Genomic DNA, 144,179 nt, shown 5'->3' with positions numbered 1-144,179 from the left:
GAAGTGGGGATGTTTGCTGATTGCACAATGTTCAACACCATTCGCGACTCCTCAGATACTGAAGCAGTCCACGCAGAAATGCAGCAAGACCTGGACAATATCCAGGCTTGGGCTGGTAAGTGGCAAGTAACATTCGTGCCACACAAGTGCCAGGCAATAACCATCTCCAACAAGAGAATCTAAACATCTCCCCTTGACATTCAATGGCATTACCATTTCTGAATCCTCCAGTATCAACATCCTAAGAGTTACCATTGACCAGAATCTGAACTGGAGTAGCCATATAAATACTATGGCTACAAGAGTAGGTCAGAGGCTAGGAATCCTGCGGCAATTAACTCACCTCCTGACTCCCCAAAGCCTGTCCACCATCTACAAGGCACAAGTCAGGAGTGTGATGGGATACTCTCCACTTGCCTGGATGGGTACAGCTCCAATAACACTCAAGAAGCTCGACACCATCCAGGACAAAGCAGCCGCTTGATTGGCACCCCATCAACTAACATTCACTCCTTCCACCACTGACGCACAGTGGCAGTTTGTGTACCATCTACAAGATGCACTGCAGCAATGCACCAAGGCTCCTTAGACAGTACCTTCCAAACCCACAACATCTACCAACTAGAAGGACAAGGGCAGCAAATGCATGGGAACACCACCACCCGCAAGTTCACCTCCAAGTCACACACCATCCTGACTTGGAACGATGTCGCCGTTCGTTCACTGTCGCTGGGTCAAAATCCTGGAACTCCCTTCCTAACAGCACTGTGGGTGTACCTACCTCACATGGACTGCAGAGGTTCAAGAAGGCAGCTCACCACTACTTTCTCAAGAGCAATTAGGGTTGGGCAATAAATGCTGGCCTGGCCGGTGACGCTCACATCCCATGAATGAATGAAAAAAAAACACTTTTTTGGTGTATTTGTGCTCAGATATAGTATAGTTAGATGCAATACTCTATTGTGCCCCAGTAACGTGCCTCAGCCACAAACTCATTTCTAACACCAGCCAGTCATGTCCTTTATGAAGTATGTATTATTACTCCGTTAGGGACAGTTTTATTCTATGGCTCCTTGTCTCTTGGGACCTGACTGAGACTGAAAAATGCATTTCATGTGGGACCTTCACAGCCAAGCAGCGGAGTGCTTACAACCAAGCAGTCTCGATCGCATTTAAAGCCAAACGTGAAAGGTCACCATTCAGCTCACTGGACCACCCAGCCCCTCAACAGTATTTTTTTTGAAATGCCACAATGTATGTGTTCCTTTCCTCTGCAGATCTGAAACTTCACAGATTTAGGCATGAAAAATTAAAATTTTTAACAACTGTGCAAAAACACAAAACATCTTAAAGAGAAATTTATGAGTTTAATCAAATGTTAATGATCACCACAGCAGAACAGTTAACTCATCCCCAGACAAAGATGTCAAAAAGCACAGCATTCATCATTTTTCATCCACAATCACAACCTCCAGACAGCTCTTCAGGGAGGTGGGGGAGGAGGGTTAGAAGTAAAGACACACCATCTGAGCCAGTTCAAATTACCCAACACTAGTTTTTCAATTTAATGCTCTTCATTGCACAGATCAATAACTCTGGGCCCATTCAGCCTCCCATATCCAATTTACAGGAGTCTATCACTGAGTACAAGGAGTCAGAGTGAAGACTAAGTCAGCACAGTAATGATGTGCTCACCCTCCTATTTTTAACACACACTGGTGACATCTAATGGCAGATAATCAATGCTGCATCAACCTCCATTTTTTTCTTTTATTGACAGGCTGTCCAATTTGGATACCTTAGGTGTGTAATTGGAAAGTCAACCATCTATGGTGTGCTTAGACCCATATCTAAGTCTTCTTCAAAGCTACTGCACAATGACCCTCTTCTCAATCAACCTTCAACAGAAACCACGTGAATGAAATCAATGCAGCAAGTGCAAAAGTAGACAAAGAATCTCGCATTTATGTATAAATAGCATCTAAGTTCTACACGGGCATCCCAACATCCTGAAGTGCTCATCACACCCTTCTGTACTTCTGTACTCCTTTTCCCTTTCCCCTATCTCTCCAGTCCCTAACACAATGATGCCCAAACTCTGCCCAATGGGCCATAAGCAGCCTGAAAACACCAATAATCTATCCCACAAAAAACAAATGGCATAGAATCATAGAGCACAGAAGGAGGCCATTCAGCCCATTGTGTCTGTGCTGACTCTTTGAAAGAGTTATCCAATTAGTCCCATTCTCCTGCTCTTTCCCTATAGCTCTGCCAAATTTATCCAGGTGCCTTTTCAAACCCACCTTTGAATGTGCTTTCAACACTCTTTCAGGCACTGCATTCCCAATCATCATAACTCACTGCATAAAAATGTCTTCTCATTTCCCCTCTGGTTCTTCTGCAAATTACCAGAAATCTGGGTGCTCTTTATTTATTGTATAAATTAAGTATTGGGAAAACTGAAGCCATTGTTTTTGGTCCCTGCTCCAAACTCCATTCCCTAGCTGCTGACTCCATCCCTCTCCCTGGCAACAGTCTGAGATTAAGCCAGTCTGTTCCTAACCTCGGTGTCACTTTTGACCCTGAAATGAGTTTCCAACCTTATATTCTCACCATCATTAAGACTGCCTATTTCCGCCTTCATAACATCGGCCAACTTTGCCGTGCCTCAGCTCATCTGTTGCTGAAACCCTCATTCATCCCTTTGTTACCTCTAAACTTGACTATTCCAATGCACTCCTGGCTGGTCTGCTACATTCTACTCTCTGCAAACTTGAAGTTATCCAAATTTCTGCTGCCCATCTCTTAAGACGCACGAAGTCCCAATCCCCTATCACCCCTGTGTCACTGACTTACATTGGTTCCTTGTCAAGCAATGTCATGTTTTAAAATTCTCAACCTTGTTTTCAAATTCTTTCATCTCCCTATCTCTGTAATCTCCTCCAGCCCCATGACCCTCCAAGATATCTGCACTCCTCTAATTCTGGCTCTTGAGCATCCCTGATTGTAATCATTCCACTATTGGTGGTCGCACTTTCAGTTGCCTAGGCACCAAGCTCTAGAATTCCCTCCCTATACATCTCTGCCTCTCCACCTCACTTACCTCCTTAAAACCTACCTCTTTGACCAGCTTTTGCTCATCTGCCCTATCTCCTTATGTGGTTTGGTATCATATTTTGTTTTCGAATTCTACTGTGAATCATCTTGGGTCATTTCACTATGATAAAGGTGTGATATAAATATAAGTTGTTGTGTGAAAAAAGTCTTCAGAATTTTGAACACTTTTATTAAACCTTCTTTGCTCTATAGAAAACAATCCAAGCTGCTGTGGTCTCTTCACGTAACTGAAGTCTCTTATTCCTGGTACCATCCTAGTAAATCTCCCTTACACCATCTTCCAGGCCTTCACATTCTTCCTAAAGTGTAATGTCCTGAATTGGATGCAATATTCCAGCTGGATTAGTTCAATTCAATTTGTGCTTATTCTTTCTTATTTGTTGGTTTGTCCCGTTTGACATGGACTTTGGAAGAGAGGAGCCCTTAGCTCTATTAGCCCAGTAGTGGCTAAATCCTAAATGAGAAGATCTTTTTGCTTTAGTTGTGGGAAAATTAGCAGAAACTGTTGAAAAATGCTTCTGGAAGGTGTCATGACCAAGGTTGGATGAATGCAATGTCTTTCTCTAGTTCTACTACTCCACTGATCGCAACGTATGTTTAAATGTTTTACCCAGTTACTGATACGGCCAATTATATTCTTTATCTATATTAGTTTCAAAATAACAAAGCCAACAACCAAGTTTCTTTAATGAACAACAAAATTATTGATTTATTACAAAACAAGCCTTATTCAATAAAGATACAAAGCTTATTAACACAGTTTGAAATATGAAAGTATAAATATATACCCTTCTAAAATAACTAACACACACACACACACACACCAGTTAAAGAATAAAAATAAAGAAAAGTGAAAAAACTGGCTCTGCAGATCACATCTAGAAAAATACTTTGGCCATGTTATTGTAAATTCTTGAAGAAAATGCATAAGATATGGAATGTTCCAAATGGCCATTGGTCTGGTGTCTGGGTACACCTAGATGGCTGTCACTGGGATCTTTCTGGAGCAGTTCTGTTCATGAGACATCGAGGAGTTGTCTTGCAGGCTTTTTGGGAGAATTACCGTTGCTCTCACATGCGTTCAAGACTTCAGAAGAAGGAATTTTCTTCCACACAAGATCAGATGGCAGGTTGTTCAACCTTGCCCGTCTTAGAACGCAGACCAAAGTACAGACAGTCCTCATCAGGGAACTCCTCTTTGCTGACGATGCTGCATTAACATCCCACACTGAAGAGTGTCTGCAGAGTCTCATTGACAGGTTTGCGGCTGCCTGCAACGAATTTGGCCCAACCATCAGTCTCAAGAAAACGAACATCATGGGACAGGACGTCAGAAATGCTCCATCCATCAATACCAGCAACCATGCTCTGGAAGTGGTTCAAGAATTCACCTACCTAGGCTCAACTATCACCAGTAACCTGTCTCTCGATGCAGAAATCAACAAGCGCATGGGAAAGATGTCCGCTGCCATGTCCAGACTGGCCAAGAGAGTGTGGCAAAATGGCGCACTGACACAGAACACAAAAGGCTGAGTGTATCAAGCCTGTGACCTCAGTACCTTGCTCTATGGCAGTGAGGCCTGGACAACGTATGTCAGCCAAAAGCGACATTTCAACTCATTCCATCTTCGCTGCCTCCGAAAAATCCTTGGCATCAGGTGGCAGGACTGTATCTCCAACGCAGAAGTCCTCGAGGCGGCCAACATCCCCAGCATATACACCCTACTGAGCCAGCGGCGCTTGAGATGGCTTGGCCATGTGAGCCGCATGGAAGATGGCAGGATCCCCAAAGACACATTGTACAGCGAGCTCGTCACTGGTATCAGACCCACTGGCCATCCATGTCTCCGCTTTAAAGACATCTGCAAATGCGACATGAAGTCCTGTGGCATTGATCACAAGTCGTGGGAGTCAGTTGCCAGTGATCGCCAGAGCTGGCGGGCGGCCATAAAGGCGGGGCTGAAGAGTGGCGAGTCAAAGAGACTTAGCAGTTAGCAGGCAAAAAGACAGAAGTGCAAGGAGAGAGCCAACTGTGTAACAGCCCCGACAACTAATTTTATCTGCAGTGCCTGTGGAAGAGTCTGTCACTCTAGAACTGGCCTTTATAGCCACTCCAGGCGCTGATCCACAAACCACTGACCACCTCTAGGTGCTAACCCATTGTCTCTCAAGACAAGGAGGCTAAAGAAAGACTACATCAGTGGTCTCAGCTATCACACTGGGTTCTCAGAAGATTTTCCAAAACGGATGGAAAAGGATGAGTTGGGTGGCTTTTCTCTTAGCAGGCTACTGAACATTCAAACAGTCCAAGCCAAATCAAAAAGCCAAAACTCCTGACCACCATAAACCTAGACATGTGACTTTTCTGTAAACAACTCCAATAGCCAGTGAGGCTCCTCACGTTTATTTTAGTACTTCATTGTCTCTTGCACTGTTCTTTTTTAAATCCAAAAAGCGTCCTTCCAGTAACCCTTTAAAAAATACAAGTCCAGGCATCTCCTTGGCCTTTCAAATGAACCAATTTCCACAATCCTTTAAACACAAGTCAGCAAAAAAAATATTAATAATGGCAGCACCTTCATGACGTCATTATGAGGGGCCTAGATAGAGTAGGCAGGAGAGACCTGTTTCACCTCCTGGCAGAGAGATCAATTAACAGGGGGCATAGATTTAAGGTGATTGGTAGAAGGATTAGAGGGGACATGAGGAAAGGTTTTTCACCCAGAGAGAGGTGGGTGTCTGGAATTCACTGCCAGGAACAGTGGTGGGGGCAGGAACCCTCAATTCTTTTAAAAGGTACCTGGACATGCACCTGAAGTGCTGCAAGCTGCAAAGCTATGGACCAGGTGCTGGAAGGTGGGCTTAGATTGGGTGGCTCGTTTCTATTTTTTTCTATCTTTTTGGCCAGCACAGACACGAAGAGCTGAATGGCCTCCTTCTGTGTCGTAATTTTTCTATGGTTCTTTTATGGTTCATCACAAAGGACAAGCTTAGAACCATTAACTCGGTTGCAGGAATGACTATTCTCGATGCAGAGTCTTCACTTAGAGATTTTATTCAAGGGAATCATACTCACAGCCAACACGTATGATGTTGCAAAGACTGAGGGAGACTTCACGTTATAGTTTCTTAGCTCAGTCACAGGGGAAGCCCATCCATGGCCTTCACTCTTGTTTTCCATTAACTTACATCAGCTCAGTATTCCAGAGAGTGGGTCTCATAACAGAAGCTTTCCTTACATGTAGGGAAAGGTAAACATACAGTCCTCAAACAGATAGGTGTATCCATTAGAATGTCGGAACAACACAGGCTATCATATATCATGATATATAATCGGTACAACCTTGCAAAGAGGTCTTTTGATCTTGAGTGCTTTGTGACAGTCTCCAAATATTGCCTGTTCTGACAGAGTCTACAAAAATTGTCTTTTAACCATAAAATAGCGTCCTGAACATAAAATGGATTATTTAATAAAACCCTCTCTGGCAGTGTTCCTGTGAAGAACATTGACTAAAACTTCACTTGTGGCTCACAAGGCTCCACAGTATAGCAGAGGGAAGAATTATGCTTGTACCAAATTCAAGTGATTGTACAGTAATATCACTGACAGTGACTCCTTCCTTTTTGTCTCTTACATTTAAGCAAGCTACAAAGACAACTATCATTTCTGGCCAAATTGCTACTGCTTGATTTACCTCAGCTTTTCTCCTATCTTATTTAAACCTTGTTACTAAGAGGTCTGGGAGGAAAGGAACAGAAGAAAGAAAGATCTTGCATTGATGTAGTACCTTTCATGATGTCTCAAAGCACTTTACAGATAATGAAGCACTTTTGAAGTGTAATTGCTCATTGTAATGTAGGAACAGGACAGGTAACATAAACATCCTGGGGCCCTAGAGTCCAGGGCTGGTGAGGGGATTGGGGGGTGTATAAAAATTCAGCCTGGGCAGCAATGTAAGACAGACACTTGTGAATCAGTTGTGTCTTTTACATTCAGCCAGTTGGCGTTGTGAGTAAGAATAAGAATGAATAAGAGATGGAAGGAGGCAATAAAAAGAGACAGACCATGAAAGGAAGCGTTAGATTGAGAACTGAGGTGGACAGAAAAAGATAAATACGAGCCAAAACGGATGAAGTTACTTCAGTGATGTTACTGTACTAACCCAACACCCTTGTATCAAATTCTCCACTCTGCTATTTTAATATTGCTGTTTTGATGCCTCTGTTACAATTGCAGAGAGAAAAATGTGGCATAAATGTGCTGATCATTCGTACAATCGTCTCTGTAACCAAAAATTCCCCAGTCCTGCTCCCCGGCAAAAATGCAGTGGAACAGGCAGCACTGACCTTTAGCACTGACCCCGATGAAGTATCCAGATTCAAGGGCACATCACACAATTTGGAAGAATTTTGAACATCTGACCCATCAACCCCTGTTTATAAAGAGGCCGAAAAGAATACATTTTTAGTGGGAACAGTCCAGAACCTCGGCCTGTACCACGCCAACCACCCCCACCCAGGTAGGCCCTATTGGTGGCACTGAGCAGATTTGTATGCCAGGTTTCTCCCAGAGTCCAGCTCAATCAACATTAGGAACAGTGTTGCCAACTCTGATTTGACAAATTCCTGGAGGTTTCATCACATGACCTTCTGCCTCCAGCTGCCCAGTTCCCACACTCCTGCCACTGTTCGCCCGACATGTCCATCCTCAAAGAGCCCTGCCTTCCTGCGCCAATCAGAAAGTGAGTAAACTCTTCAGTACCCAATTGGATTCTTCATTGTCAGTTAGACAGCCTTTATTCCCCATGTCTGATATTTTTCTAACTGATCAACAAAGGAACTGTGAAAACAAACACAATCTTTCTAATACCCCTATGATTTTTCTGCAGGGTGGCTCGCTGTCGATTGTCCTGTATTTAATTCCTGGCGACTCCAGGGCAATTCTGGATTGTTGGAAACACTATCAGGGAGGTTGTGGCTGTGAAAATCTCTGATGTGGGAACTTTCACCCCTCAGCCCCATCTCAGGCATCTGGTGCTCCATATTTAGGAAGAATGGACTTTTAGCCCAACCCCGGTCCTGTCGTGAACTATCAGGAACTGGAGCTGGAGCCTAAGACTCTCACCAGATATCTCCCCTACAACAGGCCTCCTTTTCCCAAACATCCACAGCAACAGCAGCATTGAGGTTAAGAAGTTTCAGGCCCTGTACCATTTACTCTACAAGAGGCCAAGAAAAGGGAAAGGAAGGAAGGAAAGAAGGAAGGGAGGGAGGGAGTAAGGAAGGGAGGGCGGGAGGAAGGAAGGAAAAGAGAGATCAGAGCGAATTACCTGGACTCCAACTGTAAAGAAACAGTTGCATCACCCTACAAGTGAAGTCATGGAGGCATCTATGCATTAAGAACTAAACTGCTGACAAGCATATACATGATGACAGCTGTCAGTGTACATTTGTCACGAGTTAGTCATCTAGTCACGTCATGTAAGAAACGCAATGATCATTTCATTTTTCATGGAACATGCATATTTATGGGGCAGAGGTACCAACACACATTAATTCATCTGATTTCTCTTGCCCCTCCCCCACCCCACCAACCTGCATTTCAATTCATAACTATCACTGAAAGACAGACACAAAACAAATGCCAAAAAAGATTGAAAGCCACAGGTTTGCATTCTGTGGATGTATTAAACATTCACAATTCTATTAATATCATTTATTTGTAACTTTAACATGATCCAGTTTGATTGGCTGCACTGAATTGTAACACTGTTGGTGAATTCACCTTTGGTATCTTTCTTGACTTTTTTCTTATTAGTTTTCATCCTTCGTTTCCACTACACTCCTAAAGATGCTAACTGAGCAACAAGTTACTTCTCCAATATCAAACAATGCTTATATTATGGTCACATTTACTGATATCAGGTTTGTATGTTTCCAGATTCTTTTAAAACTTATTTATAATTCTTAAACTGCTATGATGGGCATTTGAACTCACTTTCCCTGATATTACAAGCCCAGTAACACATCCAGTACACTACTATACCCATGATAAAGGTCATTTAGTACATCAAGTCTTCTTTCCAAGACCATCTACAATTTACCATATCTTGGACTCTACCCTGAACCATTTGATTAACATAAGCACTGTACACTTGTGACTCCTGCATACATGTGAAAGCTGGCCACATGCTTTTGTGGATAATATCACTGATGGTCAACAGGGAGATGAGGGGGCCTAGGATGCAACACTGGAACACACTGGAAGTGTCTGTGGCGAGATGGGGAAAAAAGCCATTGCAGGAGGGGTGTCAGCAATGTTGGAACAGATAAGAATGGTCCCATGTGAAGGCAATGCCTCAGAAATGGACCATAGAGAAAAGACTATGAAAGAGAATGATCTGCTTGACCATGAAGAGGAAATTTGAAGGAGGTGGTTAGTAATGGAGAAGAGAAGGTTTCGATTGCCCTTGCCTGCATGACTGATCCTGGAGTACTGAGGATTTGGCTAACGAGGGCGGGTGGGGGTGGGGGGGGGGAGGGTGCGGTGGGGGTGGTGAGGCAATAGCGACAAGGCAGATGAAGTTAAGATACAGATCAGCCAGAGTATAATTGAATAGTGCAGCAGGCTGGAGGGGCTGAATAGCCTACTGCCATCTTACGTTCCTCTATTTCTAGATGGTCAATGAAGGCCTGGGAATGGCAGTGAGTGTGGTTGAAGAATTGATATGCAGGTGAAGTTGAGTGAACAAAGGAGTTGAAGAGCAGCGGGGTCTTCATGTGACTGAATTAATAATCTTTAGGTCTAGATTAGTAATCCAGAGAATGGTAGTTCAAGTTCAACTATTAAAAAAGAAATCTGGAAATAAAATTTGGTATCAGTAAAAATTACCATGAAGCTGTTATGTTGTCATCAAAACACCATCCAGTTCACTAATGTCCTTTAAGGAAAGAAATCTGCCGTTCTTACCCAGTCTGGCCTGTATGTAACTCCAGGCCCTTAACTACTCTCTGGAACCACTACCAGCTTCAAGAAGTAGTCACACCACCACCTTTTCAGTTGTAGATCAGTGGGTAATACTCATGCCTCTGAGTTAGCAGGTTCTGGCTTTAAGTCCCTCTCCTGAGTGTTGAGCACAAAAATCAAGGCTGATAATGCAGTACTCCACTGGCTTCATTGACTGCAAAGTGCTTTGAGACATCTGGTGGCTGTAAAAGGCACTACATAAATGCAAGTCTTCTTTTTAACAAGGGAAGGGCAATAAATGACAGTCTTGTCAGTGATGACCACATCCCCAGAATGAACAATAAAGAAGTTTTAAGCATTACCGTACCTTTTCCAAATGGGCATTGGAGCTCGCAAGATGGTAATAAAAAGAAGAAACTTATTTATCTGCTGATGATGTGCTTTCTCTTCTCTGTACTGATAAACATGCAAAGCAGATCATACATTTGGGGAAGGTCTATTTTCCAATTAACTTAATTAGTAAATGTAAATTGGCAAAAATTAGCATGACACATTAGTATGTTATCACAAAGAGCAGGGAGAAAATTGTCAGCCTATGTCTGGTAAAAATAGAATTTATCCAAAAAGAATTGAAGGCTGGGAGGGGAACATTTTTGTCCAAGTATTCTCCGAATTTAATGGCATTATTATCATATCAGTAGTGTGATTTTCCAGAGAAATTCGAATTCCCAGCCCCCTAACCTTTACTCTGAATGATATGGCTCTGGGATACAAGGGCTTGCTCCTATTAACAATAATAACAACAACTTCCATTTATATAGCAGCTTTAACATAATTAATTGTCCCAAGGTACTTCACAGGAGCATATCAGTGGAAATCTGACACCAAACCAAACAGAGAGATATTAGAACAGGTGACTAAAGGCTTGGTCAAAAAGGTATGTTTTAAGGAGAGTGTTAAAGAAGCTAAGAGAGGTAGTGAGTCAAAGAGGTATAAGGGTGAACTTAGGGTCAAGACAGCTAAGGCTTGGCTGCCAATGGTGAATTCACAAGAGGCCAGAGCATGAAGAGTGCAGAGGTCTAGGAGGGTTGTAGAGCTGGAGGAGGTTACAGAGATAGGGAGGAGTGAGGCCAAGGAGGGATTTGAATATGAGGATGATAATTTTAAAATTGAGCCTTTGCTGGACCAGGGATTGATGTAAGTTATCAAGCACAAGGGTGAAGGGTCAATTGGATTTTTAGGATATGGACAGTTGAGTTTTGGATAAGCTTAAGTTCATGGACAGTGGAAAAGGACAGGCCAGCCAGGTCAGTGTTGCAAAAGTCAAACCTGCAGGGAATAAAGTTCATGCCACTTCTGGAGAAGCCTTTCAGCAAAAAGACCCAACGTGACCAGTCTCCATTCAAATAAAAAATATAGCGCCTCTACTGGCACTTTCTCATGTAGTGGTTCAGCTCTTTCACTGCAGCTCTGGTTCCAGAAGTTGACACAGAACCAAGATAATGCCACAGTGAGGAGTATCATCTACATCCACTATTCATCATTGGGACCAAGATAGGTCATACTTCATGTTGTTCTTGTGTTGCTTGTGCTTAAGATCTGTCGCTAGTCCCTTTCTGCTTCCTGTCACTCCTCCTTCTCTCCTACTTGTCTAGAAAAGAAAGACTTGATGCTTCACCCATGATGCAGAGTTCAGAATTAACCCATGATCTGCTTGTCACTCAAAGTCTGTCAACTTCTTGCACTGCCTTAGCCTCAACTTTAAATGCCATATAGAATTGAAATAAAAACCAGCAATCTTAAATGAGGTGCAGGATCAGAGAGACCTGGGGGTTCATGCAGACAAATCATCGAAAGTGGCAAGACGAGTTAAAATGTATCAGTTTGAGGGAGAGAAGAGTGGGTCCAAGATTAGTATTTTAAACTTAAATAAGGGCAATTATGAGGGCATGAAAACAAAGCTAGCTAAACTGAACTGGCAAATCAGATTAAGGGGTAGGTCAATAGAGATGCAGTGGCAGACATTTCAGGGGATATTTCAGAATACACAGAATAGATACATTTCAACGAGAATGAAAAATTCCAAAGGTGGGACCCACCATCCGTGGTTAACTAAAACCATTAAAGATAGTATCAAACTTAAAGAAAAAGCTTATAATTGCACAAAGATGGGTGGCAGGTCAGAAGATTGGACAGAATATAAAAACAGCAAATAATAACTAAAAGACTGATAAGGAAGGTAAAAATAGAGTACGAGAGAAAGCTAGTTAGAAATATAAAGACAGATAATAAGAGTTACTATAGATATTTTAAAAAGAAAAGTTAACAAAGTGAATGTTGGTCCTACAGCAAGTGAGTCTGGGGAATTAATAATGGATAATAACGAGACGGCAGATGAATTGAACAGATATTTTGCATTGGTCTTCACTATTGAGGATACAAGTAACATCCCAGTATTAGCTATAAGTCAGGAAATGGAAGGGAGGGAGGAACTCAAGCAAATTACAATCACCAGGGAAGTGGTACTGAACAAATTGTAGGAGCTGTGGGCTTACAAGTCCCCAGATCCTGATGGACTTCATCCTAGGGTGTTTAAAGAAGTGGCTAGTGAGATAGTTGATGCATTAGTTTTTATTTTCCAAAATTCCCTAGATTCGAGGAAGGTTCCATTAGATTGGAAAATAACGAATGTAACTCCTTTATTCAAAAAGGCAGGGAGACAGAAAGCAGGAAACTACAGGCCAGTTAGCTTAATGTCTGTCTTAGGTAAAATGTTAGAAGCTATTATTATTAGAATGCACTACCTGAGAGGTTTGGTGGAAACGGATTCAATAGTAACGTTCAAAAGGAATTGGATAAATACTTGAAAAGGAAAAATGTACAGGCTATGTGGAAAGAGCAGGGGAGTAGGACTAATTGGATAGCTCTTTCAAAGAGCTGGCACAAGCATGATGGGCTGAATGGCCTTCTTCTGCACTGCTTAATTCTAAGTTTCTAAGCAATTAACAAACAAAACAGTATTTGCATTGTGTCTGTACCTTCAACGTATACTGAGAAAACTTAGAGGAAAAAATTCCCTACATTTTATTGCTGTTTTATTCGCACTAATCCACAAATTTACCACGCCTTAACACACAGGTATCTGCACACCAGCTCCTACACACAGAGGAAATTAATCTTCCCGAACCCCACCCCAAGAGTCAGCATGTGGATCATACCCCAAGAGTCAAACTCTTAAAAGGAGTAAGGGAGAGAGGAGGAAATTTATTAAGTCTAAGTTATTGGCAGGAACATTCGGGAAACATTCAGGATTCTGCGAAAGGCACCACCCAAAACCAGACGAGAAAATTAGGAGGAAGAAGTCGAGTAAAGAAAATTAGCACAAAAAAATTGAAGGACAAAATGAAAAGGTAAGCATTAGAATCTTTTATTCAATAAAAATTGACTGAATATCAATCACGTTCACTTCACTGCTCCAAGCATTTCTTTTGATATTAAATTTTATTTTAACCTCAAAAAATTCAGAGAGTGAAAAAAAATGGAAACAGAGGCCAGGAGAAGCAGATTTTAGTTCCCAAATGGTTTTTGGTGTTTAGTTATTTTAATGCACTCTAAATGTCATTCAACTGGCCGCAGGAAAAATAAAATATATGTGTGTGTATTTAGTGCAACTAAAAAAATGCCTCTTGTGCATATTGCAATGTTCTTTCAAATCTGGTTTGCAGAATTACCTGTGACCTAATTCAGTCTGAAACCAATTAGATGGGGTGGAACCGTCCCAACCACTCAGCATCAGTGGTAAGGTTTCTTATTGAAGTATCTTTGACAAATAAGACAATCAATTTCAAAGCAGGTAATACTGGAAATGCACAGCAGGTCTATCAGTATCTCAAGGAGAATGATGGACGGCTCCTTCAGGTGGGGCCTTTCAGCAGCAATTCAGTCCATCATTTGTTCTTCGTTCTTTCCCTCTTTCCCCAATCCCCCCATCAACCCCTCCCCCACTCCACCCTCACCACTTCCCAATGGCGAGGCTCCTTGTTGGGAGTATGTCATCAGATGATGTTGTCCACCAGCAAATCCATCTACTGGTCGTGCTTCGTTATTTGACTGGAATCCGATGGGTTTTGGTACAAGAACCATCAGCAGCTGTCATTGGATAACTTTCAGGATAAGGTAGCATAGTAATCCAGAGGCCTGGACTAATGATCCAGAAACAGGAGTTCAAATCCCACCACAGCAGCTGTGGAATTTAAATTCAACTAATTAAATAAATCCGGAATAAACTATCGGATTGTTGTAAAAGCCCATCTGGTTCACTAATGTCCTTTTAGGGAAGGAAATCTGCTGTCCTTACCTGCTCTGGCCCAAATGTGACCCCAGATATGAATGTGGTTGACTCTTAACTGCCCTCTGAAATGGCTTGAAAGCTACTTAGTTGGCTCACCACCAGCTTCTCAAGGGCAATAAATCTGGCTTTGCCAGTGACGCTCATGAATTAATTAGAAAAAGAGCAAGATAAAGCTGATCTTCCCTTTATAGCTAAGCAGTGCTGAGTTTGACTGTAACACCCCTAACATCCTAGTTGAGGTCAGCTGACTTGGCATAGTCCCACTATCAAAACCGTTGCCTTCTTGGTCTGTATGGCCTTCACCAACAGCAATAGCAGGGGAGGGGTACCGCCCTCTCCACCCCCACCAACGCAGCAGCACTTCTGAAACATTTCCAGCACTTTTATTTCAGCTGGAATTTCCTCCTCTGCTCTGCCCCCAAATTGGGCAGGAAAAGTAGCAGAAAAATGGCATGTTGAGGCCTACCTCTGCTTCCCTGCCCCAACCTGGATTCCACTCCCTCCACTCCATGGCTCATCCCTTCCCTGCTCACCGCATGTAAATGCCAGTGGGGTGAGTGGGGGGTGATCCACAGGGGACGGTTTCCTGGCCGATTTCCCTCCTAGTAATTCCTTCTCCCGCTGATCTCCTGGATTGCCTGGTGGAAGGTGGCTATAGGCCCGGAATAGCGGCGGTAATGTCCCGATGTCCACAACTGGACAGTGAGGGCCAAGTACTGGCCTCTTCTTCTTTTAGTTTGGCCCCCAGCACTTTGCTTTGTAGACCTCAGATTAGCTTAAGGCCTGCAAAACAGTGCATCCTTTGAGGTCCTTCTGCTCCTTTAAGGGCCTCGCCACCTCTTCTGATGCTACTGCATCACTGGATTTCCCTCTTCTGCCCTGACAGGCTTGTGCTTGGTATCAGGAATGCTGCTGGAAGGCCATTCTGCATGGGAAAAGAGTCCAACCCAAACTAAATTGATTTAAGGTCCTCCTATTACTATTCTATTCCATTGAGGGAAATCTATTCTTTATCCCTTCAGTATTCATTTTCCAATTTAAAAAATTATAGTCACCTGACAATTCTGATTACATTTTTGTTTCCAATACCCTCTCTTCCTTTTCTGAAAATGCGGTCTCTCTGTGGGACAGTTTCAAAGCTTCCAACAATCCTCCAGGACCTCACACAAGAGGTCATTCTCCGAGTTTGGACAATGAAAGCCAGCAGACTGTGTAACCATCAAGGACACCGCAGAAGAACCTGGGTTTACTCTCACCTGATGCCCAGCCTACTCATTTTTGGACAAGCATGACTCTCGAGCTGACTTTCTCCCCAGAGAAAAGGTGCAAATCTGGAACTCACTCCTCCAAAAGACTGTGAGTGCTTGAAATTTTCAAGGCTGAAATGACTAGATTGTTGCCAGGTAAGGAATTCAGGGTGCATGGAGTTGAGATCAGCTATGATCCAACTGAGTGGTTAGAATGTGGACCTTGTTACCACAGTGGGTAGTTGGGGTGAATAGCATAGATGTATTTAAAGGAAAGCTAGATAAACACATGAGGGAGAAAGGAATAGAAGTATATGTTGATGGGGTTAGATGAAGGAGGGTGGGAGGAGGCCCATGTGGAGCATGGACATATTGGGCCAAATGACCTGTTTTTGTGCTGTAAATACTTGTCCAATATCCATTTGTGGATGAGCAGAAATTTCCTCCAACTAAATATTGGGTAGGTCGAAGCATTATCTTAAGACCTATCACAAACTCCATTCCCTAGCTATCGAGTCCATCCCTCACCCTGGCAACTGTCTGAAGCTAAACCAGACTGATCACAACCTTGGTGTCATATTTGACCCCAAGATGAGCTTCCAACCATATACCTGCTTCATCACTAATACCACTTATTTCCACCTCCGTAACATCGCCCGACCACCCTTGCCTCAGCATATCTGCTGCTGAAACCCTCATCCATTCCTTTGTTACCTCTAGGCTTGACTATTCTGGTTGGCCTCCAATCTTCTACCTTCTGTAAGCTTCAGGTCATCCAAAACAAAACTGCTGGCCGTGTCCTTGCTCACATTAAGTCCCCTTCACCCATCACCCCTGCACTCGCTGACCTTCATTGATTCCCAGTTAAGCAACACTTCAATTTTAAAATTCTCATCCTTTTTTTCAAATCCCTCTATGGTCTCGCCCCTCCCTATCTCTGTTATCTCCTCCAGCCCACAACCGTCCCAGATATCTGCGCTCCTCCAATTCTGGCCATTTGAGCATCCCCGATTTTAATCATTCCACCATTGGTGACCGTGCCTTCAGCTACCAAGGTCCTAAGGTCTGGAATTCCCTCCCTAAACCTCTCCATCTCGTTATCTCGCTTTCCTCCTTTAAGACACTCCTTAAAACCTTTTTGATCATTTGCCTTAATATCCCCTTAAAGTGGCTCATTGTCAAATTTTGTTTGATAATGCTCCTAAGAATTTGCTTTGGATGTTTTACTGCGTTAAAGGTGCTATATAAATAAATAATATGTTGTAGTTATATGTACTATGTAATAGCAGAACAGAATTGAGGGGCTGAATGGCCCACTCCCATCCCTATGGTGGAGATGGATACTGTTGTGTATTGTTGTAGTGTAGATTGAGTGTTGTCTAAAGAAGTCTCGGATTCTTTGTAGAATAAGTAATTTATTATGTACAGATATAACTATTTACACTCTCCACAAGCCTGTCTAGCCAGCACACCTCGTGCTGCTTCTAGCTTCTTCTCACTCGTGCAACTATTACATCATCACTACAGTGGGAGGGGTTTACCATCACTGTCTCAAACATTAATCCTTTGAGGTCCTTATATTACATCTCCCCCCAAGTCTTTGTCCCTATCGATTTTTAATATATATACATTCATTCATTTTGACTTTACATACTACCCCAACTCCTCCCAAGTCTCTGACATCACAACTTCGGCCTTCAGGAAGCTTCACAACTCTTCCTGAGTGTGTTTTTATCGGGTTCGGAAGATCGGTAGTCTTGCTTGAAAGTCTTTTTGGACGACTTGGATGGCCTTGACCAATGTTTGTAGTATCCTGTAGAACCTGGGTTTTTTGATGATCATCTTGCTCATCCAGATAAATTGATTGTTGCTTCTGTGGAATAGGGATAATGTTTCTATATTTCAGCGTATAGTACTCTCTGCCGTGTGTACTAGATACAATGTCTGATAACTTTCATCTTTTTGGATGACAGCACCTTCCTGTTCTCGTATCCTTACCTTCTTGCCTTCCTTTAGCTGAGGTAAGTCTTTTGTTGTGATTGTGAGCTTGTTAGTTCCTGTAGTACTTCTTTCTATCTTGGACTTTTCGGTAGTCTTTGACGTCTAGCCGCGGAAGTAGCTTTCTAGGCAAAATGGGAAGTTGAGATTTTATCTTCCTTCCAATCAACAGCTCAGAAAGTGATAGTCCACACAACAACGGAGTAGATCGATGGTTAATCAATGTGGTTGGAGGATCTTTGTTCTTCTTCAACAACGCCTTTATGGTTCTTACTCCTCTTTCGGTCTCGCTGTTCGACTTAGGATATCGTGGTGAGCTCGTGAGATTTTCAAATCCCCATTTTCTTGCAAATTGTGTGAAGTATTCATATGCGAACTGTGGTCCATTGTCTGACACGACTTCGTCAGGGATACCATGCATCACAAAGGTCTTCTGTAAATCTTGGATAACAGGTTCTGTTATTGTTGAGTACAACCTTTTCACTTCAATCCAACGTGAGAAATAATCAATCATGATTATATAGGATGTTCCGTTGTGCATAAATGAATCCATTCCTAGTCGTTCCCAGGGTCCAGTTGGAAATTTTGTCGTAATCAGAGGTTCTCTCTGTTTCGGTCTGTGTATTGCACATACTTGGCAGTTCAGGACCATATTTTCTATGCGTTTGGATTTCCTGGCCATCACACTGATGACTGAGCCTGTGCTCTACGTTTCATTATACCCATGTGACCCTGATGTAGACATTCCAAGATATCCAATCGAAGTGAATTCAGAATGATTGGTCTTTCATTATATAGCAGCAAATCATCGATGATTGTGAAATGTTTTCTGAATTCATAGAAAGTTTTCATGATCTTACCACGAGGAGAGTCTGGAGGCCAATCCTATGTGCAGTATTGACAGATATAGGTAAGTCTTTATCCTGCTTTTGAGCTTGCCGAATTTCCTGCATAAACCTGCAGGCCACTGTTGTGCAGTATATTGTGAATATGGCTCTATCTTATCCACAAAGTCCATGTCCTGTTACTGTTGCTCTTGATAGCTCATCAACAGAAGTTTGCATCTTTCTCTGAACATATACGGTCTCGTACATATATCGCATCAATCATAACCGGAACCTCTGAATTCCTGGCATTTTTGCACTCTCCTTCCCATGCAATAAGGAAATTAACGGTTTATGGTCTGTCTCAATGACGACTTTCAATCCCATAATGTAATCAGAGAACTTCTTGCAAGCCCACATGACTGCGAGTGCTTCTTTTTCAATTGCCACATACCTAGTCTGTCTCGGACAAAGCTCTTGATGCATAGTAGATTGGTCTTCGACAACCATCAGACTACTCTTGGAAATGGACTGCCCCTAACCCTGTAGATGAGACATCTGCAGTGATCGTTGTTGGCCGTGTAGGGTTAGCGTGTGCTAAGATGTCAGACAAAATGAGCACTTCTTGAATCTTTCGGAATGCCTGCTGTTGATGTGAACTCCAACACCACGCTTGATCTTTTCTCAAGAGTTGGTTTAATGGCTCAGTTACCCGCACTAGATGAGGTAAAAATTTGGCCAATTGATTCACCATTCCAAGAAATCTCTGGAGCTGTTGGACAGACTTTTGAGTTGGAAACTCATTAATGGCTCTCATCATCTGCAGGTCTGCCATTATGCCGTTATTACTCACTATATGTCCCAAGAAACGAATTGACGTCCTGGAGAATTTACACTTGTCATTAAGTATGAGCCCTTCTTCCTGAAGATGACTAACGACCACTTTTACTCCCTGGTCATGTTCTTCGATGGAACTCCATGCACCAGAATGTCCTTCACGTGACCTATCACTCCTTTAAGGCCTTTCAGAATGTTGGTCATGGTCCTTTGGAAGATTTCAGTTGCGGAAGTTATCACAAATTGAAGGCAATTGAAGCAAAATCTTCCAAATGGTATGATAAAATGTTGAGTAATCTTGACTTGTCATCCAAAGGAACCAGCTAAATGTCACTCTTCACGTCGCGTTTAGTGAACGTTCTGCTTTTGGAGAGTTTTGCTAGGCTTTCATCTACCGATGATTTAGGATGAATTTCCCTTTTCACTGCTTTGTTAAGCTGTGTTAAATCCACACAGATACAAAGAGTGCTCTTTGGTTTCACAACCAGAACCATAGACGAACACCACTCTGTTGGTTTCATGACAGGAGAAATGACTCCCATTCTGTTCATCTCTTCCAGATGATTTTGTACTTGGTTCATCAATGAGTGTGGTATCTTTCTGGGTGTAAAGGTATATACTGGTGTGGCACCTTTTAATATAATTCTATACTCTGTCTTCAACCTTCCTAGACCCGATAACAGTTTGAGATAGTCGACTTGAAAGCGTCTGTTTGTCTTTGTCAATTTGACTTCATCCACCTTTTTGAGTCGATTTAGGTCTAAGCACACCTTTCTGCTTAACAGGGAGATTTCTTGTTTTTTCAAAACACATAGGGTTTCCATAATCTGTCTTCTTTTCATATTTGAGAGTTGTTTGAAGCTTACCCTTCACCTTCAGTTGGATCACTCCTGGACCATACAACTGTGTGCCCACTGATGGAGTTACATCTTGTCAACCATGGCTCTTGGCATGAAAGAACTGTGACACTTGCACTTGTGTCCAATTTGAAATTAATAATATGTCTATTGACATTGATGCCTGCCATCCAAAATCCTTGATTGAAATCATTAAATTCCCCTAGGAAGTCTCCTGGTCTATCTTCCACTAGAAGTTGTTCCACTTCATTTACCGCTCTATATATGAAGGCTTTTTGTTTAGTAAATTTGAGAGAAGAGGTCTTGCTCTACCATACCTTTCCGAAGTGGTCTGTCTTTTTGCAATTAAAGCATTCTGCTTTATTAGCAGGACACTGATCAAGTCTGTGGGTCTCTCTGGCTCCTCAGTGCTGGTACGGTTTCATGGTGTCTTGCACACTGTCACCTGTGTGCACCTTCTTATCCAGAGATAGCTTTTCCATCCTATGCTTCAGGAACTGAACCATCATCGGATTTTTTCTGACCCAAAATCTCTCTTCAGGCGTCAGAGTAGCTCTGTTTTATTTTTGAACTATTGCCTGTCGCACCATCCGAATCGCTTTCTCGAATGCGAGGTCATCTTTGGACTGCAGGAGGCTGACAAGGACTTGTCATCTATTCCCACTGAGCTCTGGTCCCTGACAAACTCAGACATCAGTTCTCTTCCAATCTGTACAAATCATTGATGAAAGCATCTACGAATTTGCCTATCTTCTGGACTCACATTAAATTTTGCTCTTTCCAGGATCTTATTACTTCTCGAATTAAAATATTTGTTGAATGCTTGTAATATGTCTTCAAATTTGTCAGAAGCTTCATTTATGCCTTGCCTTATGATCACGTCATCAGCAATGGCACCAACGGAGTAGAAAAGAGTATTAACTTGCTTAGCCTCTGATTTAGTGTGTAGCCGAAGAGCTATTCTAAATCTTAGAAATGTTTTTCACCACGTTGACCAATTCTGTATCTGATTGGGTCCTTCCTAATTCTGGAAGCTTTTAGCCATCATTTGTTTCAAATCCATTATTTGCATATTTGTAAGACTTTTTTTGTTCTTTCTTTTATTTAGGGTATTGACCTTTCTTTAAGAATTTTTTTTTCTTTTTGGGCTTGCCTGTTATAATGGAGGTGTCCCCGCCCTGTTTAGAAGTTTCTGCACTTTTTCGGGGGTTTCCCGCTCTTCCGAAGTCCCGGTGCTTTTTTGGGGGTTCCCGTTCTTCTGCAGTTCCTGTGCTTTATCGGGGTTTTCATGCTGTTCACCCTCCCATTCAGCCCAAGTTCAGAATTTGTTTTTATTTCCTTTCTGTGCACAATGCCATTAGAAAATTACTTCAACCTTTTCAAAAGGCTTCTTACGCGATCCCCGCCCGTGACTTGCCCGAGCGCTGGATTGGTCTTGCAGACCACACTTCTGTGGTGCAGCCTGTATGTCTGTGCACTGACACCCCCACTGTCCATGTCAGAGCAGCTCCAAAGCACTTCATAGCCTCTTCTACAGGTAAGCAGTTTTCATTAGCCTTCAGTCTCTACTGTACCAGCAAGTATATTTCTTTAAATTCTTTGGTTGTTTACCAATGCCACCACTGCCACTATATTGTGCATTGTTGTAGCATAGATCTAGTGTTGAAGCCTTGGGTTCTTTGTAGGGCTAAAGAATAAATAATTTATTATATACAGATATAACTAGTTGCACTCTCCACAAGCCTGTTCAGCCAGCACACCTCGTGCTGCTTCTAGCTTCTTCTCAGCCTAATACCCATGTGACTATTACATCATCACTACAGTGCGAGGGGTTTACTCTCACTGTCTCAAAAATTAACCCTTTGAGGCCCTTATACTACAGATATTGAAGCAAAATTGAAGTGGCACAATTGTTGCCCCAGCTGGATGAACTGTTTCAGCACATGGAGCTCAAGATAGAATGAGGTTAGATCTGGGTTTATGTCAAATCTGCAACGGTCTTGCCACAATGTCCTTTTTTATCATCAATCTGATAAACAGCTGAGAAGGTGGAGGATCACTACAGGTGCATTCTAGATAGATTAGCTGGAATGGACCAAATATCCTCTCATTCCTACCTGTCTTGTAATTGTCCCATGGCAGAGATTGAAGCTCTGGAAATTGAGCTGCTTCCATTTTTGGGTGCCTCTCCTGCAGTACTAACAGCCTGCGCTCAAATGAGGTCCGAGGAGCATGGGATTTTGGGCCTCGGACCTCATTATTGCATGTTCATGCACCAATCTCTAGTAGAATTGTAGGTGTCTGGTGTAATGTTAGCTGGGCCTCGGAATGAAATTGGCAGGGGATGGGGACTTGAACGTCAGGGCAGAAGATCATGGGGGTCAGCAGTATTGTTGGTGGGGGGGGGGGGTCAGGTTACTATCAGTAGAAGGGCTGGGAGGTCAGGGAGGAAGATCGCGGGGGTCTGTAGTACTGTTGGAGTGCATTGGGTGGGTTTAGATTTTTTTAGATTTAGATTTAGAGATACAGCACTGAAACAGGCCCTTCGGCCCACCGAGTTTGTGCCGACCATCAACCACCCATTTATATTAATCCTACACTAATTCCCTATTCCTAACACATCCCCACCTGTCCCTATATTTCCCTACCACCTACCTATACTAGGGGCAATTTATAATGGCCAATTTACCTATCAACCTGCAAGTCCGGTTGTTAGGGTCGGGGCCGGGGTGTGGTGGATGGGTAGGGTAGATAAAGTGGGGCATGGAGGTCGTAGTCAGGAATGAGGTTGGAGATCTCTGGAGTGGGACCGGTGATGATTAAAGTGAGTAATAACCTTTTTTCCCTCCCATGCTGCTTAGCGCTGGTTTTCCCAGAGGCATTCAGCACTGCTGCTGGCTGCCTCAAGTGCAAACCAAAGCTCATGAGAGAAAAAAAGCAGGCGGTATGCCCTTATTTTCATATGTAATGGCCTTATGCCTGCTTGCTTCTAATGGGGTGAGAACACATCTTGTTTGGCCCTAAAAAGATGGTGTTCAGTATGGCCTGCACCAGAATTGTGCGTGTGCGGCTTGGACGCCATTTTGGACAGACGATGGCACCTGTAGCGCCGAAAACACAGACAATACGGAGCTGAATTTCTAGCCTGAAATGTTAGAGGAGAAATTTTATAATTTTATGAGTTGTTGCAAAATGAACAACCATTATTGCCCCTCAACACATCCATGTTTTTAGGGCTAGTGCTTGATTAAAATTCAGTAACGGCAGCCGCAGATGATTAAAACTTTAAAGTGAATTCTTAAACAAAATTCTCTTGATTATGCAATAACTTCCTCTTTTATGAAACTTCAATTGAACAGAATGCAAAGAAAATAATCCAAACTCCCAATTAATTCAGTCAAGATATTCTGAGAGGGCAAAATTCTCCTGTTCAAATCAATTAAAAAGCAGGTTTCACCAAACTGGATTTTAGGAGGATACATCTGAATAGAATAGGTGTACAATCGCCCAGATTTTATGTTAAGAATAACAGACAGCCATCACCCCTCACCATTATTAAAGATTAACTTGGACAGCATCTTTCAGCATTTGCATGTGCACAGTTAAATGCAGAGATCAGGAAGTTGCTGTCAGAGATACACTGTTTGTCCACCTCACTGAGAGACTCAGCATTAAAGCACATGAAGAGCATGAAGTTGCTGTATCTATACCACTGGATACCCACTAAACATGCCAGAAAAAATTTAGGGTCTGTATTCCCTGGACTATAGAAGGTTAAGGGATGATTTGATTGCGTTTTTTAGAATTTTGAAAGAAACTGAGAGGATAGATAGAGGGAAACATTTTCTGCTGGTGGGGGAGTCTAGGATAAGGGGACATAAACTTAAAATCAAAGCCAGGCCATTCAGGAGAGAAGGATGGAACTCTCTCCTGCAAAAAGCACTAAATGCTAGCAATGAATAATTTCAAATCTGAGATCAATAGATTTTTACTAGTAAGGGGTAGTAAGGGGTACGGAGGAAAGGCAGGTGAATGGAGTTAAGATACAGATAAGCTTTGATCTCATTGAATGGCAGAATAGGCTCAAAGGGCTGAATGGCCTTCTCCTGTTCCTATGTTATGCACAGCAACTAATTAACCCACAGAAAACTACCATCTTGACAGCTAATCACTATTTTTAACATCAAAGAATTTTGCAATCTGGGAGCAAACAGGAAATTATCCCTTTGTATTCATGGAGCAGGAACAGATTGGGAGATAAATTGTGAAAGTCTCCTCTGTTCCAAAGAAAACAAGTATAATTTCCTTAACTCTTTCTCCACAAGTGTCAAGTTTCCTCAGTTGGTATTACTTTTACCTCAAAAGTTTGTGGTTTGATGCCACCCCCCACTCTGGGATTTGAGCACAAAGCTGTGGCTGACACTTCAGATCAGTATCGAAGGAGGGCTGTGCTGCTGGAGATCTCATCCACCCAATTATACAAAACCTCTCTGCCTGTTCTGTGGGTGTTAAATAACCTATGGAATTGTTTCAAGATCTGCAGAGTTTTACCGGTGTCTCAGTAACCAATATTAGTCCCCCAACCATTGCCACTAAATGTCGCATAATTCTAGTTATTCACCTTATTACTGTTTGTGGGACCTTACCATGTATAAGTTGATATACGGGAATATAAGTTGATATGCAACTTTCATGAAAGCTTGTCATAAACTTCTTTATCAATGCAAACCATTCTGTTTTTCTTAACTAAAATTCCGATTACCCGGAATCCTCTTCATTGCTTACCTCAGAATCCTGACAAGGGTAAGAATGAGAAGAAATGAGGAAAAGGGATATGGGGTGAGGAGATGTGAATAGAGGGATATGGGGTCGGGGAGATATGAATAGGGGGATATGGGGTCAGGGAGATGTGAATAGAGGGAAATGGAGTCGGGAAGATGTGAATAGGGGGATATGGAGTCGGGGAGATGTGAATAGAGGGAAATGGGGTCGGGGAGATGTGAATAGGGGGATATGGGGCCGGGGAGATATGAATAGGGGGAAATGGGGTTGGGGAGATGCGAATAGGGGGATATGTGGCCAGGGAGATGTGAATAGAGGGAAATGGGGTCAGGGAGATGTGAATAGAGGGATATGAGATCGGAGAGATATGAATAGGGGGATGTGGGGTCGGAGAGAAGTGAATAGATGGATATGGGGCAGGCCAGGCATAAATAGAGTAATATGGGGTAGATGGAAAGATGTAATTTGACTGGGAGGAGGCTTATCAGGGTTATAACGAACAGCATAGGCCAATTGAGCCGAATGGCCTATCGCTGTGCTATAGATTTGATGTAATTCTGTGTGGGATCCTTCCTTTGGTTAGGCGACCAGAACAACACTAGTTACTCCAGGCTTCCCCGTCCACAACAACGCTGAGGGCGGCTCTCTTAGCACATAGAGAACATAGAACATAGAACAGTACAGCACAGTACAGGCCCTTCGGCCCATGATGTTGTGCCGACCCTTTAAACTAATCTAAGATCAAACTACCTACATACCCTTCATTCTACTATCATCCATGTACCTATCCAAGAGTCGCTTAAATGTATCTAATGTATCTGCTTCTACTACCACCGCTGGCAGTGCATTCCACGCACCCACCACTTTCTGTGTAAAGAACCTACCTCTGACATCTCCCCTAAACCTTCCTCCAATCACCTTAAAATTATGCCCCCTGGTGATAACCCTTTCCGCCCTGGGAAAAAGTCTCTGGCTATCCACTCTATCTATGCCTCTCATCATCTTGTACCCCTCTATCAAGTCACCTCTCATCCTTCTTCGCTCCAATGAGAAAAGCCCTAGCTTCCTCAACCTTTCTTCATAAGACATGCCCTCCAGTCCAGGCAGCATCCTGGTAAATCTCCTCTGCACCCTCTCTAAAGCTTCCACATCCTTCCTATAATGAGGTGACCAGAACTGAACACAATATTCAAAGTGTGGTCTAACCAGGGCTTTATAGAGCTGCAGCATAACCTCGCGGCTCTTAAACTCAATCCCCCTGTTCATGAAAGCCAACACCCCATACACCTTCTTAACAACCCTATCAACTTGGGTGGCAAATTTGAGGGATTTATGGACATGGACCCCAAGTTCCTCCACACTGCCAAGAATCCTGTCTTTAAGCCTGTATTCTGCATTCAAATTCGACCTTCCAAAATGAATCACTTCACACTTTTCCAGGTTGAACTCCATCTGCCACTTCTCAGCCCAGCTCTGCATCCTGTCAATGTCCCATTGCAACCTACAACAGCCTTCCACACTATCCACAACTCCAGCAACCTTTGTGTCATCGGCAAACTTACTAACCCAGCCTTCCACTTCCTCATCCAAGTCATTTATAAAAATCACAAAGAGCAGAGGTCCCAGAACAGATCCCTGCGGAACACCGCTGGTCACTGAACTCCAGGCTGAATACTTTCCATCTACTACCACCCTCTGTCTTCTATGGGCCAGCCAATTTTGTATCCAGACAGCCAAATTTCCCTGTATCCCATGCCTCCTTACTTTCTGAATGAGCCTACCATGGGGAAACTTATCAAACGCCTTGCTAAAATCCATATGCACCACATCCACTGCTCTTCCTTCATCAATGTGTTTTGTCACATCTTCAAAGAATTCAATAAGGCTTGTGAGGCATGGCCTGCCCCTCACAATGCCATGTTGACTGTCTCTAATCAAACTATGTTTTCCAAATAATCATAAATCCTGTCTCTCAGAATCCTCTCCAATAATTTGCCCACCACTGACGTAAGACTGACTGGTCTGTAATTCCCAGGTTTATCCCTATTCCCTTTCTTGAACAAGGGAATAACATTTGCCACCCTCCAATCATCTGGTACTACTCCAGTGGACAGTGAGGACGCAAAGATCATCGCCAAAGGCGCGGCAATCTCTTCCCTCGCTTCCCGTAATATCCTTGGGTATATCCCGTCTGGCCCCGAGGACTTATCTATCCTCATATCTTTCAAAATTTCCAGCACATCCTCCTTCTTAACATCAACCTGTTCGAGCATATCAGCCTGTTTCACGCTGTCCTCACAAACAACAAGGTCCCTCTCACTAGTGAATACTGAAGCAAAGTATTCATTAAGGACCCCCCCTACCACCTCCGACTCCAGGCACAAGTTCCCTCCACTATCCCTGATCGGCCCTACCCTCACTCTGGCCATCCTCTTGTTCCTCACATAAGTGTAGAATGCCTTGGGATTTTCCTTAATCCTACCCGCCAAGACTTTTTCATGTCCCCTTCTAGCTCTCCTAAGTCCATTCTTCAGTTCCTTCCTGGCTACCTTGTAACCCTCTAGAGCCCTGTCTGATCCTTGCTTCCTCAACCTTAAGTAAGCTTCCTTCTTCCTCTTGACTAGCTGTTCCACATCTCTTGTCATCCAAGGTTCCTTCACCCTACCATCCCTTCCTTGCCTCATCGGGACAAACCTATCTCTTGTTTCTCCTACTCTGCTTATTTTATCTGTGTCCATGCCTGGCGTTTAGTACAAGGCAATCATAATTACTTTGGCACACTACATCCACTTATCTTAGCCTCAAAGCACACTGACGGATACAGAAGGGGAAACATCAAAGCCATTTTGCTCCATCATTTTTGATTACTTAATTTTTCAACTTGTTTCAATGGCTGATGGGCCTCCAGAATGTGGAATGAGGGAATGCCATTCAGCCCATCAAGATCTGTCTTTCCATAAAGCAAGTAAAACCTGCTCTATCAGTGCCGTAATTTTGATTTTGGATCTTAGAATAAAGCAGGCTATTAGATAAGCTGCTAGTTAATTACTGAAATCAACAGGAATGGAAATCAGGAGAAACGTATAATGGGCAGATGATCCGATATCATTCATTTTACATTGTATCCCAAAGGCAAAATTAAAGAGAAAAAAAGAAAGGCTTGCTTTTAAATAGCCCTTTTCACAGCCCCTGGACCTCTTAAAGCACTTTACAGCCAATTAAGTGTTTTTATAGGAAAGTCACTGTTGTAATGTAGGAAACGTGTCCCCATAGTCTCTATCCTGCTTGATTCATCTGGTAAAAGAAAAGTCGACATCAACATTTGATTCCCTCCAAAAGCACTCAAGCTAATTTCCAGATTGACTATATGTCAATCCATCACGACAACTCTACATATGACCGTTGCTTTCTATAAATAACATTCCCTAAGTGAGCTTTTGGGCCAACCATCAAGAAGATCGCCCCGCTCAAGTCTAACTCAGAGGATACGATCAATGACCAACGCAAGCAAATGGACCGCTGGGTGGAGAATTACCTAGAACTGTACTCCAGGGAAAATGTTGTCACTGATACCACCCTCAATGCAGCCCAGTCTCTGCCAGTCATGGATGAGCTGGACGAACAGCGAACAAAATCGGAACTCAGTGAAGCCATTGATTCTCTAGCCAGTGGAAAAGCCCCTGGAAAGGACGGCATTACCCCTGAAATAATCAAGAGTGCCAAGCCTGCTATACTTTCAGCATTCCATGAACTGCTTTGCCTGTGCCGGGATGAGGGAGCAGTACCACAGGACATGCGCTATGCCAATATCATCACCCTCTATAAGAACAAGGGTGACCGCGGTGACTGCAACAACTACTGTGGAATCTCCCTGCTCAGCACAGTGGGGAAAGTCTTCGCTCGAGTCATTTTAAATACACTCTAGAAACTGGCTGAGCGTGTCTACCCTGAGGCACAGTGCGGCTTTCGAGCAGAGAGATCCACCGTTGACATGTTGTTCTCCCTTCGCCAGCTACAGGAGAAATGCCGCAAACAACAGATGCCCCTCATCGTTGGTTTCATAGATCTCACCAAAGCCTTTGACCTCGTCAGCAGACGTGGTCTCTTCAGACTACTAGCAAAGATCGGAAGTCCACCAAAGCTACTAAGTATCATCACCTCATTCCATCACAATATGGAAGGCACAATTCAACATGGCAGTACCTCATCAGACCCCTTTCCTATCCTGAGTGGTGTGAAACAGGGCTGTGTTCCCGCACCTACACTGTTTGGGATCTTCTTCTCCCTGCTGCTCTCACATGCGTTCAAGTCTTCAGAGGAAGAAATTTTCCTCCACACAAGGTCAGATGGCAGGTTGTTCAACCTTGCCCGTCTTAGAGAGAAGACCAAAGTACAGAAAGTCCTCATCAGGGAACTCCTCTTTGCTGACGATGCTGCATTAACATCCTACACAGAAGAGTGTCTGCAGAGACTCATCGACAGGATTGCGGCTGCCTGCAACGAATTTGGCCGAACCATCAGCCTCAAGAAAATGAACATCATGGGATAGGGCATCAAAAATGCTCCATTCATCAATATCGGTGACCATGCTCTGGAAGTGGTTCAAGAGTTCACCGACCTAGGATCAACTATCACCAGTAAACTGTTTCTCGATGTAGAAATCAACAAGCGCATGGGAAAGGCGTCTGCTGCTATGTCCAGACTGGCCAAGAGGGTGTGGGAAACTGGCGCACTGACACGAAACACAAAAATCCGAGTGTTTCAAGCCTGCGTCCTCAGTACCTTGCTCTACGGCAGCGAGGCCTGGACAACGTATGTCAGCCAAAAGCGACTTCTCAACTCATTCCATCTTCACTGCCTCCAGAGAATCCTTGGCATCAGGTGGCAGGACCGTATCTCCAATGCAGAAGTCCTCGAGGCAGCCAACATCCCCAGCATATACACCCTACTGAGCCAGCGACGCTTGAGATGGCTTGGCCATGTGAGCCGTATGGAAGATGGCAGGATCACCGAGGACGCATTCTACAGCGAGCTCGTCACTGGTATCAGACCCACTGGCCGTCCAAGTCTCCGCTTTAAAGACGTCTGCAAATGCGACATGAAGTCCTGTGACGTTGACCACAAGTCGTGGGAGTCAGTTGCCAGTGATCACCAGAGCTGGAGGACAGCCATAAAGGCGAGGCTTAAGAGTGGTGAGTCAAAGAGACTTAACAGTCGGCAGGTAAAAAGACAGAAGTGCAAGGATGAGAGCCAACTGTGTAACAGTCCCGACACCCAATTTTATCTGCAGCGCCTGTGGAACAGTCTGTCACTCTAGAATTGGCCTTTATAGCCACTCCAGGCGCTGCTCCACAAACCACTGACCACCTCTAAGCGCTTACCTATTGTCTCTCGAGACAAGAAGGCCAAAGAAAAGAAGGTCCCAGCAATATAGAGACCATAGAATCATCCAAAACATCGAATGGTTGCAGCACAGAAGGAGGTTATTCGGCCCGTCATGTCCATACCTGCTCTTTGCAAGAGCGACTCACTTAGTTCCACTCCCCTGCTTTTACCCCGTAGCCCTGCAAATATTTTCTCTTCATATAATTATCTAATTCTCTTTTCAAGGCCATTATTTAATCAGGTTCCACCACACTGTCCGGTAGTACATTTGGGATTCTAACCACTGACTGCGTTAAAAAGTTTTTCTTCATGTTGATGTTGCTTTTTTTTTAATCACCTTCAATCGGTGTCCTCTGGTTCTTGAACCTTCTGCCAATGGGAGCAGTTTCTCTCGATCTACTCTGTCCAGACCCCTCTTGACTTTGAACACCTCTATCAAATCTCCTCTTAATCTCTTTTCCAAGGAGAACAACCCCAGCTTCTCCAATCTAGCCATGCAATTGAAGGTACTTAACCCTGGAACCACTCTCATTAATCTTTTCTGCACGTTCTAATGCCTTCATATCCTTCCTAAAGTGCAGTGCTCAGAAATGGACATAATATTCCAGTTGAGGCCAAACCAATGTTCTATGCAGGTTTATCACAACTTCCTTCCTTTGGTACTCTGTGCCCCTATTTATAAAGCCCAGGATCCTGTCTGTTTTATTAACCGCTTTCTCAACCTGCCCTGCCACCTTCAATGATTTGTGCACATATACCCTTCTGCTCCTGCAACTCCTTTAGAGTTATTTTATGTTGTCTCTCCTCATTCATCCTAACTCATGCTTTTCTGCATTAAATTTCATCTGCCACTTATTCGCCCTTTCCACCAGCCTGTCTATGTCCTCTTGAAGTTTTTCACTAACCTCCTCACAGTTCACAATACTTCCAAGTTTTGTGTCATTTGCAAATTTTGAAATTGTGCTCTGTGCACCCAAGTCCAGGTTATTAATATTGATCAAGAAAAGCAGGGGTCCTAACACCGACTCCTGGGGAACCCCACTCTACACCTTCCTCCAGTGCGAAAAAAAACTGTTCACAACTGCTCTCTGTTTCCTATCACTCAGCCAATCTCGTATCCATGCAGCTATGAGAAACCAGGAGAATCTCCCACGGAATTTCATGGTCATTGACTTCCATGATTTGACCAACTCCATCTATAAAGATTGAAATGAAAAGTTAAATGATTATAGCAATCCTCACTTACACTTGGAAATGTTTCTCTGTGTCAAAGGCTGGTGGAGAACATTTGACACTGAGCAACAGAAAAAGTTAAGATCCAAAGTTTGGTCAAAAGGAAAGATCTGGAGGAAAGTTTAGAAAGAAGGAAGGGGGAAATGTGACTCCAGATCCACAGCAATGTGGTTGACTCTTAAATGCCCTCTGAAATAGCTGAGCAAGTGACTCAGTTCAAGGGCAATTGGATATGGGCAATAAACGCTGGCCTAGCCAGTGCCACCCACATCCCAGCAACGAATAAAAAAAAAGCACCTCAGGACATTTCTGAGGGATGTCATTAGTTGCTATATAAGCACCAGTCATTTTCTTTTATAGTGATCCTTACTTTTATTGATACTGTGCCTGCAAAATTTGTGTCCATAGGGCCACTGATGCCGGCACTGTAGAAGCCTCAATCTCTAAAAATGTCGGCCAGAACACTTCCAGCTACTTCCAGCGAGGCCCACATGGCCTGTCTTCTGGGTGCCTTTGCCTGTCCTCATGCTCCTATGCAGTGCTACTACCCCACTGGCTGCAGCATAGCTGGTGGAAGGTGGTTTGTGTGTGTGTTATATACACCTTTAAGAGCTGTGGCTACAAGATCATGTTAGTCATGAAAGAGCTATGATGTAACACACCATGTGATTCTGAGTGTGTAGCAGTCTTGATGAAACACTTGTACAGTGAGCATCTGAGTCCAATAGCTGCTTTCTCAGTACTCGATAAAGAACCCACAATATTGCGTTACTGATCCCATCTGGAGTGGTCAGTCTTTGTGTTTGCGTAGACTATACACAGATGTTCAAGGAACACCCAACAGACGGCTGCTGAATTTCACTGGGGGAGACTGCAAATGCAAATGCCCTTTCAGGGCCCGACTTCAGACTGTACCGCCTCAGCATGGACGGCAAAAGTCTGGGCTGGCTGGCTGACAGGTAACAGCAGGGGCACAGGCAGAGTAGCAGTGGCGGCAGCACGAATGCTGACATCCTGAGAGAGGACAGCAATTTTGTGCTCCACAAGAGCCACTGCCACTCCTCAGCAATTCTCAGCTCAGCTGCTGTGAGCACAGGGCCCTTTTGAGACTGGTATCTGCAGCCATGATGGCAGCAGTGTGAGCCTGAATGGCACCAAGCTGGGCTTTCACAGCAACATGCATGGATCTCAGGGCTTCGCTCCGAGCTTCCACTGCAGCACTCAGACATTGGGTGACTTCTACCTGTGTTACAATGAAAGCAGACACTTCTGCCAACAGGGGCTGAATCACGATTAGGTCCGCTGGTCCTCGCACACTGGAAATATGGACTCGAAGCTCCGCGCAAAGATTTGTGCCAAATTGGAGCCGGACAGTCAGAGTAGGGTCTGTGGTAGGCCTGTCAATGCACAAACCATATACTGTGAATGGCAGAGCCCTGGGGAGTGTTGTTGAGCAGAGAGACCTTGGGGTGCAAGTACATAGTTCCCTGAAAGTAGCAACACAGGTAGACAGGGTGAAGAAGGCGTATGATGCTTGCCTTCATCGGCCGAGGCATTGAGTACAACAGTTGGGACGTCATGTTACAGTTGTACATAACGTTGGTTAGGCCACATTTGGAGTACTATGTGCAGTTCTGGTCGCCGCACTACAGGAAAGATGTGATTAAGCTAGAGAGGGTGCAGTAAAGATTCACAAGGATGTTGCCTGGTTTGGAGGGCTTGAGTTATAAAGAGAGATTGGATAGGCTGAGTCTGTTTTCCCTGGAGCGAAGGAGGCTGAGAAGGGACATGATAGAGGTATATAAAATTATGAGAGGCATAGATAGGGTAGATAGCCAGAGTCTGTTTCCCATGGTAGGGGTGACTAAAACTAGAGGGCATAGATTTAAGGTGAGAGGGAGGAGGTTTAAAGGGGATCAAAGGGGTAAATTTTTCACACAAAGAATAGTGGGTATCTGGAATGAGCTGCCTGAGGAGGTGGTGGAGGCAGGAACAGTAGTGACATTTAAGAGGCATCTGGACAGGTACTTGAATGGGCAAGGTATAGAGGGATATGGAATTAATACAGGCAGGTGGCATAAGTACAGATAGGCATTATGGTCGGCATGGACGTGGTGGGCCGAAGGGCCTGTTTCTATGCTGTACAACTCTATGACTCTATAAACCATTTCATTGTGCATGTCCATCAGTGTTCTCCTGAACACCACCCCATCGACGTCTTCATCTGAACCTCCTGCAGTGGAACTCGTGAATGACCTCACCCTCCTGGGATCTGACGTACTCAGTATCCTTTCCCCCTGGTTTGGCTGCTGCTCGCTTATGCCTGGTGACTCACCATGTGCTGATCCCAACCCTCTAAGGTACTCACAGTGCCACTATCTGAGTTGGTGGTTGCGAGTGTCAGATCAAGTGATGGTGCTTCTTCATCAGAGATCCTGTGCTGCTCTTGCCCTGCCTCATGAGGCTGCAGTAGCTGACCAGGTAGAAACCTTGGGGATCTGAAAGCATAACTGCTGAAGGGGAGGATTGGGTTGAGAGAAGGGGGGAGGGGTTGAAAGCACAAGATCCATGGTCACAGCAGCTGTAGCTTGCACTTCACCCCAGATAGCAGGACAAGGGTGAAGTGGGGTTTGAGAAGAGGTTTAAAGCAAAAAGCATTAATATTCTCAGCACTGCCAGATGTAACAGGCTCAATCACAGAGGCCCCACGATGAGTAGTACTGTCTCCTCCAAAATACTCAGGAGTCACAGGCTTGACTTTCCCCTGCCAGTTCTCTGTTCTTCCCTATGGTTGTGTGGGACATTGTCCTGCAAGAGAGAGGGAAAAATGTCTATGAGTGTGTATCACTATGGTTGGGTGATGCACCTGCCATAGCTGAATAGCTAGAGGCATCTGGAAGGTACAAGAGGTGATGGTGAGATTGGGGGAGATGGTAGCATAGTAGTAATGTCACTGGGCTAGTAATCCACAGGCTCAGGCTAACACCCTGGGTTCATTGGTTCAAATCCCACAATGGCACAATTTAAATTCAATTAATTGATAAATGCAATTAGTTATTAAAATTTGGATGAAAACTAGAATCAGTAATGGCGCCATGAAACTATCGTCATAAAAATTCATCTAGTTCACTAATGTCCTTCAGAGAAGAAAATCTGCTGTCCTTACCTGGTCTGGCCTACACGTGACACCAGACCCACAGCAATGTGATTGGCTTTTAATTGCCCTCTGAAATGGCCTCGCAAACCATTCAATTGTCTAGGGCAATTAGGGATGGGCAATAAATGTTGGCCTTGCCAGTGATGCTCACCTTCCATGAAAGAATTTAAAAAATGGCAGCCTTGGTAAGTGTGTGAGGGTGAGGTGGAACATCTGAACATTAGGCATGAGTCTTGATTTCTGCAGGCTGAGTGATGGGTGTGTGGTGCATTGAACAGTGTGAGAGGATGATGCTGTGATGGGTAAGAGATGTCATTAGAAGATGCATTCACTGGCCTTGGCCGCCTATGTGAGGTCAGTGAACTCTTGCTGCACTGCTGCAGGTCCTCAGGGCCAGACTCTGGCAATTGACCTTCTTGGCCACTTGCTTCCTTTCCATTCTCAGGATGTGCCTTGAGGGCCTCCTGGCCCCCTATGAAAACATCCATCAGTAATGCCTCCAGCATCGCATCCAAAACCCGAGGAGCACTCTGTCCTACCTATTGCTCCATTTGCTGTGCTTTTCCTTCAGGTCAATCCTTCCAGAGACAGTTACAGCAGCACCTATTACATGAGTTGAGCTGCCCTTTAAGAGGGGAACGCTGCCTTTAACTGCTTGAGGCTATCTGGAACACATGCAAGTAATGCATGCTGCAGGCCTCCCCTGTTGAGCGTGCAGCCAGCCAGCAGGGCAGGTCACACTTGGCTGCAGGCCGAAATCATTTGGATGAGGCGGAAGTGCGGAGTTTGGGTGCTGCATGCCTCCATGGGACGGGACGTGGGGTGGTCGCTCCTCGCAATCCCCACGCCCAAAAACGGGCCTTGTGGAATTTTTCCCCTTGTGTGTTTCTCGGTACATGTGATTTACTGCATAGAAAGAGGCCATTAAGCCCAATAGGTCATTGCCAGTGTTTATGCTCCACAGGAGCCTCCTCCCACCCCTTTTCATCGCACCCTATCAGTTTAACCTCTTATTCCTTTCTCCTTCATGTGCATATCTAACTTCCTCTTAATGCATCCCTGCTTTTTGCCTCAACCACTCCATGTTGTAGCGAGTTTTACATTCTAACCACTCTCTCGGAGTAAAGAAGTTTCTCCTGACTTGTAATTAATAGGACTTTTTTTTTGGTGGGATGTAATTTATCTACACGATTTGAGCAGTAAGTCAAATCCTCAATGTAATTGACCTGCCTGTCAATGAGTGCTTCTTGTTGGTGATGCGTGCTTGTAGCTGACAAGGCCTTGCTGCTCGCTCCATCTTTGTATTTGATGAGACTCGGAATATTACTATTACAAAGCTCCCTTCTTAATGTGTGTAACTAGAATTGATAAGGCATGTTAGTCACTGTCTGCTTCTAAGTGACAGGACTTGTTACTGTGTACATTTTAAATTGACAGGGCCTATTACTTTGTACATGTAACCGACAATGGCTTGTTACTCCCCATACTGCAGTGAAACAGCTTATAACGAACATTGGTTAAGCAAACTCCACTTTGTAGCGCAGTGACTCTCATGGCATTCCTCTTATAATGAAATGACTACCCATTTACAGTGAATACCTGTGCACTGATCCAGTGTTGCACAGCCCAGAGGAAGCCATGGCTCAGTCCTCCCAGACTGACAGAAACTAGTTTTCGGAAGCATGACACCTCTAGGACTGTGCCAATATTTTCAGGATGGTCACCAAGAATCTGATGATACTTGCAGGAGATTCCTGGGACTGTGCCAATATTTTCAGGAGGGGCGTTTCACCAAGTATGTGCCAATATTTACTGCACGTGCCTGAGAGTTTGCCAATGTTTTCCGGGGTTTCCCTGTGAGCGTGCAAATCTATGAAGCCAATTGGAACAGTAAAAGCTTCGAAGCTGCAATGCCAACCTTTGGGTCCCCTGGAGGAAAAGATGGAAGATGATGAGCAGAGACTAGGGAGAGTTAGGCATAGAACAGAAACAGAGTTAGAAAGTGTCCTGATTCCAGTGCTGACATTCCTCATTTGATGTGTCAGCCACAGCTCAGTGGGTAGTATTCTCAATGCTGCTTCAGCAGTTCTGGGTTCAAGTCCCACTCCAGAGACTTAAGCACATAACCCAGGCTGGTACTCCAGTGTGGTACTGAGTGTCTACTTTACCACCAGAGGTGCTGCCTTTTGGATGAGATGATAAACTAAGGCCTCACGTGCCCTCTCGGGTGGACATTAAAGATCCCACGGCACTATTTTGAGAAGAGTGGGGGCGTTCTCCCGGGTGTCTTGGCCAGTATCAATCCCTCAATCAGCTTCACTAAAACAATTTATCTGGTCATTATCACATTTGTGAAAGCTTGCTGTGTGCAAATTGGCTGCTACGCTTGCTATATTACAACAGTGACTACACTGCAAACGTACTTCAGCTGTAAAGCACTTTAGGACATCCTGAGGTTGTGAAAGGTGCTATATAAATGCAAGTTCTTTCTTTCATAGCTTTTCTAATTGAGGCCTCCAGATAGGGCCCATCCTTATCTTTTACATTTTGTGCTTACGAGGCTGGAGTGGGAGCTAAACCCACAACCTTCTGACTCAGAGGTGATAATGCTGCTGCCTGAGCAACAGCTGGGAGTCGAATGGATGCGACTGTGAATGGGCTCTGCTACGAGTCTCCCCACAGTCGTACAGCCTGTCAGTAATCAGTGTCTGGGCTCACAAGAGTAGATACTTGGATGAGGCACTGGGGAGAGTTGTCAGCAGCTGTAGGTCCTATTATGTTCCTATGTTCTTATTTATGGAGATAGTGTGGGAAAAAGGCATTGAAGTGGATGATCAGCCACAATTGTATTGAATGGTAGAGCAGGCTCGATGGGCTGAATGGCCTACTCCTGCTCCTACATTCCTATCCAGGACTTCCATCAAAAAATAGGTGCCTTCAGAAGAGGAAAGAAACAAAAATGAAGCAGCATTAAGGAGAACATTTAGATTAAATCAGACTATTAATAATACGTAATCATGTGTTGTTTACTAGTCTCCTAATTACGGAACATCATTTTTTATTAAATGTTTCCTCAAGTTCTAAGATTCGATGTACAAGTTCCACACAGGCCCATTCCGCTTGCTGCAATTGTCTTCTGTGATTAGTGATTGGAATTATTGATTTGGTCTGGATAATCTGCGAACTGGGAGTACACATTGAAATACATCTAGTGTTTCTGGAGTAGGATTGAGGTTGTAACTAATGCATTGAGGAGCTAGCTGAATCACCGTGAAAACAGGGATTCAGGAAATTAATCCATTTAAAAAAACATACAGCAACAACGTGCATTTATAGAGCACCATTAGAACAAAGAACAAAGAACAGTACAGCACAGGAACAGGCCATTCGGCCCTCCAAGCCTGCGCCGATCTTGATGCCTGTCTAAACTAAAACCTTCTGCACTTCTGGGGACCGTATCCCTCTATTCCCATCCTATTCATGTATTTGTCAAGATGCCTCTTAAATGTCGTTATCGTACCTGCTTCCACCATCTCCCCCAGCAGCAAGTTCCAGGCACTCACCACCCTCTGTGTAAAGAACTTGCCTCGCACATCCCCTCTAAACTTTGCCTCTCGCACCTTAAACCTATGTCGCCTACTAACTGACTCTTCCACCCTGGGTAAAAGCTTCTGACTATCCACTCTGTCCATGCCACTCATAACTTTGTAAACCTCTATCATGTCGCCCCTCCACCTCCGTCGTTACAGTGAAAACAATCCTAGTTTATCCAACCTCTCCTCATAGCTAATGCCCTCCAGACCAGGCAACATCCTGGTAAACCTCTTCTGTAACCTCTCCAGACCAAGCAACATCCTGGTAAACCTCTTCTGTACCCTCTCCAAAGCCTCCACGTCCTTCTGGTAGTGTGACGACCAGAATTGCACACAATATTCTAAGTGTGGCCTGACTAAAGTTCTGTACAGCTGCAACATGACTTGCCAATTTTTATACTCTATGTTCCGAAGAAGGGTCACTGACCCGAAACGTTAACTCTGCTTCTCTTTCCACAGATGCTGCTAGACCTGCTGAGTGATTCCAGCATTTCTTGCTTTTGTTTTATACTCTATGCCCTGACCGATGAAGGCAAGCATGCCGTATGCCTTCTTGACTACCTTATCCACCTGCGTTGCCACTTTCAGTGACCTGTGGACCTGTACGCCCAGATCTCTCTGCCTGTCAATACTCCTAAGGGTTCTGCCATTTACTGTATACTTCCCACCTGTATTAGATCTTCCAAAATGCATTACCTCACATTTGTCTGGATTAAACTCCATCTGCCATTTCTCCGCCCAAGTTTCCAACCGATCTATATCCTGCTGTATCCTCTGACAATCCTCATCACTATCCACAACGCCACCAACCTTTGTGTCATCCGCAAACTTACTAATCAGACCAGCTACATTTTCCTCCAAATCATTTATATATAATAAAAACAGCAAAGGTCCCAGCACTGATCCCTGCGGAACACCACTAGTGTAAAACATCCCAAAGCACTTCTCGGGCACATTAACAAACAAAATTTGACACCAAGCCGCAAAAGGGAAATATTGGGACAGGTGACCAAACTCTTGGTCAACAAAGTAGATTTTAAGGAGTGGCTTAAAGAAGGAAAATGTAGAAGAAAAGTTTAGGGAGGGAATTCCAGAGTTTAGATCCTAGGCAGTTGAAGGCACGGGCGTCAAGCAAGGAGCGATGGAAATCAGGAATGTGCAAGAGGCCAGAACTGGAGAACCACACAGATCACGGAGGGTTAACGGGCTGAAATGGGTTACAGATATAAGCAGGGGTGAAGCCTGGAGGAATTTTAAAACAATGATGATGTGCTGGATAATTTACTTGTGTTTTTTCTCTCTCTCTCTCTTTCTCTGTGTCTGTCTCTCTTCCATTTTGAACTATTGTCCTTGACAGTCACTCACTCTCCCTTTTCCCTTCTAAATCCTCCTGTGAGAGTCCCAGTTTTTAGAGAGGGGAAACCAAGCTGCATGCAATGACTTTAGCCAGCACTGTTTATCTGATGCCAGCGAAACACATAGTCTGTGGTGATTCGCATATCAATCTTTCTTCGCTCCTTGTGAGGCAATCTGCTCCAGTTAGTGTTCCCAGTCAATCAGTCATCATAACCAGGCCCAATAGTTTGTCATAACCTGCCATTTGCTCCTCAGGTATCACAAAAAAAATGTCCCAGGGCTGTGAGAAAATGCCAGTGTTTACATCGATCGGATTGGTAGCAAATGTCAAGATAATAAATTACTTGCACTGAGCATATCCAGTCTGGTTGCTGATGCCACAACGCCTCGCTATCTCATTCCCACCACCTCACTCTGCTTCAGCTAGTTCCCTGTTGTCACTCTTCCTTTCTGGTCTTCCTGTATTTTAGACATTTGTCTCCAGTCATCATGGTCTCTCCAAACTTTTTGAAATGCTTTTGGGGGAGGTGTGAAAGGAATTTTCCTTCTTTTTCCTCAACTGGCCAAAGGCTTTTTTGTCCCTTCCAGGGCATTGCAGGGTTGGTGAGGTGGTGGTGGAGGTTAAGGAGCAGGTTAAGGCTCAGTGGTAGCACTCTCACCTCTATATTTGAAGATCATGTGTTCAAATCCCATCCCAAAGACTGCAGTGCAAAATGTAGGCTGACAATCTGAATGCAGTACCGAGGGATCACTGCACTGTCAGAGGTGCCCTCCATTGGATAAAGATTTTAAACAGAGGACCCGTCTGCAATTGCAGGTGGATGTAAAAGATCTCATGGTACTATTTTGAAGAACATGACTAAGCAGATAATCAGGTCATTATCACTCTGCAGTTTGTGGGAGCTTGCTGTGTGCAAATTGGCTGCCGCGTTTCCTACATTGCCACGGTGACTACACTTCAAAAGTACTTTGGGACGTCCTGAGGTTGTGAAAGGCACAATATAAATGCAAGTATTTCTTTTCCCTATGACAATGGAGGAGTGGTTGTTAAGGGTATATTTGAAATTCATGTGTGATATTTTTAATTTGGGTTTTGCTGGGCCGGAGACCACAGAACAAAACAGTCCATAATTCAGGACGAATTATCAATTTCACTCAGACACAGCACAATGGCTGCAGGAATTTTATATTCCAAATCAGCCAAGGGAGAATATTTCCTCAGAAGATGAATTGGACTGCGTCGAGTCCATGAGAGGGCAGATTATACACAGTAACTAGGAGCAATGGGCTTTGATGCTCTAACAGTATTCTTCTAACCCTCCACTTCCAGCAAGTTTTTATGGTACAGCCATGGGGAACCATGTTTGACTGAGCTACAGTAACCTGCGTCACCCATCATGGAATCGGGCTTCTTGCGATATCAGCAGGAATCACTTGCTTTTTTGCCTTTATACCTTTACAAACCTGAATGGACTCAAAGGACATAGTATTGGTGTTCATAAGGATGAGCACAGAAAAAGAAAGATTTGCACAGAGAGAGATGTTTGAATATTATGTGAGGCATGGGGCCTGATTTTTAAAGTGGAGGTGGGAAACAGGAACCAGGCCTGGTTTTGGGTCAGAAACCTGCCACCTCTGAGAAGCTGATTCAGATTGTAATTTTCAATGGGAAAATTTTAATTGGTATGGAAATGGGTTTTCTGTCCTCTTAGAGCCTGTGGGATTGTAAATGGCAGTGGGTCAGAAAATGGGAGTTGGTCAAATCAGGTCTGGGGCTCATGTAGACTCACCAGGCAGCCACACCGAGACTGCTGGTTGTCCTGAGGGAGAGATTTGCCTTCCACAGCACCAGAGGGGAGCAAGATGTGACAGGGTAGCTGGTAGCCTAGCTCTAGGGATAGGGCAGACCCTCGCTTCATCGATGCCCATCTGGATCAAATGCTGCAGGCTATGAGGGACAGGAAAGAGGTCCTCTTCCTGGAGGGTGGCAGGAGGTGGCCACCTCATCGTGCAGCAGGGGCACCTCTCCGTTCAGTGTTATCCCCCTCTGCCTACTCTTCCTCACCCTCTCTTACTCCTGCTCCTCCCCCAATAAGCTGCCTCCTTCCAGAGACTCACTGCCCTCAAGGTCCACACCTGTCTGGAGGGCTATGTTATGAAGAGCACAGCAGACCACCACAATGAGAGAACCTTACAGGAGGGTATTGCAGGGAATCACTTGAACAGTCTAGCACTGAAATTGCATCTTCAGAAGCCCAATGGCCTGCTCAATGGTCGGTCTATTGAGTAGGTGGTATTGGTTTATCACCTATGTGCCTCTGTCTGGGATTCCCATAGAGGGGTGAGTAGCCATCTATTCAAGGGATTTTCCTTGGAGCCAGCCATGCACTTTGGGGTTGGAGTGATGATCTGAGGCAGCCTGGAGCGGCAGAGGATGAAGGAATCACAGCAGCTGCTAGGAAAGTGAGTACAAACATGGAGGAAGCTCCTGTTGTAGTCGCAGACCACTAGGATGTTGAGGGAGTGGAAGCCCTTCCTGTTGATAGATCTCATTGGCCAGTCACTGGGTGCCTTGATGGCCGGATCGGTATATTTATTTTATTTAGAGATACAGCACTGAAACAGGCCCTTCGGCCCACCGAGTCTGTGCCGACCATCAACCACCCATTTATACTAATCCTACACTAATCCCATATCCCTACCACATCCCCACCTGTCCCTATATTCCCCTACCACCTACCTATACTAGGGGCAATTTATAATGGCGAATTTACCTACCAACCTGCAAGTCTTTGGCTGTGGGAGGAAACCGGAGCACCCGGCGAAAACACACGCAGACACTGGGAGAACTTGCAAACTCCGCACAGGCAGTACCCAGAATTGAACCCAGGTCGCTGAAGCTGTGAGGCTGCGGTGCGGTATAATCGATGGTGCCCTGCACCTGAAGGAATCCGTCGGTGGCATCAAACCCCAATGCCCTCTGTGCCAGCACAGGCCCATCTGTGTCAAAGTGGGTGCAGTCCTTGCCCTCCTGGAAAGGGCATCTGTGGCCTGCCTGATGGTCTAATGAGATGCCAACTGCAAGATGCCACCTAAGTCCACAGCTAACCCTTGGAACAACACAGTTGCACAGACATTTAGGGTGGCAGACACCTTGATGGCTGCAGGTAGGGCCTGCCACGGGGGCCGCGAGGGCTCAGGTCATTGGATAGGTTCAGTGCCCTACAGCACTGGCGCTCTGTCATTTGCTGACTCTAGGGCTATGCACCCAATAAGGAAGTGGCCCTAGAAATAGTTTTTTTTATTCATTCATGGGATGTGGGCATCGCTGGCCAGGCCAGCATTTATTGCCCATCCCTAATTGCCCTTGAGAAGGAGGTGGTGAGCTGCCTTCTTGAACCGCTGCACTCCATTTGGGGTAGGTACACCCACAGTGCTGTTAGGAAGGGAGTTCCAGGATTTTGACCCAGCGACAGTGAAGGAACGGCGATATAGTTCCAAGTCAGGATGGTGTGTGACTTGGAATGGAACTTGCAGGTGTTGGTGTTCCCATGCATTTGCTGCCCTTGCCCTTCTAGGTGGTAGAGGTCACGGGTTTGGAAGGTGCTGTCTAAGGAGCCTTGGTGCATTGCTGCAGTTGTATATTTGTGGTGCCACTGTACGTCAATGGTGGAGGGAGTGAATATTTGGATGGGGTGCCAATCAAGCGGGCTGCTTTGTCCTGGGTGGTGTCGAGCTTCTTGAGTGTTGTTCGAGCTGCACTCATCCAGGCAGTGGAGAGTATTCCATCACACTCCTGACTTGTGCCTTGTAGATGGTGGACAGGCATTGGGGAGTCAGGAGGTGAATTACTCACCGCAGGATTCCTAGCCTCTGACCTGCTCTTGTAGCCATGGTATTTATATGGCTACTCAAGTTCAGTTTCTGGTCAATGGTAGCCCCCAGAATGTTGACAGTGGGGGATTCAGCGATGGTAATGTCATTGAATGTCAAGGGGAGATGGGAAGATTCTCTCTTTTTGGAGATGGCACTTGTGTGGCGTGAATGTTATTTGCCACTTATCGGCCCAAACCTGGATATTGTCCAAGTCTTATTGCATTTCTACACGGACTGCTTCAGTATCTGAGGAGTCGCGAATGGTGCTGAACATTGTGCAATCATCAGCAAACATCCCCACTTCTGACTTTATGGTTGAAAGAAGGTCATTGATGAAGCAGCCGAAGATGGAAGATGAAGTGGATGCATTGACGATCATCTGCCAAGATTCTCCAGACTCTGGAACAGTTCCTATAGATTGGAGGGTAGCTAATGTAACCCCCACAATTTAAAAAGGTAGTTCGCGAGAAAACGGGGAATTATAGACCAGTCAGCCTGACGTTGGTAGTGGGAAAAGTTCCAGAGTCCGTTCTTAAAGATTTTATAGCAGAGCATTTGGAGAACAGTGGTAGAATTGGATTGAGTCAGCATGGATTTACGAAAATTGACAAATCGACTAGAATTCTTCGAGGATGTAACTAGTAGAGTTGATGAGGTGGAGCCAGTGGATGTGGTTCATTTGCACTTTCAGAAGGCTTTCGACAAAGTCCCACATAAGAGATTAGCGTGTAAAATTAAAGTGCATAGGACTGGGGGTAGCGTATTGCGAGGGATAGAAAATTGGTTGGCAGACAGGAAACAAAGAGTAGGAATAAAAGGGTCTTTTTTCGAATGGCAGGCAGTGACTAGTGGGGTACCACAGGGATCGGTGCTAGGACCCCAGCTATTCATAATATATATCAATAGTTTAGATGAGGGAACTAAATGTAATATCTCCAAATTTTCAGATGGCACAAAACTGGGTGGGAGGGTGAGTTGTGAGGAGGATGCAGAGAGGCTTCAGGATTATTTGGACAAGTTGAGTGAGTGGGCAAATGCAAGGCAGATGCAGTATAATGTGGATAAATGTGAGGTTATCCACTTTGGTAGCAAAAACAGGAAGGCAGATTATTATCTGAATGGCTATAAACTGAGGGAGGGGAATATGCAAAGAGACCTGGGTGTTCTCGTACACCAGTTGCTGAAGGTAAGCATGCAGGTCCAACAGACAGTAAAAAAGGCAAATGGTATGTTGGCCTTCATAGTGAGAGGATTCGAGTACAGAAGCAGGGATGTCTTGCTGCAATTATACAGGGCCTTGGTGATGCCACACCTGGAATATTGTGTGCAGTTTTTGTCTCCTTATCTGAGGAAGGATGTTCTTGCTATAGAGAGAGTGCAGCGAAGGTTTACCAGACTGATTCCTGGGATGGCGGGACTGACATACGAGAAGAGATTGAGTCGGTTCGGATTATATTTGCTGGAGTTCAGAAGAGTGAGGGGGGATCTCATAGAAACCTATAAAATTCTAACAGGACTTGACAGGGTAGATGCAGGAAGGATGTTCCCCATGGTGGGGGAGTCCAGAACCAGGGGTCATAGTCTAAGTATACGGGGTAAACCTTTCAGGACTGAGATGAGGAGAAATGTCTTCACCCGGAGAGTGGTGAGCCTGTGGAATTCATTACCACAGAAAGCAGTTGAGGCCAAAACATTGTACGTTTTCAAGAAGGAGTTAGATATAGCTCTTGGGGCAAAAGGGATCAAAGGATATGGAGGGAAAGCGGGAACAGGTTACTGAGTTGGATGATCAGCCATGATCATAATGAATGGCAGAGCAGGCTTGAAGGGCCAAATGGCCTACTCCTGCTCCTATTTTCTATGTTTCTATGTCTTGGGTCGCGCCTTCCTCCCTAAGCAGCCCACCACTGTGGTCCTCAGGCCTCCTGCTGTCCAGGACTTTGCATCTGCCACAGCTCATCCCGGCTACTCTGTCCAATTTCAGAGTAGACTGTCCACATCTGACCACCTTCAGCTGGGCCTTGAATTATTACCAGGTCTTCCCATGCCACAGTGTGCCAGCGGGCTCACTTCCTGTTTGAAGGCACTCTTCAATGTAACATTTAGCTCTTCCAACTTCAACAATATCCACACGGAGACACATCTGAGGCAGCTAAGCTTTATTTGCTGTCTCTGCTTTAAATTAAACAGCCATTTCCATTGCTTTATCTCCCTCCACAATACTCATGTCCTCACAACCCTGACCTGTTCCCCACATGGCATTTGCCCCGTCCCTAGTCTTTAAAAAATTGTTTCTTGCTCCTGACAAGCCTGTTAATGAGCTCTTAATGAGCTCAACTTGCAATTAGTTGGACATGAGTGCCCGAGCCATTCCCTCCCTGCGGCTGAAGTTTAAAAATAGCATTGCATTCTGGAAGCAGCGGGACCCATAGAACATAGAACATAGAACATACAGCACAGAACAGGCCCTTCGGCCCACAATGTTGTGCCGATCCTTTGTCCTCTGTCAAGGACAATTTAATCTATACCCCATCATTCTCCTTTATCCATATACCTATCCAAAAGCCTTTTGAAAGTCCCTAAAGTTTCTGACTCAACAACTTCCCCGGGCAAGGCATTCCATGCCTCGACCACTCTCTGGGTAAAGAACCTTCCCCTGACATCCCCCTTATATCTCCCACCCTTCACCTTAAATTTATGACCCCTTGTAACGCTTTGCTCCACCCGGGGAAAAAGTTTCTGACTGTCTACCCTATCTATTCCCCTGATCATCTTATAAACCTCTATCATGTCACCCCTCATCCTTCTCCTTTCTAATGAGAAGAGGCCTAGAATGTTCAGCCTTTCCTCGTAAGACTTATTCTCCATTCCAGGCAACATCCTGGTAAATCTCCTCTGCACCCTCTCCAAGGCTTCCACATCCTTCCTAAAATGAGGCGACCAGAACTGCACACAGTACTCCAAATGAGGCCTTACCAAGGTCCTGTACAGCTGCATCATCACCTCACGGCTCTTAAATTCAATCCCTCTGCTAATGAACGCTAACACCCCATATGCCTTCTTCACAGCCCTATCCACTTGAGTTGCAACTTTCAATGATCTATGCACATAGACCCCAAGGTCTCTCTGCTCCTCCACATGCCCAAGAACCCTACCGTTAACCCAGTATTTTGCATTCATGTTTGTCCTTCCAAAATGGACGACCTCACACTTTTCAGGGTTAAACTCCATCTGCCACTTTTCAGCCCAGCACTGCAACCTATCCAAGTCCCTTTGCAGACGACAATAGCCCTCCTCGGTATCCACAACTCCACCAACCTTTGTATCATCTGCAAATTTACTGACCCACCCTTCGACTTCCTCATCCAAGTCGTTAATAAAAATCACAAACAGGAGAGGACCCAGAACTGATCCCTGCGGCACGCCACTGGTAACTGGGCTCCAGGCTGAGTATTTACCATCTAAGACCACTCTCTGCCTTCTATCAGTTAGCCAATTCTTAATCCAACTGGCCACATTCCCCACTATCCCATGCCTCCTGACTTTCTCCATAAGTCTACCATGGGGGACCTTATCAAATGCCTTACTAAAATCCATGTACACCACATCCACTGGTTTACCCTCATCCACTTGCTTGGTCACCTGCTCAAAGAATTCAATCAGGCTTGTGAGGCAAGACCTACCCCTCACAAAACCGTGCTGACTGTCCCGAATCAAGCAGTGTCTTTCCAGATGCTCAGAAATCCTATCCCTCAGCACCTTTTCCATCAACTTGCCTACCACCGAAGTAAGACTAACTGGCCTGTAATTCCCAGGGTTGTTCCTATTCCCTTTCTTGAACAGGGGCACAACATTTGCCACCCTCCAATCACCTGGTACCACCCCCGTCAGCAGAGAAGATGAAAAGATCATTGCCAGCGGCTCTGCAATTTCATCCCTTGCTTCCCATAACATCCTTGGATATACCCCGTCAGGCCCGGGAGACTTGTCTATCTTCAAGTTATTCAAAAGCCCCAACACATCTTCCCTCCTAACGAGCACTTCCTCGAGCTTACCAGTCTGCTTCCCACCGTCCTCTTCAGTAATACACCCCTTCTCATTCGTAAATACCGAAGAGAAGTACTCATTCAAAACCTCACTTATCTCTTCCGGCTCAACACACAGTCTCCCGCTATTGTCCTTGACCGGACCTATGGTCCCCCTAGTCATCCTCATATTTCTGACATACGCGTAAAAGGCCTTGGGGTTTTCTTTTATCCTACCCGCCAAGCATTTTTCATGCCCTCTCTTAGCTCTCCTAATCCCTTTCTTCAGATCCTTCCTGGCCATCTTGTATCCCTCCAGAGCTATGCCTGTGCCCTTTTTCCTCAACTTTATATACGCATCCTTCTTCTTCCTAACAAGACTCTCAACCTCTCTTGTCAACCACGGTTCCCTCACATGACCATCCCTTCCCTGTCTGACAGGGACATGCTTATCAATGGCCCCTACTATCTGCTCCTTGAAAAAGTTCCACATTTCGACCGTGCCCTTCCCTGCCAGCATATGCTCCCAACTTATGCTCCTCAGTTCCTGCCTGACAGCATCATATCTACCCTTCCCCCAATTGTAAACCTTGCCCTGTTGCACATACCTATCCCTCTCCATTACCACAGTGAATGCTACAGAATTGTGATCACTATCTCCAAAGTGCTCGCCCACCAACAGCTCTATCACTTGCCCTGGTTCATTACCTAGTACCAAATCCAATATTGCCTCCCCTCTGGTCGGGCAGTCTACCCAGTGCCAACCTCCAAGAACGCGACCTTCAAACCGTGCTCGCTGCTGTCCCCACTCTCAGTGGGGATTGAAAATCTGACTCATGATGTTTTCGAAGTTGCTGGGACCATGGATATTGTTACAACCAGGTGAGAAAGGGGTCTAGGGTTCCCTCTCAGCCTTCACCTTTACTGTAACAGAGTTTAATTTTTAAACACACTGTTTTTTTAGCTCCCCCTTAATGAATCCTTGTTCAGTAACTTCCAATTATAAGGCAAAGAAACTAGCCAAACACGTTTTCTTAGATTTAACGAAAAAAGGTTGAACTTTCTTAAACTTAAACTCTAATTCAGTTAACGCCTATGGATACGCGACACGCCCACTCTAGCATGCATCCACGATACACACATGCAGATAGAGACAAAAAAGAGCAGAAGAAATAAAGTGGAAAAGTTTGAGGCAATATCTGAAGATGGTTTTGGCCACTGTTCTTCGAGCTCGCTGTAAGGTCCTTGATTGTAGGTAAGTTTTGCTTTTCATTGGGGCCCAGTATTCTTCTTAAACCGGTTCAATATCAGAGACTTTTCTCTCTTGAAGTTCATGTGTCCTCAGTGGGTCCAGAGGCTTGTGAGAAAGAGATGGGAGCAGACAGGAGAGGGGTCTTCTCACTCCAGGAGCAAACAGTCTTTTCTGAGTTCAAAACCTCTGTGGCTAGTTCAAAAAACCCTGGACCAGCCAGTTAGTCATGGGGCCAGCTGGTTTAAACAGTCCTGGCTTTTGTGGATTGTATCACCGTCAATGTCTGGTGATGAAAATTCATTGTGGGTTGAATTTGTCTCCACAAGCACTGTCTGTTAGTATGCAAATGTTTTTCAGCTAAGTGTCTGGCAGCCCTTGTAACAGGCCTTCTCTTCTTCCCAGCAAGTTTAAAATCAAAGTTCATATTCTTGGCAGCTGGGGGCCTCCATGGCAATATGCTGTGCCAAGGAAAACAGCAGTCAAGGATGAATAATGCAAGAAGTACTGGGCATCCCATAGCTGCTTTAGGCCTCCAGAAGCTTTGGGTCATCACATACCCTCTGTTTATTCTGTTTTACATACAAAGATCTGGTTAGACCCCTTTTAGAGTACTTTGTTCAGTTTAGGGCACACATTGGGAACAAAATATTGGCCTTAGGAGAGGTGTAGTGCAGATTCACCAGAATGATGCAGCGGCGAGAAGGGTTAAATTATGAGGACAAGTAGCCTAGACTAGGCATGTATTCTCCTGAATCTAGAAGATTAAGGTGTGATCCAATTGAGGTGTTTAGGGTGGTTACAGTAGTTTATAGAGAGATAGATAGAAACTATTTCCACGGGTGAGGGAGTCCAGAACAAGGGGGCATAACCTTAAATGTAGAGCTAGGCCATTCAGCGGTGATGTCAGGAAGCACTTCTTCACACAAAGGGTATTGGAAATCTGGAACTCTCTCCCCAAAAAGCTGTTGAGATTGATAGATTTTTGTTAGGCAATGTTGTTAAAGGTTACAGAACCAAGGCAGGTGAATGGAGTTAAGATACAGATCAGCCATGAGTCTAAGTGAATGGCAGAACAGGCTCGAGGGGCTGAATGGTCTCTTCCTGTTCCAATGTAATTGCATGCCTCTGGTCTATATGACTGAGTATCAAGCTGGGAAGCACTTCATAATAAAATAAGCATATCTGTAAACATAGAACACAGGCAATTGTTCAAAAATAAGGCAATCTTCCTCAAAAGGATGGCAAAGTCTTCCCTCTAGTGGTATGTCGCAGAGTAACATCAGCAACAGTGAAGGGTAGGACTTGATCAGCAAGGTTTAAATGCCTAATGCACACGTACAACATTTCTAAATCTATTGTTTTTAATTGGAGCAGGTTTATGCTGTGTAGCGACTGGGTACACAGGAAAATTGTACCTCTGAACTCAGCATTTGTACATGAACTTTGGAGGTTCTATCCTTGAGTGTCAAGCATCACTATTTCCAGTTTAGCAAGCCCTAGTGTGGCCATCAGTGTGTACTTGAATTGCCAGATAACTTTCCCTCATTACATGGTGACCGCAAGCAATTGATAGGCCGGAACTTTACGGTGGATGGATGGCAGCCGGACTCCAACGTGAAGGTCAGTGGTGAACCCGCTTCCGCCTAGCCCGGAGATCCGTCCCGCATTTTACAGGTCCCCAGGCTTTAATTGTCCCGAGGCGGGGCTTCCACCTGAGGGAGGAGGTTCTGTCTCAGTGAGCTGCTGGCCAATCAGCGGGCCGGCAGCTGTTAGTGCCAGCAGCGCCACTGGGAGCGGTGGCCACTGCTGGAACTGCAGCCCAGCCGACGCCATGGATCGCAGAGGGAAGGTAAGAAGGGGCTTCCCTCACCAAGGGGATCGGTCCTTCCCTGATGAGGCTGGAGTGGTCGTTTGGGGGGGAGGGGGATGTCTTGGGTCCTGGGGGGAGTTGGGAGGATGGGTTGGCCCTCAATCAGGTCCCCTGTGCCCAACTGCCATGCCCCCCCCCGGGGCGCAGAAAGGCTGGCAGCCATCACTGGGCAGCCTTTCACGTCCCCAGCACACCCACTTGCCACAGGTAAAATACCCATGGAGGCGGGCGAGGGCTCTTAAGTGGCCGTTAAGTGGCCACTTAAGGGTCTTGATAGGCCTCGGGCAGGCGGGCCGTTTTCCACCCCCTGCCCGACACCGTAAACTGGGCCGGAGGCAGAAGCAAGGTGGGTATGCTTCCCGGAGCCTGCTGCTCAATTTTACATTGCTCCCCCCACAAACACCGTGCTGGGGTGGCATAAAATTCCGGCCATAATTATTCCATCCACAGTCAAAAGCCTGCTCCCTCCAGCAAGGAATGTAAATTTTAAGAATGAAATGCATTTTGCAAAAAAGAGCTACTGGTAAAATATCTATCAGTCTTCTGCATGAAAGCAATAAATCTCAGGTTTTGGGGTGGGTGTTTCACAGGCCTGGTTTGTAGTCTGGCCCCTGTTTATTGTCTAAAAGCCTCCTGTCTCTGCAGGCCGTAAGAGTCATCTATGAAATGGGTTTGCCGCAGTCTTATTCTAACATGTCCACAGGGCTAATTTGTCACTAATTTGTTGGTCTTCTTGAGAGAAGCTTCAAGGAAGTCTGGTGTTTAGACTTCTTTGTCACTGAGCTTGTGACCATCCTTTCAGCTGCCCTTCTGCCCACCAGTCCAAGGATTCCCTGTGGCCCTTTTCGAAACTTGAATCTTTCTCTGTTTTCTCTCCGATTTCTCCTCATGCTCTCTCAGAGCTCAACTTTGGCCTTTGGTCCATCTCCCATTCTCTTTGCCCCACCATTGGCGCCTGTGTTTTTATCCGTCTAGACCCTAATCTCTGGAATTCCCTCATTAAACCTCCCTGCCTCTTCTTCCTCCTTTAAGATGCTCCTTAAAACCTACTTCTTTGACCAAGCTTTTCGTCATCTGACTTAATATCTCCTTCCTTCTCCCATCAATTTCTGTCTGATGACACTCCTGTGAAATGCCTTGGGATGTTTTCCTACATTAAAGGTGCTCTGTAAATGCAAACTGTTGTTGTTGGAAATGGAGAATTCTGCATTGGGACGTGGGGTGTCTCTCGAGCTCAGCATCCCACCCATACTTTGCCAGGTGAGTGCCGAGAGGCTAGCTGATGATAGAAATCAATGCGGATCCCTCCCTGGCCTGGATCCAGCAATATCTGCAGGAATGTTCACATGTTTGGACAAAATCAGAGTTGGCTGTGATGCCCCTTATAAAGAAAGACTTGCATTTATGTAGCGCCTTTCACAACATCGGGACATCCTAAAGCTCTTTGCAGCCAATGAACTACCTTTGAAGTAACTGCTGTAATTTAGGAAATGTGGCAACCAATTTGCGCACAGCAAGCTCCCACAAACAGCAATGAGATAATGACCAGATAACCTGATTTTGGTGGTGTTGGTTGAGGGATAGATATTGGCCCAGTCCACCAGGGATACCTCCCCTGTTCTTTTGCGCCCACCTGAGAGGGCAGGCGGGGAATCAATGTAATGTCACATCTGAAAGACGACAGATGTGACAGTGCAGCACTCCCTCTGCACTGCCTGGATTGTACACTTGAGTCTCTGGAATGGGATGAGCCCACAAGCTTCTGATTCAGAGGCAACAATTCTACCACTAAACCATAGTTGACACTGGCTGACTGTCTATGACACTCATTGTCGAGGCTCAGACCTTGGAGCATTATTCTGAATCTAGTGCCTGCTTTACCTGACCTAGATGCCAGCATTGAGTAAAGAAACTCAAAAATGTGTTCCATTACTAAGGACTGACATTGTTTACCATAATGAGTACATAATTCATTGAAACATTGCCTTGGAAACTGTAGGTTTCAATTATACAAATACACAGGTTTTTGCTCAGAAAAACCCAATTCAGCAAAGATATTTGAATCGATAAATTTCAGTACAAATAAAAGATATGAGCTTCCACCAAGCTGACTTTGTAATAACTAATGTAGTTCATGCAGACTAACATTTACTCAGGCAGTGCTGAGTTATCTTGGGCTGAATTTTTGTTCCGGGGTTGGGAACCTGATGCCGGGATCGTTTCCAGGTCCCGACCTGCCATTTGGAAATGCAAAAGCAGTAATTGGCTGGGGGAGAGAGTGGTGCCCAATTAGTGGCATCAGGACCTGCATGGAGGCTGGGCCTGCCTCCCGCAGGGGACCACCACGAAAAGCAATGGGATGAACAGGCGATCATGAGCCGCACGATTCTCAAACGCTTCCCTTGATGCATCAACGGAGGTTGTCAGCAACAGGAGAGAAAACTTCTTACCACCATCTGGGAAATGGAACCCACCAAAGGAATCAAAAAAGGCACAGCTGGAGGTGGCAAGCAAGGTTAACAGCAGGGGAATGACCCGAAGGACGGCCCAATCCGGGAAGAGATTCAACGGCCCCATAAGGTCTGGAAAAGTAAGTGGCAAATGGCACCCAGGTGCCAGGTGACCAGCTCTGTCCACAGGAGAATGCAAGCAGACTGGACTCACAATGTCCATAGGTCTCCCTAACACTGTCAGATCAAGCCGGCAGTTCTATCACTGAGATGCCAGCCACTGTCTCATATGGGGAGATATTCAGACTGGGGCATCGCTGTGGAGGGCAGCAGTTCATGTGATTGTCATGCTGGAATAGGTGAAGAAGGGCATCCTACTCATGAATCATTCTGCAAGAAAAGAGAGCCCACAATGCCTGAGATGTGGCCAGAATGGGTGGTGATGTGCCCAAGCTGCACAGTCAAGCGCCAATGGAGGAGCCGACACTGGATATTGCCAGGGTGCTGACGCACCAGTCCATGTGCAATGGAGATGGGATGCAGAGATCAACAGGGTCATTAGATAGCTCTATCCTGGGGTAAAGGGCATGGAGGAGACTCTTGCCCAATGTGCGCTTTGGCTCCTCGATGTCTTCTATGGTGTTGTTTATGCTGGGGGCATGCAATGAGTAGGCCTAGTTCTCATAACCACCTTCTTGTGTCTCCCACAGGGCCAGTAGCTGAGGGGCAGTGCCGTGCTGAAGGACAAACACCGCCGTCCTTCTCGGCGGGGGGGAGAGCTACCGGAGTCAGCACCATCACATCATTACTCTGTACCTTCCACCAGTGCAGACGCACTCACATCGATCAGGCCACAAATTAGCTTAGAACGGGTAACACTGGGTGAACCTCACATCACACTTGAGCAGGAGGAAGAGCATGAGGCAGAATTAGCTGTGAGCAGTCCCCCTCAGAGAACAGATAGCGCTGCTCTGCTGTGCCTCAGCTATCACAAACAAGGAGGGTCTTCTTCGAGAACCAGAGGCAGATAAGTTCCTGTTTATCAGAGAGCCATGGGCAGGCAATGGCTTCCATGCTGTGCATGTGCTCTGTCATGACCCAGGGATTCGATTGCATGAGCTCCTCCACTGAGATTTGGGCAATCTCTTGGAGAGTCAATTGCAGAACCACTCTGAGTGGGTGCAGGAGCAGCATGCTGATATGCACAGAAACAGCAAGACTCTCTGCAACATTGACCATTCAGTGTCACTGATGGCGCTAAGATACTCAGAGTGGATTCCATCTGCTTCCCAGTCGGTGGCCTCATACAGCACCCAAGGGTATAAGGGAAGGGCTGAGGCAGTCGAAGAGGCAGATGAAGGGACCACCCCTCGGGAGGCAGTGGCATCACCCTTCAACCCCTCGTCCCTTCTGACTCGGGAACCATCTGTGTGCCAAGGTCCTGTGACAGAGGCTGTCCCGCAATGACACTGGCACGCAACCTGTGAAGGAACCCCCATGGGCACCTCTAAGACATGGATGGAAGACACAGACATCTCAGCCAGAGGCAGAGAGTGGGGAGCAGGCTGCCTCCATGTCATCCTCTGCCACCGGGCCAGCACCCCATAGGGAAAGAAAGGTGCTATGCTGTCAATTTCACTTAATGGTCTGCTGTTTTGTTTTCATTTCAATGTCAATTTGTTCATGTAATCAAGCTGATATGTGTGTTATTGATGATACCTCACGTCGAAAGGGGAATGGACTCTCGGTGGGGAATGGGGGAGCCTGGGATTGCTGTATATCCATGCTCGGTGATGTTGGAAAAGATCCATGGCCATGGTAGGCAATAGGATTCCTCAGATATGTGTCATCACAGCATGATTGCTCTCTATGCTAGAAGGTGAGTTATAGGGTCATCTGTCATAAGCGTCTGGAGATGATCAGGTGAAACGCTGCTGAATCAGCATGGCCTTGTAGCCAATCCAGCCTGCCGTTCACCCTGTCTGGGATGGCATCAGCGCTTGTCTGCGCACCAGCCACCTCTGGAGCAATCCTATCCTACTCCTTTTCCTCCTTTGAGGTGAAGTGGTGTTCCAAATCCTCCTCCTCATCCAGCTCCAGACCTCTTTGTATCATCATGTTGTGCAGGGTACAGCAGAAGACTATGATACGAGACACTCTGGTTGGCTCAAACTGGAGGGCACCACCTGACTGGTCAAGGCAATGGAAAGGCATCACTAAGATGTCAATGGTCTATTCAATGCAGGTCAAGGTTAGAAGACAGCTCTGGTTGTAGTGTCTCTCTCCCTCCATGTCTGAGCAGCAGACTGGCGTCAGGAGCCACCTCCTTAGGTAATAACCCTTATCCCCCAGAAGCCACCAACCGAGTCCAATGTGGGCCTGAAGAGGTGCAGCACCTGCGACACTCACACGATAAAGGAGTCAGGACAGCTGCCAGGGAACTGAATGCAGACCTGCAAGTTTCGTTTCCTGTGGTCACAGAGCAGCTGGATGTTCAATGAGTGGTAGCCCTTTCTGTTCAGGAATCTAGCTGGCCAGTGTGTCGGTGCCTTGATGGCTACGTGGGTGCAATCTATGACTTCTAGACCTGCAGGTGTCCGTCAATGGCAGCAAAGTCAAAAGCCATCTGTGCTTGCGCAGACCCATCTGTGTCAAAATGGATATAGTCCCCTGCCCTCCGCAATATGGCATCCGTGAGCTGCTTAATGAGTTGCCTACTGCGAGGTGCCACCTAGGTCTGCAGCTGATCCCTGGAACAGTCTGATGTATAAAAACTCGACTCCACGGTGACCTTGCCAGCTACAGGTAAGGGACTGCCATGGGCAACGTGAGACATCAGGTCATTGTGGATCAGAGCACAAATGTCCGAGCCCATCTGCCTGAATAGGCACAGCCTCCTAAGGCACTGGCACTCTGTCATTTGCAAGTAGCTGACTTTTGGGTCCACACAATGTCTTGGGTAGTGCCTTCTTCCCCTTGCAGACTCCCGCTATGCTCCCCTGGCTTCCTGCTGTCCAGGAGGATGCATTTGCTGAAGCTCATCCTGGTTGCTCTGTCCAATGACACTCATTCATTCACCAACCTGTCAACCACAGCTGCACCAGTGATGCCAGCAGGCTCACGTCACTCCAGATTCCTACCACTCACCACTTTCGGCTCCAGCAATGTCTATTCTGTGTGGTCAGCTGAGTTTTATTCTGCACTTCTACAATTGGTTAAACTGCCCTTCCAATAGCCCTCATAGACCCCCCTGCAGTGTTCACAACATCTGGACCCTGCCGAGTTCCAGTCATTGCATTTTCCCCGTGCCCTCCTATTGAAAATTACAAACTGCTCCTGACAATGAACTCCTGAACAAATCAATTGGACGCATGCATGTTTCCCATTCCTCACTTGCCGAAGTTCCTTTAAAATCACTTCATGTTCCAGAGGCGTCAGGATCCTGAGATGCCTTTCAGGAAGGCGATATTTAATCTGCCCCCGCACCCATTCTCACCACCAGATCACATCAAAAATTCAGCCCCCGGTCTCTGCTTAGGTAGAGGTTTGGAGTCAGTCATGTCTCAGTAGGTAGCCCTTTCTCCTCAGAGTCTGTGGGTTCAAGTCCCACGCCACAGACTTGAACACAAAATCTAGCCTGACAGGTCAGTGTAGTACTGAGAGTGCTGCACGGTCAGAGGTGTTGTCTTTTGAATGAAAAGTTACACAGAGGTCTTGTCAGCTCTCTCAGGTGGGTGTAGAAGATCTCATTACACTATTTGAAGAGCAGGGGAGTTCTTCCCAGTGTCCTGGACAATATTTACCCTCAACCAACATCTTGAAAACAGATAATTTGGTCATTATCTCATTGCTTTTGTGAGAGCTTGCTGTGTGCAATTTAGCTGTGGTAATTCCTACATTACAACAGTGATAACACTTCAAAGGTATTTCAATGGCTGAAATGCACTTAGGAACATCATGAAGATGCTGTATAAACATAACTCTTTTTCTTTTTGGGGTGCTAAAGTTGGCCTTGGCTGTCTTGGGTAAGGGATGGGAAAACCAGTGAGGAATCTAATTCCTGATTACTGTCCTGTGATCTTGAGTGAGGACAGAATTGAGTTGTCTTTAGAGCTACAGACACTGCTGGGGTTCACATATAAAAAAAGTTACTTGGGCAAGGTAACAGAGGCCTGCAATCGGCCATTCTCAGTGTGGACTGGCACCTTTCGGAAAGGAGGGAAAATGTGGAAAATTTAAAATTTGCATTAGTATTTCTATTCATAGTGACAGCTTTCAAGATGGCTCCTGGGCTGGAAGCTCCCTAGGAAGCTCCCTTGCTGTTCAACTCTATCCATGGCCATCTGCTCCCATCCCTAACGTTTTCTCCCCCAATCTGCCCTCTTAAACTGTTTAAATTCCCCTGGCTCTTTAAATCAGTTCATTTTAGCCCTATCTAAAAGTTAACAGTTAGTTTGTTTTCTCAATGAAATTGATCCGGATGAAACTGACGAGAACAGCTGCCGATACTTCAATCTCCGATCCTGCTGTCTTCACCGCCCAGAGTGTCTGCAGCCACGGCATGCGGTAAGTCCATTGAGGTGAAGAAGGAGCTGCGGGACCCGAGAGAAGTCCTGGGAAAAGGTGCCCCGAACACCCAAAACATCCACGAACGGCCCCCCCGGCCGCAACTTCAAAGCGCCCGCGGGAGATGGCTCGGAGAGCATCTGCAGCGCACTGTCGGCAATGCTGCATGCCTTTATTTAAACCACTGCAAAAAAAAACCCTTAGCAAATGTAATCACCTCTAAGTCTGCCAAATGATGCTTCACCTCCCGAAGGACGTGGATGAGCTTTCCGGACGTCGATGGTGGGCACTGAGGAAATGGCTTATTACCTGCACCAGATTCCACCCCCCCTCCCCCCCACTTTACCCCCCTTCCACCCCCCCCCCCCCACCCCCGTCCCCTTCCCTGCTCCACCCTCGCAGCTCACCCCCTCACAACCCCGTCCCAGCCCGCCCCCCCTCGCACCATCTTCACCCCGCACCCCCTTCCCCTGCACCCCCCCCCCACCCCCTCCCTCTACCCCTCCCCCTTGCATCCCCTCCTCCCACCGGCACCAGCCTACACCTGTGTAGGGGCCCCAACAACCCCACTGCCTTGTGGGCGTCTCGGGAGAGACCAAGGCTAAGGGAGTAAACCCTAACAGAAAATCCGGAGCGGAACCCCGTAGGCGGTCATGTGTCACCTTTGGCATGTTTCCGGCAGTTCCTGCAGCCATACTGGTGCCAAACGTCGTGTCCTGCACTCCTTTGGACCCCACCAGAAAGGCCGAGAGGGGGGTTTTGACGACTGGGCAACTCTCAACCTCCATAAATTTGCCCAGGCATGCGCCATGGAGAGGTCACTCCATAGTTGCCTCACAGCGACTGAAACAACACGGAAGGCAGCAGTTACGGGTTATAAGTCCAGATAAATTGGCGTAGAAACTGGGCGCCACGGGTTGCCTTTGTCGGTGGGAGAGGTCATTGCACCTCACTGGACAGCTACCGCCCGCCTCAAACCGGGCAGCCCCCGGTCAATAAGGTTCTGTCCCGCCACAGTCTGCCTGCTTCAATGGGTGCTTGGAGCTCAGGGTCATTGCCCGAAAGGTGGACTGATACACCGCACCAAACAACATGAAAAAAGGAAAGAAGGTACCAGCCCTTCGCTTTGCAAGCTGGAACGTCAGAACTATGTGTCCTGGCCTGTCGGAAGACCTTACACAAATCAACGATTCTCGGAAGACCGCCATCATTAACAACGAGCTCAGTAGACTCAATGTGGACATTGCAGCACTTCAGGAGACTCGCCTCCCCGCGAGTGGCTCTCTAGCAGAGCAAGACTACACCTTCTTCTGGCAGGGCAGGGATCCTGAAGAACCAAGACAGCATGGAGTGGGCTTTGCCATCAGAAACTCCTTGCTCAGCATGATAGAGCCTCCCTCAAATGGCTCGGAACGCATACTGTCCATCCGACTGCTCACCACCTCTGGTCCAGTACACCTACTCAGCATCTATGCTCCAACACTCTGTTCCGCACCTGAAGCTAAAGACCAGTTCTATGAACAACTCCATAACATCATTAGCAGCATCCCCAACACCGAACACCTATTCCTGCTGGGGGACTTTAATGCCAGGGTTGGGGCCGACCATGACTCATGGCCCTCCTGCCTTGGGCGCTATGGCGTTGGAAGGATGAATGAGAACGGGCAGAGACTGCTTGAGTTGTGTACCTATCATAACCTCTGCATCACCAACTCGTTCTTTCACACTAAACCCTGTCACCAGGTTTCATGGAGGCACCCAAGATCACGTCGTTGGCACCAGCTAGACCTCATTGTCACAAGGCGAGCCGCCTTAAACAGTGTTCAAATCACACGCAGCTTCCACAGTGTGGACTGCGACACCGACCACTCCCTGGTGTGCAGCAAGGTTAGACTCAGACCAAAGAAGTTGCATCATTCCAAGCAGAAGGGCCACCCGCGCATCAACACGAGCAGAATTTCTCACCCACAGCTGTTACAAAAATTTCTAAATTCACTTGTAACAGCCCTTCAAAACACTCCCACAGGGGATGCTGAGACCAAGTGGGCCCACATCAGAGACGCCATCTATGAGTCAGCTTTGACCACCTACGGCAAAAGTGCGAAGAGAAATGCAGACTGGTTTCAATCTCATAATGAAGAGCTGGAACCTGTCATAGCCGCTAAGCGCATTGCACTTTTGAACTACAAGAAAGCCCCCAGCGATTTAACATCCGCAGCACTTAAAGCAGCCAGAAGTACTGCACAAAGAACAGCTAGGCGTTGCGCAAACGACTACTGGCAACACCTATGCAGTCATATTCAGCTGGCCTCAGACACCGGAAACATCAGAGGAATGTATGATGGCATGAAGAGAGCTCTTGGGCCAACCATCAAGAAGATCACCCCCCTCAAATCTAAATCGGGGGACATAATCACTGACCAACGCAAACAGATGGACCGCTGGGTTGAGCACTACCTAGAACTGTACTCCAGGGAGAATGCTGTCACTGAGACTGCCCTCAATGCAGCCCAGCCTCTACCAGTCATGGATGAGCTGGACATACAGCCAACCAAATCGGAACTCAGTGATGCCATTGATTCCCTAGCCAGCGGAAAAGCCCCTGGGAAGGACAGCATTACCCCTGAAATAATCAAGAGTGCCAAGCCTGCTATACTCTCAGCACTACATGAACTGCTATGCCTGTGCTGGGACGAGGGAGCAGTACCCCAGGACATGCGCGATGCCAACATCATCACCCTCTATAAAAACAAAGGTGACCGCGGTGACTTCAACAACTACCGTGGAATCTCCCTGCTCAGCATAGTGGGGAAAGTCTTTGCTCGAGTCGCTCTGAACAGGCTCCAGAAGCTGGCCGAGCGCGTCTACCCTGAGGCACAGTGTGGCTTTCGTGCAGAGAGATCGACTATTGACATGCTGTTCTCCCTTCGTCAGATACAGGAGAAATGCCGTGAACAACAGATGCCCCTCTACATTGCTTTCATTGATCTCACCAAAGCCTTTGACCTCGTCAGCAGACGTGGTCTCTTCAGACTACTAGAAAAGATCGGATGTCCACCAAAGCTACTAAGTATCATCTCCTCATTCCATGACAATATGAAAGGCACAATTCAACATGGTGGCTCCTCATCAGAGCCCTTTCCTATCCTGAGTGGTGTGAAACAGGGCTGTGTTCTCGCACCCACACTTTTTGGGATTTTCTTCTCCCTGCTGCTTTCACATGCGTTCAAATCCTCTGAAGAAGGAATTTTCCTCCACACAAGATCAGGGGGCAGGTTGTTCAACCTTGCCCGTCTAAGAGCGAAGTCCAAAGTACGGAAAGTCCTCATCAGAGAACTCCTCTTTGCTGACGATGCTGCTTTAACATCTCACACTGAAGAATGCCTGCAGAGTCTCATCGACAGGTTTGCGTCTGCCTGCAATGAATTTGGCCTAACCATCAGCCTCAAGAAAACGAACATCATGGGGCAGGATGTCAGAAATGCTCCATCCATCAATATTGGCGACCACGCTCTGGAAGTGGTTCAAGAGTTCACCTACCTAGGCTCAACTATCACCAGTAACCTGTCTCTAGATGCAGAAATCAACAAGCGCATGGGTAAGGCTTCCACTGCTATGTTCAGACTGGCCAAGAGAGTGTGGGAAAATGGCGCACTGACACGGAACACAAAAGTCCGAGTGTATCAGGTCTGTGTCCTCAGTACCTTGCTCTACGGCAGCGAGGCCTGGACAACGTATGCCAGCCAAGAGCGACGTCTCAATTCATTCCATCTTCGCTGCCTTCGGAGAATACTTGGCATCAGGTGGCAGGACTATATCTCCAACACAGATGTCCTTGAAGCGGCCAACATCCCCAGCTTATACACACTACTGAGTCAGCGGCGCTTGAGATGGCTTGGCCATGTGAGTCGCTTGGAAGATGGCAGGATCCCCAAAGACACATTGTACAGCGAGCTCGCCACTGGTATCAGACCCACCGGCCGTCCATGTCTCCGTTATAAAGACGTCTGCAAACGCGACATGAAATCGTGTGACATTGATCACAAGTCGTGGGAGTCAGTTGCCAGCATTCGCCAGAGCTGGCGGGCAGCCATAAAGACAGGGCTAAATTGTGGCGAGTCGAAGAGACTTAGTAGTTGGCAGGAAAAAAGACAGAGGCGCAAGGGGAGAGCCAACTGTGCAACAGCCCCAACAAACAAATTTCTCTGCAGCACCTGTGGAAGAGCCTGTCTTTCCAGAATTGGCCTTTATAGCCACTCCAGGCGCTGCTTCACAAATCACTGACCACCTCCAGGCGCGTATCCATTGTCTCTCGAGATAAGGAGGCCCAAAAGAAGTGACAGATGCTAAACCTAAAGCAAGGATTTCCTCATCTACTTTTGTGCCAGGTACTGAAGGGTTTTCCTATTGAACCCAGCTTTGCTGGGGTTCCATGGTCCTATAATTGGTTGAATGCTGCCTTGATGTCAACAGTAACTGTTCTTGCACTTCCTCTGACATTCAGCACATGCTTGATTGGCAGTCAATCGTTTCTAACAGAAGCCTAACTTATTCATGAATTGGTATCAGCTAACAATTCCTACCATCACTTTGCTAATGTTTGGGAAGAGGTTGATGGGGCAGTAATTAGCCAGGCTAGATCTGCCCTGCCCTTTTTAATTCTTACTTGGGATGTGGGCATCGCTGGCAAGGCCAGCATTTATTGCCCATCCCTAATTGCCCTTGAGAAGGTGGTGGGGAACTGCCTTCTTGAACCGCTGCAGTCCATGTGATGTAGGTACACCAACAGTGCTGTTAGGGAGGGAGTTCCAGGATTTTGACCCAGCGACAGTGAAAGAACGGTGATACAGGCAGGAATTTTACGCCGCCCCAGCGGGTCGGATGGTGGCGTGGGGCAGCATAAAATTGAGCGGCAGACTCCGGGTAGCCTACCCACCCCGATTCCGCCTCCGGACAAGTTCACGGCGGTTAGGCAGGGGGGTGGGGGAGTGTAAACGGCCCGCCCGCCCGAGGCCAATCAAGACCCTTAAGTGGCCACTGAACGGCCACTTAAGGGCCCTCGCCCGCCTCCACGGGTATTTTACTCGTGGCAAGCGGGTGTGCTGAGGACGTGAAAGGCTGCCCAGCGAAAGCTGCCAGCCTTTCCGCGCCCCGGGGGGTTGGGGGGGGGCATGGCAGTCAGGCACAGGGTGTCCAATTGAGGGCCGCCACTGCCTCCGAAGTCACCCCCTGGACCCAAGACACCCCCCACCCCCCAAACGACCACTCCAGCCTCACCAGGGAAGGACCAATCCCCCTGGTGAGGCATGCCCCTACTTACCTTCCCTCCTCGATCCATAGCGTCAGCTGGGCTGCAGTCCCAGCAGTGGCCACTGCTCCCGGTGGCGCTGCTGGGACTAAGAGCTGCTGGCCGCTGATTGGCCGGCAGCTCAATGAGGCGGGACCTTCTCTCTCAAGTGGAAGCCCCGCCTCGGGACAATTAAAGCCCGGGGACCCGTAAAATCCGGGACGGATCCCCAGGCTAGGTGGAAGCGGGTTCGCCACTGACTTTCACGTCGGAGTCCGGCTCCCATCCATCCACCGTAAAACTTCGGCCATAGTTTCAAATCAGATGGTGCGTGGCTTTCAGGTACTGGTGTTTCCATTTTGGTGGATAGGTCAAAACTAAAGAAATATCCAAATTGTTGGCCAGAAGCCAGTGTCACTGCTGCACTGTAATATCTTGTTTGTGTCATTGTGGGGAGAACAGCCAGTTCTGCTGCTCAGCTCTTCAGCATCACAGCTGGCATGGTGTCAGATTTTGTTCTGTTCTGTTAAAAATAGGGAAAATTCACATCCAGGCTTAAGCAGAGATACAACAAGTACAGAACTTTTGTATCACTGAGAGGAAATATATAAACAGTTAATAAACATCTCATTCGTGTAGCCATTGAAGTTCCTTGTGAATTTAATTTTATGTGTCAAATGGAACAGGAGCCACATTTAAAACCATAATTGATAAGCCAGTTGCTACGAAAAAATCAAACCTATTATAAAACAGTAACTCGCTCTTTTTTCCTTTTAAAAAGAATTGGCATAATCCATCATTGTCAAGGCTTTTTCTTTTATTATTAACAGAAATTCAGCTCTACTTTGTTATAATAAATATTTAACACTGTGATTCAGTTTATAACTTCAAAAACTAAAAATGGTGCAAGAGATGCAGTAAAGGAACATAAATCTGTTAAATAATGCCTGGTGGAAAATCATTCCTTTCACTCCATTAATGTGATGTGTTGTTGGTTCTGCAAGCTACTAAACATGGTCTTTGTCATGGCAATCAAGAGGTCTCAGTTTACCAACATAAAGTTCAATTGAAGTGTCCAAGGCACTTAAAATTCCTCTTTTTTTCTGAGTCACCATTTTATGCTTCTACTTCAACTCCTGTCCTTAGATTGGTGATTTCTTATTGAGTTAGTAAGTCCTACAACTCTCTAAAATCTCTGTGCTGCTCCAATTCTCGCCTTTTGTGCATCCACAATTTTAATCATGCCTTCAGCTTCCTTTTTTCATATTTATATATTCTCAGGATGTGGTGGTGCTCCCATGCATCTGCTGTTCTTATTCTTCTAGGTGGTGGGTTTGGAAGATGTTGTCGAAGGAGGCTTGGCAAGTTGCTGCAGTGCATCTTGTAGATGCACACTGCTGCCACTGTGTGTCGATGGTGGAGGGAGTGAGTGTTTAAGGTGGTGGATGGGGTGCCAATCAAGCGGGCTGCTTTGTCCTGGATGGTGTCAAGCTTCTTGAGTGTTATTGGAGCTGCACCCATCCAGTCCAGTGAAGCGTATTCCATCACACTCCTGACGTGCTTTGTAGATGGTGGACAGGCTTTGGGGAGTCAGGAGGTGAGTTAATCACCACAGGATTCCTAGCCTCTGACCTGCTTTTGTAGCCATGGTATTTATATGGCTACTCCAGTTAAGTTTCTGGTCAATGGTAACCCCAGGATGTTGGTAGTGGGGGATTCAGTGATGGTAATGCAGTTTAATGTCAAAGGGAGATGGTTGGATTCTCTTTTGTTGGAGAAGGTCATTGCCTGGGACAATTGTTACTTGCCACTTATGAGCCCAAGCCCGAATATTGTCCAGGTCTTGCTGCATGCAGACACAGACTGCTTCAGTATCTGACTGGATAGGATTTGTCCTGCTTATTGTGTACAGGACATACCTGGGCAATTTTCCACATTGTTGGGTAGATATTAGTGTTGTAGTCTTTAGTACTACTGCTAGGATGTTGTCAGGGCCTATAGCCTTTGCAGTATCTTGTGGCTTCAGCTGTTTCTTGATATCACATGGAGTGAATTGAATTGGCCAAAGACTGGCATCTGTGATGCTGGGAACCTCAGGAGGCGGCCGAGATGGATCATGCACTTGGCTCTTCTGGCTGAAGATGGATGCATATGCTTCAGCCTTGTCTTTTTGCACTAATATGCTGGGCTCCCCCATCAATGAGGATTATGGGTATGTTTGTGGAGCCTCCTCATTATCGACCACCATTGACGACTGGATATGGCAGGACTGCAAATCTTTGATCTGACCATTGGTTGTGGGACCGCTTAGCTCTATCTATTGCATGCTGCTTCAACAGTCTAGCAATCGTGTAGTCCCATGAAATAGCTTCACCAAGTTGGTATCCCATCTTTAGTTACGGCTGGTGCTGTTCCTGACATGCATTCCTACACTCCTCATTGAACCAGGGTTGATTACTCTGCCTTGTTGGTAATGGTAGAGTGGGGGATATGCCAGGTCAAGAGGTTACAGATTGTGGTTGAATACAATTTTGCTGCTGCTTTTTTAAAATTCATTCGATGTGGGCATCGCTGGCAATGCCAGCATTAATTGCCCATCCATTGATGGTCCACAGCCCAGTTTTGAGCTGCTAGATCTATTCTGAGTCTAACCCATTTAGCACAGTGGTGTACCACACAACGCAATGGAGGGTGTCCTCAATGTTAAAATGGGACTGCATCTCCACAAGGACTGTGCAGTGGTCTTTCCTACCAATATGTCATGGGCAGATGCATCTGCGACAGGTAGATTGGTGAGGATAAGGTCAAATCAGTTTCTCCCTCTCAGTTCTCTCACGCCTTGCCGCAGGCCCAGTCTGGCAGATATGTCGGTCAGGACTTGGCCAGCTTGGTCAGTAATGGTGCTACCGAGCCACTCTTGGTAATGGACATTGAAATCCATCACCAAGAGCACATTCTGTGCCCTTTCCACCCTCGGTGCTTCTTTCAGGTGGTGTTCAACATGGAGAGGTACTGATTCATCAGCTGCAGGAGAGCAATAGGTAGTAATCAGCAGGCGGTTTCTTTGCCCATGTTCGACCTGATGCCATGAGAGATCATGGGGTCCGGAGTAAAGGTTGAGGACTCCGAGGACTACTCCCTCCCAACTGTTTAGCCCTTAACTGGGCATTTAGTCCTCCTAACTTGTGCCTAAAATCGGGAGAGCTGTCCACAGACATGTCAAACAACAGACTGACATAGTCATACTCATAGAATCACACCATGTCATGCCGCCACCTTTGGTGGTCCTGTCCTGCCAGTGGGGTATGACATATCCAGGAATGGTAACAGAGAGGTGAGGTGAGAGTGACTGCCCTTGACATCAAGGCAGCATTTGACCGAGTATGGCATTAAGGAGCCCTAGCAAAACTGAAGACAATGGGAATCAGGGGGAAAATTCTCTACTGGTTGGAGTCATACCTGGCGCAAAGGAAGATGGTTGTGGTTGTTGAAGGTCAATCATCTGAGCTCCAGGACATCACTGCAGGAGGTCCTCATGGTAGTGGCCTAGGCACAACCATCTTCAGCTGTTTATCAATGACCTTCCTTCAACCATAAGGTCAGACGTGCAGATGTTCACTGATGATTGCACAATGTTCAGCACCATTCACAACTCTTCAGATAACGTAGCAGTCCGTGCAGAAATGCAGCAAGATCTGGACAATATCCAGGCTTGGGCTGATAAGTGGCAAGTAACATACCCTCCACGCAAGTGCCATGCAATGACCATCTCCAACAAGAGAGAATCTAACCATCTCCCCTTGACATTCAATGGCACTACCATCGCTGAATCCACCACTTTCAACATCCTAGGGGCTACCATTGATCAGAAACTGAACTGGAGTAGCCATATAAATACCATGGCTACAAGAGCAGGTCAGAGGCTAGGAATCCTGTGGCAAGTAACTCACCTCCTGACTCCCCAAAGCCTGTCCACCATCTACAAGGCACAAGTCAGGAGTGTGATGGAATACTCTCCACTTGCCTGGATGGGTGCAGCTCCAAAAACACTCAAGAAGCTCGACACCATCCAGGACAAAGCAGCCCACTTGATTGGCACCCCATCCACAAACATTCACTCCCTCCATCACTGATGCACAATGGCAGCAGTGTGTACCATCTACAAGATGCACTGCAGCAATGCACCAAGGCTCCTTAGACAACACTTTCCAAACCCGCGACCTCTACCAACTGGAAGAACAAGGGCAGCAAATGCATGGGAACACCACCACCTGCAAGTTCACCTCCAAGTCACACACCATCCTGACTTGGAACTATATCGCCGTTCCTTCACTGTCACTGGGTCAAAATCCTGGAACTCCCTTCCTAACAGCACAGTGGGTGTACCTACTCCACATGGACAGCAGCGGTTCAAGAAGGCAGCTCACCACCACCTTCTCAAGGGCAATTAGGGATGGGCAATAAATGCTGGCCTGGCCAGCGATGCCCACATCCCATGAATGAATTTTTAAAAAAGAGGAGTCTGGGATGTTGACTGAAAAGTGGGATTCTATAAGTATGACTATGTCAGTCTGTTGCTTGGCTAGTCTGTGGACAGCTGTCCCAATTTTAGGCACAAGTTAAGAGGAATAAATGCCCAGTTTAAGGGCCTCAATTGGCGGTGGGGCAGGAAGGTCGTTCATAGGCCCTCCCACCCCAGACTTAATTTCGGCGGAGGCGGAAAGGTGACGGGGTATCCCTCACTACCACCATCCCACCAGAGTATGTGCTGTCTCTGCCTCCAAACCCACCATGGCGGACAGTATAAAATTAACCCCGATGACTCTCTTTTGTTCCTCCAACTTTTAAAACCAAAAATCAGCATTACCTAACCTAAAGTAATCAACTGTGTGCTAGCTGCAGCAAATTGTTTTTTAATTTAACATTGTGACAGCCTCATTAAAATCATAGCAATTTCAGTACAGAAGGAAGTCATTTTGCCTATCATTGCCTGCCTTGCTCCCAGCTCCCACAATTTGGGAAGCTATTCAATTCCCATTTCTCTGCTTTATCTCCCGACCGTTAAAAATCTATTTTCTTCAAAGCTCAGGAATGACCAATGTGGCATTAGCCAGCAAATACTCAACACCCTTGTGTGCCATTCGCCTATCCACGAAATGAAAAACAGAAAGACTTACATTGGCTGGAATTTTACGCCCGTACCCAAAGAATGGGCTGGTGGGGGAGGGGGGGTGGGCATTAAATGGAGTGGGAGGCTCGTAGTGCCCTTCCAGACCCACTCCCACCTCTACCACCATTTTACGCTGGGTGGCGGCGGCAGGAAATGGCCTGCCCACCCCAGGCCAATCAAGGCCCTTAAGTTGCCAATTAACAGCCACTTAAGGGCCTCCGCCTGCCACCACTGGGATTTTATCATCGGCAGGTGGGTGGCCCAGGCCTGAGAAAAGCCGCCTAACAAAAGTAGGCAGCTTTCTGACGGCCTGTGGAGGGGCCCTCCTGATCAGGCACCTTGTATGGGCAGCCCCCGATGCCCCAACCACCCCCAATGCCCAACACATGCCTACGACCAATTAAGGGCCTGGGGACTGTAAAATTCGGACAGCATCCCCAGGCCCGGTGGAGGCGGGCTCACCACCAACGTTTTTGTTGGTGGACAGCTTCCGTCCGTCATTTACATAGCACCTTTCTCAACCGCAAGATGTCCCAAAGCACTTTACAGCCAATGAAGTTCATTTGAAGTGTTGTCACTTTTGTAGGGAGCACAGCAAGCTCCCACAAATGGCAATGTCATAATGACCAGATAATCTGTTTTTGCGATGTTGATTGAGAGGTAACTCTCCTTCTCTTCAAAATAGTGCCAATCTGATAAAGCAGACGGGATCTCGGTTAAGCATCTCATCCAAAATACAGCATTTCTAACTCTTTAAGTATTAGACTGGCAGTGTCAACCTAGATTTTTGTGCTCAAATCTCTACTTTAACAAAGCTTTTAAGTAAATAGCACATAACATACCACAGAGTGTCATGTGGGCAACTCAGGTATTTGTTCGCTAATGTCACCAACAGTGATCTGGAGGCTCAAATTATTCCCTTGAATGCTGTGATTGATCTGACTTCAGTGACTATTTGCAGGTCACATCCTAATGAATGTAGTGCATATGAAAAGATTAATTTCGCCCTTAATATGGATCTGGGGATTCATTGAAATTAATTGCACCATGGCAAGAGGGATTGTAAGAGCAAAATAACAGTAGTCAAGATTTCATTTTTTTGTTTGTTTACAGGTCTGAAGATACATCTGTTTTGAGCAGGTATCATGCTGCTCTCCTCAGAATGACCATTGGTAAAATGGAAGAAAATTTAGAAGTTGACAGTGTCACAAGGTAAGGATAAAATGCCAAGATTATGAGAATGGACAGATACTGCCTTGAAGGATGGTGTCTACACAAGTAAGCACAATGAAGTCAGCATTTCATTACTGTTCCTAATATCTGAGAAGGTTCTTCCAGCAGCACTCTCACATCCCTGGCTGGGACACGAGTATAGCTTCTCTCACGTCTAGCCTCCAACCCTTCCCCCTCCATCTTTTCTTCTCTCTCTCTCTCGCTGTCTCTGTGTTTTTTAATGATTATGGTCATTTCTTTTCTGTTCTTTTCCCCTCTTGTTCTCCTCCCTAAGCGTCAAATACTACATCCTGCACATTTCTTTTTCTTTCTCCAGGCATTCTCCACATGTGTTAGAATCAATACTCATCTCAGGACTTGAAACACATTCTTTCCCCGGGCTTCCAAACTGCGAATCACCTTTTCTCCATCGGTCTTCCTTCATCATACGTCTCCATCCTTTTTTCAATTCAAGCTCAAACATGATTGCTAGTTCTTAATTGAGCTCATTTTATTTTTCTGCTTGCAACTTTGGTGTTGTCCTACTCTGTGAACTTTAGTCATTGACCTAGGCTTATCAATTACATATATATAGAAAATAAGAGTAGAGAGCATTGGAGCAACAATGACCTTGCTGGGAAGGGAGACCACCCCAGCTTCTTCTCCTGCCCATGGTGGATCTGTAGATCAATTGCTTTTGGTTCCTGGAGTAATGGACTTGAGAGGGAAGCACTAACACAAAGACAAAGGCAGAGGCAGGAAATCAATAATGAGAGCCTCTGGTGGGCAGACTGTTTGATTTGTAATGCATAGCGGAGAGACGGAGAGACTCTGACTTGCATCAGCTCTTCATACAGACTAAGCAGGTCATTGAGAAGGTATCACAGGCTGTCAGCACAGTAGGGTCACCAAACCACCTGTTTCTCATCTGCTTTAAAGGAGTTGTTGAGAGAAATAACAAAAGAACTTCAAAATGAAACCTAACAACAAGTAGGCTTCAAATAAACAAGCCTCTTTTTTTCTCCCATCCCTTTTTCTGTTTCCCCCTCCTTACTATTTTAATGAAGACACAGATCTAAAATCCTCTTCTCTTTTCTATTTCTTTTACAACTCATCGCATTTCAATTATTTATTTACTGTTTGTTTTTTATTAGGGGATGATTCTCTCATGGGAGTGGATTTCCTACCTCCCCCCTCCTCAACCAAGGGCATATTGGAGCTGAATAACCCAAGTTATACTGCCAGTTCCTGGGGCACTCAAATCCAGTGAGGTCTGTCTGTGTGAACAAACAACCAAGTTCCCGTTACATGCTCAATGTTGGGATAGATAACCGGCCAGCTTCCTGCTGCAGTTAAGAAGATGTACACTGATGAACCTTGCAGCTTCTTGTGGGAGCCCACCTAGCTCCAGACTGCTGTTACACTGCTACCAGAGTGAGGGAAACTAAATGGGTGTGTCATGAAAAACCCACCTGCCAAGAATGAGACATATTAATTTCATCACATGAAACATTAATTTTAAACTGTTGCTGGACTAGAAAGATGACTTGTTTATAGAGATCACAGCAGTGGCTGGAAACATTTGCATTCTAAGAGACAGTTGCCTGGAGAAGACAATGGAACTGCTCCCTGATCCAATTAACCCAAATGGATTTTGATCACCAGACACTGAATGTGTAAAAAGCCAGCATTCCATTCCACCCCCCCCACTGCACCCCCGCCCCCCCCCCCACCCCAACTTAGGGTATCTGCTAAGATGGAGAATCCACAAAAACGCAGGATAGTTTGTTGGAAAAAAAAAGCCGTTCACATAACTAACCTGCTGGCCCAGGTTTGGTTTTGAATTGTGTTCACAGAATAGTTTGAGTCAGACTGCAATTTGAAGACAACAGAGAAGGAAGGACTCTCTCTCTCTCTCCCTCTCACGCAAAGACAGGGACCCACAGAAGGAAACTAAGCCTCAAGACAGAAAACCATCGAAACAAGTTTGAAAGTGCACTAGGCTCCAACAAGACATCGAGATTGAACTGCAATCAAAGACTTTACAGCAAGCTCATAAGACAGTAAATGAACTCCAGCTATTGCTTCAAACCTTTTCCCTTGAATCTTTCTCCTTTTCTGTCTCTATCTGCCTGTGTGTTTATCGCAAATGCACGCTAGCATGATCGTATCATGTATTCGTACTAGTTTTAACCAAATTAGAGTTTTAAGGTGAATAAACTTACACCTTTCTTGTTTAAATCTAAGAAAATCTGTCTGGTTGATTTCTTTGCCTTACAATTGAGAGCAGTGAACAAGGATTCACTGAGGGGATGCTAAAAACACGATGTTTTAAAAATTAAACCCTGTTATGGTCAAACCAGGAAAAGCCTGAGTGGGAACCCCTTTCTCACCTGGTCGTAACAGAAATTTGGGGGCTAGCATCCGGATTCAACCCACAGACAAATGTGAAATTGGAAGTGGGAAGTCAAGTTGATCCTAATCAAAAAAAAAGAGAAAAGATTTCAATACAGGTTATGTGCTAGAATTCTAACATGTCTGCGACTGAAGTCAGTAACTCCCCAAGCCAGGGTGAAGTAACTTGGGATAAGTTAAAAGCACTGTCTATGGGTGAGTTGGGAAAAATGGCTGAGCAGTGTGGAAAAACTGTCTGTATGAAGGCTAGAAAGTCTGAACTCCGAAGACTAGTGACCAACCACTTTTCCCTTGAATCTGAAGAAGCAGAAACAGGGTTAGAAATAGACTTCGACGGGGTATTGCTAGCAAAGATACAATTGGAACAGGGGAAACTTGAATTTGAAGAAAGAGAAAGAGAGAGATGAGAGAAAGAAAGAAAGTGCCTTCTAGCAGGAACATGAGGAAAGAGAAATAGAAAGAGAGAGACAGGAGAAAGAAAAAGAGAGAGGAGAGGGAGAAAGCAAGAGAGGGGAGAGAGAAAGAAAGACAAAAGAGAGAGAAAGAGAGAGAGGAGAGAGAAAGAGAAAGAACCTTCCAGAAGGAATGCGAGGAGAGAGAGTTGAGACGGCATGAGTTAACTAGGGGGTGACAGAGTAACTCCAGTGAAAGCATGGCCAATATGGAGGATTGTAATACAGGGCTGGGTACTGAATTGAAAAGTTAACTCAACTGATCCCAAAATTCAATGAGGGAGATGTGCAAGCATTTTTTGTATCTTTTGAAAAACTTGCAAGGCAGTTAAAGTAGCCAGCTGAGACTTGGACTCTGCTGTTACAAAGCAAGTTAACAGGAAAAGTCCATGAGATTTATTCCCTATTGCCAGAAGAGAGTTCATCAAATTATGAACTGGCAAAAAAAAGCTGTCCTCGGGGCATCTGAGCTAGTACCGGAAGCCTATCGCCAAAAGTTTAGAACCCTCAAGAAGCAAGCTGATCAAACTTACCTGGAGTTTGAGAGAAATAAGCAGCTGGCTTTTGACCAGTGGCTGAGGGCTCTTAAAGTGCAGCTCAGCTATGAAAATCTCAGAGAGGAAATTTTGCTGAAAGAATTTAAAAACTCTCTCCCACTCTCCATAACACACATGTAGAGGAACAGAAGGTTCATAGAGCCCAGTAAGCCACAGTTCTGGCTAATGAATTTGCTCTCATCTATAAGTCAGTTCCCCAGGGGAAAGCCTTCCCTAGTCACCCCCACAAATCTGTAAAGGACAAAGGGTGGGAAGGTGATAGAAGCTCAAGCAGTCCAGGGAGAGAAAGAAAAGCAGGAGACACAGGGAGCCCTCATCCAGCCAAAAAGGATAGTGCTGTAAGTAGGAGTGAGACCCTGAGACCTGTGTGCTTCCATTGTAATAAAGCAGGTCATCTAAGAGCTGACTACTGGAAACTACGGGGAAAGCCTTTAGGGTTAATCAGGGCACACCCGCTCAGTGAAGGAGGAAGGACTCTAATGGAAAGCAGAGCTGAACAAGCTGTGGCTTTAACTGCAGAAGTAGTGAGACCTCGGAAGCACACTGCTGTGAGTGCAGGAAAATTTCATAGGGTTCCTGAAGGCTATCAGGATTTTGTGTCTAAAGGGAGAGTAACCCCATACCCCTCAAGTGGGGCAAGCAAGCCCATAGTAATCCTTAGGGACATAGGGGCCACTAGATCCCTTTTACTGGGAAAATTCCTGACCTTTCCCTCAGAGAGTGCAGTAAACACCAGAATGGTGGTGAATGGTATTGGAGGGCTGTGTACCTTTACTTCGGGTGCACTTGGAGTACGACCTAGTTTCAGGACCAGTGATTGTCCCTAGTTTGCCTGTGGACAAGGTAATAATCTGGAGGGACTGAAGGTGGTAGCTTCCCGAGTAGTGAAAGAGAGACCACAGGAGGTCAGAGAGACAGGGCAGTGGCAGGAGACAGTCTCCTGTAGTTCCCCTGAATGTGTAGTGAATCGAGCCTTGACCAAACCAGCTCCCCCAGAGGAGGCTGAATTGGCAGTGCAGGCAGATGACCATGAGGTCTGTCTGTCTGAAACTTTTTTTGGAAAGTTAGAAGACCCAGGGAATGAATTGAATGAATCTTCCCTAGCTGAGACTCAGCGAGCTGACCCAGTATTGCAAGAGTTAGCACAGGCTGCCCAGTCTGAAAGTGAAGCAGGGAGAGTCCCTTATTGCTATTATTTAAAGAATGAGGTACTGAGGAAGAAGTGGAGTTATCCTTGCAGACCAGAGAGCAAGGAGTGGACAGTGGTTCACCAGTTAGTGATGCCGCAAAGGTACCAGAGGGAAATATTAAGAATGGCCCATGAGATTACAGTGGCTGTACATGTCGGTATATGAAAAGCCGAAGCTTGTATAAGACAGCAGTTTGACTGGCCAAAACTCAAAGATGTGGTGGAGTGCTGCAGGAGTTGCCATATGTGCCAGATTGAGGGGAAACCCCAACCGACAGTGAAATCTGCACCCCTAAGTCCTCTACTGGTGTTAAGGGGACCCTCCAGCAGGGGGCTGGTGAACTGTAACGGACCCCCGCCGAGAACAAAAGGGAGCAGGCACAAGGCTGACAAAAGGTTAGGTGGGGAAGGGGGAAAAAGTGACCAAGCGGGCAGGTTAAAGGAAGTCAGGGAGGAACCCGGATGAAAACCTCTATTGTCCGTTCAACCAACCCCGAAAAATTTGAAACGTTGGACCCCACATTCTCCTATGTAAATACAGACACTAGAAGCACCCCACCAGAGCTGCTAACAGCATTTACAGGAAACTGCAGAGACAAAGAAAGACCTCTGGGGCAGAGAAACTGTGAGGGTGATGCGTCACCTACAGGGGAGTGCAGTAGAATGTGGACAAGTATCTGCAAGCAGGAGTATCCCAGAGGACAAAGGGAAGATTAGCAAAGAGTCCACTCCCACAGTCAGGAAAAAAGGAATTAACCATCCCCTAGCGTGAAAAGCCCTTGCATGACTCATCAAAGCACTGAAAGAGAGTTCAGAATGCATCCATCCACTACTGACTCTCCTGAGCAGAACTCCAACTTAGGGTTAATTAAATATAACTCTCCGCCCTGCAGCCCTCAACAAGAACAAAGACACCCTAGGCAGTCATGGAAAAGTGCAAACTGAAAAACTTCCCCAAAAATCACTTGTTTATTGGGATGCCAAAAAGGGCAGTTTAAAGCAGCACTGCCCCCAAGAAAATATAGGTGGTAACAATTCTTAGGAATGTTTGAGAATGAATGAGAGAGTTGCATGTGTGTTTTCCTGTACTTACTCTTCTCTCTAGTCTTTTTAATGAAATGCTCTTCTAAAATCACATTTCATTCCGCTGGGGGTGGAGGTGTCATGAAAAACCCAACTGCCAAGAATGAGGCATATTAATTTCGTCATATGAAACATTCATTTTAAACTGTTGCTGGACTGAAAAGTTGAATGGTTTACAGAGATCACAGCAGTGGCTGGAAACATTTACATTCTAAGAGACAGTTGCCTGGAGAAGACAATGGAACTGCTCCCTGATCCAATTAACCCAAATGGATTTTGATCACCAGACATTGAATGTGTAAAAGGCCAGCATTCCATTCCCCCTTCCCCCCACCCCCATCAACTGAGGATGTCTGCTAAGATGGAGAATCCACAAAAACGCAAGAGAGTTTGTTAAAAATAAAGCTGTTCACATGATTAACCTGCCGGCCCAGGTTTGGTTTTGAATTGTGTTCGCAGAACAGTTTGAGTCAGACTGCAATTTGAAGACAACAGAGAAGGAAGGTCTTTCTTTCTCTCTCTCCCTCTCATGCAAAGACAAGGACCCACAGAAGGAAACTAAGGCTCAAGATAGAAAACCATTGAAACAAGTTTGAAAGTGCACTGGGCCCCAACGAGACGTCAAGATTGAACTGCAAAGACTTTACATCTAACTCAAAAGACAGTAAATGAATGCCAGCTATTGCTTCAAACCTTTCCCCTTGATTGTTTCTCCTTTTCTGTCTCTATCTGCATGTATGTTTATTGCATATGCATGCTAGCGTGGTCGTGTCGCATATTTTTTAGTAGTTTTAATCGAATTAGAGTTTTAAGGTTAATAAACTTACACCTTTCTTGTTTAAATCTAAGAAAATCTGTCTGGTTGATTTCTTTGCCAGTACAATTGGAGAGCAGTGAACAAGGATTCACTGAGGGGGAAGCTAAAACACGGTGCTTTAAAAATTAAACCCTGTTATGGTCAAACCAGGAAAAGGCTGAGAGGGAACTCCTAGACCCCTTTCTCACCTGGTCGTAACAGGTGTATGATCATTTCTTGAAACGTCTTCTGCCATCAGATCACCACATTCACACATGGTTGATTACACATCATTGGAAAACACGTAGCAAACACAGAAGAGTTGTGGTACCTTATCTCTGCAACCTCTTTCCAACCTATAACCCAGTCAGTTCCCCTGTTGAAGTTCTTCACCTGCTCGCATTGCTTTGTGCCTTTTGGAAAGGCCTACCTCTTCATATGGTGACTTCCTTCCCCGCCTTTCAAAAGCTACCTGATTGTGTATTAGATCACAAGTAGGAGCAGAGTAGATCGTACAGACCCCTTGAGCCTGCTCTGCCATTCAATACAATCATAGCTGATCTAGCTTATCTCCACTTTCCCGCCCTATCCTCATATCCCTTGACTTCCTTCAAGTCCAAGAATCTATTAAGAGCATAAGAAATAGGAATAGGTGTAGGCCATACAGCCTATAACTTGGATGTGAAGCAGCAGAATTTACAGGGTTATGGGAGGATGAGGGTCAGTGGGATTCATTTTGGATTGCTCTACCTTAAAGTCAACAATGGGCCAAATAACTGCCTTGTGTGCTATAAGCCTCTGTGATTCTGTGAAAGGGGTGGGAATACCTTCTTCTTCTTAGGCAGTCCCTCGGGAACGAGGATGACTTTCTTCCAATCCAGGGTTGTGAGTCCTTAGGTGACTGAATATTCCAATTCTGGATCCGCGCACTCTGCCACAGGTGGGGCAGATGGTGTTTGGTGAGGGAAGTGAATGGGATGCTTGAATTTCCAAATGCTTCTTCCACTGTTTGCACTTCTTCGCTGCCTGGGCATGTCGACGTTGTTCGAACTGGCTGGCACCTGTCCGGATGCTTCTTCTCCATTTTGGGCAGTCTCGGGCAAGAGATTCCCACAAATCCGTGGAGATGTCACATTTTTTCAGGGAGGCTTTAAGGACATCCATGTAGTGTTTCCTCTGCCTTCCTGGTAGCCTCTTTCCATGACAGAGCTCAGAGTAGAAAGCTTGTTTTGGGAATCTTGTGTCTGGCATGCAGACGATGTGGCCCGCCCAATGTAACTGACTAGCCAAGACCAGTGTCTCAATACTGGGGATGTTGGCCTGAGAGCGGACACTGATATTGGAGCGCCTGTCCTGCCGCTGAATTTGCAGGATCTTGCGGAGGCACCACTGGTAATATCTCTCCAGGGCCTTGAGATGGCTGCTTTACAGTGTCCATGTTTCCGACGCGTACAGGAGGGTAGGTAACACTGCAGCCCTGTAGACCATCAATTTGGTGCCAGGTTTGAGGTCTTTGTCGTCAAACATTCTTTTCCTCAGACGACTGAAAGCTGCTCTGGCGCACTGGAGGCAATGCTGAGTTTCATCGTCGATGTCTGCCCTTGCTGAGAGGAGGCTCCCAAGGTATGAGAAGTGAGCCACATTCTCCAGTGGTTTGCCGTGCATCTTGATTATCAGGGGACCGTGTTGCGCTGCGGGAGCAGGCTGGTAGAGGACCTTTGTCTTCGGGATGTTTAGCTTAAGGACCATTCTTTCATATGCCTCTGTGAATGCATCAACGAGGGTTTGAAGCTCAGACTCTGAGTGTGCGTATATGCAAGAATCGTCAGCATACTGCAGCTCGTGACAGAGGTTGGAGTGGCCTTGGTTCTGGACTGGAGACAACGTAGGTTAAATAGTTTCCCACTTGTCCTGTAGAGTAGATCTACTCCAGCAGGGAGCTTCAAGGAGATGAGGTGGAGTGTTGCGGCGAGGAAGATGGAAAAGAGTGTTGGTGCAATGACACAGCCTTGCGAGACCCCAGTTTGGATTGGGTCAGTGGCAGATCTGTTGGCAAGGATTACAGCTTGCATGTCATCGTGCAGCAGACGGAGGATGGTGACAAATTTCTTCGGGCAGCCAAATTTGAGGAGGATGCTCCATAATCCCTCCCGGTTGATAGAGTCAAAGGCCTGGGTGTCCAAGGACAATCACCCCTCTTGCCAGGACATTGAAAGTGACATATCCTCTATCACTTCAATGTCTCTTTCTAAATATGCCTGTACTTGTTCTATTACATTCATTGCGTACTGTTATGACCGAGGTGGGAGGAGTGCACTGTATTTTCTAGTTCCACTTCTCCACAGTTCACAACATATATTTAAATGTTTACCCAGTTACCGATACGGTCAATCATAGACTCTACTCTTTATCCCAGATTAAAATACACCAAACAGGTTTCTTTAATAAACAGCAAAATTATCAGTTTATTATCAAACCAGACTTAACCAGTAAAAAAGCAAAGTATTAACATGCAGAGTGAAGTATGAAGGTTTCCTTTTACCTGAGCCAAACACACACTCTGTTACAAAAAGAAGACAAAAAAGATTACTTTGGCCAAATACTTGCTAATTCTTAAAGAAAAAGAGAGAAGATATGGAAATATGTCAGTTGTCCCTTTTTTTTGGTTTGGCGTCCCACATACGCGTAGACGGCTGTCATTGGGATCTTTCCAGAACAGTTATTTTCAGGCAATGTTGACGATCAGTTTGGCAGGTTTTCTGGGTGAAATTCAGTATCAGGGGTCTCTTGCAGGCGTTTCAGGAGCATCAATTTCTCTATTCCTTACACTTGCTTCAAAGAGCTTTTCAAAGAGAACGAAAAGGCTGAGCTGGAGTAATGGCTCTCTTGGCTGGCTTTCTCCAACTGCCTTCAAAATAGTTCACACTCCAACACACTGTCCAAAGCGAAACCAAAACAAGAGTCAAGCCTTCTGACCCCTATAAATCTTGACCTGTCACTTCTCGGTAAACAACTCCCCCCAAGTCAAAAAATCCATGCTATGTATTTATCTGAAGACAGTTGACCTCCAGGACATGTTGTGTGTAAACAAGACCTCTCAGTCCTTTCAATGACCCCAGTGAAAAAAGTCCATGGAATCATTTTCAGTTTTCCCAAATAAAACAATGTCCATAATTCTAAAATACATGAGTCCTCAAAAACATTCTTAACAAAAAAAAACAGAAGCACCATCATAACAATACTGTTATGTATACTTGGTGCAATACCTTTGACAGTGCTATTTACTATTTGTCTGCGGAATTGCATAACAGATGTAATTCCGCTGCAAATCATTAGCTTCAACTTCCACCCCGACAGCATTCACACTTTCACTGTCATTTGAGAATTTAACAAGCTGATTATTGGTTTTGATTGCTAAGTCATTTATGTAAATGAACCAATTAAAGTCCCTCTATTCTCTCTCACCCCGTGCCAGTCTTGAGCATTTTCCATTTCCCACATTTATTCACTACTTGAATTTTTGCATCTGTTAGTCTTTGATTTGTGACATTCCAAATATTCTAAGGAGCTACTATCTCGGGTCAGTTTGCTGATTATTTAAAAGATTTTTTTAATCACTATTCAATTTATCCTATCTTCAGTACCTTTGTCATGCTGTACTATACTGTAGAAATTGGACTGTTTATTTGTCCAAGACTGGACAAATATTTCTAGCAAATTTGTATGATGTGTTTTGACTTACTTTCTCTTTTAAATTCAACACCACATTTATCTTTTTAAGCTCCAACTTCCTGTCTCTTTTATATGATACTGACAAGAAAATACTTAATTACTACGCTTATCTTGCTTAGATGTGTCAGACATGATTCAGTTCATAGCACTCTCACCTCTGAGTCAAAAGGTTGTGGTTTCAAGTCCCATTCCAGAGACTTGAAGCTCAAAAATCAAGGCTGATACCCCAGTGCAGTACTGAGGGAGAGCTGCATTGTTGGAGGTGCAGTCTTTCAGATGAAATGTTAAACCAAGACCTCGTCTGCCCTCTCAGGTGGATGTAAAAGATTCCACGGCACTACTTGGAAGAAGAGTAGGGGAGTTAGTTCTAGTGTCCTGGCCAATATTAATCCCTAATATCACTAAAAACAGATTATATTATCACATTGCGGTTTGTGGGAGCTTGCTGTGTGCAAATTGGCTGCTGCACTTCCTACATTACAGCAGTGGCTACACTTCAAAAGCACTTCATTTTCTGTAAAGCACTTTGAGACGTCCTGTGGTCACGAAAAGTGCTATATAAATGCAAGGTTTCCTCCCTTTAGCTCTTTGCATCATCAGGAATCTCTTTACACCTAACACTTGCTTTTAAACCTGTTTTAATATATTTCTCCCATCTTCTCTTTCTCTCCTGTATTCTTGTAGATTTTGTATAGATTGCTTTTGTTTCTTGCTTCAATTTTAATTACCAAATTTAAGCAGTCTGCTTCACTCACACATATTTTCTAAGGTTCATTGTTATCTTGGGTATACAATATTATCATTTTAAATGTTTGCTTTTAGGCATAGCTGTCTAAAGGAGCCCAGGAGAGCTGAACTGAGTGAATCTAGCAGAAGTCTCATTGCACTGACCACATGTCAGAGGCTATTTGAGGTTATGCTGTGCAGACTGAGAGCAAGGCCTGACATAAATCAGCAGAATTACTCACTCACAAGGAAATACGATTTGCTCAGATACAGGGCTGAATCTTATTGGCCCGCCATAATTCACGGCAATGCGCTTTCAACTCGTCGACCTTCCAACATGGAAGCGCCGCCACTGAGCCCTGCAATATTTCATGCGGGGGCTCATTTAAATGGAGGGGGTGGAGCAGCCCCGATGACATAGAAGAGGCGCCCGCTGCGTCCCCAGAAGTGGCGTCTTGCGCCACCGCGCAGGCGCCAGTGCCAATTTTTAAGGGCTTCAAGCCCTTCGGTGCCATTTAAATGTTTAATGGGACAGGGATGTGCAAAAATTTAATAAAATTTAATTAACATTTCCAATCCCCTCTCCCATTCCCCGGCCAAATGAATAACGGGATGATTTTTTGTCCCATCTCCCCAAAAAAAGTGAGTTTTCACTCATGACCTTCCCCAGCCCCCGAACTTTATTCCATTTGACCCTAAAGCCCTTCCCACCATCCCCGCAACCAATCGGAGTGGTTTTCACCACTCCCCCACTCCTCCCGCCCTGAAATTTTCAATCCTCCCCCCTCCCCAACAGTGTCTCGCCTCGGAACTCTTTACGGAGTTCCGAAGGCGCATGAGTTGCGGCCGGTGGCCGTAAAATCGGCGTGGGGCAGCCACCGGGACCAGGTAAGTTAATCTGCAGTTTAAACAGCGGGGAAGGTGGGGGGGGTCGCACCGAGGCCTCGTCACCGCCGGCAATATGCGGCGGGGCCTTCTCAGCATTGGGAATCGTGGCAGGCCGCTCCCACAAGTATTTTATGGCCCCACCCCTCCCCCACCACGACCCCCAACATCGAGGAGATGGTAAATTTCAGCCCATAATGTTTTAAATGAACCAATGGCAAAGATCAAAGTATTCGAGCGTTAGTGGTGCTTCAGGCATATCTATATATTATTAAAACACCTTATTCGCGTATCGTTGTAAATTGCTATGTGCAAATTATCCATTCAATATAGCTAAATCAACTGCCACAGTGTAGTTGCAGCATCTGGTCACTCGGCAGCACTATAGAGCAAGCTTCTGTCGTCTCTCTCTCCCAACACGGTCACCATCTTATATATATATATAACAAAAAAAATTATGCGTCAATTAATCATGAAATCAAGTGGAACAAAAGCATGTCTGTTTCCCTTAATTTCTAGTCGAATTTAAACTAGGTGGGAAATAAACATTTGTCCTCCAACTAATTTTATCCTGGCAGTGGGGTGTTGACATTCAGATAAAATGACACTGAGATCCCCATGTCACCTCTTCTCCAGAAGGCCCGCCAAATTTAGTGTCAGTCAGGCACTTAAGTAAACAGTGGCAGGCTTTCCACAAGATCAAGGACCCCATCGCCAGATGTCCCGCTCTTGGAGAGCTGCCGGCCAATCAGAGGCTGGCAGCTGCAACGCCACCACAGAGGCGGTGGCTGCTGCTGGAGGAGCACCTACCGGAGGCCAAGGAGCATCTCTGGAACCAGGCCTCCGGTAGGTCAGGGCAGGAGAGGTTTCGCAGGGTAGGGTCACGGAGGAGTGGGGGAAGGGGGGTCAGCAGCAAGGGCAGGGGCTCTCAGCGGGTTCCCCCCCCCACTCTTTCCCAATGCTAGGTCCCTCATTCAGGCACTATGCATTTAAACAAGGGCCCCCCACCCAATCCCACCCTGCAGCTGGGAAGCAGCCCGCACGGTTTTTCATGCCATGCTTCCCGCACGGCAACAGAGATGCCCATTGCAATACTCCAGTTGTGGCCTAACCAGGGCTTTATAAAGGTTCAGCATAACTTCCATGCTTTTGTACTCAATGCCTCTATTTATGAAGCCCAAGATCCCGCATGCTTTGCTAACTACTCTCTCAATACGTCCTGCCACGTTCTAAGATGCACATGCTTCACACTACTAATAGTTGCATCAACATAAAGAGCAACATTTGCTGTATCTTCAACAAGCTACTGGCTTACCCATTGTGTATGCATTGTCATCTCTGTACTGAGTGGCCCGGCTCCTAGTTGGCACAATTGTTATTTTCCAGCTGAGTGTATAATCAGCTCTGGTCAAGTTCCACCTACATTTGTCTCGATTCAAGTGGTTGATTGTGGCTTTCATGTCCCTGAACCTTGACTTCAAAATAAATGAGTGCTTGAAAACAAAGGACTGAAAGAATACTGCAGTACTGCTAATTTCTGTTGTTTGAGCAGACAGAAGCCTCACCTTTATCTCGCTACTCAAGAACAACTATTTATTATGCTCCATTAAGGTGTTCCAACATTGTATTTGGTATATGAGGAAAAACCTACTGAATTCATTTGCCAGCAGCTAGGACCTTATTTTTCAAAGTGTAAATGCCCATTCTGTTTAGTTGCAAGTGGTTATCAAGTGTAATTAAACCATCAAATCTGTTTGTCCAAAAGCATAGTTGGGTTTACAATGTGCTGTGAGTAATGGCTAAGCTTTTATGATTCATGTTTCTATTTAGCTATAATTAAACATATCTGTTATTTTAATCTATAAAGTTTGATCTGTTTAGTGCTCGATCGATGGATGGTACAGTGTAATACGACACGTGATCTGGTTGATTACAAATTGGCTAATTGTTAATCTTCGGGTCATTCAACTCTGGTAAGGGCAGATATATCAATGAAAATACAACCTTCGGGTCATAAGGGAGAAAGCTCGTTTGCAAGATCTGCTGCCAATCTATTAAGGGAAAATAGTTCCATGGAAATTGCGATATAAGAGTCCTACGTTTGTGATCATGGGCCCAAGGTGCCCCTAAATTCGTGCTAATTTAGTCATCTCACTCAGATCACAGATGGTTGGTATTGTATATTTTGGAATAGTGAAGGGGACTCTTCTAAGATTGGGGCTGAGGGGAGAAATATATGGAGGGAAAAGGAATTATAAATATAGTTACACCATGAGCATGAGTGGAAGATTATAAAGGCAAGTATGAAACCCACAGGTGTGGTGTCAGTGGGGGTAGCACTTTTGCCTCTGAGTTCAGGAAGATTGGGGGGAGGGGTTCAGAGTCCCACACAAAGGACATGAGCACAAAATCTAGAAAGACACTCTAATGCAGTACGAAGGAGGTGCTGCACTGTCAGAGGTGCCGTCTTTTGGATGAGATGTTAAACTGAGGCCCTGTCTACCCTCTCAGGTGGACGTCAAAAAATTCCATGGCACTACTTTAAAGAAGAGCAGGTTAGTTCTCCTTGGTGTCCTGGCCACTATTTCTCTCAATTAATATCACTTAAAAAAAATTAATTAGCTGATGATTATCACATTGCTTTTTGAGGGAACTTGCTTTGTTCAAATTGTCTGCAACATTTCCTAAATAACAACAATGACTACAAATCAAAGTGCTGTAAAGCACTTCGAGATGTCCTGAGGTCATGAAAGAGGCTATAGAAATGCAAGTTCTTTCCTTTCTTCATTTCCTGCTTTGAGCAGCTTACTTTCACATTAGGTCGTGCTTTTACAAGCTTGTCCCCAGTTATCATACATGACCTCCACTCTCCCTAATTAATGAACTGTCAGATTGACACGGGATTCAGGGAGACAGTGTCAGCTATGTAAGAACCAACAGAAACCAGCAATGCAATTTAAATATTTCATAACCAATGTTTATTCGAATTTAATAATGCATTTCAGATGATGCTATTAAATATTCATAATGTGCTTTGCAGGACTATATTTACAGTGTCGCTGAAATATTACAGAGTAGCGATTGGAGTGATATCACAATTTTATTATTACCACTACCATTTCATTTTTGCATTGTTATTTAACTGGGCCAGATGTTACAACTTTATTAAGTCCCAGTCACTGAGAAGCTGAAGAAATACAGATCAATAAAACACCATATCAGAGCATCAATCATAGTTCTCCCACAGACCAAGCACCTCGACAGATTGCTCATAATTTTATTTAATCCCTTACTGGAGCTAGTGAACAACAAATAAAGAAAAGAAAGACTTGCATTTATATAGCACCTTTCACAGCCTCAGAACGTCCCAAAGCACTTGACAGCCAATGAAGTACTTTTGAAGTGTTGTCACTGCTATACTGTAGGAGACACGGCAGCTAATTTGCACACAGCAAGATCCCACCAGCAGCAATGTTATAATCTGTTTTAGTGATTTTTTTAAGGGATAAATATTGACCAGCCAATGTTCCCTCTAATTTTATTTTGGAGTGCGCAGGCAGTTAATTTAAGTGCACGGCTCCTTTTAATTTTTTTTACACAGCCGACTTGTGCGCAGCCTGTGTGGGGACTTATGGGCTGCTGCACAGTCGCGTGGCCATGCAGCTTAAAGGGAACATTGGCCAGGACACCAGGAGAACACGTCTGTTCTTCTTCAACATCATGGCATTGGATCTTTTATGTACACCTGAAAAGGTTTAACAGCCCATCCAAAAGACAGCCTCCAATAGTGTGGCACGCCCTTAGTACTGGAGTGTCAACTTGGAGTGAGACTTGAACCCACAACTTTTTGCCTCAGGTTTGAGAACACGACTGACTGATCCACGGCTGATGACAGAATCACTTCGATGTTGACACAAGGAGGCTAAAATGGGGAAGTGCTTTGCCTCTCAGGATTCCCATCCCTCACCTTGAGGACAAGTTCACCACATGTAAGAGCATCATCAATGATCTTCCCTCCAACATAAGGTCAGAAGTGGGGATGTTTGTTGCCAATTGCACAGTGTTCAATATCATTCTCAACTCCTCAGATACTGACGCAGTCCATACCCACACGCAGCAAGACCCGGACAATATCCAAGCTCAGACTGATAAGTGGCAAGTAACCACTCAAGTGCAAAGACAGATTCTAACCATCACCCCTTGATGTTCAATGGCATTACCATTGTTGAATCCCCCACCATTAACATCCTGGAGATCACCATTGACCAAACATTTAACTGGACCAGCCATAGAATACTGTGGCTACAAGAGCAGGTCAGAGACTTGGAATTCTGCAGCAAGTAACTCATCTCCCCAGTGCCTGTCCACCATCTACAAGACACAAGTCAGGAGTGTGATGGAATGCTGCCCACTTGCCTGGATGAGTGCAGCTCCAACAACACTCAAGAAGACTCAATTGGACACCATCCAGAACAAAGCACTCCACTTGATCGATACCTCGTCCACCACCTTCAACATTAATTCACTCCACCACCGGTGCACCGTGGCGACAGTGTGTACCATCTACTGGCTCCTTCGACAGCACCCTCCAAACCCCATGACTTAACCACCTAGCAGGACAAGGGCAGCAGATGCATGGGAACACCACCACCTGCAAGATCCCCTCCAAGTCACACACCATCCTGACTTGTAACTATATCGCCATTCCTTCACTGTCGCTGGGTCAAAATCCTGGAACTCCCATCCTAAGAGCACTGTGGGTATACCTACATCACATGGAATGCAGCAGTTCAAGAAGTTGGGTCAATACCACCTTCTCAAGGGCACTTAGGGATGGACAATAAATGCTGACCTTGCCAGCAAAGCGCTCATCTCACGAATGAATAAAAAAAATAAGAAATAGGAGCAGGAGTAGGCCATCGAGCCTGTTCCGCCATTCAATAAGATTGTAGCCTTAACTCCACTTTCCTGCCTGCCCCCCATAACCCTTGACTACACTATAGTTCAGAAATCTAGCTATCTCAGACTTGAATATGCTCAATGACTCAGCCTTCACAGCTCCCTAGAGTAAAGAATTTCAAAAATTCACAACCCTCTAAGAGAAGAATTTTTTTTTTCATTCGTTCGTTTGTGGGATGTGGGCACCACTGGCTAGGCCAGCATTTATTGCTCATCTCTAATTGCCCTTGAGAAGGTGGTGGTGAGCTGCCTTCTTGAACCGCTGATGTGCTTGGGGTGTAGGTACACCAACAGTGCTGTTTGGAAGGGAGTTCCAGGATTTTGACCCAGCGACAGTGAAGGAACGATGATATACTTCCAAGTCAGGACAGTGCGTGGCTTGGAGGGAAACATGCAGGTGGTGGTGTTCCCATACATCTGCTGTCCTTTCCTTCTAGTTGCTAGAGGTCACGGGTTTGGAAGGTGCTGTCGAAGGAGCTTTGGTGAGTTGCTGCAGCACATCTTGCAGATGGTACACACTGCTGCCACTGTGTATCGGTGGTAAAGGGAGTGAATGTTGAAGATGGTGGATGGGGTGCCAATCAAGCGGACTATATTCCATCACACTCCTGATTTGTGCCTTGTAGATGGTGGACAGACATTGGGGAGACAGGAGGTGAGTTACTGCAGCTGGCTGGCTGGCCGCAGAATTTCCAGCCTCTGACCTGCTCTTGTAGCCATGGTATTTATATGGCTACTCCAGTTCAGTTTCTGGTCAATGGTAACCCCCAGGGTGTTGATAATGGGGGATACAGCGGTGGTAATGCCACTGAATGTCAAGGTGAGATGCTTAGATTCTCTCTTATTGGAGATGGTCATTGCCTGGCACTTATGTGACGTGAATGTTACTTGCCACTTATCAGCCCAAGCCTGGATATTGTCCAGGTCTTGCTGCATTTCTGCACAGACTGCTTCAGTATCTGAGGAGTCACGAATGGTGCTGAACATTATGCAATCATCCGCAAACATCCCCACTTCTGACCTTATGACTGAAGGAAGGTCATTGATGGAGCAGCTGAAGATGGTTGGGCCTAGGACACCACCCTGAGGAACTCCTGCAGTGATGTCCTGGAACTGAGATGATTGACCTTCAACAAACACAACCATCTTCCTTTGCGCTGGGTATGACTCCAACCAGCAGAGAGTTTTCCCCCCTGATTCTCATTGACTTCAGTTTTGTTTGGGTTCATTGATGCCATATTCAATCAAATGCTGCCTTGATGTCAAGGGCAGTCACTCTCATCTCACCTCCTCATCTCTTCATAAGTGGGAGATGACTTATTCTGAAACTATGCCCCTGAGTTCTAGATTCTCCCCATGAGGGGAAACATCCTTTCAGCATTTACCTTGTCAAACCCCCTCAAATTCTTTTAATGTTTCAATAAGATTGCCTCTCATTCTCCTAATCTCCAGTGAGCATAGGCCCATCCTACTCAACCTTTCCTCATAAGACAGTCCCTTCATTCCCGGAATCAACCTAGTGAACCTTCTCTGAATTGCCTCCAATGCAACTATATCCCTCCTTAAATAAGTAAACCAAAACTGTACACAGTATTCTAGTGTGGTCTGACCGACTCCCTGTAGCAAGACTTCCCTACTTTTCTACTCCATCCCCCTTGCAATAAATGCCAACATTCCATTTACCTTCCTAATTACTTGCTGTACCTGCATGCTAACTTTTTTGTGTTTCATGTATGAGGACAGCCAGATCCTTCTGTACCGCAGCATTCTGTATTCTCTCTCCATTTAAATAATATTTTGCTTTTCTATTCTTCCTACCAAAATGGATAACCTCACGTTTTCCCACATTATATACCATGTGCAAATTTTCAGCCCACTCACAACCCATCTACATCCTTTTGTGGATGCAGTTGTCCTCCTCACAACTTGCTTTCTCATCTGTCTTTGTATTGTCAGCAAATTTGGCTACAATACACTCAGTTGCTTCATCCAAGCCATTTTTACAAAAACGTGCCATGTCAAATGATGATTTTCAATCCACCGACTGGAAACCTGAATTAAATTTTTGAAAAATGAAACAGATAAAAAGCGACTCTATGCTAGCAGCTAAAGATCACCACTCCAATTTGCATCACTATGCTCCACATTCTAATGCATTGAAGTGGAGGCGATTTGTCTGTACAGACACATTGAGAACAATGACCTGGGAATCTGAATGGACTACCTATCCTGTTCCCGTTAGCAAGCATCGAGGCCATCACCTGAAGATTAAACTGGTGGAGACAAGCTACTGAAACGTGATCACTTGAACAATTGGACCCTGATTGTGAGAAAGGAATTCCTAGACATGGACTGATTAAGTTGCAAGAGGGAATACATACTGGTAACCACCATGGTTGAATCACTGGATGATGGTCATGTGACAGGACCACCATCTGTGTGCTTAAGCTGGTGTTTTCTCTGCAGCAGCCAGACAAGCAGCTGGACACTGACAAGAGAAGACCCAAGTGTGGTCCTCCTTCCTTTCTCTCTGTCCAGTCCACCTTGCAAGCTTCGAATCCTGCCTGCTGACCATGACCTGCTGAATCCTGCCTGCTGACCAGGCATATCCCTGCATGCAGACAAAAATTCCTTGAAGGAAATCAGCCACATTGCTGTCTCCAGGAGAACCATTGAATCAGCTGTCCACATCTTCAAACCATAAGCCTCAGGAAAGGAAAGTCGCGCAACCACCGGATTTAGCCTGAAGCCAGCCAAGTCACCAACCTCCACAGACTGTATACCCCTTTTATTTCTCTGGACTCTAATTCAGTCAATCTATCCTTCCCCACTCTGTAACCTATTTGTGTATGTGTGTGTGTGCATGTGTCTGAAATTTGGAGTGTGTTTTATTATTTTACTTAGATCGTACAATTAGATGAAGTACAATAAAGCTTATCTCTTTCTTTGTTAAATTCAAGAAAACATGTCCAATTGGTTCCTTTTATGATCACAGTGCCTAAACAGTTAAACATTCACTGAATTGGAAAGTGTATCCACTTCAAAAAGAAATAAACCTGTTGTGGTCAATCAAGGAGAGGGAAAAGAGGGGAGCCCTTCGACCCCTCCTCACCTGATTGCAACACTATTAATATAGATTGTAAATAACTGAGGGCCCACCACTGATCCCTGTGGCACCCTACTAATTACAGTTTATCAGCCTAAAAATGACCCATTTATCCCAACTCTCGGTTTTCTGTTGGCCAATCCTTTATCCATGCTAATATAATACCCCAACACCATGAGCTCTTATCTTGTATAGTAACCTTTTATGTGGCACCTTATCAAATGCCTTTTGGAAATCAATATACACTACACCTACTGGTTCTCCTTTATCCACTCTTCTTGTTACATCCTTAAAGAACTCCAATAAATTTGTCCAACACGGTTTCTCTTTTATAAAATCATGCAGAATTGTATTATGATTTTCTAAATGTCCTGCTATTACTTCCTTAATAATGGATTCCAGCATTTTCCCAATGAGGCTATAGTTTCCTGCTTTCTGTCTCCCTCCTTTATTGGGGTTTTCCAATCTGTTGGAATCTTTCCAGAATTTAGGGAATTTTGGAAGTTTACAACTGATGCATCCACTATCTCTTGGGCCACTCATTTTAAGACCCTAGGATGTAGGCCACCAGATCCAAGCGGCTTGTCAGCCTTTCATCCTATTGGTTTGCCTAGTACTTTTTCTCTAGTGATAGTGATTGTATTAGGTTCCTCCCTCTCTTTTGCCCCCGATTTTTTACTATTATTGAAATGCTTTTAATGTCTTCTGCTGTGAAACTGATACAAAATAGTTGCTCAAACTCTCTGCCATTTCCTTGTTTCACATTATTAATTCTGCAGTTTCATCTGTTATGACCACTCAGGACAAAGTCCCCAATCAAAATATATGATTTTGAATGTGGTTGGAGCAATGCACTGTCAATTCAGTCCCATCGCTCCACAGGTCGCATCATATATCTTTAAGCTTTCCAAATCGAAGAAAGCAGCAGCCAAATTGAAACAATCTCGAACCCGGCCGCCCCTCCCCCCCCACTATCCCCAACTGAGGTGAAATAAAAGCGGGTATCTTTAGATATCAACAAATTAACTATTTATTAAAAAAACTAAAAATCTTAAACACTACTAAGATAAACCAATATCTAAAGACCTTATAACTTCTTATTTTTAAAAAAGCTCCCGCATTTGCATACATATACTCAAACTAACAGAAGTTTGGATTTTAATTAGCTGCCCGAAAAAAATAGAAAAAACAATAAAGTCTTTGCAGATTATGCTTTTGACGAATGGTCTTCTGATACAACACAGTCAAAGTTCACTTGCAGTCTCCCAAGGTCCGATGAATCTGAAGATCCTTCCAGAGATAGGAATTCAGCAGTTCAGTTCAGCAGTTCTAGTATTAAACTCTTTTTTCAGCAATGAACACAGTAGATCAATAATTTGTTATTTCTTTAAGAAATTAATCTGGCTTGAAGCTTTTTAGAATTTTAAGAGGAAAAACTACCAAAGGTCTAAACTGACTTACAGAGAGCTCTCCTATTTCCTTCATGTGCCAAATCCATCTGTCAACTGTCTGTCTCTACTAGCCAGTTTCAAAGTCAAAATGGATACATTGAATCCTTGTTCTCCCTCTCAGTATGGTTGTTGCCAGGCAACCAGAATGCACTTTGGCTAACAATCTCTGGAGCTTGCTGCCTTAAAGAAGTACTGATATATTACAACCTTAAAGGCACACTGCAATATTTCCCGAGGAACAAAAAAAAACACAGGACCGTGACATATCCTCTAAGGAACCAATGTTTACTTTAGCTACTCTCTTCCTTTTTCTATACTTGTAGAAGCTCTTACTGTCTGTGTTTATATTCCTTGCTAGTTTACTTTCATAATCTATTTTCTCCCTTTTTTGTCATCCTTTGCCAGTTCTAAAATTTTCCCAGTCTTCTGACCTACCACTAATTTTCGCAGCATTGTCTGCCTTTTCTTTCAATATGGGGAGGAGGGGAAGGAATGGAAATGGATCCTCAAAGTGAGAAAATCTTTCTGAAATGCCCCAGATGCTTTCAATATCTGCACAGTGTATTGTGTTGTGCAGGTAAAAGTAAAACATGAAAAGCAAGGGTGGGTGAGACTTCACTGCGTGGGAGGTCTCTTAGAAAGAAGACACTCTCTATTGTACAACAGGACAGAGACAAAAAGGAGGAGCAGATTGCCTGATAAAGTAAAGCCTATGTTCCACACGCTGACATGCAGTAATCAATAACTAGCCAATTTTAAGCAAAAGTCCTCGTAAATATTTAAAATCTAATTAACTGATGGAAACTGTGCCAAGGCTAATTGCAAGGGCTGTGCAAAGAGACAGTTTTCTCGCAGCTGTCAACTCAGAGACTTGGCAGTGTGACAGATTGTGGGTAAAAAAAAAACACCAGTGAATTCAAATCATCTGGAGACCCCTGCAACAGAAATGTGGAATTAGGCTGGACTGCTAAGCTTCTGTTGCATTGGACCTCAACTTACTTAAAGTGCCTTCACAGGCATTGAACCTTATAAATAGCACGAGTGAAGAGGCTGCTGCAGTGAAATGGATGTGGAAATCTCACTGAGGAATTTTGGCAGAAAACAAATTACTCTGATTAATCTTTTGCTGGAGGCTACAAGTTGTCTTAAATTTACATTTTCTCCCCTACATGTCCAACTTGGGTTTCTGTGTGCCAACTAAAATCAAGGTATCTTACAAAACAAAAACATGAGAATAACTGAATTCTTTTGATATTTTGCCCAGTAGCAAAGAAAATCCAGTAATTCTATTCAGTAATTTCCAGAAAGGATTCCATGGATTGTTGGTTGATACAAATGAAAAATACTGCAGGTGCTGGAAATCTGAAATATAAACAGAAATATTCAGCAGGTCAAGCAGCATCTGTGGAGAAAGAAACAGGGTTAATGTTTCAGGTCCATGACCTTTCATCAGAACTGGAAAAAGTTAGGTTTTGCACAAATAGAGAGGCAGGAAAAGGTAAGAGGAAAGAGCAAAAGGGAAGCTCCATGATAGAGTGGCAGGCAAGACAGATTAAATGGCAGAAGAGATGATGGCACAAGGCAAAAGGACTTAATAAAAGCAAAATACAGCGGATGCTGGAAATCTGAAATAAAAACAAGAAATGCAGGAACCACTCAGCAGGTCTGGCAGCATCTGTGAAAAGAGAAGCAGAGTTAACGTTTCGGGTCAGTGACCCTTCTTCGGAACTGACAAATATTAAAAATGTCACAGGTTATAAGCAAGTGAGGTGGGGGTGGGGCAAGAGATAACAAAGGAGGTCCAGATTGGACCAGGCCACATAGCTGACCAAAAGGTCACGGAGCAAAGGCAAACAATATGTTAATGGTGTGTTGAAAGACAAAGCATTAGTACAGATTAGGTGTTAATACACTGAATATTGAACAGCAGCATGTGCAAACCTGAAAAAAAAAACAGTGGGTAAGCAAACTGAACAAACTAAGATGAAATGAAATAAATGCAAAAAAAAGATTGTAAAAATAACTAAAAATGAAAGTAAAATGGGGGGCTGTCCCAAAGGAGATAATAGTTGAACAAGTAAAGAAACAAAAGATGGGAGATGTAAATGGGAAATAGCAGTATTGTCACCAAAAGCTGCCACCCAAATAAAAGGGGCAGAGGTTATGATCGGAAATTGTTGAACTCAATGTTGAGTGCAGAAGGCTGTAAAGTGCCTAATCGAAAGATGAGGTTCTGTTCCTCGAGATTATGATGAGCTTCATTGGAACAGTTTAGGAGGCCGGGGCAGACTGGTCAGTGTGGGAGAGGAGCAGAGAATTAAAATAACAGGAGAGCAGATGGTCGGGGTGGGCGGTAGGGGGGGTGGTGCGCACACAAAGCGGTCATGCTTGTGGACGGAATGGAGGTGTTCCGCAAAGCCATCTCCCAATCTATGTTTTGTTTTGCAAGTGTGGAGGAGGCCACATTATGAGTAGCGAAAACAGTATACTAAATTGAAAGAAGTACAAGTAAATCTCTGTTTCACCTATTTTGTTGATGTTTGGTTATATCCCCAGGAAGGAGTCACTCAGTCCACCTGATCTTCTTCCCATATTCTTATAACAATATAATATGAGTATTAATAAATATACATTTACTTAAGTTAATTCCCGGTGTTCTTTTCAGTTTAGTTGTGGGCATTTATACACAATCTCTTTCAGAATTGCAATCTAGGAATGACAATAAGCTAGAACTAGACTTTAACAATCTGTAGGGTTGAACGCTCTGCAAGATCATCCTAGAATCTCCAGGAATTAAATATTAACCGCTAGGGTACTGATGCGAGCAACCGGGGTGAAAGTTCATAGAGACATTAAAAATTGTGGAGTTTTTAAAATTGTTTTTGAACACTTTTGTTCATTAGTTAGAAAAAATAGCGGACATGGGGGGAGAAAGGCTGTTCCCCTGACAGTCAAGAATCAATCAGGTAACAAAGAGACAATTGGTGTGGGAATGCGATGCACCACCAGGATTGAGGTATCAGGCGACCAGCGGCGGCAGTGTGGGGGTGGGCCAGTTGGAGGCAGGAGGTCATGTGATGACACCTGCAGGAATATGTCCAGCCAGAGTTGGGAACCCTAACAGTCAGACAATCTGCAAGACGGAGTTGATAAGGAGAAATTGACTATGAGTCGACTTAAAGCTCACAAATATGCTCCTTTATCATCCAAACTTGGATTTAAAAAAGCCCCAAAACAAAATCAATGTAAGAACTATGCAATCCTAAAATATACCAGGTTTAAAAATATTGGGGTTCAATATTGTCCCTCCATAATTCCAGCAGGAAATCTGGAAAGCCCCCATGAAAATCTTGGTTAACTAACAAAACTGAGTCTCTGCCATTTCGGCCAGTATGGTGACTCATAAGGGGTGGCACTTCTGTCCTCTCCTTCTGTGGCAAATGATGGGCTGGGCTAAGGGTGGGGCTGCCCTACATTGGCGGTTCCCTCTTCCCGAGCCTTAAGCAAGACTCAGCAGAGTAGTGGTGGCAATTACCTTGAGAAAGATGAGGGGCGGTACAGTGGCGCAGTGGTTAGCACCGCAGCCTCACAGCTCCAGAGACCCGGGTTCAATTCTGGGTACTGCCTGTGCGGAGTTTGCAAGTGCTCCCTGTGACCGCGTGGGTTTTCGCCGGGTGCTCCGGTTTCATCCCACCACCAAAGACTTGCAGGTGATAGGTAAATTGGCCATTGTAAATTGCCCCTAGTGTAGGTAGGTGGTAGGTAATATGGGATTACTGTAGGGTTACTATAAATGGGTGGTTCTTGGTCAGCACAGACTCGGTGGGCCGAAGGGCCTGTTTCAGTGCTGTATCTCTAAATAAAATAAAATAAATAAATATTGTGCCCCCTTCCCCATCCCCAAGTAGGGTTCAGGTCTGGTAAGCATCCTAGATCACAGAGGAGGGGGTGGGGGAAACACATTTTAATATCTGGGATTGGCCTCTTTGCTTGGGGGCCAATTGGAGGTCACTACTGAGGTGTGGGAGAGCCCAAGATCTCCCTTTCCCACCCCGCTGCCTCCTGCCCCCATGGGTGGGTGACCAATTGAATTTCCACTAGCATGGGGAAGGCATGGACTAAAGATGCACCCGAAAATGGCACTTATGCCCAAGTACCCAATGCAAGCAAGCTGTCCTCCCACTGACCCCATAAATTCCATAACCATCTGTGAATGCTGAAGCAAAGGAATATAGGAACAGGAGTAGACCATTCAGCCCTCAAGATCATTCAGTTAGTTCATGGCTGGCCTGTATCTTAACTCCACCTACCCGCCTTGGTAGACTCTTCAATCCCCAAAGATTACGAATCAGTAACATTATCAATGGAATTGATTGGAAATTGGAACCTTTGATGAAAGCAACAGCCAAGCCATGGCTTGCAGAGCCCAAGGTGAACCTGCTGGTGGACAAGCTTTTGTCAACAGCAATGTCCCACCTTTGCAAACGCCCTCACCCCCTCTCCCCCACCCCCAACAATTGCAAGATCCTGACAAGAGATCCACAAATGGCTCAATAATGTTGAAAATGTTTGCATAGGAACAGACTGCTTTCAATCTGCAAGCTAAGGAGGAGAGGAACGTCAGCTGACGGGAGTATAAGCCTGCAGAACTGAAGGCAGTTGAATTGTTGCTCATTAAAGTTTGAAAGGCATAGGCAAAGTTCAATATTCCAGCCACTCCCCACCTCCCCCCTCCCACCACCCCCATTTCTCGGACATTGATAAGTTTATTCCAAGTGACCGGTCTGTTTACAACACAAATGCAATCTGCACCATCAGTAACAAGTCCTATAAATATTACAGTTTGATGTAAAACACTAAGTGAATAAAGTAAGCAATGTCAGGAGACAGCCCTGATTTATATTGCATTGGCTATTTGCATCTCACCTACTCCTAATGACTATTTCCTCTCCACAAAAGATGCCACTGACAGCCCAAATGGAATACGATGGGGAACTAACACAAAACACTGGCCTAAGTACCTCTACTGCCTCAAGTACCTGCAGCCACATATCACCACAACAACACTATAGAAAATAAAAACAAGAAATGCTGGAACCACTCAGCAGGTCTGGCAGCATCTGTGGAAAGAGAAGCAGAGTTAACGTTTCGGGTCAGTGACCCTTCTTCAGAACTGAAGAAGTTCCGAAGAAGGGTCACTGACCCGAAACGTTAACTCTGCTTCTCTTTCCACAGATGCTGCCAGACCTGCTGAGTGGTTCCAGCATTTCTTGTTTTTATTTCAGATTTCCAGCGTCCGCAGTATTTTGCTTTTATTATAACACTATAGAAAAGATCAGCACCTTAGACCTAACCTCCATTACTTTTGAAACATTCATATCCCATATCTGAGTACCTATTAATGTTGCTCAGACTAGCTGGGAAATCCCATATTAAAGTCTTCAGTTCTGTAGGAAATAAACATGTGTCAGGATTTTCCATTTTAATTCTTAATATATGTGATGCTTCATTTAGCTTGCTTGAAATGTCCTACATAATAATTCAACTAAAAGTAATTAAAACTTCTATTCTGTCAAAACATGACTAACATGCAGTACTGGTTGAAACTATTTAACTCTTACCACACCATAGGATGCCAAGAGTTAATCAACGCAATTCATTTTGCAAATTGCTATATTTCTCTTGCTACTTCTATATATGCAATGACAATTAACACAGCTAATAGTGTCAGCCGTGGATCAGTGGTAACACTCTTAGGCAGATGGTTTGTGGGTTCAAGTCCCACTCCAGTGATCTCAATGCAAAATATAGGCTGACACTCCAGTGCAGTACTGGGGGAAGCGCATTCCAGACTTTAACCACTTGCTGCGTGAAAAAGTTTTTCCTCATGTCACTTTTGCTTCTCTTACCAAGTACTTTTAATTTGTGCCCTCTTGTTCTCGATCCTTTCACGAGTGGGAACAGTTTCTCTCTATCTACTCTGTCGAGACCCCTCATGATTTTGAATACCTCTATCAAATCACCTCTCAGCCTTCTCTTCTCCAAGAAAACAGTCCTAACTTCTCCAATCTACCTTCATATCTGAAGTTCCTCTTCCCTGAAACCATTCTCATGAATCTTTTCTGTACTCTCTCCAATGCTCTCACGTCTTTCCTAAAGTGTGGCACCCAGAACTGGATGCAATACTCCAGCTGAGGGCGAACTAGTGTCTCATACAGGTTCGACAAAACTTCCTTGCTCTTGTACTCTATACCCCTATTAATAAAGCCCAGGATACTATATGCCTCATTAACTGCTCTCTCAACCTGTCCTGCCACCTTCAATGACTTAAGCACATATACACCTAGATCCCTCTGCTCCTGCACCCCCCTTAGAATTGTACTTTTTATTTTATGTTGTCTCCCCATGTTCTTCCTACCAAAATTAATCACTTCACATTTCTCTGCATTGAACTTCATCTGCCACCTATCTGCCCATTCCACCAACTTGTCTCTGTTCTTTTGAGGTTCTACATTATCCTCCTCACAGTTCACAATGCTTCCAAGTTTCGTATCATCTGAAAACTTTGAAATTCCGCCCTGTACACCAACTCTAGGTCATTAATATATACCAGGAAAAGCAACATTGAACCCCAGGGAACTCCACTACAAACCTTCCTCCAGCCCGAAAAAACATCCATTAACCACTGCTCTTTGTTTCCTGTCACTCAGCCAATTTTGTATCCATGTTGCTACCATCCCTTTTATTCCATGAGCTACAAGTTTGCTGACAAGTCTTGTGTGGCACTATATCAAAGGCCTTTTGAAAGTCCATGTGCACCACATCAACCCTCTCTGTTACCTCCTCAAGAAACTCCAGCAGGTTAGTTAAACATGATTTTCCTTAATTAACTCATATTTGTCCATGTACCTATTAATTTTGTCCCGAATTATTTTTTCTACAAGTTTCCCCAGCGCCGAAGTTAAACTGACTGGCCTGTAGTCGCTGGGCTTATCTTTACACCCTTATTTGAACAATTCGCCTGTCCACCCCCAAGTATAAGCAAGACTGAAAAATTATGGCCAGTGCCTCTGCGATTTACCCTCACTTCCCTGAGTATCCTTGGATGCATCTCATCTGGTCCTGGTGCCTTGTCCACTTTAAGTACAGACAGCCTATCTAATACTACCTCTTTATCAATTTTAAACCCCTCTATTGTCTGACTTACCTCCTCTTTCGACATTGAAGGTGTCTGTGCCTGTATGCAACAAAACCTGGACAACACGCTGGCTTGGGTTGATAAGTGGCAAGGAACATTTGTGCCACACAAGTGCCAGGCAATGACCATCTCCAACAAGAAAGAATCTAACCATCTTCCATTGACATTCAACAGCATTACCATCACTGAAGACCTGACTATCAATATCCTGGGGTTACTATTGACCAGAAACTTAACTGAACCAGCCACATAAATAGCATGGCTAGAGGAACAGGTCAGAGGCTTGGAATTCTGTGGCAAGTAACTCACCTCCTGTCTGCCAGTGCCTGTCCACCATCTACAAGGCACAAGTCAGGACTGAGATGGAAATCTCACCACTTGCCTGGATGAGTGCAACTCCAACAGCACTCAAGGAGTTCGTCACCATCCAGGACAAAGCAGCCCACTCGATCAGAGCCCAATCCACCGCCTTCAACATTCACTCTCTCCACCATCGATGCACAGTGGCAGCAGTGAGTGCCATCTACAAGATGCACTGCAGCAACTCACCAAGGCTCCTTCGACAGCACCTTCCAAACCAGCAACCTCTTACACATCGAAGAACAAGAGTTTTGTTTTAGTTGTTTATGGGATGTGGGTGTCACTGGCTAGGCCAGCATTTATTGCCCATCCTTAATTGCCCTTGAGAAGGTGGTGATGAGCTGCCTTCTTGAACCGCTGCAGTCCTCGAGGTGTAGGTACATGCACAGTGCTGTTAGGAAGGGAGTCCCAGGATTTTGACCCAACAACAGCGAAGGGACAGCGATATAGTTCCAAATCAGGATGGCGTGTGTCTTGGAGGGGAACTTGCAGGTGATGGTGTTCCCATGTATCTGTTGCCCTTATCCTTCAATTGGCTGCTGATTTTTCTACATTACAACAGTGACTACACTTCAAAACTACTTCATTGGCTGTAAAACACCTTGAATGACCTGTGGTCATGAAAGGCACTTTATAAGTGCAAATTTTTCTTTTTCACTATCATTGGGTTTCACTACTACAGGTATAGACCAGACCAGGTAAGGTTTCCTTCCTGGAAAGATATTAATGAACCAGTCAGGATTGTACAACAATCCAATAGCTTCATGGTCACTTCCACTAATACCTGATTTTTATTTCCAAATTAATTTATTTTTATAAACTGAACTATTACACTATCAACAGTCCTTCTTCATCCCAGTCTAACTAGTGACACTAAACCCAATTATAGCATGCCCAGCACTGCCCCATCTGAGATCACATTATCTCAACACTGACCAGGTGTACGACCTTTTTCTCCTTGGTTGAGTGCCACACGAAATGGTGCACTTACCTACCAAACCATCAGCTTCTAAAAAACTAAAATTAACAAATATCATCAGTGGCACTTTGCAGCAGCAGCTGTCCTCATTAAAATAATATTGAACAAAATAGGGCCTCAGGAGACACAACATTCAGGATTACATATGAGCTCATGTTAAAGCTGACAGTGAATTACATGAAATTCACTCTTTCTTACACATATAAATTTCCACGGAGGCAGCCGTTCCTGCTCCAACACCATAACTTTGCGGAGGTCTAGCGAAAATTCAAATTCAAACGATAATGTGCATTTATTATAGCCCCTGCCTTTAATGTTGTAAATCGTCCTGAGGTGCAACAAGCAGTTTAGATGCGTAAGTAGGGATATAGTGCCTTTCATGTCTGCAGGACTTCCTGCAGCAATTCCCGGCCAACAGGGTACTTTAGAGTTGCTGCAGCAATGTAGGAAACACAGTAGCCAATTTGTGCACAGCCAGATCCCACAAGCAGAAATGACCTAATGGTCAGATAATCGTTTTTAATGATATTGGTTAAAACCAAGGCACAACTGTTCTGTAAGTATCCCCAGGGGATTGTTTAATCTCCAGTTAAATAGACAGCTAGAGTTTTGGCTTAATCAGCTCACCCAGTCACTCCTGCATACAACACTGAATTACCAATGTTCTTTAAATCTGGCAGTGGGGTTTTCAACCCAGAACTCTTTGATGTAGAGGCGGGAGTACTGCCACCTGAGACACAGCTTACACTTGCAGAGTTGCTGTCTGATTTATCTCATGACTTTCTTTACATCATAAGACCTTCACCTAGGCTTCTCAATTAAAACATAACCAACACTAAGGTTAAAAAAAAGACCCACAGCTGTGACTCAGGTCACCTTTGAACCTGCCACACTGCTCCATGCAGTGAGCTGTTTCCAAATCACTGAGTAGAAGCGGCCTACATAATCTCGGTTGACACTCCAGCACAGTACTGAGGGAGTGCTGCACGGTCAGAGGTGCCATCATTCGGATGAGATGTTAAGCCAAGGCCTAGTCCTCTCTCAGGTGGGGACAGAAGATCCTATGGCACTGTTTCAAAGAAGAGCAGGGAAGTTTTCCACGGTGTCCTGATCAAAATATATCCCTCAATCAACACCACAAAAACAGATTATCTGTTCATTATCACATTGCTGTTTGAGGGAACTTGCTGTGTGCAAATTGGCTGCACTTTAAATAGTATTTCATTAATTGTAAAACACTTTGGGACTTCCTGTGGTCATGAAAGGCACTACATAAATGCAAGTTCTCGCTTTATAAGGCTAAGACATGTCCCAAGGGCGCTTTATCTGAGGAATGGTCGGCAATTCCAGCTGAGACCTATTCGGAGACTTCTCCCAGCAGACAAATAGCAGACTTTTATGTCATTTCATCTCGAGCTGGTGTGGAGTCTCCTGCAGAATGAATGAGCAGAGAATGAATATTCCTGCATCAAAACACTTTGATCTGCAACAAAGGGCTGGAGGATGCCAAGAAAACAAGCAACAATTTTGTAATTCATGATATATCGTTCTGCGTTGGGCCATTTCTTGTGTGTTACCTTGATGCAAGTCAGTTGTCCCTTTTCTCAGTTGTAGAAATAGGAGGATACGGTTCTTAAGGGACATCAGTGGTGATAACATACAGTATCTGTTACCTTGAACAGACCACCAGGAAGAGACAGAAATAGAGAGAGAAGGCATCAGGAAAAGACAAAATGAATAAGAGACAAAATGAAGGATAGTCAGGAAGAAAGGAACAGATCGAGACAGGAGAAAAAAAATAGGCAGTGAAGGAAACAGATTCAGGAAGAGACAGAAAAAGGCAACAGGCCAGTCAGCAACAACATTCTTCATCCACCTCCACCTCGAACCCCTCAGGTGTCACTGAAGTGCCAAATGTCTCCATACCTTCATCAACCAAACTGCTGGCAGACAATTTGACTGGAGAAAGAGAATGGAATGGCTATTATCAGCTGGATATTATCAGCCCAGCCATTACCAACAAGTCTTTCATCCTTGGATGAGCAAACAGTTACCTCCCTGTCTCTGTTCCATGTTTGGTGGCCGTGGAAATCAAAGCTACAATTTGGAATTACAGTCAAGAGAGACAGTCGGGTATAATAAATTAAATTCCTCCTGATTGCACCATTTATGTTTTGATTATTCAAAAACATATTTCGCAAGAGACTCCCTGTGGACCTCTCTCTGAATTATTTGGAAAGTGTGCAGAGCAGCTGAAATTATCTGTAAGCTGTTAAATAATTCCAGGGAGAATACCCTTTTAACTCAACATTGCGCTGACAATTTGTGCCATTCAGAGCCCATTGCCCAAGAGCACCATCTAGTGTTCCCAGGAACCAATGTGTAGAGGATGACGACCAGCCAGTAATCCAAAACCCCTCTGTTATTGTGAACTCATTTCTCTCCTCTACTCTCGAAGGTGATAAAGTGATGACAGAGTCCATGGTTTTGCTGCATGATTTCTAACAGTCCTTCAGTACCCAATCAGTTCTAAGAAACAAAGAAAAGAAGGAAGGAATTAAAAAGAATAAAGCATGTATTTCTATCGTGCCTTTCATAACCCCCGGAAATCACTTCACAGCCGATGAAGTCTTTTTTGAAGCAGAGGCACTGTTGTGGCAGTTAATTTGTGCACGGCGAGGTCCCGTAAATAGCAGCAAGATAACTGATCTGATAATCTGTTTAGTGATGTTGATTGAGGTATAAAATGTTAACCAGAGCTGATAAATGTTAATCGTCCTGTTGGATTTTTTTTTTACAACCACCTAAGAGGGCAGAGGGGGCCTAGATGTGACATAGCCAAAGTACCACTCAGTACTGCACTAAAGTGTCAGCTTAGATTATCTGCTCAAGTTTCTGGAGTGGGGTTCTACCTCCATAACCTTCTAACTCAGAAGCTAGAGAGGCTACCATTGAGCCGTGGTTGACATCTCTAGTCAATGTGTGTTGGCAGACTATTTAAGCTGCATGACTCGGCTATTGGGTCTCGTGCTGGTCACCCAAGTTCACCTTATGGCAGGGATCATTAGGTCGAGATCAAAGGAACAGGCTCTATTCTTCTGAGGTTGAGAAGGGTCCTGGCTGGCTTTTACTCCCCACTAGCCTGATGCCAACTATAGTTTCCTCCAGCACAGTCCTGGCCTACAGCAGCTCATTAACACAGACCAACAACAGCATCCTTTATGTAGTGGGAACATCACAATGTAATTCACATGGAGGTGCCCAACAAAAGTTAGGGAGCTTCCTGGTTGAATAGATAAGCCTTTTGAAGGCCTTTGAAGCTAGGGGGATATACAGAAAGATTGAGGATATTTAGTAAGATTGGCTCTCATGTGCTCTCACTATCACCCAAGTTGCAGTTATCAAGTATTACTAAACAAAAATACTTTGAACAATTTTATATATAGAAAAATTAAACCATATCTAATATTGTATATCTATAATTTTATGCTTGGATATCAACTTGAATAGCATTCCACAATTTTGGAGAAGCTGTGTCTGTTGTCCTTGGAAAAGAGATGAAGAGGAGATTTGATAGAAAAATCATGAGGGGGTCTGGACAGAGTAGATAGAGAGAAACTGTCCCCATTCGCCAAAGGATCGAGAAGCAGAGGACACTGATGTAAGGTGATTGGCAAAAGAAGCAACATCATAATGAGGAAAAACTTTTTTATGTAGCAAGTGGTTAGGATCTGGAATGCACTACCTGAGAATGTGCTGGAGAAAGATTCAATCGTGGCTTTCTAAAGAGAACGGGATAATTATTTTTAATTTTATTTAGAGATACAGCACTGAAACAGGCCCTTCGGCCCACCGAGTCTGTACCGACCATCAACCACCCATTTATACTAATGCTACATTAATCCCATATTCCTACCACATCCCCTCAATTCCCCTACCTACACTAGGGGCAATTTACAATGGCCAATTTACCTATCAACCTGCAAGTCTTTGGCTGTGGTAGGAAACCGGAGCACCCGACAGAAACCCACGCAGACACAGGGAGAACTTGCAAACTCCACACAGGCAGTACCTAGAATTGAACCCGGGTCGCTGGAGCTGTGAGGCTGCGGTGCTAACCACAATTTCCGAGATACTAACATCAACCGAAAGAGCAGGCTGCATTCTTCCAATGTCCACATATGTGAAGGGAAAAAATTTTCATGGTATAGAGAAAAGGCAGGGGAGTGGGACTAGGTGAGTTGCTCTTGCAGACAACCAGCACAGACTCGATGGGCCAAATGGCCTCCTTCTGTACTGTAACCATTCTATGATTCTATGGTCATCGGATCAGCTGAATGTGCTGCTTCTGCCACCTTGTGGACATTGGAAGAATGCAGCCTGCTCCTTCGGATGATGTTAGTATCTTGGAAATTATGGGGTGAATTTTCAGATAGGTGCTGCTGATCATCCAGGATAACTTCGGAGGAGGATCCATAACAACCTCAGAGAAATTACCTAAATGCTGTCTGTGCATCTACCGCTGAAGTTACATTGCACAATCGGGAGAGCCCCTGGAAAAATTTAACCACTCTGTGCTTAGAGACACAATTTTAATCGAAGAACTGTCAGAAGACCTTTTTCTGTTTGGGAGCTAGGTTTGATTGGTATCCCAGCCACCAACTTTAACATCTACCCTTTCCATTACTGGTGCACAGTGGCTACAGTGTGTATTGTCTCCAGGGTGAACATCCAACAACTCGGCATGGCTTCTTTGGCAACACCTCTAAGACACCCAACCTCCACCACCTGCAAGGACAAGGGCAGCAGCTGTAACGGAACACCACCACCTCCAACGCCACTTCCAACTTGAACAGCCCAACTATATCGCCTATATTGAACTATATATTTCTGAATGGAGGGATGTGACTAGTGGTGTTCCGCAGGGATCAGTGCTGGGACCTTTGCTGTTTGTAGTATATATAAATGATTTGGAGGAAAATGTAGCTGGTCTGATTAGTAAGTTTGCGGACGACACAAAGGTTGGTGGAGTTGCGGATAGTGATGAGGATTGTCAGAGGATACAGCAGGATATAGATCGGTTGGAGACTTGGGCGGAGAAATGGCAGATGGAGTTTAATCTGGACAAATGTGAGGTAATGCATTTTGGAAGGTCTAACGCAGGTGGGAAGTATACAGTAAATGGCAGAACCCTTAGGAGTATTGACAGACAGAGAGATCTGGGCATACAGGTCCCTGAAAGTGGCAACGCAGGTGGATAAGGTAGTCAAGAAGGCATACGGCATGCTTGCCTTCATCAGTCGGGGCATAGAGTATAAAAATTGGCAAGTCATGCTGCAGCTGTACAGAACTTTAGTTAGGCCACACTTAGAATATTATGTGCAATTCTGGTCGCCACACTACCAGAAGGACATGGAGGCTTTGGAGAGGGTACAGAAGAGGTTTACCAGGATGTTGCCTGGTCTGGAGGGCATTAGTTTAGTTTAGTTTAGTTTAGAGATACAGCACTGAAACAGGCCCTTCGGCCCACCGAGTCTGTGCCGACCATCAACCACCCATTTATACTAATCCTACACTAATCCCATGTTCCCTACCACATCCCCACCTGTCCCTATATTTCCCTACCACCTACCTATACTAGGGGCAATTTATAATGGCCAATTTATCTACCAACCTGCAAGTCTTTGCCTTGTGGGAGGAAACCGGAGCACCTGGAGAAAACCCACGCAGACACAGGGAGAACTTGCAAACTCCACACAGGCAGTACCCAGAATTGAACCCGGGTCGCTGGAGCTGTGAGGCTGCGGTGCTAACCACTGCGCCACTGTGCCGCCCCATTAGCTATGAGGAGAGGTTGGATAAACTCGGATTGTTTTCACTGGAATGACGGAGGTGGAGGGACGACATGATAGAGGTTTACAAAGTTATAAGCGTCATGGACAGAGTTGGTAGTCAGAAGCTTTTTCCCAGGGTGGAAGAGTCAGTTACTAGGGGACATAGGTTTAAGGTGAGAGGGGCAAAGTTTAGAGGGGATGTGCGAGGCAAGTGCTTTACACAGAGGGTGCTGAGTGTCTGGAACTTGTTGCCGGGGGAGGTGGTGGAAGCAGGTACCATAGAGACGTTTAAGAGGCATCTTGACAAATACATGAATAGGATGGGAATAGAGGGATACGGACCCTGGAAGTGCAGAAGGTTTTAGTTTAGGCAGGCATCAAGATCGGCGCAGGTTTGGAGGGCCGAATAGCCTGTTCCTGTGCTGTACTGTTCTTTGTTCTTTGTTCTTTTATATTGCCTGCCATTTGTTCATCATCACTGGGTCAAAATCCCTACCTTATAGGAGTAACTTCACCACAGGAACTGCATCGCTTTCTCAAGGGCAACTCGTCATGGGTAATAATCTGTGGCTTTCACAGCAATGCCCATATCTCAAGAATTAACTAAAAAACAGTTAATATATCATGAAGCAGACTGCATTGAAATGTACATCACTTGTGCATAACAATAACGTTCCAGTCTCTTTCACTCTTCCTGTTTCCTAAGTAAAGAAAGGCTACACACTGCTAGGCCCAGATGCTACTGTTGCTTAATGATATTGTTGCTTAACCACATTCCCCTTCTGTAGCAGTGTGGTATTTCTATGGCCCACACCTTGAGCCTTCGGTGGGCTACACTGTCAACTAACAGCAAAATGTTGGGCAATTTGGTGTAGTATTCTAACATTCAAAAGGGAAAGTTTCCACCGGGTTCTGATAGGACATAGGAAAAGAAGTAGGCCCCTCAAGCCTATTCCACCATTCAATTGGGTGGTTCTTGAACTTCAACTTCATTTATCCTTCATTGTCCCATGTTCCTTCATGCCCTTACCTAATAAAAATCCATCGCTCTCAGTCATGAAAATTTCACTTGCCCCACTTATCCACAGTCTTTTAGGAGCGAGTTCCAGATTTCCACCATCCTTTATGTGAAAAAGTCCTTTCCGATTTAATTTCTCAATGGCATAGCTCTAACTAAGATTATTCCTTTCTGGATTCTGTTCCCCCCTTTTTAATTTCTCTAGATGTACCCTATCGAAACCTTCATTTGTTTAAATACCTCAATTAGATCACCCCTCAACTTTCTAAACTCGAAGGAATACAGCCAAGTTTATGCTACTGATCCTCCTTTTCAATTCAGATCAGCAGGAATGACATAAAAAGGCTTTTTATAAAACTATTTATACTGTTTATCACAGGGGTTCTGCCAATCTCCCACTGAAGTTACAACAGTAGATCGTAAGACCACTTGTTAACTTCCAAGATGGGGTTGTTCCTGGACACTTATGAAGGCGAGGGTGATCGGAACATCTGCATGGAGCATCAGGCATTCTATTGAATTCCCAATGTAAACAGTATCATTACAGGGAGGCATGAATTGTGGATTAGCCACCTTCCCTCAAAAGGGGAGTCAATCATGAGCAGCTCGTGCACACCATCTTGCCCGAAGCATTGGCAGAATCATGGGTTAGGTTACCTGCCTGTCCATACATATGACAAAGTAACAAGGCCACACTGCAGAGCAAACTATAAAATAATGTTTGCTTCATGTCTAGCTATGATGTCCCACTTTTAAAATAGGTGTTCTGTCCACTTAAGCCTCCAGTCCCCTATGTCGTCTCCTTATATTATTTAGTTCCATCCTTTCATTAAGTGTTAAATCAAGGTCTATCCTGCTTCTTACGGTGGTTTAGATGGGCATTAAAGGAACAACTATTCAAAGAGGACGGAATTCTCCTGGTGTCCAAGCCGACAGTACTCCCCCAATCGAATCCTCCAAAATATAGGGTTCATTACATTGTTGTTCATGCTACCTTGCTAGCTTACAAAACTGAACTTGCATTTATATAGTGCTTTTTATGACATCAGGACGTCCCAAAGTGTTTTACATTGAAGTACTTTTGAAGTATAGTCACTGTTGTAATGTCGAAAACACAGCAACCAATTTGCACATAAGCTCCCACAAACAGCAATGAGAAAACGACCAGATACTCTGTTTTAGTGATGTTGATTGAGGGATAAATATTGCACAGGATACCGGGGAGAACTCGCCTGCTCTTCTTTGAAATAGTGCCATGAGATCTTTTACATCCACCTTCAAGGATGGTGGGTGAACATTATTGATAGGCATTCATTCTACACCCTACAGCCCAGCACATCAATCGACTGCACCTTGGGTTAATCTGATTCTGCTAACTCTGTAAATATACATTAATAACCAATCATGCCCTTTTCATTTTCTTGAAGCACGTGTTCTCTTCATAAATCAATTCTATGCCCTTTGGGAAGGTTTAGTGAATGAAATATACAAAGCCCACCCAAGGTTCAAATAATCACATTAAATCTGAGAACCGAAAGTACAGGCACGGCTTCAAGTGAGCCCATTTTACTGTTAAATAAACATCTTCAGCAATGAACATTCATCAATAAGAAGGGGAAGGGTAGTATCAAAATATGTATCCAATAATTCTTCTAGTTTTGTCTTTGCATTGTGGGCTCCTTATTAGAAATATTAGTTGCAGTTGTGTCCCCAGTCACAATCTCAAATTATCTGCTTCAATGTGATAATTTTTGCTGTCACCTTGTCAGGTGGGTTTATAGTCGACGAAGACAATATATACCCAGTGGGGCCATTAGCAGCCACTTGAGTGATTGTTCAGAAAAAGGTTTGAGATTCAGGCCTTGTAAAACACTGTGAAAAGCAAATTAATGATGCATTCTCCATGTCTGCATTACAACAGCAATGACCCTTATTGAAAGAAGCAGGTATGGTGAATCTAGGAAGGTACTTTGCATAGCAGTAGATGGTGGAATCAAGTGACATATACTCGGAAGTTAAGGAAGTCATGCACTTAATAGATGAATTAATTGCTTGGCACTTAAGAGTACTTAATTTATAAAGCAAGTTCTGTGTAGGATAAAAGGAAAAAGTTGTTATCTGTTGCAACACAAAGTAAAGGGAATAAGAAAGGAAAAAGAGGGGAGTAAAATCGTACCAGCAAGAAAAATGACAAAAGAAAAAAAGGGCAACAGAAGTTATGATCTAAAATTATTGAACTCAGTTCAAAAGATGAGGTTCTGTTCTTCAAGTTTACAATGAACTTAATCCTTTTACTTTGTTTTTGGGTGGCTGCTATCCTGTCATTCACACCTCCTCTAGACATATCTTTTGTTCCTTTACTTGTCCCATTACCACTTCATTTGGCTTTTTACCATAAAACCTCTTGTCATTTAATCTCTCCTGCCCTCCACCCTGTCACAGGCCTTCCCTTTTGTTCTTCTCCCCACAACCACCACCCCCCCCCCCCCCCCACCCCTTTCATTTGCTGTAACTTTTCACAGTTCTGATGAAAGGTTACAGATCTGAAACATTAACTCTGTTTTTCTCTCCTGAGATGCTGCCAGATCTGCTGAGTATTTCCAGCATTTTCTTTTCTTATTCCAGACTTCCAGTATCCACAGTATTTTGATTTTGTATTGTTGCAATCTTGCTTGTCTCTATTTAATCTGTGTTACCTTCTCTATGCCAGGAAGTCCAGTTTTCCTCCAGTTTCCTTGTTTCTCCCTAATCTGTTGTTCTACACATTCTTCTTTCTCCCTGCAGCCTCAATCAGGACTGCTTGCAGCATCTCCAATCCTAACTCTGCTTCCTCGGGTATTTAGAATTCTGGAACTTCAAAATCCAAAAATGACCTCATCGCCAGTCACTACTCTGTGATTTGCTTCATTATCCCTTCTCTTTAACCTTGTCCTGCGCTGTGAGGGTTGGCCCTTCTTCTAAGTCCTTCATCCAATGGAATGAATGCAGGCTCAAGAGCATAATATATAAATACAATGGGAAGTTCCACACATAGTAGAGGAATGTTCGGGAAGTCGCAGTACAGGAACAAATGTGAAGAATGATCATTGCTTGAGTTGCCCTCAGTTTACTTAGGATAGAGAGGAGCAGGGGTGGTGGTTGGGGGAAATCAGACTCAGTTCTGACAAGCATCTGATGATTCCTGATCATCAGTCCTGAAATCCTTTAAATAAAGATCTGAGACCATGTGTCAGTCCCTCCAGTGTATTGGGTTAATGAACAACAGAGCTCCATCATACCCCTCACAGCCATGCCCCCCCCCCTCACATCCCCCCTCCGCCCACTCCTAGAAAAGTCAGGAACAGTAGCAAGAGGCATCTGGGCAGGTACTTGAATGAGAAAGGCATGGAGGGATATGGAATTAATGCAGGCATGTGGGATTAGTATAGATAGGCATTATGGTCAGCATGGACGCAGTGGGCTGAAGGGCCTGTTCTATGCTGTACGACTCTATGACTCTATCTCTTTTCTTTGCTGGTTTAGGCAAAGGCTACCCTTACTCTGGTCACTGTTGTAATGTAGGAAACACGGCAGCTAATTTAAGCACAGCAAGCTCCCGCAAATAGCGATGTGATAACCAGCAAATAATTTTGTTTTAATGATGTTGATTGAGAGACAGTAGGGAGAACTCCCCTGCTCTTCTTCGAAATAGCACCTTGGGATGTTTCGCATCCACCTGAGAGGGCAGCAGTTTAATGTCTGATTTGAAAGACGGCACCTCCACCAGTGCAGCACTCCCTCATTACTGCACTGGAGTGTCAGCCTAGATTGTGCGTTCAATTCTCTGAATGGGTCTGGAACCTATGACCCTGTGACTGGGAGATGAGAGTGCTACCCACTGAGCCAAGGCTGACAAATTGGGCAAGGTGTTGGGAGGGTAGATCATACCCCTGACAGCTGTGCCCCCACCGCCTCACAGCTGTGCCCACCCCCCCCCTCACATCCCACTCTGCCCACTCCCAGAAAAGTCAGGAGGTTTTAGGAGCAGAGCAAAAAACATGAAGAGAAACAACAGGTAGACAAATTGCTTGACAAATCTGATTTCGTTTTTTGTTCTGTGTCTCACAGCAGTAGCATTCAGAACATTCCATTAAAGATTCATGTGGCGACAACGAGAGAGATAGAGCGCCTTTTACTGTAGCCTTGATGGGTTGCTATTTAATGCATCATTTCCTGTGGGGCAGCCTCTCAGAAACATGGAGGTGGGCAAAAGGTGAATTCCCAGCTGCACAGGAGCAGCTGAGGGCGTCACAAATTTTGAAAGATTTGTACAGTGGAGGCTGTCTCCGGTTAACCCCTCCACCCCACCCCTCCTCCTCTACCTTCTCCAAACCGAACAGAGGACCAGACAGTGATCCCGAGTTTCCAAGGTTAATGTGCCTCTTGACTGAGGTTAGATGAGGCCGGTCTGGGAATCCCAAGCAGTTTCCCAGACTTCCAGCCTCCTTGAATCTTTTCTTGGAAACATCGATTTTCTTCTGAATGTCAACTGCACCTCGGAAACCAACCAGCTAACAAGTTGTGGAGAAATACTGGGGGCAGAAGAGAAAACACACAAGGTTAAAAGCAGGCATGTTGTGGAAAGAGTCTAATAATGGTAACAATTACCAGTCCCAGCCCATTAATGAAAATGTTCAACTGCACTGCCCCTATTAAAGTAGTCAATTAAGAGATAATGGTCTCGGAGACAGACACAGTCATTGTGTTTTTAATATTGTTTTTTTTAGAGGTTTTCACAGCAAGGATGTGATTTACAAGCGCTTCACGTTGGGAGCTCACTTGAAGTTTTATCAGTATGTTCCTCAGGGTATACAAGAGCAGCACTGAAAGGTGACCAATGTTATTGTACAGTAAAACAATAAATAATCAAATGGATGTTCTGCCTTGCAGGTATAGAGTCTGGAGCTAACCCAGACAGAAATTCAGACAATGGGTTAAGGACAGTCAGCGCGACACCTAGTGGGATTGACAACAGGTTCAAAGGAAGGCTAGAACACCAGGCAGACGATCAACCAGTCGTAAAAACAGAAAATGCTGGAAATACTCCACAGGTCAGGCAGCATCTGTGGAGAAAGAAATAGAGTTAACGCATCAGGTCGACAATCTTTAATCAGAACTGGATAAAAAGGTAGAGATGGAACAGCTTTTAAGCAAGTACAGAGGCAGGGAAAGGGGGGGAGTATTGTGGAATTATCGCCAACAGCTGCTGTCAGGGAACCTCTGTTAACATCAGAGACACTGGGAGCAGAGTGTCAGGTTTAAACAGTGTGTTAGAGCTTGCAGCAGCAGAGGCTAAAGGGAGCAAAGCGGCATACATAGGAGAAACCGAGTGAAGAGCTTAGCATAACATCAAAGCCAGCACAGAGAGTGGGCACCTCGGGTAAGTTACAGGTGGGTATTTATTTTATTGGTTAATGTATTTAGTGGTTATCTTTTGTGTTTTTGTGTTAGCTAAACAATTAAATTACTTTATATCAGTGTTCAGTGTTCACTAAGGAAGTGGAATCTGACAAAATATTGGTAGAAGCAGAGAGAGTAGAGGCAATGGATAGGATAAAAATTGAAAGGGAGGAGGTACTGAAAAGGCTGGTGATACTTAGGGTAGATAGGTCACCTGGTCTGGATGGCTTGCATCCCAGGTTGCTAACCAAAGTGGGAATGGAGATCGCCGAAGGGCTTGCAATAATCTTCCAATCTTCCCTGGATACGGAGGAGGTCCCAGAGGATTGTAGAGTGGAAAATGTGAACCCGTATTCAAGAAACAGTGTCAGGACAGTCCTAGAAACTGCAGGCCAGTTAGTTTGACATCAGTGGTGGATAAGGTTATAGAAACAATAATCAGGGAAAATATCAACGGACACTTAGAGAGGTTCAAGTTAATTAAGGAGTGCCGGCACAGAATTGTAAAAACAGATCATGCTTGACTAATCTAATTGAATTTTTTGATGAAGTAACAGAGAAGATCGATGAAGGGAATGCAGTGGATGTTGTTTATGTGGATTTTCAGAAAGCATTTGATAAGGTACCACATAAAAGGCTGGTTAACAAAATTGAGGCTCATGGAATAAAAGGGTCAGTGTCCAATTGGATAAAAAAAATTGGCTTAAGGACAGAAAGCAGCGAGTCATGCTAAATGGTTGCTTTTCAGACCGGAGGATGGTAGACAGTGGTATTCCCCAAAGGTCAGTGCTGAGACCAGTGCTTTTTTTGCTATATATAAATGATTGGATCTTGGAATATACAGTAGAATCTCAAAACTTGGTGATGACACCAAACATGGAGATGCGGCAAACAGTAGGATGATATGGACCACCTGCAACAGGACTTAGATAGGTTAGCAGAGTGGGCAGACAGGTGGTAGATGGAATTTAATACTGACAAGCATGAGGTGATGCATTTTGGCAGAAGGAATAGGGAAATGCAATATATCTGGTTCACTAATGTCCTTTTAGGGAAGGAAATCTGTTTTCCTTACCTGGTCTGGCCTACATGTGACTCCAGACCCACAGCAAAGAGGTTAACTCTTACATGCCCTCTGAAATGGCCTAGCAAGCCATTCAGTTGTACCTAACCACTACAAAGTCAATAAAAAGGAATGAAACCAGATGGACACCCGGCATCGACCTAGGCACAGGAAACGACAATGGCAAACCCAGCCCTGTCGACCCTGCAAAGTCCTCCTTACTAACATCTGGGGGCTTGTGCCAAAGTTTGGAGAGCTGTCCCACAGACTAGTCAAGCAACAGCCTGACATAGTCATACTCATGGAATCATACCTTACAGACAATGTCCCAGACACTGCAATCACCATCCCCGGGTATGTCCTGTCCCACCGGCAGGACAGACCCAGCAGAGGTGGCAGCACAGTGGTATACAGTCGGAGGGAGTTGCCCTGGGAATCCTCAACATCAACTCCGAACCCCATGAAGTCTCATGGCATCAGGTCAAACATGGACAAGGTAACCTCCTACTGATTACCACCTACCACCCTCCCTCAGCTGATGACTCAGTACTCCACCATATTGAACACCACTTGGAGGAAGCACTGAGGGTTGCAAGGGCACAAAATGTACTCTGGGTGGGGGACTTCAATGTTCATCACCAAGCGTGGCTCGGTAGCACCACTACTGACCGAGCTGGCCGAGTCCTAAAGGACATAGCTGCTAGACTGGGTCTGCGGCAGGTGGTGGGGAAACCAACATGAGAGAAAAACAGACTTGACCTCGTCCTCACCAATCTGCCTGCTGCAGATGATTCTGTCCATGACTGTATTGGTAGGAGTGACCACCGCACAGTCCTTGTGGAGACGAAGTCCCGCCTTCACATTGAGGATGCCGTCCATCGTGTTGTGTGGCACTATCACCATGCTAAATGGGATAGATTTTGAACAGATCTAGCAATGCAAAACTGGGCGTCCATGAGGCGCTGTGGGCCATCAGCAGCAGCAGAATTGGACTCAACCACAATCTGTAACCTCATGGCCCGGCATATCCCCCACTCTACCATTTCCATCAAGCCAGGAGACCAACCCTGGTTCAATGAAGAGTGCAGGAGGACATGCCAGGAGCAGCACCAGGCATACCTCCAAATGAGGTGTCAACCTGGTGAAGCTACAACAGAGGACTATCTGCGTGCCAAACTGCGTAAGCAGCATGCGATAGAGCTAAGCGATCCCATAACCAACGGATCAGATCGAAGCTCTGCAGTCCTGCCACGTCCAGCCGTGAATGGTGGTGGACAATTAAACAACTAACTGGAGGAGGTGAATCCACAAATATCCCCATCCTCAATGATGGGGGAGCCCAGCACATCAGTGCGAAAGATAAGGCTTAAGCATTTGCAACAATCTTCAGCCAGAAGTGCCGACTTGATGATCCATCTCGGCCTCCTCCTGAAGTCCCCAGCATCACAGATGCCAGACTTCAGCCAATTTGATTCACTCCGCGTGATATCAAGAAACGGCTGAAGGCACTGGATACTGCAAAAGCTATGGGCCCTGACAATATTCCAGCAATAGTACTGAAGACCTGTGCTCCAGAACTTGCCGCGCCCCTAGCCAAGCTGTTCCAGTACAGCTACAACACTGGCATCTACCCTGCAATGTGGAAAATTGCCCAGGTATGTCCTGTACACAAAAAGCAGGACAAATCCAACCCAGCCAATTACTGCCTCATCAGCCTACTCTCAATCATCAGTAAACTGATGGAAGGTGTCATCAACAGTGCCATCAAGCGGCACTTGCTTAGCAATAACCTGCTCAATGACGCTCAGTTTGGGTTCCGCCAGGGCCACTCAGCTCCTGACCTCATTACAGCCTTGGTTCAAACATGGACAAAAGGGTTGAACTAAAGAGGTGAGGTGAGGGTGACTGCCCTTGACATCAAGGCAGCATTTGACCAAGTATGGCATCAAGGAGCCCTAGCAAAACTGAGGTCAATGGGAATCAGGGGGAAAACCTTCCACTGGCTGGAGTCATACCTAGCGCAAAGGAAGATGGTTATGGTTGTTGGAGGTCAATCATCTGAGCTCCAGGACATCACTGCAGGAGTTCCTCAGGGTAGTGTCCTAGGCCCAACCATCTTCAGCTGCTTCATCAATGATCTTCCTTCAATCATAAGGTCAGAAGTGGGGATGTTCGCGGATGATTGCACAATGTTCAGCACCATTCGTGACTCCTCAGATACTGAAGCAGTCCGTGTAGAAATGCAGCAAGACCTGGATAATATCCAGGCTTGGGCTGATAAGTGGCAAGTAACATTTGCGCCACAGGAGTACCAGCAATGACCATCTCCAACAAGAGAGAATCTAACCATCTCCCCTTGACATTCAACGGCATGACCATCGCTGAATCCCCCACTATCAACATCCTCGGGGCTAACATTGACCAAAAACGGAACTGGAGTAGCCATATAAATACCGTGGCTACAAGAGCAGGTCAGAGGCTAGGAATCCTGAGGCGAGTAACTCACCTCCTGACCCCCAAAGCCTGTCCACCATCTACAAGGCACAAGTCAGGAGTGTGATGGAATACTGTCCACTTGCCTGGATGGGTGCAGCTCCAACAACACTCAAGAAGCTCGACACCATCCAGGACAAAGCAGCCCACTTGATTGGCACACCATCTACGAACATTCACGCCCTCCACCACCAACGCATAGTGGCAGCAGTGTGTACCATCTACAAGATGCATTGCAGCAATGCACCAAGGCTCCTTAGACAGCACCTTCCAAACCTGCAACCTCTACCACCGAGAAGGACAAGGGCAGCAAATACATGGAACACCACCACCTGCAAGTTCCCCTCCAAGTCACACACCATCCTGACTTGGAACTATATCGCCGTTCGTTCACTGTCGCTGGGTCAAAATCCTGGAACTCCCTTCCTAACAGCACTGTGGGTATACCGACCCCAAATGGACTGCAGCGGTTCAAGAAGGCAGCTCACCACCGCCTTCTCAAGGGCAATTAGGGATTGGCAATAAATGCTGGCCTGGCCAGCGACGCTCACATCCCATGAATGAATTAAAAAAAGAAAATATATACTGAATAACACCGTTCTAAAGATCGTGCAGGAACAAAGGAACTAGGGGGTGCGCATACATGGATCTTTGATGTTGGCAGGACACATTGAGAAAGTGGTAGTAAAGCATATGGGATCTTGGGTTTCATAAGTAGAGGCATTGAATGCAAGAGCAGGGAAGTTATGCTGAACCTTTATAAAGCTTTTGTTAGGTCCCAAATGGAGTATTACATCCAGTTCTGGTCACCACACTTCAGGATGGACGTGAGGGGCCTTGAGAGGATGCAGAGGAGGTTTACCAGAATAGTTCCAGGGATGGAGGATTTTAGTTACAAGGTTAGGTTGGAAAAGCTGAGTTTATTCTTCTTCGTACAAAGGAGATTGAGGCAAGATTTAATAGAAGTGTACAAGATTATGACAGGCTTAAATAAGTTGGACAAGATAAAACTGTTCCCATTAACTCATAGTACGAGGACTAGAAGACACAGATTGAATGGTTTACAGATGCAGGGGGAATATGAGGAAGCACTTTTTTTATGCAGCAGTTGGTCCTGGAACTCGCAGCCCAGAAGGGTGGTGGAAGCAAAGATAATCAACGACTTCAAGAGGAAATTGGATCGCCACCTGACAGAAATGGACTTGCAGGGCTACAGGGATAGAACCGGGAAGTAGGAATGACTGCATTGCTCCGCAGAGAACCGGCATGGACTCAATGGGCCGAATGGCCTCCTTCTGTGCTGGAAATGGCTCTATGACTCTAAATAGCCTTAAAGCTAAAAAAGATCTACAAATAAAATATAGTCTGAGAGGTAAGGGAGCATGAGCCTCAGGGAAAGAGGTAAAGAAACACTGAAACTGACACCAGCATAAGGGAAGGAGCTGACTGGTGAGTAGCTGGTGAGTGTTTTTTTTTGTCCAGATCAGGGGCCTGGGTTAACTTTTATTTCTGGTAAGTTTAGATAGCAACTTATTAATAGAGACATGATAGGGTACCTCAGTCCCATCAAATGCACATTCTGTTCCATGTGGTAACTCCAGGATGCTACTCATGTCCTGGACACCCACATGTGCAGGAAATATCATCAGCTGGAGGAGCTTGAGCTTTGGGAGGCTGAAGCTATGTGAATAGCATGTTTCAGGAGGAGCCCACTGCTCCGCTCAAGAGTGTGCAGGCAGAGAGGGAATGGGTGACTGCCAGACAGACAAGGATGACCAGGCAGATAATGCAGGGGTTCCCTGAGAGCAGCTCACTCTTCAACCAATATTTGGTTCTGAATACTGGTGAATAATGGTTCCTCTGGGGAATGCAGCCAGAGCTAAGTCCACAGCACAACGGGTGACTCAGCTATAGAGGGGGAAGTGAGAAGAAGGAAGGTCAGGACAGCAATATAGTGATAGGAGATTCAATAGTTAGGGGAACAGGCAGGCATTTGTGCAGCTGCAGACATGACTCCAGGATGGCATTTTGCCTCCCTGTTGCCCCAGGGTCAAGGTTATTACTAAGCAGCTGCAGAATATTTTGAGGGGGTGGGTGAGCAGCCAGAGGTTGTGTTCCATAGCAGTACCAACGGTATAGCTAGAAAGAGGGATGAGGTCCTGCAGGCAGAGTTTAGGAAGCTAGAAATTATAAAGCAGATGTCTCTGGATGTGGGATAAAAAAGGAAGGTGTTCACAGTTTTGGTTAAAGAAACAATCAGTTATGAGAAGAGATGAAACACTAAAAGATCATCCAATTAGGTCATATGGGTTGAACTGAGGAACAAAAAGAGGATGATCACACTCCTGGGAGTATTCACTAGACCCCTAACAGCCAGAGGGAGATAGAAGAGCAAATATGTAATCAAATTTCTAGGAAGTGCAGAAACAATAGCACGGTAACATTTGGGGGATTTTAACTACCCAAATATTAGTTGGGATAAAATCAGTGTAAAAGCTGTAGTGAGTGCAGAATTCTTAAAATGCATTCAGGAGAACTTTTTAGTCAGTACGTAGCAAGCCCAACAAGAGAGGGTGCGGTTCCAGACTTAGTTTTAGGGGATGAAGCTGGGCAGATGGAAGGGGTATCAGTGAGAGAGCATTTGGTGGTAGCGATCATAATTGAGTTCGATTTAAAGTAGTAATGCAAAAGGACAAAGATGGATCAAGAGTAAAAGTTTCAAATTGGGAAAAGGCCAATTCTACTGAGATGTGTTTGGCAAAAGTAGATTGGAAACAGCTACTTGAAGGTAATTCAGTGTCAGAGCAGTGGGGCGTATTCAAGGAGAAGGTAGAGAGGGTTCATAACTAATATTTTCCCACAAAGAAAAAGGGTGAGACTCCCAAACCTAGAACCACTGGATGTCAAAGAGCGTGCAGAGTGGGAAAAGGAAAAAAAGGCAAGTGTTATGACCAGGTGAGAAAGGGGTCTAAAGCTCCCTCTCAGCCTTCACCTGGTCTTATGGCAACAGGGTTTAATTTTTAAAACACTTTTTTTTTTAGCTCCCCCTTGTTCATTAACTTCCAATTATAAGGTAAAGAAACTAACCAAACATGTTTTCTTAGGTTTAAAGAAAAAAGTTTGAACTTTATTACACTTAAACTCGACATGCCCGCACTAGCATGCATGCATGATACACACATGCCGATAGAGACAGAAAAGAGCAGAAGAAATAAAGTGGAAAAGTTTGAGGCAATATCTGAAGATGGTTTTGGTTACTGTTCTTAGAGCTCACTGATTGTAGGTAGGTCTTGCTTTTCGTTGGGGCCCAGTATTCTTCTTAAACCTTGTTCGATGTAGGAGACTTTTCTCTCTTGAAGTTCATGTGTCCTCAGTGGGTCCAGAGGTTTGTGAGAAAGAGATGGGAGTAGACAGGAGAGTTCTTCTCACTCCAGGAGCAAACAGTCTTTCAGTTCAAACTCCTTGTACAATTCAGAAAAACCCAGGTTGCCAAGCAGTTTAAGGTCTTGTGACTAGTTGGTCTGATCACGTCTGTTTGTGGATTCTCTTGTCTGAGTCAACCCTGGAATGTCTCTTCTTACACACAATACCTGGTGCTCAAAGTCCATTGTGGGTTAAACTAGAGCAGGGAATAGCCCCTTTGTCCCTCCAAGCACTGTCTGTTAGTATACAATTTTTTTTCCAGCCACGGCTAATCTGTTTAACAAGTCATTTCCTCTCTCCAGCAACAGTTCAAAATCAATGTTCATATGACAAAATTAATATGCCTCATTCTTGGCAGGTGGGAGGTCTGCATGACAGCAAGCTTATGTCAGAGATCAAAAAGGTAACTTGTGTGTGGAGGAGGAAGATGTGGGCATGTTTCTCAATGAATATTTTGCGTCTGTCTTCACAAAAGTGAGGGACAATGCAGACATTGTAGTTAAAGAGGAGAAGTATGCAATATTGGATGGATTAAACATAATGAAAGTGGAAATATTAAGCGGCTTAGCATCTTTGAAAGTAGATTAATTACCAGGTCTGGATGAAATGTATTTCGTGCTGCTAAGAGAAGCAAGGGAAGAAATAGCGGAGGCTCTGACCATCATTTTCCAATCCTCTCTGGCTACTGGCATGGTGCTGGAGGCCTGGAGGACAGCTAATGTTGTACCATTTAAAAAAGGAAGAAGGGATAGCCCAAGTAATTACAGGCCAGTCAGCATAACCTCGGCAAATTATTGGAAAAAGTTCTGAGAAACAGTATAAATCATCATTTAGAAAGACAGGAATTAATCCAGGGCAGTCAGCATAGATTTGTTAAGGGAAGGTTGTGTCCAACTAACTTGATTTAATTTTTTGATGAGGTAATAAGGAGCGTCGATGAGGGTAGCATATTTGATCTAGTCTACATGGATTTAGGAAGGCTTTTGACAAGGTCCCACTTGGCAGACTGGCCAGAAAAGTAAAAGCCCATGGGATCCAAGTGAAAGTGGCAGATTGGATTCAAAAATAAAAACAGGCAATGCTGGAAATACACAGCAGGTCTGGAGCATCTGTGGAGGGAGAAACAGAGTTGACTTTCAGGTATGTGACCGTCCATCAGGATTCAAAATTGGCTCAGTGGCAGGAAGCAAAGGGTAAAGGTCGACGGTATTTTTGTGACTGTTTCCAATAGGGTTCCATAGGGTTCAATACTGGGTCCTTTGCTTTTCATGGTATATATCAATGATTTAGACTTAATTGTTAGGGGCATGATTGAGTTTGCAGATGATACAAAAATTGGCCATATGGTTGATAGTGAGGAAGAAAGCCTCACCATTGTTCTGGGAGGGAGGGAAAGTGGTGAGAGCAGAAGTGAGGGAAATGGAATGGAAACGGCCAAGCGCCCTGTCAACCAAGGAATAAAATCCTTGGTGGAGGAATAAAGGAGACATATCAGAAGCACTGGAAGGCATTGTCAAAACAGATGCGACAAAGATGGAGATACTGGGAGAATGGAATAGACTCCTTACAGGAAGCGGCATGTGATGAATGGTCAAGGTAGCTGTGGGAGTTGATGGGCTTATTGTAGATATTAATCTATAGCCCATCCTCAGAAATGGATACTGAGAAGTTGACGAAGGGAAGAGTAGGAGATGGACCATGTAAAGGTGAGAGAATGGTGGAAATTGGAAGTAAAGATCATGAAATTTTCCACTTCAGGTTGTGATCTGGAAACAGCACCGATACAGCCGTCTATGCACTGGAAAAAGAGGTGAGGGAGAGGACCCAAGTAGGACTGGAACAAGGAATGCTCTATATAATCCCTCAAAAAGGCAAGCAAAGGTAGGACCCATGCAGGTTCCCATAGCAACACTTTTTATTTGGAGGAAGTGAGTGGAGTCAAAGGAGACGTTTTTCAATGTGAGAACAGTTCAGCCAGGCGGAGGAGGGCATTGGTGGATGGGAACTGGTTGAGTTTCTGTTCAAGGAAGAATTGGAGAGCCCTCAGGCAACCCTAGTGAGGGGATGGAGGTGTAGAGGGACTGGTGAAAAGGAGACGGTTGGGGCCAGGACACTGGAAACTGTTAAAGTGGTGCAAGGAATGGGAAGAGTTGCATATGTAGGTGGGAATAACAAGAAAAGGCTGAAATGATGGATCAAGCATGGCAGTGCTGTTTGTGGATCTTGGGAAGGAAATAGAAGTGGACTTTTCAGGGTTAGGGTTCTATGAGGTAGGAGGCTGTGAGGAAGATCTCTAGAGGAGATGAGGTCAGCAACACGTTGGGAAACCATGGCTTGATGTTCAGTGGTGGGGTCAGGGTACAGGCAAAATTAGAAGGAGGTGTCAGAGAGTTGGCATTGAGATATGAGTGGCAGCTCTCCCCTTCAACTGTCTCTGTCCTGAGCAGTTTGTTCTAACAGCAGAACAAAGATCAGATCAAACGTAGAAGAATCTGTGATTGATAATGGGCCTGTATCAGGACTGCTGATATCAGGAGTGTTGTAAGAAAGCTCATTCCACCTGCCTTCCAATTAACCTTGGTACAGTGCAAATAGTGTACATTTCCAATTTAATCTTTGTTATATTTTAATAAATATATAATTACACTCACCTGGGCTATTATCGCTATTAATACTGTTTTGATGAAAGCTTATTAGTTACTTTTGAAGTCACAGAAGTGTTTTCTTAATTACAGCCCACGCAGTGTGATACTCTCAATAATAATAATAATAATAAGTGAAAACTATGCTGTGTTTGCTGTATGTGTGGTGAGCTTCATCAACATATGATTAGTTTGATTAATTACAAGTAGTGAATTTGCTGGGTGTGTGGTTGGTTTGATGGGTGTATGGTGAGTTTGATGGGTGTGTGGTGGGTCTACTGGGTATTTGGTGGGTTTGATGGATGTGTGATGAGTTTGATGGGTGTGTGGTGGGTTTGCTAGGTGTGTGGTGAGTTTGCTGGGTGTGTGGTGGGTTTGCTGGGTGTATGGTGGGTTTTCTGGCATGTGGTGGGTTTTCTGGGTGTGTGGTGGTTTTATGGGTGTATCATGAGTTTGATGAGTGCTTGCTGTGTTATGATGGTGCTTCTATATTTTTGTTAGGTTTTTTTTAAGGACTCATATTTTAGAATTATGGACATTGTTTTATTTGGGAAAACTGAAAAGGATTCTATGGATTTTCTTTTCACTAGGGTCATTGAAAAGGACACTGAGAGGTCTTGTTTGAAAACAACATTTACTGGAAGTCACCTGAGTGCAGATAAATACCCAGCAGGGGCTTTTTGACTTGGGGAAGATGTTTACAAAGAAGTGACAGGTCAAGATTTATAGGGATCAGGAGGCTTGACTCTTGAAATGCATTGAAAGGACACTGAGAGGTCTTATTTGAAAACAACATTTACTGGAAGTCACTTGTCTTGAGATAAATACCCAGCAGTGGCTTTTTGACTTGGGGAAGATGTTTACAGAGAAGTGACAGGACAAGATTTATAGGGGTCAGGAGGCTTGACTATTCAGATAATGTTTTTAGTTTCGCTTTGGACAGTATGTTGGGGTGTGAACTGTTTTGAAGGCTGTTGAAGAAAACCAGCCAAGAGAGCAGTCACCATCAGCAGCCTCTTCCATTTCTTTGAAACTTCCTGAGAATCAAGTGTAAGAAACAGAGAAACTGAAGCTGCATTTCTCCTGAAAAGCCTGCCAGAAATCCCTGTTGCCACATTTCTCCTGATCTTCAACGTCACCTGAAAAGAACTGTTCTAGAAAGATCCCAGTGACAGCCATCTACATGTATTTGGGACGCCAAACCAAAAAGGGACAACGGATATCTTTCCATATCTTCTCATTTTTCTTCAAGAATTAGCAAATATTTGGCCAAACTATTCTTTTTAGTCTTTTTTTTTTGCAACAGAACTCTAAAGAGAAAATATCTTTATTTCTTGGTTAACCAGTGTGTGTGTGTGTGTTTGCGAGGGGCTCAGGTAAAAAGGGAACTCTCATATTTCAATCTGTCAACTCAGGTGACTTCCAGTAAATGTTGTTTTCAATTTCAATTTGTATCATTAATGGTTAAGTCTTCTTTTATAATAAACTGATAATTTTTTTGTTCATTAAAGAAACCTGGTTGGTGTATTTTATTCTGGGATAAAAATAGCGTCTATGAATGTCTGTATCGGTAACTGGGTAAACATTTAAATATATGTTGTGACCTGTGGAGAACTGGAATTAAAAAACAGTGTACTCCTCCCACCTCGGTCATAACAGCTGTGTTTGACGGATGTTTGCAGTGTTTGATGGGTGTGTGTTGAGTTTGCTGGGTGTGTGTTGAGTTTGTTAGGTGTGTGGTGAGTTTGCTGGATGCATTGGAGTCCGAGATAGGGGAGGCCTAAAGGTTACTTGTGGACAAGTGATGCTCTATGTCAACCAGATCTGCATTTATTGTCTCTGTTAAGAACTCAAAGGATAACAGTAACGTGACAGAAAGCAGCAAGATCCATCTGTTACACCAGCCACAGGGACTCAACATGTGCCATTATTGTATTGCTCTTTTATCATCTTATTTCTATCACCTCTTCTCATTTTCTCTTTCTAACTTGTTCTGTATCTCCCTCTCACTTTGCTGCCTGCCCAGCAGAACGCTTGGCAAGTGGTTTTGTTTATGACGCAGGTCCTTCACTAGTGTGGGGGCTGAATGTGAGAGCAAATGTAGGCCAGATCCAGACCAGTATTGAGAACAGGGACACTGGTAAACCTGTACACCATTCATACGCATCATTCAAATAGAGTTAAGCTGCTGTCTTTATTGTTCTGGTTACGCCTTAATGTAATGTTACATAATGATACAAACAGACAATTGTGCGCAGATTTTGATCTTTACTACCTTGGTGGGGAGTATCAACCGGGTGCAGAACAATCTAGCGGGGAAAGAAATAAAGACAGAATTTGTATTTATATAGTACCTTTCACAACCTCAGGGCATCCCAAAGCGCTTCACAGCTAATTAAGTACTTTTGAAGTGTAGTCACTGTTGGAATGTAGAGAAGCACGCCAGTCAATCTGCACCAAGCAAGTTCCCACAAACATCAATCAGCACCCATCCACCACTTTAATATTCACTCTCTCCACCACCAACGCACAGTGGCAGCAATGTGTACCATCAGCAAGATACACTGCAGCAATGCACCAAGGCTCCTTCGACAGCACCTTCCAAACCCGCAACCTCTACCACCTAGAAGGACAAGGACAGCAGACACATAGGAACACCACCACCTGCACGTTCCTCTCCAAGCCACACACTATCCCGACTTGAAACTATATTGCCTGTTCCTTCACTGATGCTGGGTCAAAATCATGGAACTCCTTTCCTAACAGCACTGTGGGTGTACCTATCTCACATGCACTGCAGCGATTCAAGAAGGCAGCTCACCACCACCTTCTCAAGGGCAATTAGGGATGAGTAATAAATGCTGGCCAAGCCAGGGATGCCCACACCCTATGAATGAATACAAAAAAATGACCAGATTATCCATTTTAATAAAAGCAAAATACTGCGGATGCTGGAAATCTGAAACAAAAACACTGACCCGAAACGTTAACTCTGCTTCTCTTTCCACAGATGCTGCCAGACCTGCTGAGTGAATCCAGCATTTCTTGTTTTTGATCCATTTTAATAATGTGGTTTGAGGAATAGTTATTGACCAGGGCACTGGAGAGAATTCTTCCCTTCTTCAAGCATTGCAGGATCTTTCTCCAGCTGAAAAGACAGACATGGCCTGGTGGTGGACGAAATGAAAATTTATGGTGGTGGATGGGGTGCAAATCAAATGGGTTGCTCTGTCCTGGATAATGTCGAGCTTCTTGAGTGTTGTTGAAGCTGCACTCACGCAAGCAAATGGAGAGTATTCCGTCACACTCCTGACTTGTGCCTTGTCGATGGTGGTCGGGCTTTAGGGAATCAGGAGGTGAGCTATTTGCCACAGAATTCCCAGCCTCTAACCGGCTCTTATAGCTGCAATATTTATATAGTTGGTCCAGTTATTGCTTGAGTTGTGTACCTACCACAACCTCTGCATCACCAACTCGTTCTTTCATACTAAACCCTGTCACCAGGTTTCATGGAGACACCCAAGATCACGTCGTTGGCACCAGCTGGACCTCATCGTCACAAGGCGAGCCTCTTTAAACAGTGTCCAAATCACACGCAGCTTCCACAGTGCGGACTGCGACACCGATCACTCCCTGGTGTGCAACAAAGTCAGGCTCAAACCAAAGAAGCTACATCACTCCAAGCGGAAGGGCCGCCCGTGCATCAACACTAACAGAATTTCTTATCCACAGCTGTTACATAAGTTTCTAAATTCACTTGAAAAAGCCCTTCAAAACACTCCTGCAGGGGATGCGGAGACCAAGTAGGCCCACATCAGAGACGCCATCTATGACTCAGCAATGACCACCATTGACAAACGTGAGAAGCAGAATACAGACTGGTTTCAATCTCACTTTGAAGAGCTGGAACCAGTCATAGCCATTAAGCACACTGCAAAGTTGAACTACAAGAAAGCCCCCAGCGAGTTAACATCCGTAGCACTTAAAGTGGCCAGAAGCGCTGCACAATGAACAGCCAGGCGCTGTGCAAATGACTACTGGCAACACCTATGCAGTCGTATTCAGCTGGCCTCCAACACTGGAAACATCAGAGGAATGTATGATGGCATTAAGAGAGCTTTTGGGCAAACCATCAAGAAGATCGCCCCCCTCAAGTCTAAATCAGGGGAAACGATCACTGACCAACGCAAGCAAATGGACCGCTGGGTGGAGCACTACCTAGAACTGTACTCCAGGGAATATGTTGTCACTGAGACCGCCCTCAATGCAGCCCAGTCTCTGCCAGTCATGGATGAGCTGGACGAACAGCCAACAAAATCAGAACTCAGTGATGCCATTGATTCTCTAGCCAGTGGAAAAGCCCCTGGAAAGGATGGCATTACCCCTGAAATAATCAAGTCTGCTGTACTCTCAGCACTCTATGAACTGCTTTGCCTGTGCTGGGATGAGGGAGCAGTACCACAGAACATGCGCGATGCCAATATCATCACCCTCTATAAGAACAAGGGTGACCGTGATGACTGCAGCAACTACCGTGGAATCTCCCTGCTCAGCATAGTGGGGAAAGTCTTCGCTCGAGTCGTTTTAAACAGACTCCAGAAGTTGGCTGAGCGTATCTACCCTGAGGCACAGTGCATTGACATGCCGCAAACAACAGATGCCCCTCTACGTTGCTTTCATTGATCTCACCAAAGCCTTTGACTTCATCAGCAGACGTGATCTCTTCAGACTACTGGAAAAGATCGGATGTCCACCAAAGCTACTGAGTATCCTCACCTCATTTCATGACAATATGAAAGGCACAATTCAGCATAGCGGCACCTCATCAGACCCCTTTCCTATCCTGAGTGGCGTGAAACGGGGCTGTGTTCTCACACCTACACTGTTTGGGATCTTCTTCTCCCTGCTGCTCTCGCATGCGTTCAAGTCTTCAGAGGAAGGAATCTTCCTCCACACAAGATCAGGTGGTAGGTTGTTCAACCTTGCCTGTCGTAGAACGAAGACCAAAGTACGGAAAGTCCTCATCAGGGAACTCCTTTTTGCTGACGATGCTGCATTGACATCCCACACAGAAGAGTGTCTGCAGAGACTCATCGACAGGATTGAGGCTGCCTGCAATGAATTTGGCCTAACCATCAGCCTCATGAAAACGAATATCATGGGACAGGACGTCAGAAATGCTCCATCCATCAATATCGGCGACCATGCTCTGGAAGTGGTTCAAGAGTTCACCTACCTAGGCTCAACTATCACCAGTAACCTGTCTCTCTATGCAGAAATCAACAAGCGCATGGGAAAGGTTTCCACTGCTATGTCCAGACTGGCCAAGAGGATGTGGGAAAATGGTACACTGACACGGAACACAAAAGTCCGAGTGTTTCAAGCCTGTGTCCTCAGTACCCTGTTCCACGGCAGCGAGGCCTGGACAACATATGTCAGCCAAGAGCGACATCTCAACTCAATCCATCTTCACTGCCTCCGGAGAATCCTTGGCATCAGATACGGCAGGACCGTATCTCCAACGCAGAAGTCCTCGAGGCAGCCAACATCCTCAGCATATACACCCTACTGAGTCAGCGGCGCTTGAGATGGCTTGGCCATGTGAGCCGCATGGAAGATGGCAGGATCCCCAAGGACGTATTATACAGCGAACTCGTCACTGGTATCAGACCCAACGGCCGTCCATGTCTCTGCTTTAAAGCCATCTGCAAACGCAACATGAAGTCCTGTGACATTGACCACAAGTCGTGGGAGTCAGTTGCCAGTGATTGCCAGAGCTGGCGGACAGCCGTAAAGGCGGGGCTAAAGAGAGGCGAGTCGAAGAGACTTAGCAGTTGGCTGGAAAAAAGACAGAAGTGCAAGGAGAGAGCCAACTGTGTAACAACCCCGACAGACAATTTTATCTGCAGCACCTGTGGAAGAGTCTGTCACTTTAGAATTGGCCTTTATAGCCACTCCAGGTGCTGCTCCACAAACCACTGACCACCTCTAGGCGCTTACCCATTGTCTCTCGAGACAAGGAGACCAAAGAAGGCCCAGTTAAGTTTCTAGTCAATGGTAACCCCCAGAATGTTGATGGTGGGGAATTCAGTGATGGCATACCATTGAATGTCAAGGCATGATGGTTAGACTCTCTCTTGTTGGAGATGGTCATTGCCTGCTACTTGTGTGGCACAAATGTTCCTTGCCACTTACCAGCCCAAGCCTGAATGTTGTCCAGGTCTTGTTGCATGCGGGTACTGACTACTTCAGTATCTGAGGAGTTGTGAATGGAATAAATCTGTATTTATTCATGTGAGAAGTCCAGGGATGTGTTGCTACATTTAAGGCACCAAAGGCAACCTGTTTCTTTATAATCAGATTTCTCAGAATTCTTGTAACTTGCATGATTCTGGACACCACACTTTAGGAAGGCTGTGAAGGCTATACAGAAGAGATTTACTGGAATGTTTCCAGAGATGAGGGATTACAGTTGCATGAATAGACTGTAGAAGCTGGGGTTGTTCTCCTTAGAGCAGAGAAGGCTAAGAGAAAATTTGATATAGGTGTTTAAAATCATAAAAGGTTTAGGGAGAAATAAATAAAGAGAAACTGTTTACAATGGCTGACGGGTAGATTACCATAAGGCACAGATTTAAGGTGATTGGCAGAAGAACTAGTGGTGGCATGAGGAAAATCTATTTTACGGAAACAGTGATTAAGATTTGGAATAATGATAGGGTGGTGGAAATAGATTCAATAGTGGTCTTTAAAAGGGAAATGGATTAATACTTGAACGAGAAAAATAATTGCAGGGATATTGGAAAAGAGCAGGGGTGTCGGACTAACTGGACTGCTCTTTGAAAAAGCTGGTACAGACTTGATGGTCCGAATGGCCTCCTTCTGCACTGTTTTATGATTCTATGACTGTGAACAGGGCTCTTAAAGTCTTTCAAGGCTTTCTGTAAAATATAATTTTATTTTTGACCTTTGTATCCAGTGGCAGCCTCAGACTATTCCACTTATGTGACCATAGAAGGGACTGTGGTTTAAGGCACTGTGCCTTCAAACTGAGAAAATACATGGGGGTCCTCGAAGATTAGAACATGAAATCTAAATTTCTGTCAGTGCACGTGGTGACAATGACAAAACAAACCAAATGCATCCTTCCTACCAACGCAGATTGTTGGAATATCAAAGGGACTTCAGATCAAATCGAGGAGTTTTGTCCTGCATCTTTGACAAGCCCAATGTTTCTCCAAACAAACAATATTTTCTGCACTCATGCTACTTTTGACCTGCCGACATCCTCTTTTAGAAATATTAAGCCAAGAGGCCCATCAGCGTTTGTCAGTATAGGCAGGGGTCTCCCATAAGGTAAAGGTTGCAAACCACTGCTTCAGAACAGCCCTGGGCTACTGAAGGTTTATTTCGAAAATGCACAAAATTTATCTCAGTTTGACTGAGATGGTTTCTTGTGGCAGTTAGCATCAGAGTGATACCACATGGCTGGACATATGCAGAACACAGCAATTAATTATAAACACAGCATTAACTATAAATACAGTCATTAATTATAAACGATATTTGCCTATTTTATGCACTAGTAGATCTGCTGTGGCATCACTCGCGGCAAGTCAAATGCCAACATGTTTTAAAAGAACAGGAGTGAGATACCATGTTATGCACAGCCTATTATTCTGCTGCACTGGTGGAGCTGTGTTTCATTACCCTGTCCCTTAAGTGGTCTTGGACCAAATAAAAGCATTCCATAGTTCTTCAGGTCCCTTGGAAGTCAGATTGGTTTATTTTAAATGGGCACATAAACACACCAACAGTCTTTTGGATGCTTTGAAACAAGTGGTCCTGGGAGTGTCTCAATATTGCAAAATATTGATAAATGATAACAGACAAACAGGCCATTCGGCCCAACAAGTATATGCTAGTGTTTACGCTCCACACGAGTTTCCTCCCACCTTCCTCATCTCACCTTATCAACATAACTTTCTATTCCTTTCTCCCTCATGTGCTTATCTAGCTTCCTCTTAAATCTATTTATGCTATTCACCTCAACTACTAGCGGTCGTCAGTTCCACGTTCCAACCACTCTTTAGGCAAAGAAATTTCTCCTGAATTCCCTATTAACTTTATTAGTGGCTATTTTATATTGATGACCCCTAGTTCTGGTCTCGCCCGCAAGTGGAAACATCTTCTCGACATTTACTCGATCAGATGGGGATTTTCCTTACACAGGAATGATTGAAAACCACTTTAGGAAACCTGATGCTATTGAATTGTTTGCTAGCCTGGCTCCTAAAATTGGACAGCTATGCCTCAAAACTTTCACACATAAAAGGGCCCGATCATTACTGGAGACAGTTTTCGATAGTTGAGTTGCGGATTTAGTTGAAAACTCACAGTGGCGCAGTGGTTAGCAGTGGGCGGCACAGTGGCGCAGTGGTTAGCACCGCAGCCTCACAGCTCCAGGGACCCGGGTTCGATTCCGGGTACTGCCTGTGTGGAGTTTGCAAGTTCTCCCTGTGTCTGCGTGGGTTTTCTCCGGGTGCTCCGGTTTCCTCCCACAAGCCAAAAGACTTGCAGGTTGATAGGTAAATTGGCCATTATAAATTGTCACTAGTATAGGTAGGTGGTAGGGAAATATAGGGACAGGTGGGGATGTTTGGTAGGAATATGGGATTAGTGTAGGATTAGTATAAATGGGTGGTTGATGTTCGGCACAGACTCGGTGGGCCGAAGGGCCTGTTTCAGTGCTGTATCTCTAATCTAATCTAAATCTAATCTCACCAGCTACAGCATAGTAAGAATAAAGAAGTCCACGGTATTTTAGCTCCCAATTGCATGACATCTGATCCAATCCCACTGGGAATTTGGCACAAAGTGGCATGGCCTGGGGGCCACGCGCCAAGCAGGTAAATGCGTGGACCATCCCAAGGTGGGGGTGGCCCTTGTGATCAATGGTGGAGGGGAGTGGAGGGGAGGTGCAGTGGTGAGATTCCTGCAGTTTGTGCCTAAGATTTCCTTATGGATTCCTCAGGATCATTCCTGTTTCCCCTAGCCTACAAAAACATGTTAAAAATATATATTACTGTTTTAAGCCTCTTCTGGGACTTGATCTGCTGCTCACGCTTGCTTGGCCTGGTGGGAAACTCACTGCTATCCCCCACTCTTAGTACAAATTGCAGTCAGGTCTTGATGACATCATTGGGAACCTGACTCGCTTATGTTAAAAAGGACCCTGATGGCTTTGGACAGGAGAGCAGGTTAAAATGAAAATTTCTCAGCTCCCAGCCACTCCAAGGCAGTTCAGTAACTAGGGTGATTTTAACAATAATGGTGTTGTACTATTAGATTTGCCCTCCCATATACATACATCCAATGGCATTGCTCATGATTAGTTGGGGATACAAGAGTGTTCTTCACTGCATTTGTTGTAACAGGTAGTGAGGCATTACAGTGCCATCTCTGAAGCAAGAAAGAATAGCAGCCATTCTAGATATTATTTTTAGGGGCTCATCCCTCCAGCATTACTACTGTCACCTTATCCAAAAGAGCATCTGTATTCAAATTGTTTTGGACTTAATTATAATGAGACTGAACACTTCAATTAGTTCAGGTCTTTTATTTGCAAAATCCTGGCGTTCCAACAAAGGGAATATCATATTTGCCAATCAAAGTTGAAGGAGCCCCAAGACTCAGCCTCAAAGGTCTTTGCAAAGTGTTGCAAGTGTTGTCCACCCTCTAATGTGCACAACACTAAAATGATCACCCTTACTCTCCTTGTTTTCCCTGCAGTGTCATTTACACATACATAGAAACATAGAAAGTAGGAGCAGGAGTAGGCCATTCAGCCCTTCGAGTCTGCTCCGCCATTCATTATGATCATGGCTGATCATCCAACTCAGTAACCTGTTCCTGCTTTCTCCCCATACCCTTTGATCCCTTTGGACCCATGAGGTATATCTAACTCCTTCTTGAAAACATACAATGTTTTGGCCTCAACTGCCTTCTATGGTAGCGAGTTCCACAGGCTCACCACTTGCTGGGTGAAGAAATTTCTCCTCATCTCAGTCCTGAAAGGTTTACCCCATATCTTTAGACTATGACCCCTGGTTCTGGACTCCCCACCATCGGGAACATCCTTCCTGCATCTACCATGTCAAGTCCTGTTAGAATTTTACAGGTTTCTATGAGATCCCCCCTCATTCTTCTGAACTCCAGCGAATATAATCCGAACCAACTCAATCTCTCCTTATATGTCAGTTCCGGCAGCCCAGGAATCAGTCTAGTAAACCTTTGCTGCACTCCCTCTATAGCAAGAACATCCTTCCTCAGATAAGGAGACAAAAACTGCACACAATATTCCAGGTGTGGCCTCATCAAGGCCCTGTACAATTGCAGCAAGACATCCCTGCTTCTGTACTCAAATCCTCTCGCTATGAAGGTCAACATACCATTTGCCTTTTTACCACCTGTTGGACCTGCATGCTTACCTTCAGCAACTGGTGTACGAGAACACCTAGGTCTCTTTGCATATTCCCCTCCCTCAGTTTATAGCCATTCAGATAATAATCTGCCTTGCTGTTTTTGCTACCAAAGTGGATAACCTCACATTTAGCCACATTATACTGCATCTGCCATGCATTAGCCCCCTCACTCAACTTGTCCAAATCACCCTGAAGCATCTCTGCACCCTCCTCACAACTCACCCTCCCACCCAGTTTTGTGTCATCTGCAAATTTGGAGATATTACATTTAGTTCCCTCATCTAAATAATTAATACATATTGTAGTTGGCTGGGATCCTGGCACCGATCCCTGCGGTACCCCACTAGTCACTGCCTGCCATTCGGAAAAAGACCCATTTATCCCTACTCTTTGTTTCCTGTCTGCCAACTAGTTTTCTGTCCATCGCAATACATTACCCCCAATCCCATACGCTTCAATTTTCACACTAATCTCTTACGTGGGACTTTGTCGAAAGCCTTCTGAAAATCCAAATAAACCTCAGAAATAGGAAGGGTGCGGTAACAATGTTGGGGCTGTACTACAGGCCTCCCAACAGCGAGCGTGAGATAGAGGTACAAATATGTAAACAGATTATGGAAAGATGTAGGAGCAACAGGGTGGTGGTGATAGGAGATTTTAATTTTCCCAACGTTGACTGGGATTCACTTAGTGTTAGAGGTCTAGATGGAGCAGAATTTGTAAGGAGCATCCAGGAGGGTTTTCTAGAGCAGTATGTAAATAGTCCAACTCGGGAAGGGGCCATACTGGACATGGTGTTGGGGAATGAGCCCGGCCAGGTGTTTGAAGTTTCAGTAGGGGACTACTTTGGGAATAGTGATCACAATTCCGTAAGCTTTAAAATACTCATGGACAAAGACGAGAGTGGTCCTAAAGGAAGAGTGCTAAATTGGGGGAAGGCCAACTATACCAAAATTCGGCAGGAGCTGGGGAATGTAGATTGGGAGCAGCTGTTTGAAGGTAAATCCACATGTGATATGTGGGAGGCTTTTAAAGAGAGGTTGATTAGCGTGCAGGAGAGACATGTTCCTGTGAAAATGAGGGATAGAAATGGCAAGATTAGGGAACCATGGATGACAGGTGAAATTGTGAGACTAGCTAAGAGGAAAAAGGAAGCATACATAAGGTCTAGGCGGCTGATGAAAGACGAAGCTTTGAAAGAATATCGGGAATGTAGGACCAATCTGAAACGAGGAATTAAGAGGGCTAAAAGGGGTCATGAAATATCTTTAGCAAACAGGGTTAAAGAAAATCCCAAAGCCTTTTATTCATATATAAGGAGAAAGAGGGTAACTAGAGAAAGGATTGGCCCACTAAAGGACAAAGGAGGAATGTTATGCTTGGACTCAGAGAAAATGGGTGAGATTCTAAACGAGTACTTTGCATCGGTATTCACCGAGGAGAGGGACATGACGGATGTTGAGGTTAGGAACAGATGTTTGATTACTCTAGGTCAAGTCGGCATAAGGAGGGAGGAAGTGTTGGGTATTCTAAAGGGCATAAAGGTGGACAAGTCCCCAGGTCCGGATGGGATCTATCCCAGGTTACTGAGGGAAGCGAGAGAGGAAATAGCTGGGGCCTTAATAGATATCTTTGCAGCATCCTTAAACACGGGTGAGGTCCCGGAGGACTGGAGAATTGCTAATGTTGTCCCCTTGTTTAAGAAGGGTAGCAGGGATAATCCAGGTAATTATAGACCAGTGAGCCTGACGTCAGTGGTAGGGAAGCTGCTGGAGAAGATACTGAGGGATAGGATCTATTCCCATTTGGAAGAAAATGGGCTTATCAGTGATAGGCAACATGGTTTTGTGCAGGGAAGGTCATGTCTTACCAACTTAATAGAATTCTTTGAGGAAGTGACAAAGTTGATTGATGAGGGAAGGGCTGTTGATGTCATATACATGGACTTCAGTAAGGCGTTTGATAAGGTTCCCCATGGCAGGCTGATGGAGAAAGTGAAGGCGCATGGGGTCCAAGGTGTACTAGCTAGATGGATAAAGAACTGGCTGGGCAACAGGAGACAGAGAGTAGCAGTAGAAGGGAGTTTCTCAAAATGGAGACGTGTGACCAGTGGTGTTCCACAGGGATCCGTGCTGGGACCACTGTTGTTTGTGATATACATTAATGATTTGGAGGAAAGTATAGGTGGACTGATTAGCAAGTTTGCAGACGACACTAAGATTGGTGGAGTAGCAGATAGTGAAGGGGACTGTCAGAGAATACAGCAGAATATAGATAGATTGGAGAATTGGGCAGAGAAATGGCAGATGGAGTTCAATCAGGGCAAATGCGAGGTGATGCATTTTGGAAGATCCAATTCAAGAGTGAACTATACAGTAAATGGAAAAGTCCTGTGGAAAATTGATGTCCAGAGAGATTTGGGTGTTCAGGTCCACTGTTCCCTGAAGGTGGCAACGCAGGTAAATAGAGTGGTCAAGAAGGCATACGGCATGCTTTCCTTCATCGGACGGGGTATTGAGTACAAGAGTTGGCAGGTCATGTTACAGTTGTAGAGGACTTTGGTTCGGCCACATTTGGAATACTGCGTACAGTTCTGGTCGCCACATTATCAAAAGGATGTGGATGCTTTGGAGAGGGTGCAGAGGAGGTTCACCAGGATGTTGCCTGGTATGGAGGGCGCTAGCTATGAAGAGAGGTTGAGTAGATTAGGATTATTTTCATTAGAAAGACGGAGGTTGAGGGGGGACCTGATTGAGGTGTACAAAATCATGAGAGGTATAGACAGGGTGGATAGCAAGAGGCTTTTTCCCAGAGTGGGGGATTCAATTACTAGAGGACACGAGTTCAAAGTGAAAGGGGAAATGTTTAGGGGGGATATGCGTGGAAAGTTCTTTACGCAGAGGGTGGTGGGTGCCTGGAACGCGTTGCCAGCGGAGGTGGTAGATGCGGGCACGATGGCGTCTTTTAAGATGTATCTAGACAGATACATGAATGGGCAGGAAGAAAAGAGATACAGAACCTTAGAAAATAGGCGACATGTTTAGAGAGAGGATCTGGATCGGCGCAGGCTTAGAGGGCCGAAGGGCCTGTTCCTGTGCTGTAATTATCTTTGTTCTTTGTTCTTTGTTCACATCCACTGGCTCCCCCTCATCAACTCTACTAGTTACATCCACGAAGAATTCTAGTAGATTTGTCAAGCATGATTTCCCTTAAGTAAATCCATGCTGACTCTGCCCGATTCTACCACTGTTCTCTAAGTGCTCTGCTATAAAATCTTTGATAATGGACTCTAGAATTTTCCCCACTACTGATGTCAGGCTGACTGGTCTATAATTCCGTGCTTTCTCTCTACCTCCCTTTTTAAATAATGGGGTTATATTAGCTCCCCTCCAATCTGTAGGAACTGTTCCAGAGTCTATAGAATCTTGGAAGATGACCACCAATGCATCCACTATTTCTAGAGCCACTTCCTTAAGTACTCTGGGATGCATACCATCAGGCCCTGGGGATTTATCGGCCTTCAATCCCATCAATTTCCCCAATACCATTTCTCTACTAATACTGATTTCCTTCAGTTCCTCTCTCTCACTAAGCCCTGTGTTCTCCAACATTTCTGGTATGATATTTGTGTCCTCCTTTGTGAAGACAGAACCAAAGTATGCATTTAGTTGGTCAGCCATTTCTTTGTTCCCCACAATAAATTCCCCTATTTCTGACTGTAAGGGACCTACATTTGTCTTCACCAGTCTTTTTCTCTTCACATACCTAAAGAAACTTTTACAGTCAGTTTTTATGTTCCCCACAAGCTTGCTCTCGTACTTTATTTTCCCCTTCTTAATCAATCCCTTAGCCCTCCTTTGCTGAATTCTAAACTACTCCCAATTCTCAGGTCTGTTGTTTTTTCTGGCAGATTTATATGCCTCTTTCTTGGATCTAATGCTATCTCTAATTTCCCTTGTAAGCCATGGTTTGGCTACCTTCCCTGTTTTACTATTGTGCCAGACAGGGATAAACAATTGTTGCAGTTCATCCATGCGCTCTTTAAATGTTTGCCATTGCCTATCCACCGTCATCCCTTTAAGTAACGATTCCCAATCTGTCGTAGCCAACTCGCGCCTCATATCTTCGTAGTTTCCTTCACTAAGATTCAGGACCCTAGTTTCAGAATCAGCTACGGCACTCTCCATCTTGATGAAGAACTCTATCATATTTGGTCGCTCATCCCCAAGGGGTCTCGCACCACTAGATTGTCAATTATTCCTCTCTCATTACACAATACCCAGTCTAGGATGGCCTGTTCTCTAGTTGGTTCCTCAACATATTGGTCCAGAAAACCATCCCGTATACACTCCAAGAATTCCTCCTCTACGGTATTGTGACTAATTTGATTTGTCCAATCTATATGCAAATTAAAGACATCCATAATTACAGATGTTCCTTTATCGCATGCATCTGTAATTTCCTGTTTAATGCCATTCCCAGCAACACCACGACACTTTGGGGATCTATAAAACAAATGTTTTATGCCCCTTAGCGTTTCTCAGCTCTACCCATACAGATTCCACATCGTCAGAGCAAATATCTTTCCTCACTATTGCGTTAATTTCCTCTTCAACCAGCCATGCAACTCCACCGCCTTTTTCTTTTTGTCTGTCATAGAGTCATAGAGTTGTACAGCATAGAAACAGGCCCTTCGGCCCACCGCGCCCATGCCAACCATAATGCCTATCTATAATAATCCCACCTGCCTGCATTAATTCCATATCCCTCTATGCCTTTCTCATTCAAGTACCTGCCCAGACGCATCTTAAATGTTGCTACTGTTCCTGCCTCCACCATCTCCTCTGGCAGCTCATTCCAGATACCCACTATTCTTTGTGTGAAAAATTTACCCCTTTGATCCCCTTTAAACCTCCTCCCTCTCACCTTAAATCTATGCCCTCTAGTTTTAGTCACCCCTACCATGGTAAACAGACTCTGGCTATTTACCCTATCTATGCCTCTCATAATTTTATATATCTCTATCATGTCCCCTCTCAGCCTCCTTCGCTCCAGGGAAAACTGACCCAGCCTATCCAATCTCTCTTTATAACTCAAGCCCCCCAATTCAGGCAACATCCTTGTGAATCTTTTCTGCACCCTCTCTAACTTAATCACATCTTTCCTGTAGTGTGGTGACCAGAACTGCACACAGTACTCCAAATGCGGCCTAACCAACGTAATGTACAACTGTTACATGATGTCCCAACTCTTGTACTCAATGCCTTGGCCGATGAAGGCAAGCATGCCATACGCCTTCTTTACCACCCTGTCTACCTGTGTTGCTACTTTCAGGGGACTATGTACTTGCACCCCAAGGTCTCTCTGCTCAACAACACACCCCAGGGCCCTGCCATTCACTGTATCTGTCCTGCCCTGGTTTAACTTCCCAAAATGCATCACTTCGCACTTGTCTGCATTAAATTCCATTTGCCAATCCCTTGCCCACTTTCCCAGTTGATCTATATCCTGTTGTAACCTTAGACAACCTTCTTCACTGTCCACTATACCACCAATTTTGGTGTCATCTGCAAACTTACTAATCATGCCCCCTACATTCACATCCAAGTCATTAATACATATGACAAACAACAGAGGGCCCAGCACCGATCCCTGCAGCACACCACTGGTCACCATCCTGCAATCTGAAAAACAACCCTCCACTACCACCCTCTGCCTCCAATCACCAGGCCAATTTTGTATCCAATTGGCTAGCTCACCTTGGATCCCATGTGTTCGAACTGTCTGGATCAGCCTACCATGCGAGACCTTGTCAAAGGCCTTGCTAAAGTCCATGTAGACAACGTCCATCGCCCTGCCCTCCTCAATCCTCTTGGTCACCTCCTCGAAAAATTCAATCAAATTCGTGAGACGTGATTTCCCACGCACAAAGCCATGCTGACTATCCTTAATCAGACCTTGCCTTTCCAAATGCATATAAATCCTGTCTCTCAGAATCCCTTCCAATAACTTTCCCACTACTGATGTAAGGCTCAGCGGCCTGGAGTTCCCTGGCTTATCCCTTCTGCCCTTCTTAAATAAAGGCACAATATTGGCTATCCTCCAGTCTTCCGGCACCTCACCCGTGGCTAATGATGATACAAAAATCTCTGCCAGGGCCACAGAGATCTCCTCCCTTGCTTCCCATAGCATCCTAGGATACACCTGGTCGGGCCCTGGGGATTTATCCACCTTAATATGCTTCAAAACCTCCAACGCCTCCTCCTTTGTAATGTTGATATGCTCCAGGATATCGCTGTTCCCTCCCTTGAACTCACGCTTCCATGGCCTTCTCCACGGTAAATACAGACGAGAAGTATTCATTTAAGATCGTGCCCATTTCCCGTGGCTCCACACATAGATTACCACACTGATCCTTAAGGGGACCAACTCTCTCCCTAGCTACCCTTTTACTCTTAATATACTTATAGAACCTTTTAGGATTCTCCTTTATCTTATCTGCCAGGGAAATCTCCTGGCCCCTTTTTGCCCTTCTAATTTCCTTCTTAAGTGTAGTCCTACATCCCCTATACCCCTCGAGGGACTCGCTCGATCCCAGCTGCCTATACCTGACATATGCCTCCTTCTTTGTCCTGACCAAACCCTCAATATTCCTCGTCAACCAAGGTTCCCTAAACTTGCCAGCCTTGCCCTTCCATCTAACAGGAACATGCCGGCCTTGAGCTCTTCCTATCTCACTTTTAAAAGCCTCCCACTTGCCAAACGTCCCTTTAACTGTAAACAGCCTCGCCCATTCAACTTTTGAGAGTTCCTGTCTGATGCCATCGAAATTAGCCTTCCCCCAATTTAGGACTTCAACCTGAGGACCAGTCCTATCCTTTTCCATAACTATCTTGAAGCTAATAGAGTTATGGTCACTGGTCCCAAAGTGCTTCCCCACTGACACATCAACCACCTGCCCAGCCTCATTTCCTAAGAGGAGGTCGAGTGTAGCCCCTTCTCTAGTAGGGCCATCCACATACTGCTTCAGAAAACTATCCTGGACACACTTAACAAATACTTCCCCATCTGATCCCTTAGCACTAAGGCAGTCCCAGTCAATATAAGGGAAGTTAAAATCACCTACTATTACAACCCTATAATTCCTACACCTATCTGTGATTTCCCTACATATATGCTCCTTCAATTCCCGCTGACTATTGGGGGGCCTATAGTATAATCCCATCAAAGTGATCACCCCTTTCTTATTTTTAAGTTCTACCCATATGGCCTCGCTGGACGTTCCCTCCGGGATATCCTCTCTAAGTACTGCCTTGATGTCCTCCCTAATCAATAGTGCAACTCCCCCTCCTCTCTTACCTCCACCTCTGTCACGCTGGAAGCATCGGTACCCCTGAATATTGAGCTGCCAGTCCTGCCCATCCCTTAACCACGTTTCCGTAATAGCTATAATATCCCAATCCCATGTACTGATCCATGCTCTGAGTTCATCAGCCTTACCTGTAAGGCTTCTTGCATTAAAGTAAATGCAGTTTAGCCTACCAGACCTTCCACGTTCCCTGCCCGGCCTGCCTACTGGACTTGCTTGCTTTAACCTCTACATTTGCCTCAACTATCTCATTGGAGAGACTATTACTTTGGGTCCCACCCCCCTGCAAGACTAGTTTAAACCCTCCCGAGTAGTACTAGCAAACCTTCCCGCAAGGATATTGGTCCCCTTCCAGTTCAGATGCAACCCGTCCCTCTTGTACAGGTCACCTCTGCACCAGAAGAGATCTCAATGATCCAAGTAGCTGAAGCCCTCCCGCCTACACCAGCTCTTCAGCCACGCATTCATTTGCCTAATCCTCCTATTCCTACCCTCACTAGCACGTGGCATAGGGAGTAATCCTGCGATTGCAACCCTGGAGATCCAGCTTTTTAACCTTCTGCCTAACTCCCTATATTCACTTTGCAGGACCTCATCTCTCTTCCTGCCTATGTCGTTAGTACCAATATGGACCACGACCTCTGCCTGTTCACCCTCCCCTTTCAGAATGTCCTGCAGCCGCTCCGAGACATCCTTGACCTTAGCACCAGGGAGGTAACATACCATCCTGGAGTCTCGTTTGTGGCCACAGAAACGCCTATCTGCACCCCTTACGATAGAATCTCCTATCACTATAGCTCTTCCACCCCTTTTCCTCCCCTGCTGTGCAGCAGAGCCCTCCGTGGTGCCACAAACTTGGCTGTTGCTGCTTTCCCCTGGGAGGTCAACCCCCTAGCAGTATCCAAAGCGGTATATCTGTTTGAGAGGGGGATGGCCAGAGGGGACTCCTGCACTACCTGCCTACGCCTACTACTCCGTCTGGTGGTCACCCATCCCTTTACTGCCTGTGCAGCTGTTACCTGCGGTGTGAACACCTCACTAAACGTGTTATCCACGATGTCCTCAGCATCGCGGATGCTCCAGAGTGAATCCACCCGCAGCTCCAGCTCCATAATGTGGGTAGCCAGTAGCTGCAAATGGATACACTTCCTGCACACATGGTCATCAGGGACAGTGGAAGTATCCCTGATTTCCCACATAGCACAGGAGGAGCATATCACGGGGCTGAGCTCTCCTGTCTTGACTTACCCTTAGATTAATTAGTTACTCCCTGAATTAAAAAATACTAATTACACTAGGGGCCTTGTTCTACCCACTACAATCTAAAGTCCATTAAAAAAAAACACTTTAGTAGTACTCACCTATCACCAGAGGTTTTTTTCAACAAAAAAAACTTTTCCCTTATTTTTTTAAGATATTTAAATGCACTAACAGCAGTGACTCACCCAGCCAATCACCTTGCAGCTCTCCTCTGACGTCACTGTTGGCTTTTTTTCCCCAAAACTCTGGTGCGCTGGAAGAGCTCCTGGAAGGTCCTTCCTAAATACTGAATATCCCTGGATGTTCATTTCCCATCCCTGGTCACCTTGCAGCCATGTCTCTGTAATCCCGACTATATCATACCTGCTTACATCTATTTGCACGATTAATTCATCCAATTTATTGCGAATGCTCTGCACGTTAAGGCACAAAGCCTTAAGGCTTGTCTTGTTAACATTACTTGTCCCCTTCCCACTATTTTTCACTGTGGCCCTGTTTGATTCTGGCCCTTGATTTCTCTGCCTATCACTTTTCTTATTCCCCTTACTGTCTTTTGTTCTTGTCTTTGATTCCCCCTCCTCTGACTCCTTGCAAAGGTTCCCAAAACCCTGCCATTTTGGTTTCAACACTCCCCAACCACTCTCGCAAATACTCCCCCGAGGACATCAGTCCCGGTCCTGCCCAGGTGTAACCCGTCCAGTTTGTACTGGTCCCACCTCCCACAGACATCAGTCCCGGTCCTGCCCAGGTGTAACCCATCCAGTTTGTACTGGTCCCACCTCCCCCAGAACCGGTCCCAATGTCCCAGGAATCTAAAACCCTCCCCCTCACACTATTTCTTCAGCCACGTATTCGTCCGATCTGTCCTGCTATTTCTACTCTGACTAGCACATGGCACTGGTAGTAATCCTGAGATCACTACCTTTGAGGTCCTGCTTTTCAACTTACTTCCTAGCTCCCTATATTCTACTTTTAGGACCTCATCCTTTTTTTTACCTCAGTTGTTTGTACCAATGTGTACCACCACCACTGGCTGTTCACCCTCCCCCTTCAGAATGTCCTGTAACCGCTCTGAGACATCCTTGACCCTAGCACCATAGAGGCAACATACCATCCTGGAGTCTCTTTTGTGGCCACAGAAACACCTATCTATTCCCCTTACAACTGAATCCCCTATAACTATTGCATTCCCACACTTTTTACTCCTCCCCTTTGCAGCAGAGCCAACCGTGGTACAACAAATTGGGCTGTTCCTGCTTCCCCCCGAGAGTCCATTCTCCCCAACAGTATCCAAAGCAGTATATCTGTTTTTGAAATAGAGATACAGCACTGAAACAGGCCCTTCGGCCCACCGAGTCTGTGCCGACCATCAACCACCCATTTATACTAATCCTACACTAATCCCATATTCCTCCCCACCTGTCCCTATATTTCCCTACCACCTACCTACATAGGGGCAATTTATAATGGCCAATTTACCTATCAACCTGCAAGTCTTTGGCATGTGGGAGGAAACCGGAGCACCCGGAGGAAACCCACGCAGACATAGGGAGAACTTGCAAACTCCACACAGGCAGTACCCAGAATTGAACCCGGGTCGCTGGAGCTGTGAGGCTGCGGTGCTAACCACTGCGCCACTGTGCCACAGGAAATTCCTGAACTGAAATAAAAGCAAAATACTGCGGATGCTGGAAATCTGAAATAAAAACAAGAAATGCTGAAAATGCTCAGCAGGCCTGGCAGCATCTGTGGAGAGAGAAGCAGAGTTAATGTTTCAGGTCCTCTCTCCTCACTATCCCAGGCCCCAAACACTCCTTTCAGGTGAAGCAATGATTTACTTGTACTTCTTTCAATGTAGTATACTGTATTCGCTGCTCACAATGTGGTCTCCTCTACACTGGGGAGACCAAACGCAGACTGGGTGACCACTTTGCGGAACACCTCCGCTCAGTCCGCAAGCAGGACCCCGAGCTTCCGTTCGCTTGCCATTTCAACGCTCCCCCCTGCTCTCATGCTCACATCTCTGTCCTGGGATTGCTGCAGTGTTCCAGTGAACATCAACGCAAGCTCGAGAAACAGCATCTCATTTACCGATTAGGCACACTACAGCCTGCCGGACTGAACACTGAGTTCAATAATTACAGAGCGTGAGGACCCCACTTTTACTTTGATTTTGAGTTATTTTTTTCTTTTTCCTTTTTTTTGTGTGTTTATTTTATTTTATTTCATCTTAGATTGTTCTGTTTGCTTACTGTTTTATTTTCATGTTTGTACTTGCGGCTGTTCAATTTCCAGTCCATTAACACCCTATCTGTATTAATGCTTTGTCTTTCAACACAGCATTAACATATTGTTTGCCTTTGCTCCATGACCTTCTGGTCAGCTATTCTGTGACCTTGTCCTATCAACACCTTCTCCTTTGTTATCTCTTGCCCCATCCACGCTTTACTTGCTTATAACCTTTTACATTTCTAATATTTGCCAGTTCTGAGGAAGGGTCACTGACCTGAAACGTTAACTCTGCTTCTCTCTCCACAGATGCTGCCGGACCTGCTGAGTATTTCCAGCATTTCTTGCTTTTATTTCCGATTCCTGAACTGCCTGCCTATTCCTCTTGCTCTGCCTAGTGGTCACTCATTCCTTTCCTGCCTGTGGAGTCTGAGCCTGCGGTGTGACCACCTCTCTATACGTGCTATCCACGATACTCTCCGTCTCGTGGATGCTCCATAGTGTCCCCAGCTGCCGCTCCAGCTCTGAAACCCGGGCTTCCAGGAGCTGCAGCTGGAGATACTTCCTACACACATGCCGGTCCCGGGGCACTGGACATGTCCCCGGCTTCCGACATGGAGCACGAGGAGCACACCACAGCTTTGAGCTCTCCTGCCATGACTTAACCCTTCAAATTAAACCTTTTGGAAGATCTTAATATCAAATAATATCAATTACTCCAGTGCCCTTCTTCCCTGGTCCTCGTTACTACAGAACTCCCTAAAAAACACTACTTACTATATATGAAAAAAAACTGTAAACCTTTCTTACCTTCGATACTTACCCAGCTATTTAGAGCTATTACCTAACAGCAAATGCTAATTCAAGAACAAATCGCTGGAAATCAATGGGAAACAGTCTCAGCAGCACCTTGGAGAGATATATCGGTGCTTAAAAAGAAGATTGGTGATACTCATTAGCACCATTTCATATCATCAGAGCATCAGAATCAAGTTAATTTATTGGTGCAAAACTACTTGGGTATTCACCACTGGTTATCCCTCCAATTCCCAGTCTCATCAATCTTAACTTAGTTTTAGCACATATCATTGTCCCAGGAATCCTTTATCTCCCAGTTTTCTTGCTTCCCTCCTAAAAGCACTAACTACTGCTGGATTAGCCTTTGCCAACTGCCCATTCCTCATATCTGAATGTCAGAAGGTTCTTTCACTCCGGAGAGCATTACCGTTGACCCTGATTGAATTGTCCTCAGGGTCACTTAAGTGCCAGGTGACATCAATCGCAAAGAAGAGAAGGCTCGGCCATCTCCTGTTGACCTTCAATGTCAGCACCATGTTCAAGGCCCTACCATCAACATTTGGGGCTTACCATTAGCCAGACACTTAACTGGACCAGCCACATGAATGCTGAGGCTACACGACTGACACCTCCTCATTGGATTTTTTTCAAGATCGGATTTTAGTCACTGTTATGAGTTTGTCTTGCTTTTAGCTACTGAGTTTAATTCAGCCTAACGCATGAAAAATGTGTTGACAAGTTGCTTGCCAATGAGGACAGAATCGGCCTCAGGTAAATGAGCTGAGTGCTGTATTATATCTGTTCCTATAACCCCAAACGGTTCTTTG

The sequence above is a fragment of the Heterodontus francisci genome, chromosome 10 (assembly GCF_036365525.1).
Source record: "Heterodontus francisci isolate sHetFra1 chromosome 10, sHetFra1.hap1, whole genome shotgun sequence".
NCBI classification, from domain to species: Eukaryota; Metazoa; Chordata; class Chondrichthyes; order Heterodontiformes; family Heterodontidae; genus Heterodontus; species Heterodontus francisci.
This window is presented reverse-complemented; position numbering follows the sequence as displayed.